Source organism: Toxotes jaculatrix, chromosome 11 (genome assembly GCF_017976425.1).
Source record: "Toxotes jaculatrix isolate fToxJac2 chromosome 11, fToxJac2.pri, whole genome shotgun sequence".
In the NCBI taxonomy this organism is placed as follows: domain Eukaryota; kingdom Metazoa; phylum Chordata; class Actinopteri; family Toxotidae; genus Toxotes; species Toxotes jaculatrix.
This window is the reverse complement of record NC_054404.1, coordinates 19,890,717-20,003,469: the sequence shown is the minus strand read 5'-3', so window position 1 is coordinate 20,003,469 and position 112,753 is coordinate 19,890,717. Positions and strand designations below refer to the sequence as shown.

Below are 112,753 nucleotides of genomic sequence, written 5' to 3'. Positions count from 1 at the left end.
TAATGTCATAATAATTGTGTTGAAACTGGGGTTTGATTTCATGAAAATCTTAATGAAAATGCACAATTTTAACAACTTTTATTGGATAGTGTAAAAGCTTATACTTTGGGACATACAATACTACTATTCTATTTATGAAAGAAATGTGAGGGAACACCCCTGAATGTTGCATATCTTCCGAGGTGCTCTTAAACAAAATACTAAACCAAACAATACCAACTCCAAAGCCTGTGCACGCTGACCACGAACAACAATTCGATGCCCTTCATGCAAACACCCACACAGTCACATTCAAATTAACAGGTGCCAATATCTCCTCCAGCTATCTGCGGGGGAGTCCACCTGAGCAGAGCAGCTAGGTTGTGAACTCTCTGTGACACGAACGTGCGAATGTACCTCTGCACCCATCCCTGAATAATTTGTGGGCTGCCAGCTGAACTGGGTTAAATGGTCTCCTTCAGAGATGCACTCTGCTCTGCAGTCTCGACTGGTCCACATTTCATGCATCTGGGGCTGCCTTGCTTTTATGAAAGAGAAACAAGGTCACGAAGTGGGGGTTGCATAACAGATTTCTTAAATATGTATGTGCCACTCTATGGATGTTTTCCAACCATTCAGTTTGACTGACGTATATACAAGAAATGACATATACTCTACAGATTTAAATTGTAGCCCTTGTGAATGCTGCAGGTACATGGACACCTGCCAAGAGATGTACACTTAGCTCACGCTGTCACTCAAAGAAAGACACATGAAGAGCGCTATGAATTACTGTTCTGTGGCTCGCTGTAAACAATATGCTTTTGACCGTCTTACCTGCGTCAGTAAATTATGTTACTATATTCAGTGAGTTACTGATGTGTAATTTACTGTCTATGCAAAGGCTAATGTAACATATTTTGTGCTATATGCACAATGTCTTGCACAAGTGAGAGAAACACACTAGAAATACAAAAATCAAACAAACATTGCCAAGCAAGGTTGTTGAAGTTGTGATGGTGGTCTGGTGGTCCCAGTTCAAAGCTGAAATATTTGTAGTGTAATAATTTGAATTTTAAGCAGTTGATTTCTTATTTCACAAGATTTCATGCAATTCATGCAATGTTATCTTTTTTTTTTTCATAAATTGGAATCCACATTTCAGAGTTTTTGCAACCAAGATGAATTCCAGTATATATAAAGTGCTTAGTCAATAAGTGATTTTGAATTATTTATGTTGTTGCAATATCCCCTTGAGAGAATAACAGAGCAATAATGGCAGGGAACTGTGGACAAAAAAAAAAAAAAATAAATAAAAATCAAAGAAGAAATTACTGATGCATAAAATGAACAGCTATCAAAAGATTTAGGTGCCCAATGAGATATAACTCCATAGTAAACTATAATCACAGCCAATTTCATCTCCACTGAATATACATCACAAAGTCATAAAGCGCTGGTGCTTTTATTCTTGGTGAATTGTAACACATTCACTGCAGGGGCTTTTCTCTTCTGAGATCATTGCTGCATGCTTAAGAACAATGGGGATATCAATTAGAAGAGCAGCTCACCCACCTGTCTGGAAGCTTGATCAGCCTGGGCCATCTGCAGGCTGAAGCTGTCTCACACATAGATCTTCCAATGAGCCAAAGCTTAGAGGAAAATGTTGGATTCACACCCCATTTAGCCCAATATTAACATAAATCATTTCTGGAATAAACACTTCTACTTGGTAGAACTACATTGGAGCTAAGCAGTCAATGCTTTCCCACTTTACTACTTCCATATGGTTTTCCATATTTCCTTATTAATGATGCTTTTTAAAATTACAACAGACCTTTTAGATTCTTTTTTTTTTCAATTCACAAGCAACAAGGGATCTCAAAGCTTACGCCCTTTGTTTTATATAGAATGTATTCTCCAGTAGAAGCCATTTTTTCCCACAGCTTTCAGAAATAAAATACTTATTTATAAGCTAATGCAGAATTTATTTCCACCCTATCTCATGTCAAAGTAACTTTGAATATTCCAGCACTTCCCCCTTGGCACATACACATAGTTGTAACTGAAGTTTGAACACCAGTTTAATTGCCCTGAACATTGCAATCATTATTCACTACGAATGCATTTGGCAAAAGTGAAAAGAGACATTGCACATCTTTTATTTAGTAAACAGGCATCTCATGCTGACAACATACAGTATACTTTATCAGAGGTCTCAGTTTACTAAGCTCAATACTGTGTGTGACTTCTAGGAATGTTACAGATAAACACGTCCAGACCCACAGCATGTATGATGCATCTGTTTCATACTGTGCAATACTACATACATACTATATGCCATCACTTACACATTTACTGTATTATTATCATAATACACTCCATGCCGTGTTTAGTGTTCGCTTATGTCTTCCCTTAATTTATAGATTTAATAATTATCTTTCCCTGCCTATCAATATGTGTCCATGCTGTGTGTGTCTTGTATGAGAACATATTCTGTCCAATAATCCTCTGACTGCGCCTGTGAGTCACATTATCCTTCTAGCTTTTTGGGATGTAGACATTTTAGACTAAATGTTTTTGCAACGTAGTACAGGAAATAATTTTTTGAGTTATAAGAATGAAGCCTTGAATTATTCATGTCTAGGAAGGTCTAAATGATAACGTACTCTCTAAAAGCATGTATGCATGTATTGGTTTTCAAAAGAAGCAAGAATAGCGAAGAACAAAAGAGATTTTTTTTTCCAGCCATTTGGCAGCCTGGTGTGGCAGTTACTGTGACACAGGAAGCCTTTGTCATTTCGCTTGCAATTACAAACTTGATTTGTGTTTGAATTGTGAAGGTTTTGTCATAAGGCATGAGAGCTGGTCTGTGTCAAAGATTGTCACAGAAACGTGCTGTTTGTAAATTGTTCGAACAAAAATGGATTCTGACATGACGGACGACTGAAGGCTGTAGCACTGCTGGTGTCAGTCTTTATATTGTTTTGCTTTAGTCTTTATATTGTTCTTTACATTGTTCTGCTTACAAGGAGCAGTATTTGAAAAGAAAAATAAAGGTGTTTTCCATGTGTTCTAGTTTCGTCCCTCTTCCAATTGACTTGTGGAAAGGAGACTTGTCCAACTTCATATGAAAGTGAATCTAAAGCATTCATCCATCTGTGAATTTATTACAGCAATCTAAGGACGTGAAACAAGATGCATTTATTTGTTCCATGTTGAAGGTGTTACAGAAATGTTACTGGGTCCGATCTTGCATAATCTCTATCGTAATTCAGTGGCACTCAGATATGAGACCAGCCATTAAGTTTCCGTCGTATGTCTGTATAATAATAAGGTGAATGTCTGACAGGCTCAAGTGATTATTTATATTAGCCAGTGAAGGAAACCTGTCTGGATTGCATCCCTGACTTCTGCTCAAATCTATAAAATGCTCCAATAACCTGCAACCTTGAAAAATATGAATACACAGAGGAAATGAATAAATGAATACCTCAGAAAGCTACAGTCATCAGTGATACACTGGATGCCTATATGTGTCACTATAGCAAAGTCACTACTCTATGTGCAGTAAAAATAGCAGAAATAACATATCTCTGTGCATCTGACTGTCCTGCTCCAATAAACCAAAGGGTTCAACACATTCAGCCCAGCATAAACACTTTTCTTATTGCTTTGCCCCAAGAAAATCAAATCCTGCAGCTAATTTATTCATATCTTCCTATTTCTCCATGGTCTGGCATTGAAAACAGAGGAGAGGGGAAAACAGAAAGCTGTTTTTTTTTTCCTTTCTGGAGCTCCTCCATTAAATATGAATGGTCCTCTGATTCAGTGAAAAGAGATGGAGACTGGTAGAGCAAGACCTTAACGGGTCCAAATTAAATATCTACACCTCTCTCTTTTTTTTCTATTTTAGGCAGACCTGGAAAAGAGCATACACACTCGGCAAACCCTCACTGGTTAAAGGTTTAAAAAATGTAGTTGCTTAGTGACGACTGTGGCTCAGTTGTAACAGAGAAGACTACAGCGGCTTGCTTTGTGCCTCCTCCAATGGTAAAAATGTCCCACAGCCAAGTTAACTAAAGTCACTCAGACTCAGATCCCTAACAATTGTCAGCAACAAGCCAGTAGATCAGAGTGAGAATTGTCACAACATTGTGCGCTGATTAATTCTGCTTTGTTCCAGGAGACAAATGAAACGGTTTACACTCTTCCCAGACAGAGTGTTATCTGTGGTGCAGGGGACGAAAAGGCTGAATGCAGTCAAAAGAATAACCACACACTAAAACCTTACCCTCATAAGCTTTATTTGCACAGTGTTTCAACTTGGCCGTGGAACTTTGGTGATGTGTCACCTGGAGAAGATCAACACTGCATGGGCTGAATTAGTGCGATATTAAAGTTTTATGGGAGCAGGAGGGGTTGAAAGTAACGACTAACTTGCTTCAAGCTGATTTTAATCATTAAATTTCTTTTCTTCTGCTCTGCCTGGTCTTTTTCAGGTGTAGCATGGACAAAGAGCTGCGTTAGGTTGTAAGATGGCACAAGTAAAGGGTAGTGGTTGAAAGATTCAGTGCGAAAGCATTTTCTTCAACAAGTCTTCCAAATTAATTGACAAAATATGTCATTTGTAATTGGCCCTACAATGTAACGTCCAGTCCCTATCCACAGGGTGACATTAATCAAATCACTATTTAAAACAGTTTCTGTTTAATCTTTTTTTATGATGTTACAACAATATGGTTTAGGTTTGGCAAAGGTTAGGGAAGAAAAGCTTGGTTGGGTTTAAGAAAAGATCATGGTTTGGGTTAAAATAAGTAATTAGAGGACCTTGGTCTTTATGGAAAGAATAAGAATCATGTGGTTAAAGTTTAGGAATGATTGTGGTTAAAAGAAACAAACATTGGAAGTCTGCTGGAAACAAACAAACAACAACAACAACAAAAAAAAAAAAACTCCAAGATGGCACTATAACAACACCAGCAGTCTTCTTCTCCTTTTAGCTTCAGAGAAAGAAGAGTCATTATGTGCATGACCACAACAGTTAAACAACCACAACAGTGCTGAGGTTCAACATGAACACAAAATAATCTGCTAATGTTAGAACAGCCTTGGTTATTTCACATGAAAGATTTTTTTTTCTCTGTCATTCTCAGTGGTTTGAAAAGGGCAGGGCTGGGTTGGAAAGATGTGATGTCACGTATTTCTCTGCACCAATCAAGATTTAACAATATCTGCATCAAAATCTGAGGATACTTGCTTGTGTTTCCAGGCAGTTGTCACTGTTATCAGTAAAGTGTGATTAAACCACATATTTATTGATTCAAAACTTTAACTTTGATGGTATTTAGTTATAAAAATGCAATGTCATCTACTGTTCTTCTGGTGCAGATGGTCTCAACATAGTCTCCACCACGTGCATTCAAATTCAAATATACGGTTTCTGTGCTGTAGAGTAAAAATAAATACTCTATACAGTCACCTCTCCATTACTGCTTACTCCGAAACAGCCTCTCTGAAACGCACAAAGTGCTCTATGTACCATGTACACATGTGCTCACACACACAGACAGACACAGAGCATATAGATGCACATAATAATGACAATGCTGTGCTGTTAAGGTATATTTGTAGCTGTGAATAATTCATATATTTTGAAGATTTAATGATGTGTGCATGGATGGAGTAACCCTGGTCGGTCAAGATCCCAAGCCCTGCCTGAATCGGGACTGCAGCAGAATGCCTAACGAGACTGACAGGCTGAGGATACCAGTGTTTTGAAGAGTGTGTGTCTGTGTGTGTGTGTGTTACACTAGGGAGTGGTCCTAAGATCACAGGGCGAAGACCGCAAGCAAAATGCATCTTTAATTCCGACGTTGTTTATCTTTTCCTCCTGTTAGAAGTGCAAAAGTCTGTATGATGTCGAAAACCTCAGCAATAATTACACTCAATTTCAGTTGATGCGCTGAGGAAATAGCTCTCAGTAAATCCTGAAAACAATCTTTAACACCCTCAGAGAAGAGTGTTTACATCAAAGCGGCATCAATAATTCCTCACTGAGACTAATTTCCTACAGGTTAAACTTGTTTGTCCCTGACAAGCTCAGGAAAGATGGTACAAGGGTAAATCATGCAGAGAGAAGTAAACCAAGTCCAAGTGTTTGAGGTATCGGGTAATATTCTACACCTGTTTATTTAAAGCCCTACTCTCTTTGCAACAGCAGAACATGCTTTAAATGTTTGTTCACTGTCGATACAGGCAGCAGTAAGGAGGGAGTGCAAGGGCTGAAGCCACTGTACCTATAACTGGATTTACACTGCATTTGCATGAGCCTTTTCCACACTACATTAGGCAGAAAGTGAAGATAGACCTAATAATGTGAGCCCCTTCTTTTACTACGGTGATGAGCTAATTTCAGCCATTACCCTTGAGAAATCTTCTTTATTACCTTGAGAGAGAGTTTGCTAAGCAGGCATCTTCTTTTTCACTAACATTCAGAATTCAAAGGGTTTAAACACAGAACTAAAAGGGACTTGGTTTTTGATGTGATGTTTTCCTACTTATCAGCTTTAGAAGAACAACAGTTACATTTAAAAGTGCACAGTATCCTGAAAACACAATTTCAACCCTGTACCTTCACTAACTGCTCAATTTTGATCATTTTACCTGTCCAGTACCACCACTGGAAACACGCTGTTCACTGCTTGTGTTAGTTTTCTCAACTCAAATAACCCTGATGTCATCAAAGCTAATTCGGTATGGGCATGGAAACCACAAAATCCTGTGTGGTGTTTGAACCAGAACCAGATAGTAAGGGGTCAGTGGTATTATGGGAATTTTAAAATCCAGTGTATTTGGACTTTAACCAGTTTATAATCTTTCTCTCACATGGGCCAAAACTTCATGGAAGTGTAATAAACTGCAATTTAAATCACAAATTACAGTAAGCTGTAAAAATGCTGTTTTAAGCCCCGTGTTTAACTGCCTATTCTTGGATTTAGATTTTCCTTTGCCCCAAAAATATTTTGCCTCACAATAAGCTGCTAATTGTACACAAAAAGTAACTGAAAGGTCCTGCTGCAGCTGAAAAGTTGATCCAGTTATTGGTATTTCAGTGAGGTTTGGAAAATGATTTGTTTGAGAACACATGATAGTCCTCTGTATTTGAACAAAACACCAGTGTTTAAGTTAACACATAAGTTCACAAAGACACACCAGCACACACACTAAAAAACAGAAAACAAGTTCCTCGGTTCTTGTAGGCATTCTTTTGGGAAATGGGAGATGGTTTTGCCAGATTTAACAATAAATACCAAAAGCCACATCCCTGGAATTCCACCCTTGTTCAAAGGCTACTAACACAGGCGAGGATGGATGGATGGGAGGATCCTCAGCCTGAGTCAGAAACTCAGCCTGTGGATTTAACTGGTTCCAAAAATTCCATAAAAAGAATGATTGACACCTGCAGTACACACATGCCCCAGGACAAATCTTGGGCAGGGAGCAACCTATAAGTGAACCTTACTATTCAACTCAGAGGACGGTAGGTAATTATATGGCAGCATTATGACACCTGAGTGACAGGATAATTTACCAGTACACTGTACGTATCTGATCGTATTGTGTTTGTATCCTTGTGTTTGAAAGTTTGGTCACATTTGTTCTGTAGCTGTGTTTTATTCTCTCATTGTTCACAGCTCTTCTGTCTTCATCAGAAGGACAGTCGACATGGAAATGGAGCTGAATGGAACCAAAATTACTGCTTGATTAATGGAATCAATTCTTTAAAAACAGACTTCGAAATTGACAGATTAAACTAATCTTAACCGTTGACTGAATGTAATGGAAACTAATGAGATCCAGAGACGTGCTTATTTTTATTCACTGTGTGCAAGTTAATGTTTCATAATTGCATCATTACATGCCATCTGTTATTGCTAATGGAAATCATGAGGGCTTTAAATTCTTAGTTGAATAACTAACACTGTAAGTGAATACCTTGTAATTCCCTAGGAACTGGAAGACTAACTTGATGCAGCTCTGTTCAGACAGGACTAGTTTAGCAGGCAGAGGTGGGTGATGTAATCATTACCAGAGCGTATCTGCAATTTCCACCCTGTCTGAATCTGCCGTGGCAGTGATTTTTATGGACTGCTCATGTCCGCACCAGTACAATTTCTGTCCCCCTTTTACTTTCTTTATGATATCCAGTGAAAACAACTTGAGGAAATACGAGTCCAGTTCAGACTGACATCTCTGAGATTGTTGCCAAATATTGGGTCATTTCCTTTGGGAAAGCACTCCTTCTGTATGGTAGTGGACCATCTGCTCAAATTGATATTGGCAGCAGGGTTCAGTTCAAAGACAGAGCTGAACCAAAGTCTCAACTTTGGTCTGGCAGCGGCTTCTCACTATTTGCCGTCCTCTGCAAATTGGACATTTGATGTCCAGGATTAACACCCATTGTCCTACAAACTCTGAACAGGATTTAAGGCTGTAATGCCTCTAAACAGCTGACAAAACTGCACGTCTGAAGCTGCATGTGCACAGTACTCTGTGAGTTCATGCGATAAAGCACAAAAAAGTGGAATTTAATTTCTGACGACTCTTGTTTTGGGGTTTTTTTTTTCAATTTGAGCTTTTCATGCGTCCATTTTCCCCATGTTATACTCGGAAGTTGGCTCTCAGAAGAAAAGAATTACTTTAGGGATTTTAATGACCCTAGACAGCAATTTGATCAAGTTTAATTCAAAGCAAGCAGGGGACTTTTGAGAGGTTTGAAGCTATTTAATCTCACACTGCTTTCTACTGAGTGTCCAGAAAACAAATATGCTTGTTACTAAAAAATACCATCACTTGCCTTCATCTCGCCTTAATTTGAGCTGTCATCCAAAGGCCCAGAGCAGGCCTAACAAACAGCAGTGGACAGCTTAATACCTGTCAGACTGAGAGCCAAAGGTGTAATTATTCCACTTACATAACATATTGCAGTTGAATTAAAGTCATAATAGACAGTGACTACTGGAGAGGCCTTCCTGCCATGCATTAAAATCAGATAAATGCAGTGAGAGACAGAGAGGGTGCAGAAGAGGTTAGTGTTGTTTATCAGTGTCTCCTCTGAGAGGCCTTGTGTCAGCAGCAATAGAATTACAGTCCTCCTGATGTCAGCCAGTGTAATATAGTTCCCTCAGTCATCAAGTTTATTAAAAATGTATTAAAATGCCAGGAATGCGGGACTATTTATGGTAAGTTGTTGATTATTAGTGTGGACCTCATCTTTAACTGCATCATTTCCTTTATCCTGTGTGTACAATGTGATATTTTGTTTATGATCATCACATACATACATGCATTGATAATGCATTGAGCACAAGAATGAAAATCCAATAAATAAATGAGAGGACATGCACCATCATGTGTGCAGCAGCTATGCTGCACAGCGTTTACATAGCCAAGACAGTGCCTCCCCCGATGGAGGATTTGGGACCAGTGGAGGCAGAGGTGGAACAAGCTGCAGAGGAGGATGTGATGGCTCGTCTCCTCAGAAGCAATATAATTTGGCTGATCGGCCTATAAAATAATTATCATAATTCTGACTGTTTTAATGGCAGAGAAATAACCTGGTGTAATAATTTTGTTACATCAACATCTCATATTTTTATATTGTCACTAAAGATAGTGAACAGCAAAGTCAAGCTGTGCAAAACGATTGCTAGGATAATGTTTAATTTTTAATGTGATGCATATTACAGCCTATAATTCTGTAGCCTAAAATAAATGATTCCAGATTGACATAAGAAATGTAAACAGCCTGTAAGTGAATTATTTATTGATTAAATTGTCTATGTTGCGAAATAAAAGATTACTGTAGATGTTAAAACCTTTTTATTTACATTTGTGGGATTTATTCTGAGATTTATTTTTATTCAGATGTTTGGGATGTACAGGATAAGCTGTTAATAAACACACTGTCCTTCTCAATTCTGTAGCCAGCCCTTCTGTCAATAGCTGGATTTCTCAGGCAAGTTTCTATTTTTCAAGATCAAGTTTCTTCATTTCCACGCGTAACTTCTACATCTCCACCTCTTTCATAATTTTTTCTCTAGTAGCAGACTGGAGATCAGGATCTCTTGTCGATCAAGCAGGTACAGTTGCTGTGTTTTTCTGTTTGTGGTACTGGATGTAGGTTGGGATTCTCTAAAAGAGGTGCAGATTCATTAAAATAAAGCTTGCTTCATATATTTGTGTACTCTACAGTCAGTGGAAACGGGTTAATAACTGGCCTATTACTATTTTTTGGTTTTTAAGAGACCATGTTGCCTTCATAACTGCTGTCTGTTGAACTTGTATTTAAAATGTGGAAGAAAAGCTTGGTTCCTCTTCAGCTTCAACTTGCTTTTCTTCCGTTAGGCCTATGAAGCTGTCACTAGTGTCACTGCCTCTTAGCCCACTGAAAGCTGAGGAGTTATTTCCAGGCACATCCATGATGTTAGAGCTGTAGGGTGTTATTTTAGGAGGGGGTCCCCCACCCTTTGGGAGGTTTTAGAGCCGGCTAGAGTGTCTCCTGACTGCTTGAAGAAGGTCTTCCCATTTTTTCTTCACTTCTTTGACTGTCTGACTTGCTAATCCACGTTCTGCTTCATTGACTGCTGCTGTTATCATCTGCCAGACATCTTGTTTTTTCTAATTAGTTATGGCACTGTTTTGTTTGCATACACTTACTTCTATGCATACACTCTTGTTTCAGAACCTGAGTTATATATTTTTTTTGTTTCTTCAGCTCAGCAGTAAGTTTTACTCTATTTGTTTGCACCAGAAAACAAAGTGTGTAACAATGTATCATGTATCATCTACTCTGGACTTAGCTGTTTTAGATGGCGCAACAGGTGTTGATGTTTATCATAAGACCAGATGTAGCTAAGCCCGGTGCAGAACCTACCCAGTGTTTTTAGGTCCAGCTGGTGCAACTGGCCCCTGGACTGTAATAGTTATCCTGAGATTCTGGGTTTTAAAAAAGGGTTATTTTACAGTGCTATTCTATCTTGTGTTTTAGTGTTGGTAGAGGTAGATTAGTTTTATGTTATGAACTGACCTTCATGTTATTAAGCTTTATCGACAGTTCTCCTAAGTAATATAAGAGTTTGTTTATCCACAGCAGTGTGAACACCAGGACAAGCAGACACGTGAGGGTATTAGGATAAATATTTGGCTTTCTGTGTTTGTAGTGTTTGTTGAAGATTATGAGTTTGGTATACCAAACACTCCATGAGCAAGGTCTTGTCTTCCTCCACCCTCCTGATCTGCCTATCCATCATTTTTCCTGCCAGTCCATCACTCTGCCTCTCAGTGGGTTCTCCTACTCCATAAAAACGACTGTGTAAACACACCTCTGCATTCCTGAGTTGTCATATCCACTCTGTAGGATTTGGTGTATTTTAAAGTGTGTGTGTCTGCAGGGGCGTGTGCGGATAATACAGTGATGTGGGAGTCGTTTGATTAACACTCGAGGAACAGAAATTTGTCATTCATTAGCACACACACTAGAGTAGTATTAATTGGATACATGCAATCCCAGAGGAATCAGACTGCAGAAGCTCATCGGATGTGATTTAATTTTCACAGTTGAAAATAAATCTTAGCATGTTTTAACCCCCCAAGTAACCTGTGCAATTCATCAGTGTCACTTATATGCCCGGTATATTATTGACACAATTATCACTGTCACTGTTATCACTCACATTGCCAATATCATCTGCTACAGATCTCTCACAGCTAAAATGACAGTCTGGTATAATGATGTGATGAGAGTTCTAACCTATTACAGACCCCAAGGTAAGAAAGTCATTTTTACACCTTTGCTCTGATTTCAAGGGCGTTTTCATACATACATATATATATATCAAAATATTTGAATAAAATACATAAAAAATAAAATAAAAATAATGCCGAAAATAAACATTGCATTTTCACTGCTAGGATTTATGCTTGTTTAGAAAATATTGTAGATAATAGATAAATCAATCATTTCTATAGTTAAACCATTATTTCTACTTCATTCATATTTGCAGACTGAATGCAAAGTAAATACTCAGTCATAAGCTGCCACAATTCACCTGAGTGGCCCACAGAGGTCAGGAGTCACATTCATGTGTGAATATTTTACAGCTCAATTTAAAAGAAAAACAAAAAATCAACAGCGGTGAAATGCAAAAATAGTTACTCCTAATTACTGAATTACTGAGGTGTTTCTTGCATCGTTTTAAATTTATGAGCATTTTGTGAACTTGGCATCGCTGCCCATTAACTTCTGACCCTACCCATAGGTCATTAAACGTCATTTATTTCATAAGATTTAAAAACCCAGCCACCAAGCAGAATGACCTTTTAAAGGGTCCAATCACCATATCGAAAAACTTGTCTTTAGGAAAGACAAATGAATAAAATCAGATAATTGGTCTCCTACAAACAAAGATAGATGTATAATATACAAAGATAATTGGTCAATGTCATTCTTTAAGAATGATATTCAAACGCTTACAACAAATCTACTATAAATATTAAAGCTGCACCAATAAATATTTTCATATTAGCAATGGGTTAAATGACAATGTGTGATGCTCAAAGTGACAAACCCAGACAATTATGTCCGGATTCAGATTCAATTTCACCATCCTCATCAAATTAATTTCCAGCAGGAGCAGGGAGCTGTTTTCATCTAGAAACTCTAATAAGTCCATCAACAAAATGAAATGTTCATTTGTGTCTGCTTAAAATGTTAATAGGCAACTATTAGCTAACACATTTACATGTTAGCCATATCAACTTTATTAGACTATAATATGTTAAGGTTTACAGCTTGTTCTTCATCGCTTTTTCAATGGTGCTTTTTCAAATGTCACTCCCAGTAAAGGGTCCCAATGTAAAGCTCAAAAATCAAACTTCATGTTTACCCAGCTTGAGTATTGCTAGTTAAAATGTTTCATTATCTTTTAATTTAGTTTGCCATCTCTGACGCAATGGATATGTGGTCTCTAGGTCGTGTTTTGGCAACCACATACCTCGGCAGCCTGCCATTCCCTCAGAGCTGCCAGTATTTCCTGGTATGTCATCTAATACACTTGGGCTTAATTGTACAGCTTCATGTTCAAACACAAGTGGGTACTTGACGTGATTGTATACATTCTCTGTCCAAATGATAACTGTGGGGAATCTGGGTCAGCCGAAGGACGAGCCATTATGTAACGGCACCAACACCCTGTTCTATTTCAGCAGTGGTGTGTTTGATGGTGAGGGTTCAGCTGTCAGAGCATCAGCTATTGTGAGCTCAATGGACACAGCCTCTGCCACTGAATCAGGAAACAAAGATTTGAAGATTTGAAGAAATTAAAATTGGTTCTAGACATAAAATCCCTACATCTGACTGTCCAAAAATCACCAGGTTCCTGCTGAAATCATGAGGTGAAGAGACAGCAGAGGCCTGGTGCCCCATTTACCAAAAATCTTTGGACTTACATTCTGTTCTTTCCATCTAAAAGATTATTACTATTCCTGTTTCTAAAAGCCAGACCAATTGCCACAACTGCAGTTACGAAATGTTTTAAGAAAATCATTATCAACCAATTGAAAATAGAGGTCAACTGTTCACTTCATTCTTTTCAGCTTGTTTACAAGTGTAACAGAGGTACAGACGATGCTGTCAAAGCCATGGTGCATTTAATATCTAAGCACTTAGAGGATTCTGCTCCTTATCTGCATTTTATTTGTAGATTTTAGTTCAGCATTTAATACTGTGCAGCCACATCTGTTCATTAGGAAGCTGGATGAGCTGATTGTCCACCTCTAATTATTAGATGGTATCACTCATTCTCAACCAACTATAAACAACAGGTCCACAGGTGACCACAGATCTGGAGTCGCCCACGATGAAACCATCGAACAGGTCTCCTGGGTATTTAGACTGATAGTGTGATGACCTGGAGTACTCATGTTGATAATGTCTGTAGCAGACTACAACAACATCTGCACTTCTTACAGCAACTCAGAGTTTGTGGTGTTAATCAGAAATTCATGGTAGCTTTTTTCATCAGGCACTTTGAGAGCCTAATTAGATGTGGCATCACAGCTTGATTTGCTAACCACTCTGTACAACTGAAGTCAAAACTAGTCCGGCTCATGCAGACTGCATGGAAGATAATACGCTCAAGACAGCAATCGTTCCTCCAGTCTACCTACGTTCTGAGGCAAGCCAACAAGATAATAACTGACCCATCTCATGTGGTATACTCATGTGCTATATAGTACCAGCTACTGCCATCAGGGAGAAGGTTTAAAATATCGCATTGCAGTTTTATCAGATTTAAAAAAAAAAAAAAAAAATTTTACTTACAGCAATAAAATTTGAAATGGTGGCAGATGAAATGTAAAAAAAAAAAATGTAGCTGTCTTTACGTGTATTGTTTTGGACACAACATGGGTTGGCGCCTGAGCCAAATTTCCTACAATGTGGGACACACTGAACTCTCAGATGGCACCTTTATATTAGCTGATGAAGCTTCAACTGCACCTGTGACCAGTGACACTGGTCCAAGAGAGGAAGATTCAGCTCCCAGTTGCTCCAGTGTTGAAAGCTTATTATCAAGCCACAGATGCTGCCATTAGTTCAGCTGATGATGACGAAGCTCTAGTCACTACTACTTCTCCAGAGGAAGCCTCATCCATACCTGTAATGAGTGGCCTGAATGATGCTGCTTCAGCTGACAAAGGTACACTCAGTAAATCTGCAACTGATGAGGCTTCAGCTAATTCAGATGAAACTGGTCCAGCAGATGATGGTACTGTAACATCACTCCCTCTATTAGTGAAGCTGCTCCCCCTCCTCTAACCACTGGCTGCACTGATGGTGTCTCAGCCACACAAGCTCTGGGAGGAAGCTGCTGAAAAGGATCAGAGGATTTTTCAGCGGGATGCTTAGGGCTCTGTGCTGTTGTTGCTCTGTAGATGCTGTAGATGATTCCATGTAATGAGTCATTTTCATTCTGCATTTAATTCATCACATCATATATTACATTTATATAAAAAATAAACCTTAATATTAACTGAACTGAATATGTGAAGTATCTATAAATGAAAAGTCACAGTCACAATGTTCACAGAGGTAGGAGGAGCAGCAATGGTTGTAACTGCTTGGTGCTGTGTTGTTAATAAAGTTAAAACAACAAAATTCTACAATATGGTACCTTTAAACTAATTTTTCAAAACCTGATAGGAGAAAATTTTTCAAAATAGCTGTGAAATATTCCAAACACAAACATGGTTTGATTCCCAGAGCCTCCCATCAACGTGTTAAGGTGTCCTTGGGTAGTCAGGATGGTGAGGCCAGCATCTTGTTGGCTGCCATTAATGTGTATAAATGCGAAAAAGAGAGGCAGATTGTAAAGTACTTTGAATAAAAGTACTTTTAATACAGTCCATTTGGAAGCATCAGACGAGAATAAAAGAAGAAACATTGCCCAAAACATACCTATAAAAGGGCCACAAACTGTGCGTGAATAAATAACAACTTTTGAGGTGTTATTATACACGTCTGACCAAGTGTACATCTGATAAAGGGGTAAACTAAAGAGGACAGACTGCAAAGAAAGACTGTTTTCTCTCTCTCTCTCTCTCTCTCTCTCTCTCTCTCTCTCTCTGTCTCTCTTTCTGTAGTATGCAGTCACCAAAAAATACTATTTTACATGTTTCATTGATCAGTAGCAATGTATAATGTCTGCTCTCCACAACTCTTAATAATGAGCAACAAACAAAGCCAAATTCTCAGTTTGCTTGGCTTTGAAAGAATAACAAGGTTGTTAGTTACAAAGGTTAAATTGATTAAAATCCCTTCTCGCCCATGCACATCGACAGATGAGTAATTCTTGGTAATGGAACATGCTTTGCTCCAAGAATCGATCAGGGTTCATGGAAGTGATGAAAAACTATCTGACTGATATCAGAGAAATGAATTAGAGGACAATCACAGGGGGTCAATGAGCTCCTGCCTTTTCCAGACATCTTATTGTGATGGAGCAGAAATGGAGATAACAGGACAGATAAAAATAAACAAAAATCATCCATTGATAGTTGGTATTTTATGCCAAAACTGCAGGAAATCTACACAACCAAGCCCTCTGAAGAGCTTGAAGTGCAAAAATCTACTGTATGTGGGCAGCTTGCTTCCAGCCCACATCCTGCTTGTGGACAGATTTATAATGACTCATTTGATTTGTAGCCAGAAGTGATTATACATATGGCAGATAATGCATGCTGTACCTTCCGATAAGCCCTCTATCACATATTAAATTCAGCTAAATGAGGCATATTTTGCTGCATTCAAACAAGAAATTGCTATTTATTTTTAAATTATTAAATTGAAGTGAAAAAAAAAACAATAGGATTATTTTTTGGCTTCCATCTGGCATCACTGTTGAGGTGAGGGGGAGATGCCATTCTGATCATCTAATCCCCTCCTTCTCCCCTCTGCTCCTGCCTATCTCTGTGACTGAGGCAGACACCGGTGGAGGGCCAGATGGTGTGTGTTACACTTGTTTTGCTGTTGCGGGACCGTTATTTATACGCCACAGAGGCAGCAGCAGCAGGCCCCCTAGACAAAAGCTTTTGTTTCAGAGCTTGAAGAGGAGAGAGGAGGTGAGGAGCGGGAAACAAAAACAAATGTCCCTATTAGATTATCGCCTCAGCCCTGTGGAAGAACTCTCTCCTCCCGTCTTGTGTGTGTCAGCTCTGCTGGTGTGGGCGTGTGCCCCCCGCTGCCAGGAACAGAAAACAGCGGTCTGATATCTCAATATCACTGGTATTAGGCCAGGAAAGAGGCCATGGATCATTTTAATGCCACCTCATGTACAGGAAGCCCCGAGTAGCAGATCGATGATACATGTCCTCCGGCCACCCATGACACCTACCAGCCACACACAGACACACACATCCTCCACCCTGCCCTGCATTCCTTCCTTTTTACTCTGTCACATACACACACGCACACACATCCCTCCCCTACTCAGTCAATAAACTGGGAGAAAAAGCAATATCTCTCTTGAAGGCAGAGGAATATGATTAAAGCTTCTGCGTTGCTGTTATCATCCCATGAGCCGTTAACAGTGAGCAAAATGAGGCAAAGTGAATTACCTCCAGCTGTCACAGGGTAGCCTACAGACCCAGAGTCAAGGGTCTGCAATGTTCAAAGCATTGTTGACACTTATAATGACAGATAGAAGTCAAGAAAAGCACATTGGGCCTTTGTAAAGTAAACACTGTTATGGTGGTAAAAAGTTTCTGCCAAGGAGAAAATACTATAAAAGCTTTTATTGTTACAGTATGACATGTACAAACATGTGGCTTACTTCAGTGCCGAAAAGCTTATATAACTTAGATACTGTGATTTCTCAAATAAAACTGTAAAAGTCGTCAGTCCAAGAGATATAACTCAAAACTATAACCTGCAACTGTTAATGTCACAAAAATATCTGTATTTGTATTGTACCAGAAGTTTAGTGTAGTTTGCACTGGATTCTATTAGTCTGCTTCATTTTATGCTCGATGTTGTTTTCTACTGACATTTATACTCTTAATGCATGTACCTGTAAGTTAGCTGCCAGTAAAATAATGTAATGTTTTAACCACATTCCTGAATTACTTAAATAATAAAACTTTTGCATTTTAATGGCCTTCAAGTAAAATCAATAAGAGTGAAAATGGAAATAGAGGTTGGTGGGAAAATGGAAGTCACTGACAGCATTGCATGGTTTTCTCTGAAAAAAAAGAAAGAAAGGTATATAATGTAAGGATAGATAGATTAATGTGTCTATGATGAAAAATGAGAATGCTATTGACAAAAGTTTGAAGCAGTCCCTTGGCCATTTTCATGCACCTTTGGGATGATCCCTACCTCATTGCCCTGCCCCCTGTCAATGCACACACATGTGTTCAGTATTCGGAACATGAGGTGTAAAAAAAAAAAAAAAAAACACCTAGTTAAAACAGATTATAAGTTATTAGTGATGAGTATCTCTGAATATGTTAAAATTAAACCTAAACAGCCTATAAGGAGTGAATTCTGCTGATTGTAGCAAGGTGTGTTTGATGTCTATGTGTTTAGATCTGGCTGAGTTGTGACTCTGAGAAGAAGCTGTGTTACACTTGAGATAAATTGTGTCAATGAGGGGTGATGGGTGTTGGTGTTGGTGGAGGGGATTGTTACTGCAAAAATTCAGTCAGGTCAGATCAGATAATATCCAAATAATGTGTTGGTCTTCATTTACTCCCCTAACAAGACTCATTGAGTCTGATCACTACATTACCAAGAGTACTACTCACTACTCTGCTCTGAAAATTTTCCATTCACCTCCATTTTGCCTTCTTTTAATGGCTGTTGAGATACCGTCAATAAAACTCCTCCTGCACAGATATTCCACATTAAAAGCCTTCAAAGGGCTCGATTGGCGTAATCTTTTTCTATTCCTGTTAAGCTTTTAATTTGAAAAATTTGCAGGAAGTGCTTAAAATGAAACTTGCTGATGTAATTAGGGCTGTGGAAATGTCCACTGTGGAAATGTCCACTGTGCTGCAATTTTGTATTGCTGCCCATGTTTTTATCTGGCCTTTGTAAGCAATCCAGTCTTTATATAAATACCAGCTTCTGAGATTTTACGGAATGGATATTCACTGCATTGTACTCTTATACAGAATGCTCAATATCTTCTTACAAACAGTCAACAACAGTTTGTACTGCACTAATCAATATACATATTAAATAGTGTAAAAGTCTGTACTTGTCTAGAAACTTATAATGGAGCTTCATTCCCCTTGCTTTGACTGATCATCATCATCATCCTGCAAATGGGGTTAACAATAAGACTGTAAGGAGGTGTGCAGGAAAGAGTGAAGTAAAAATCCTGTCATCACACTGAGATGTCTGTGTCTCATGTCTCCTGTGCTGTGCTGAGCTGTTGAGTCCCATATAGATAAGAAAAGACAGCAATGTAAGTGGAAACATTTTGTCATTTCCAACATGCCATTTACTCTGTTAATCCCATCCCCAGTCAGTCTTCTTGCTGTTTCCAGTCTGCACTTTGCTTGGTGTGGTGGAAACATCACTGAGAGAGAGATCGGTTATAAACACTGTCATTAGAAAATGTAAAGCAAAGGATTTTGCAGTTCTTCAAAGATAACATTAGGGTTCATCATCAAACAAAATATCACCAGTTCTGGCTGCTATGCTAATCAGTAGCAGCAATGAGATGAGAAAAGACTCAGACAAGAAGAAAGAAAATGAGATAGAAGGAATGAGAGAAATAAAGTGTGAGGAGACTGATTGCAACCGGCTGTCTGATCCCTATCGGTCTCCCTGTTTGATTGCAGCCTTGTCAACATGCCTTAGACCTGCTTTTTTGTAGTTGATGGACAATATAATGGTACACCCTCTGATCTGTATTTAAATGTAGGAAATGTAGCAGGTAGAGTTGTCTTGTCAAACCTCAGGAAGCATTAGCATTAAAAGTAGTGTGTAGGCAGAAACCAATACAACAGCTGTTGCTGCAGTGAGCTCTCATGTGAATGAAAAGGCAGCGTGTTGATAAATTAAGTCAAATAAATTAGGACAGGGACTCATTTTATGGCAGACTGACAATTAAAGATGCCTTGGGATTCACCCAGTGATAACATCCATCTCCTCTTTTAAATCCATTTAACAGGAGCAATCATCCAGATTGACACAATGAGTACATATGAAAAAAGGAGATCACATGACATGTCTGCTTCACTGTTCAGTAACAACCTCAGGAATGTTAAATAATCTAGTTGTGACTGTCTCCTTTACAGAAATAATTAGACGTTTTGGGAAAAAATCCTCTTAGCTGATCTGTTGCTTAGAGTCAGATGAGAAGTTTTACATCTGTCCATTTAGTATGAAGCTGCACGCAGCTGTCAGCTAGCTTAGTGTAAAGATTGGAAACAGAGGGAAACTGCCTGAGATAACAAAATCCAAATATCAACTTTAGTTAAAGATCTCTAATTAAGATGATGTATCTCATTTGTTTAAAAATGTAGAGGTGAGGAGTTGGGATTTTCCAAGGTTAAGTGATGGACTATTAGGCCAGGAGAAGTGACTTCCTGTAGCCTTGCCATCACCATTGCCTTTAGATAGAACCAAGCAAGCTGTTTCTCTCTATGCTAAGATGGCAGAAGCTTCATATTGTACGGGCATCTAACTCTCCTCAAGAAACCAAATGCTCAGATGTTTCTGTTTGTCATCCCTGCCCTACAGAAGTCAGAAACCACAGTTGCACAAAGGGATTCCATGCAGACAAGTTGGCTTCCTCTGGGTTTGTTACATGACACTGCACATAAAGATTAGGTACAGCAGGTCTTGTTCAAATAACCTTTCAGTCAGTCAGCTGTGCTTCATAGAAGCACTAAGGAGTCTTAGTTGCCTGAAACTGAAACAAACCTCAACCATATTAATCATTGTAAATGTTTGGTCCTGATGATGAGGGCAGCAGATCACAAAAGGCTTTTCTGGGTTGTTTTGGGAGACAGTTTCAAAGAAAACCTTACTGACTGTTGGTAGGGATGCAGGGACAGAAACTACACTGGTGTCTTATGTCACAATAAAAACATCCACTCTATCCTGAGGTTTTGTATAACATTATGTTACTTCCACCTTTTCACACACCTCGTAACCCCTGTCCCTGTTCAGTCATCGTCTTTTGGTATCAGGTGTGAATGACCTCTTTGATTTATCTCCAGTTCTCCACTGCCTCCTGCGAGATGGCTTTAGCACCTCCCCAGATGATGCTGTACTGTGACTGGTTTGGGTCTGGTGTTTGCAGGCAGCTTTTGATGTGTGTTTTCAGTTTTCATACAGTCTCTCCTCCAGTGTCCTTGCTCTTTTTTTAACTTATGTAATGTTCTCCACAGCCACCGCTAAAAGCTCTGAGAAATCTAGTAGGCAGATCTCAGGTTAATAACTTATTGTCAAACCCTGTTTGAAAGATTAAAGAATGAACCTTCAAGTAAATACAGGCTGTTTAAAGCTTTAGCCCAAACGACCAATGCTGGGTGAGGACATAAAAATGCAGAGGAGAGAGGGGTTCACAGCAGCTCTTCGCAATGATCAACAAGCAATTTTAAGCTCATATAAAGTTGAAATGATGCAACGATAACAGTGGAAATGAAACACAGTTTTACATTAATTGGAAAATCAAAGCTGTTGTGATTTTATGCACTAATTCCATCAGATTTCACATGTACTTTCCCTCCAAGGAGCAAAATGTAAGATTAACTGCAGAGAAGCTGCCAGTCATTTTGACAATGATCTCAGTACAGTAATTACCCTAAAAATTCTGATTTACTGATAAAACTCCACAGCACCACCTTTAACAACCAAGGTATCCAAGATGTAATACAAACTAAGAAAACAGTCAAATCACACTCCAGACGTGCCGTGGGTTCATGTTTGAGAAAAGTGTGTGTTTATCCAGAGAGGCTAAAGGTCACACTTTACTGGAATATCGTCAACCTGCCCGTAAGACCGACTGTTGCAGAACGTTTTGTGTTTTCATTTTTTACTCAATCCATCGGGATGGCATGTGGCTCGGCCCTCGAGGGTGGCCAGACGAAGGTGTTTATTCAGCATGAAATGAGGTGAAGCCTAAAAATACACGGGGGTCGAGGGGGGCGCTGGGCAGGGTTAAATGGTTGGCCCTCCATTCAAAGAGCCACAGAATGAACAGCACTGCCTCATTAGCAGCCTGATATGGAAGCAGGTCCATCTGGAATAACAGGCAGAGCAACTGGAAAGACTGGGACTCAGCACAGAGAGAGGCGAGTCAGGAATAGCTGAAAGATGAACAGACTGACCGCAGGACACACACACACACACATTCACAGATGCATTTACAGAACCAAGTGGACAAAGAGTGTGAGTGAAAGAAACTCACACAGATGCTCCCTGTAACTGTTAAAAGTCAGAGACAATGTCAAACTCAGACAAAACATGCACACCTAGCTGCACACAGCATGGAGACGCAAGTACACAGATGCAGAGACGGATATATCCAATCACAGCAACTCATCAGCATCACAGACACACGCACACACACACACACACTTGCAAACTGCACATAGACTGTGTCTGACCTACTTTAGTTTAATTCTCTGAATTTTTTTTTTTTTTTTTTTTACCAATTGCAACACAGTTGTGTGACATTACAAGCAGCATGAATCTTTGAATGTCTGAATGGCGTCTGCAGGGCCCCGTAAATTATGTGATTTGTGAGCCAAAGTCAAGTGAGACGTATAGACTCTAGAGAAGATTATCCTGATCCAACAAAGAGTGTTAGCCGGATCTTAGCAGTAGTAGTTTTCCATGTTTTTATTCTTTATTCATAATTTAATGTAAAAGTGCAATCTGGTATATTGCTTAGAGAGCGGGACTTCTCATGGATAAAAGACGAGGTGTCTTTCTGCTGGATCCTGGATCCCACATTTCCCATAATGCAGCCAATAGCATGTTTTTTTCATTATATTATCTCTGCCTGGTAAACACCCACATTTTTCTAAGTGTAAAAAAATTGTAGTCTCCAATCCTAAGCCATAACCCTGATGACATCACTGAGGTTACTTTTTCAGACTCAGCTCATCAGACAAAGCTCCTCCACAACCACAGAAAACATTACACAACTTTTGTAAAAGGCTGAACTCTACGCCCCGTGTCTAGTAAATTGCTCTTCATGTGTAAAATCACTGAAATTCCTCTTTAACGAATATTTGCTTCTCCATAAATGGACGTAAGCAGCAGTTAACAGACAGGTCACAGGTAGTGCAACTACAGTTAGTCACAGACAGCCTCTCTAACTGTGCCCGAGAAGGATTTTCCACCTTCTTCATTTAATGTAGAACTGCAGACACATGTGCTTACACAAACAGATGCAACTACGCACACACCAACACTGTAAGGAAAACTGTGCATACACACATACAAAGACAAACTCTCTCTCATAGAATAGGGAGGAGTGGAGTGTGGTGACATGTTGCAGCAGATGGCTCATCTCCTCCTCCTCCTCCTCCTCCTCCTCTCTTCCTTTCATTCCTCTGCCACGTTCTCTGAAACCGTCCGCCCTCCCTGAAATCAAGGATGCAGGTCATTTATCATGAAGGGAGCAGGTCACCTGAAATTAAAGTTTGCTGTGCGAGTGTATGATTTTTCTCACTCTCACTCGGGTTCTGCACATCACCCCGTACTTGTCAGACTTAAGTCTGAAAGTCACGGTGACACCGATGGGAGTTCGTGAGCGAATGATCTCTAACATCCATATTAAACATCTCTACTAATCACACACGTCTTCAGTGTCATTTGTTCAGTTTGTTTTACAGGCAAATTGAAAGGGATCATGTTTTGAAGAAACTCAGTGGAAATTAAACTCCAGCTCAGACCTCTTTCTTATTTATTTATCTATTTTTTGCCCTGGTATTTATTCAATATTGACATGTTTATGTACTGTGAGGAATTTTGCAGCTCTCTTAACTAAGACTTTAGAACAAAAGCAGATCTGTGCAGAACTCATAGGTGGTGACAGGGTCATTTAAAAAAAAAAAAAGCTTTTAAAAGTCTTTATTTCTATTTAATGCAGACGTCTCAGAGCTGTCTTCTTCTCACTCTCTGTTCTTGTGTTTCAGAGCCAGCCACGGCCGTGCATCGGCTTCACTTCTCTCCGGCTGAGTTGACGTTGTGACAGGCCTTGAGAGGCAAGGATACACAGTGTCCTTATTCTGTCACCTTCCCCCATTGGCTTTGACTGGCCCCAACACATGCATTCAAGCCCTTACAGCACAGCCAATAAATCACTGTCTTCTGATACAATACAAGAAAAAGTTTGCTGAAGGAGCTCGGCTCAGACATTATCAGCGTTTGGACCCAATCTATTTTGGTCCTCTCCTTTTCAGTCGCTGGATGTCTGACATGAAAGGATAGATATGCTAGTGGCTCAAACTGTGATGAGAACAGTGACGTTCTACGCTGCATTGATGGTTTGAATAATAACTAAACTGATCTAGTTTTGTGTGTCTGCTCTGCTTCTTCTTGGTGTTTCTTTCACAGATGCTTGCTCTCACCTCGGAGGAATGTGTCTACGCAATTATTCACATTACACACTTACTCATCGTTCATCATGACCTTTTGCCACGTAACTTTGAGAGGAAAGTGACACTTTATATTCTATCTTCAGATCGTCTCTAGGGAAGTTCGTCTCTGGCTGATGCATGTTCCCCCGGGTACATGTGTCCTCCTCAAAGAGTCACCCATTAATCTTTGAGCACTTCCTATCAATGCAAACCGTTCCCATATTATCAGCTCTCTCAATCAACCTTGTAATATCTGCAGTGACAAATTGTCAGAACTGCAGAATGACCTTAGGCCATTTTTACACTGCAGTGTATGCGTGGACAAGTTGTGAGTCAGCGTGGATCTGAACACATACATGTAAAAGGCTCCCACTTCCTCGTTCATAGGAGAAAGACTGAGAGAGATGCAAAGTGACTACACAGTGCAGGTGAGCCATTTTGGGTCTCTTTGTGGTCGTTTTACATGTCTTTTTGGACAATTTGCTTGTCTTTGTGGTCAATTGCATCTCTTTATCATCATTTTTTCTCTTTGTTGCCACTTTGCATCTGTTTGCAGTTGCTCTTGTGTCTCTCAGTTGTCATTTTGTGTTTCTTTGTGATTATTTTATGCTTCTTTGCCGTCGTTCAGTTGACTTTCCAATAAGAAATGGTAACAGTCGCTTTAAACAGAGACTCTTCATACATTTATGGATGGATTACTGAATAGGTCTGCCAGGCTCAGGCCCAGAGGCCTGGGGTGTCAGGGGGCCACTGAGCCATCCATAAATGTATCCCAGTGCACATGCTTGTTAAAAGGTCAGGAGTGAGGCTGCGATGCTGCCAGACACAGAATGAGCGAGTGAGACCTGGCTGGTATATACCATCAAGGTGTCAATATAAAGCTCATGTGTCATGATGGATCTGGCTGAGTTAAAAGAATGGCTGTCAGACAGCTATGATTGAAGGCTTTTGGCACTGGAATGTCACTGAGAGAAAACTGGGGATTGGAAATGATTGCATAGGTAGAAATGAAAACCGATTGGATGGCAAAATACATTTTTTGTCAGCAAATCGAGCACTTTTATGCAAATTCCTGCAAGTAATTTTTCATATATTCACACATCTGTCATCTCGGTCAGACCTCAGACATCAAGCATGCAAAAAAAAAAAAGGGAGTGTTTGCCAGACTGTGAGAAGCCAAAGGCAATGATTTGCATAGAAAATGGCCACATGTGATTGGCTGAAAGTGATGAATAAACAAATGAGTTAGATCTGAGGGTTTAAGGTTGGATCTCAACAAAAAAATAATAAAAGAAATTTAACTGAATTTGTTAAATCATTTTATCCAACAAATATTTAGTCTTTGTGGACCAACGACTGCTGAGCACTACTGTGTAACTTTGTTTGAGTTTTAAACATATTCTAATAAAAGTCAGTGGCTTGTATGAAAAAAGAAAGGCGAGGTACATTGTTTGTTGCAAGAAAGTAGGTTTGTTTTTTACTTTGGTTGGGACATTTTTTTATCAGACCCCCAGTGTGCACAGTTTTGTATGTGTGAACTTGCTCTTTCTTTTTCTCTTTCACAACTACACTCATGCACTCACAAAAAGTTTGCTGCTTGTGTATCTTCAAACTATCGGGAGACTGTATCTTTGCCCTTCTTGAAGTTAATTTGATAACTCAGCAGACTGCTGCAGCTAATGAAGTTATGCTTCAACCATCCAAAACTTCTACTTTTGTATATATATATATGATTATATCTCATGAGTTTATGGCCAAAGATTTCACTGTGACACGAGAGCTCACACCAGAACCTGCAGCTTACCTGCCTGAGTTCATTCTGTGGTGTGGTACTGCTGAGGATAAAATGATGATCACTATTCACAAACAAACCCATCAGTTGGACAGTTGTTGTGGCTAATTTCCCTTTAAACCAAGTTATACAGCTTGACGGTCATCATCTGCTCAAGTATCTCTTATATCTCTGTCACTCTCAATCAAGACAACCCAGTTTTTGCAGAGCAAACAAACCTGGTGACTCTGCAAAGACCTTAAAAGTAAGCAACATTAAGAGAAGTTACAATGACATGATCATTAATTCTGGTAGGGACCATGCAGAAACACAGTAGCATTTGTAGGACCATGTCCCTTCCATCCATTACTTTGTTTATTCATCACAAACATCAAAAGCAATAAAATGTTTTTTTTTTCTGTTACAAGTAGTAATTACTGAAGTTCACTCAGGTTAAGTGTTGCAGTACTCCAGTATAATCTGTTGTATTGTTAGGCATTCACAGCTATCTCCTGAAGTATAACCAGATCAAGTAACGAAAAGATGATTTCACTTAATACCTTGCAAATGTATTGCTCTATTGGGAAAGCAGTGGAGGACTTTGGAGCACATAGTTTTGCCAGACTGCGCCTTAATTCTTTGCTTTTCAGCTTTACAAACAGTTTAAGGCTCTCTAAGACCAAAACAACTGTGTGTGAATTCTTAAATTGAGTGCTACAGCCTTTATATCCCTTTACACTAGTGAATATTTAATGTGGAAGTAGAAAGAAATCCCATTCGCACTTGAAAAACAATTAGGAAAAAGAGAGCAGGACAAATGTAAATTTATTGAGGTCAGCTTGATTTTATTTTACTCTGGAGAGATCTATTTTTTGGTTTAAAAAAAAAAGAAAGTTCATCCCCGTTTTTAAAGTGGAAACATTACATAACCCAGGAAAGCAGGGAGCTTGCTCCATCTGGTTAACACTGCAACTCAGAACCTTTAAAGTTTGTTTTGTGTCAGGGAGGTTGAGAGAGCAGCACAGTGGGAGAGAAAGAAAGAAAGACAGAGACCAAAAGGGGGAAAGAAGAGATGGTGGAGGGAGGAGGCCCAGGTCAAGTCCTCAAAGTGCCGGACTGTTCTACTTAAAGATCTTTAAATAGGGTGAGTCACTAGAATGCCTTGCTCTCATCTGTCTCTGCTCTCATTGAGGCATCATGGGATAAACCAGAGGCTGAGCATCATGGGAAAGTGGGTTGGGGTATGGACAGCGGGGGCGGTCCTGTTATCGCCGGAGAAACCGGTCAGACACCCAAATTGCCCACAGGAATCAATGAAGTTTCTTCATTAGAGAATCCTTGTCCTACGGAGCCGCCATACGTTTGAAAAATAAGGACACAAATCTTGATAAACAACCATCATACATAAAACATAAGCCAAAGTCAAAGCAGTAAGATAATGGATGTTTTGTGCACTGGAGCCAGTCGCTTTGAATGCCAAGATCCATCCATGTGGTTAGTGGACTCATTTACCTTCCGTCTGAATTCTTCATGATTTCCCAGTGCAGCTGATTGCCTCTAATTTCAGCCAAGCATCTGGGGAAGGGAAGATTCATTGTGGAACAAGAGCGGAGGCTATGGGCCTGGATAGCGGAATGCCAGCTAAATGATCTCCAGTGGACGTAGGTTTAAATGGAGGCTAAATGGCGACGCCGAACGCTCCTCTATCTGAAGCTCATTACCCACCTCTCAATTCCCCGGAGACCTGGCTCAGCTTCACGCTGAGCACTTTCCTGCCAGGAGGAGGGTGATTACAACATTTTGCTCAACAAAGGCTCCCCTCCCCCTCGCTTTTCTCATTGCTTCCTGTCTTCTCCATCACCCTCCCTTTCTCTCTGTGGTCACCCCCTTCCTTCTTTTGCTTCCCTCTGTGTTTCTTTCAGACTCTCTCTCTCTCTCTCTCTCGTGCACCAATCGCAGGCACCCCGGGCGATGCATACTCTAACTGATTTGTCTTTGTATCCTGCCTATGATTACAACACTTACAGACAGGCAGTCCATGAATGGTAAAGGAGAGTGTTCACTCGTTAACAGACAATAGTGAATAAGGAGAATTATGACTCATACAGCACCGTGCAATCCAGACAACAAAAACAATAATGGCAACAAGAACGCAAAAGTGTATGGAAATCAAATGGCATTTGAGAGTGTATCACAGGAGCGGCCACAGAACGGCAAGCAGATGGAATAAACACTGATGTACGCAGAGGGTATCATCCAGCCCGGGAGGAGCTGAGGCCTACGCATTTCTCTGCCAAGGCTCAATGTACTCGAGACCCAGATGGGCAAAGATGTCCTTTTCAGTCAAAGCTGCCAGGAACTCTTTCTAGAGAGAGGACAAACAAACAGAAAGTCATTGACTTGTGCAGAATTTGTGTGCTAATTTGTCTCAGTGACACCAGAGCAGATCCACCGATTCTCAGCTTCAAGCTTCACTTCACTTTTGTCTTGTACTCGCAGCCTTAACTGTGTTTGCATTTGGGCTCCTGTCTCTACAGCAAGCTGTCAATTTCAATTTAGGGTTTTATTTGCCCACTTTGTGCCAAGGCCTAAACATGCCGTGACTGTACAGATTTACATTTGACCGTCCACCCTCCCTACTAACCCATAAACACTCTAACCTTGCTCTAAGTGATTGCACTCTTCAGCAGATGAGTATTTTCCCTGACAAATCACGACAGGGCTATTAACCGCTGGCCGCCGACCAGCGGCATGTGATGGGTTATGTCTCTATAGGAGTGGTGACGAGGCCTGACTCACCTTGGGAGTGAGACAGCCTGAAGAGAGAGAGAGAGAGAGAGGGCTGTGATTGTGACACATCTTGCCTTCAAGTGCTAAACTGGACCTGACACGTTGAGAAGAGATGGCAGAAAAACCAAGAGCATGTCGGCTCCCACTGCCAGCCAACGGCAGAGATAACTGAGAGCTACTAGTAGGCAGCCAAGAGAGGGAAAAACACTACAAGGCACGTCTCCCTCCGTACTGGCTTGTTTTTTATAATGCAAATGTCAGGTTAGCCATGCGGCAGAGAAGTTTGGGTGATTGAGGCTCTGTTCATCTCTTTCAAGTCTAATTTGGACTAAAGCATATCTCTGGTTTATACAACCAAGTAATTGCTGAGATCTGAGAACAGGCCAAGAAAAAAGCCAACAGTTTAGCTAAATCATCTTAATCACTTTATTTGGAAGAAAAAGTGAAAGTGAGCGCATTCAAAACGTCTGTAAAATTTCCCCTTGGAGCACAGGAAAACTGTGTGCATTATGAACTATGGAGTTACAGTGAGGGGATTAGAGAAACCTGGTTTCCCCTGGTAGAATACTCCTGGAGAAATATGTAAGAGTGACCAGGTTTTCTAATAGATTTTTTTATAACTTTGCATGTGCGTGACAAAAGACTGCAGACAGGGAAATTAACAGCAGAGAAAGTGAATAAAAGAAGAAAAGTGCCCTTGTTTTTAAAGAATTATATTCAAAGTCAAACTGAAACTAACACATCGAGGAGTCAAAATAAGTTGGTTTCCACTGCTGAACATCAGATTACTCAGACATCTTCTGGTTGTGCGTAAAAGAACCGGATGTGTCCTTGTGTCCTGTCCTTCTCTCACTGTGCTGTCAGTCTACTCCGACACACACACACACACACACACACACACACCAGAAAAAAGTTAGAAATAAGAAAGATATACTTCCAGAATAAGGTTGAGAGAAATCTGAGTACAGACCTGCTGCATGGACTACAGGTGGGTTTAAAGTAACCAGGATACAAAAGTATCCTGGTTACTTTAAAAAAGTAAACAAATATTGTTACTTCTGATTCTTAAGAAAACATGCAAACGTGATGATCGTTAGACAGGATCTGACATCATGTGTCTTTTTTGTGATTTCCAAGCTGATTCATGGAGGTTTGGTGTGACGGGCATCAGAGATTTGACTCAAAAGGTAAAACTTGTATCATGGTTTCTTGTGTTCCTTGCCCTTCCTTGATGTTGCAGTACTGTAGGGGTTATGGTCTAAAGTACAAAAATAAAACCAAAGCTGTAACAAAGCAAAATTGTCCTTCAAGGACGAAATATCTGAGGTTAGTTCTGTTTCAATTACTAATTTTCTCTTGCTCACAAAAAACATTTATCAGTTCTGTCCTGGGAAACATTTTCTCTCCTTCTCAGAGAACAGTCTATTGTTGGTGAAACAGTATTACATGTGAGTGAAACCATCCCTAGGCCTATTAAGTGCTCCACCACTGCCTGTATTTTTTCACTGTTCTCATAACCCTGAGCCCATTTATTGCACTAACCACTCAAAACACATGAAATGCAGACACACATTGCTGCAGTTTATGGTGCAGTAAGCTATACTCTATTAAATATAAAACTATAAAAAAATATATAGTGATAAAAAAACTGGAGGCAGGGGTGAAGGAGAAATGGAAGAAAACCAGAAAGAAAGGAGAGAGCTGGACAAGGCTGATGTGATTTGTAGTAAATCCACATTTCTAGCAACACATGGCAAGGCTTAAAGTTCAGAGAAAACTCAGGAGATACAACTAAAGGAGAAAACACAGGGCAGCGATCAGATTCTCAGCATTACCAATTTAGCCATTGTCCTGGATCAGGGCTAAAGCCTTCTCTCCGCTGCACTGTCCACTATCCTCAATTCTTGCAATCCTTACATGCCCTCAGGGAGATCCTGCTTTATTTACTTAGAACAACACAATGTGAGCTCTCTGCGGGAGAAATCCACAAACCTTATGTACCTCTGAGTTCCCCCTTTAGTCATTCACATGGAAACTACAGTTGAAACGGCAAAAGCAGCTTTCATTCCAGAGCTTTTCGGTTTATCAAAAGGAGCTTAGAGTTCAGGAACAGAGCAGCCGTTAATTAGAAAGAGAGACACTCAGGTTCTCAGTGACTGGCAAGCCATCAGCACCACAAGCCAGAATGGAAGAGGTGTGTGTTACTGTGAGCCAGTGTCCTTGACTTAATAAGCCGCTAATCAGCTACATGTTTCTCTGTCTGCGGCGTAATGACATCCCTCGTGGACGTGAACACATATCAGTTCCTGCAAAACATCTGCCTCTTCTCTGCTGCCCGTCATCCGTTCTCTGCCACCCGGCCCACTGCTTGATGGATGGAGCTGATGGACGTGGCTGCCTGCCCGACTCCAGACCGACTCAACTGACACATCAAAGAGAGAGAGGGAGACAGAGAGACAAAGAGACAACCTGGAAAGCTGTCCAACCCTGCCAGCCAAACACACCAGCGAGCATTTGAAGGACAGAAACATGGAGGAAGCTTAGTATGAACCGAAAAAAGCATTTTCACCACTTGTGTGATGACTGACACTATAAAACATCGTACTGGGGTTTAGTAAAATCCACTGATCTTTTAACTTTACCTTAGTGTAAATACACAAGCTTTATCTATTTCATACTGTCAACTTAAAGTCATTTGTAGTCCCATTTAAAAATGGATGATCATGGCTGAGAGCTTTTGAATTTAAATGAGGAGTTGAATAAATGTCCTGCTGAGTGTTTACTCCTCAGAGAATCAAGAATGATACTCCTCAGAGTATCATTCTTGTTAGTCTAGTTTGACTTTTTAATCAGTAAATCAGGTATTTTCTAAAACAGCGGCTCATCTTTAGTTCTCCTAATACTTCATGATTCATGCCCATCCAAAGCCATCAAAGTTAGCGACAAGTTAATAAACGCAATGGAGCGTTTAGCAGCAAAAGAGTCAGATGTTTCCCTCTGGGAGGTGATGGAAAAACAGAGCTGAAGGGAGAGTAACACCGTGTCTACACAGGAGGTGAGGGGTGAGCTGCACGTTTGCAGAACAACTCCAACTTCAGAGCTCTGTGTCTACACAGGATGCATTAAAGCACTATAACGAGTTGTAGATGACCCCGTGTTGCCCATACTCAAAGCCCACGACACAATCTGCACTGTTACACGAATAAAACAGGAGAAGATAGACTTGAAAAATAAAAATATGCTTTGGCCATGTTAACGAGTGGGTAGTGCAAGTAAAACATGAGCCGTTACTCGGCCTTTGTAGACAGCTGATTAAAATAGGAGCGCATGTGTTCCTCACATGAGCCAGACAACAACGACAAAAAATGTGTTTGCTGTGTAGACACACCGTAAGACTACATCCTCATTAAGTGTTAACTGCAAATTTTCCTGTAAAAATAATTTGTGTCCACATGAGCATTTCAAGGTCACTCTTGTAGAGACTTACATGAAAGTGATTAAATCTCTTCTTCGTCTTTTCAGTGGCTTAAAAAAAAAAAACAGCTTAATGTAGACGCACTCTAAATGTTAGATTTATGTTCACCAGGTGGCCAGAATCATGACCCCAGATGAGTGCTACTGTTGATCCATGCCTGTTGGATGTGTTAATTGGCAACTGTTTTCTAGCACTTTCTCATAACTACGTTATTAGATGAAAATATGTAAATTCTTTAAAGCTCTCTGCAAAGCCACAAACAGCCAAAAATCATTAAGTGCAGATGCTTAAAATATTTAACAGTGGAGATCATAATTAACAAACATGGTGCATATGGACAAACACAGATGGAGGTTTAATACTCATCTTGATATTTACACAGATTTGTTGTAGTCTATTACCGTAGATCTACAACTAATGCATTTAATGTCAGAATGATGGCTTGGTAAAGTGAACCGTTTTAAGTGTGCACAATCCAAAAACTAAACGAGATAGAGGAATAATATGTGATTAATTCTCAACACTGTAATTACATCTATTAGGCAGAGAGAGATATCTTTAGAAACACAGTGAGACAAAAAGAAAACAGAAGTCTGCTGAGAGAATCAAGCTAAAGGTCACAGAGAAGTATGCAAACACAACCTGAAATCCATGCAAATTCTCTTATACAAACTCACTGGTAGGAAAATGTATCTGAACAGAAACCTCAGAGAGAGCGCGGTCATCTCACTTTCAGCTCTGACTGTCTGCTCAGCCACACCAGCAACAACCTTGAATCAAAAACTCAAGTGTTGAGGCCAAACTGAACAGTGGACACACATAAAGCTTTCAAAAGCATTGGTTTCAATGTGCTGTATTTTCTAGCGTGGGAGGAACATATTCAGACTAAAGTATTTCATGTTTGAGGACATCCACTTTTATATACGGGGCCCAAGGTACACTTCCATCAGTAAAGGCACACTCAAAGGCAGAAAGGAATGTGATGGGGGTTTTTTTACACATAAATTTCAGGTTATCAAATCAGCTAATGTTCTCACTTTCCTTTTTTCATCTGGACTCTCTTCCTCTCACTGACAGTTTGAAATAGATTACTTTACTGCCAAGAGATCAAGAAAAAAATCCTTTGATTGCCTCTAAGTTAATTTGTCTTTATTGCAGCACACAGGAAAAGGGCTGACAGGGGCAGAAAAAGTGGGAAGTCGATTATGCCCCTGTGTCTTCCTCCTGTAACGATCCGCCGCACACCCACACTTCCCCTGTGCTCTGGCCTGCGAGAGCTCAGTTCACAGGACAGCCTGAGCAACCAGAGAGGGCACAGACACCTCACTAATCACACCAGCAATTAGAGCAAGCATCATAAAGCACCGCTGCCTATAAAACAGCTATTGAGTTTAGTGTTATCGTCATTACCTATCCTTCCTCGGCTTGCTAATCAGCCCATGCACTGGGCAGAGAGGCAGACGGGTAGCAAATAATGAATTCCTAATCAGAAACAATGGGATCCTCACTCGACGTCCCCCGGTGTTATGGCTCTTTGCTCCCGTGGAGGAGTAAACATTTGCAAATCAAAGTTATTCAGTTGATTAGGCTGCCCAAAGGAAACGAACAGATACAGCAACGAGTCTGAGAAGTGTAATAAAAGCCCTCTGTTTTTTCAAGGTCCTTATAATGTTGTCAAAGTAGAACATTAACACTTGAAGAAATGACATATTTTTTTTCAGTACATTATGATGTGGCACAATCAACATTTCTCATTTGTGGAGAAAGAGCTTATTCATCCACAGAAAACTGTTGATCATTTATCACCATATTGCACAATACAGACATACAATGACAATTTATTACAGTAAAAATACTTCAACTCTAATTAAAGTAACACTGGACCAGCTTGGTCTGGTATAACCAGTAACTTATCATGGATAATTTAAGCTAATGTATACAAAGGTTACATAGATATTGCAGAGTCAGTTTTCTGACCTTATGGCTTTTCGTTACTTACTCTAAACAACAACAATATCATCCCACAATTACTACATGTGGGCACAGTGATGACTGTTCAGCAAAAGTTTTATAACCTTGCTTTAAGGCTCATAAGAACACCTGAGTTGTTGGTTAATTTACAAAATTATTTATTACAGAAATTATTAGCTTAAAATGTAATTTACAAGCTGAAAATCCTTTTTGGTGCTGACCTGAAGTAGCTCAACTTCTCACCTTGGTGCATTAATGTAGAAGTGTAATCCAGGGTGTGTCAGCATGACATTGCTGTTCAGTGTGGTTTCAAAGTAATGGTAAAAAAGAAAATACTTTTATTTACTTAACTCTTATTATTATTCCACCTGAAATATAACTTGTCAACTGGGATCATTTGCCTGGCAAGATGTTTATTTGTTGCCATCCTTTTCATATGCATTTATTAGCCCGTCATCTTCCTGAAGTTCTTCACTGAAGTTCGGAGGCATCTTGTGAACTCGTGACGTGTGAGATTTGCTGTCTGCCACAGTCATATGAAGTTCTCTCTAATCTACAGAGCCTATAATTGTAGTTTGACTCTTCCTCATATGAACCCAAACAGAACACTCTTCTAACGATAACAATAAATTAACTTTCTCTGCTCCACTGAAGCCCATAAATAATTAATTGGTTTGTTAAAGAGGAGCTGGTTTTGCATGACCAATTTGTTTCCTGCTCCAGATAGTGTGATCGGATGCTGCTACCTCAGCACTCCTTTCATTCTGCTCAATTAAAAAAGCACATTGGCAAAATATGAGCTTTGTTTGGGAATTTTAACGTCACATTTTCTTACTGATATGAGCCAGGATCTTCTGAGTTATTTGTTAAGTCACACCACTGGAGAGGCAGCAAATCATGGGACGAGGCTGGAATATGCTATATGACATGTCAGACATGAAGCTGTGACCTGCCAAAACAAACATACAAACACTGACAGTTAAAGTAATTTGTTTTTCCTTGTTTTTGTTTCTTGTTTTTCCAACTTCCAAAACAACAATGTAATGTATAGAAGGGTCTTACTGCCAACTGATGTAGGCTATAATATAAGATCCAGTAGAACCTGTTGCATGTTGAAAACATATCCATTGAAATGCCATTGAAATTAAGCTTATAATAGTAAAGGGCCAGAGACCTTTACCAAGGTTTAAATGATGAATGAAAATCCAGTTTTAACCTGGTTAACATGGTCATATTGTATTTTTTATATGACCAAAATAAGTAGTCAGCACTATGGCTGAGTATTTCTACCTTGAAACTGCAGTGAATCGATGACAGTCTCATAAAACCCAGACTGAGACAGTCTGGGTTTCATACGTCACATACCTAAGGAACCAATCCCATCAACTTGCAGTGTGGGCAAAAGAAACCTGAAACCTCCAGTGCAGAGCGTACTTTTCAGTACAGAGAGCGAGAGTTTGCATTAGTACAACTACTAACGCTGTGTCAGCCACTGCCAGCTGCAAGCTAACAAACAACATAAACAAATAAAATATATGCTAACTACACTTCCCATTCTGACACATTTGCTAGTAGCCAATTTTAGTGCACAACAGAGCCCTCATCTGAGTTTGGGTCTGACTGAGGTTCAGACAAGTATGGTTGAATCTCTTCTATGTTTTCTCTAACATTAGCCATCTTGATGCACAATGGTCTTCCACCAAACAGCAGTAGTGGATGGGGCACAAGGCCTGAATATTCATGGATCCATTTCTCAATGAGGAAGTAAGAGTAGATGTGCTTCCAGTCCTTCTTCAGAGGATTTTTTAAAACTTTTTAACCATGTTAAACAAAATATTAATCATAGCAGAATATTTCCACATGCTTTATAATATGTCTGGAGGGGTACTTCAAGACTGAAATGTGCCTGAGGTGCCTGAACATGTCTGACTAGCTGGGCTGGGAGGGGTAGTTTTTGTATATTTCTTGGCCAAAATTCCACCTTTATAATTGTACCTTTGACCTGTTACTGTCCAGCTGCTAAATTCCAGATTACAGAGGAGAGAGGCTGATAAAAAAAAGAAAACAGAAAAAAAAGTTGCCCAAGTTATCTTGTGCTTAATGAGCACTGGGTAATGCAGCAAGTTCTTGGTGAGGTTATTGGAGCTATATGAAGGCTTAGAGGACTCCCTGCAGCACCAAAGTGCACGAGATGCAAATATATTATCCATCATCTTTTTGCATTGAATTTTGTTCATTGAGTCCCTCCCGACTTTTGAAGTCACCCTTGAATAATGTATGCAACCTGGTTACAATGCAAGAAATCATGGATAGCAAGTTTGCTGATTCATAATCATAAACTAGCAAGTCATGCAAACTTTAATTACAGAATTTTCGTATCAGGCTTCTGAAGGTAAAACCACATTTAATTTCGTCAGTCGGAGCAGGTGATTGCTGACTGTGATCAGCCCAAATATCTGTGCTTCCACTGTCAGTGAATTTGTTCGGTTTGATTCTACAACCACAGTGTTGTGGAAGTGGTGAGAGCACAGCACATAAATCAACCAGCAGATTTGTCCATGAGGGCACTCAGGGCTCTATTTCTGTGACAGAACTGGTGGGTTTTGCCAGACGCACATGCTGTAGCTTGTGCCATTTTCTTGATGGCACTCCTTTTGTATTTTGGTAACTCACCGCGATGGTGAATGTGCCATTGGGGAGCCAAAGGTGCAACATAGCTTGCGTCAGTGATAATCAAGCAGTGCGGGGTAATTTTGGTGTCGGGGCCCTGGAATGTGTGCTCACCGAGAGACTGAGTCAGAGTCTCGTGGCAGAGGAAAGCAGTCATTTTCTGTGCTATTTTCATGGCTTTACAAAGCGCTGCACATTTCAAAAGGCCCTAAAACTTAAAAATAAACAACATTTTTCCTTCTGCTTTATTCTTGCTGACTGTTCTTTTAATGATTATCATCCAACACAGAACTGCCAATATGCGTCATGATGCACAGAGTTAAAAGGCTGGCAAATGCCATCCTTCTTCAATATCAATGAACAGTTTGCTGCATTGTCAAATTGTTCTCGTAGGATCCGGGAACATGTAGCCAAATGCGATATCTCCTCCCACGCCAATTTAATTTAAGGTGCCATATATTTACTTCAAAGTCCCACTGGGAGAGGCTTTTGTGGCAGAGAATCTTTTGTGGTGGATTTTTGCTCTGAACTCTTCTCTCTGTCACAAAATAGTCAGAGCGTGGTCGCTCAGAGCAGTCTGCTTTTAAAGGAAATGAAAAGAAGTGATCTGATTTGTCGTGACTCATGTCAGAGCCTACACTGGCTCATTAATGTATTCCTCCTAATCACACCCTGGTTCCAACACACTGTCACTGTGGCCACAAGGTGACAAAAAAAAAAAAAAAATCAGTTGCCACATCCTGCACGCCCTCACCATTACAAAAATAGAGCCTGGGATGAACTGCAGCTTCTTATCTTTGCTTTGCCTTCTCATATTTTGACCACAGTTGTTGGCTCTGCAAACAGAAAATGCATCACCTCTGCACAGGATGGCTCTGATCAGTAAACAGTATTCAGAATAGCTTGTGCACAACCTTTCATGAACTGGATACAGGCTGAATCATCACTGTATGACATCAGAGACGACAGAGTTGCTAAACAGACGTTTTTATACGACACATTTAGATTTTTAAAATATTGTCCATATGCTCTACTAAACCTTGGTGCATCGCTTCACATACACTCTGATAATCTACTTACTACTACTACAATTCATACTACTAAAGGTGTGAATTATGAATCACTTGGCTGATTCAAATCATTTAGTTCAGTCCAGTTTTGAGTTTTAATCACTGTGTAGCTTGTTCACTTTTGTCAAAGCATTGAGTATATATCAGAAAGTGACACCATTCATAGAGAAATGACATGCAGTGCTGATTATGGCTCTCTGCAGTTTAGCAGTACAGTCAGAGTACTCCATAGATTTAGCATTGCAATCCTATAACACTGTCAAACTCACCATGCACAATTTAAGAACAACGCAACTCCACGGCCGACAAAGATAAAAGATAAAGATAAAGAGCAGCACACAGGAAAAAAATGGCTGTGTGCTGCTCTTTATCAGAAGTGGCAAAGCTAACCAGTTGTGCAGTTGCAAAAAACAAACAGTTTTTTTCTGTTGTAAAACCTAAACATACAAGTTTTAAAGCACTTCAAACAAAGCATCTCCCATCTTTGTACGGTTTATCCTGGTTTGTTTTTGAATGTGAAATTGGGTCACTGCTGTTTCATGTGGCAGATGACTGTCTTCTACTCTGCGGCCACAGAAGGCAGGCATGAGCCCATTAAAGATTGGTATACCAGACAGTACACTTGAGGAAGTCAGGTGATGTTAGAGAGCAACAAAGTGCATGTGAGTAGGAGGCTGAGGTGAATGGATGGGGTCAACAAAACAGTGGAGATTGGAGGAGTGACAGCTTCATCATTTCCTCCTTCATCGTTTCTAGCAGACAGACGTTTCTGTACAGCATGACCACAGTCATTCATTCACAATCATTAAGTAAATCTAACCAAGTGCTTAGAACTGTAGCCATGGTGACAAAAGTCCTGTAACCTTAACAAATAAATGTATGGTGACCCAAACCGTGATCTTTCCCTAAACCTACTCAAGTTATTCTTGTGCGTAAACCTAACCAAACCTACTGTTATCTCATCATGAAGACGATGTATGGTATTTTTACTGTAAAACAGTTTTGGAAGGTACAGACAAATGAAACTGTGTCCTATGAGTGTTACTAGACAGCATGGACAAATGATGATGACATTTTGTAGTTTGGTTTGGAAGATTTGGGTCTTTAAGTTAGTTTAATTAGCTTTTAACTAATCACTAAGTAATCACATATAATCTGACACCAGGGCTCTCAGTTACCACTGAGGGGAGTTTCAGTGTTAAAAGCTACTACTTCAGCCAGTGACAATGATGATTCAGTGTAGTTGGATTTGTTCGTACATGTACTAAACACCTCTAATTACATTGTGACTAGCATTTTACCTTACATTTCCTGGTATTCTACAGTGAAACTGCCCATGCCTTTTAGAGGGCACGACAGCACAGAGACCACAGGATAAGCCTAAATCACCCCAGTGGTTGTTCAGTCGAGTGTCCCTGTAAATAAATCATGGGGCAAGCTGAAATGGGAGCCTCGGACAGACGGGTGCCTGTGCCACCGCAAGGGCTGTGTCAATTAATGTTACACTACAAGCGGACACTGCCCGAAACCAGGCCTTCCTGAAACCCTCTGCCATTCACTCTCATCAATAATAGAGCAGTATCTGTCTCCTGAGAGAGCCGACACCCTGGTCCTGTCCAATCCCCGGCCCCCTCCACCGCCATTTCCTCCCCTTCTCTCTCAATATGTTCCCTTTATTTGGCCTCTCCTTCCATCTCCCAAGTTCGCAAAGTCAACTCATTTCTTCTCTTTACTCTGTAATTCCAGAAAAATAGATTGCAGGTTGCAGGATTCGAGGGGGATAATAGCCTGCTATTGAATTCCATTTTTTTAGTCATGCAAAACACAGGCTCAATAGAATCTATAAATACTTCCCATCCTTTTTTCTTCCACCCATTAAGTGCTGGTAACAGGCACTGTGTGGGTGGATAGGAGGCTGGAGAAGTGGAGGCAGAGGTACAGTGGGTGAGGTGGCAGTGGTGAAATGGGTGACAGGGGGAAAAGAGGGGTTGGCAGAATCCAAATACAGCAAGTCAACAGATAATATTCATGCACTCATCCTGAATGTGCTTTTCTTTTAGAAATTTTCTTTCCTCCTAAATGTATCCATCACTCTTCTTTCCCCTTTAATTCCCCTTAATTTCAGTCTATTTCTCACACATTCCCTCCTCTATCATTACCCCCCTTCTGTCAGGCAATAGCTGTCAATATGATTTATCATTGACGGTAACTGATGTAGTTGTCCCACTGTGAAGGCTGATTAGATGACCATCCTGCTGACACAGCCTCGCAAGGGACAACAATTTGCGGGAAAGGCGACAGAACCATCCTGTCTCTTTCCTTCTCTTCATCTGTCTATCTTTCTCTCTACCCCCCCCCCCCCCTTTTTTTTTTTTTTTTACTGTCACAACTGTTTGCCTTCCCTTCACATTCACATCACATGCCAGCCACGTAAAGCTTCACTAGGCAACGATTTCATGGAAAAATGTGCTTCCTGTCAACATAAACTACAATTTGCAACTGATTTATTTTATTTTATTTTATTTTATTTTATTTTAAATGTGTCCCCTTCCCTGTGATGCCGTAGATTTGCCCTGTTTACCCCAGAAAAAAAACCTGTAGTGTCAGGCATGAACAAACTCTTACGGGAAGTGATGAATTGAAACATAAGACCGAAGCACAAACTGTTTGGCAAACAGCACTGAGAAGCACTCCATCAACAGAAGGTGGAAGTCAGCACTGTTTTTTTTTTTTTTTTTTGCCTGTTTCATCCCTTTGCTATGATTTGGTGTGAAGCATCACGCTACCAGTTCTCTGATGCTCTTTGATGAAACATCAGTTCGAAACCAGCATGAGCAGTAGCAAGAACATGGTTAAGATTTTGCCTGTTAAATATGTTACTGTATTGTCACTCCCGACATGTTAGCATTCTGACTGCTGTAACAAAGCACACCCTCACGGAGCTGCTAGCATGGCTGTAGACCCGTCGTGTTCTTTAACATCTGTTTTTTTGTATGTTGTATAATGTGCACAATGGCTGTGAACAGCATGACTGAAAAACCTGATGGAAAGCAACGTTTCTGGAACCTTTTTAATCACAACTGCAATTAAATGCCAAAGACTATCATCACACCAGCAAATCAGTACAAAACCAAAAGCTGGTGGACCATTCATTAACTGGCTCTGTGACAACTGGGCTTAGTCGAGCACTGTGCACCATTATTGCAGCAGCCCTCCCATTTCACAGTCCCCAGTGATTCCCATTAAGGTCCTTAATTGTTTCTCTGACCTCTATGTGGAATGACCTAGTCACATGGCAACTGTATCCTGAAATGAATGTCCATTTTTGCATTGTTCACCTGTCATGGAGGCATCATTACTTTGGCGGTAAACAAGCATCTTGTTCCAGGGGAGGGAGGAGAAAAACAACAGTTCTCACACATTTGTGCTCATAAATATATTTCTTTTTCAATGACTATAGTATCACATGGAAAGTCACGGACAAGTGATTTTCATTTTCCAGCTCTTCTGGTGTCAAACTATTGCCTGAGATTGGCAAAAAAAAATCCTAGCAATTCAGAAAAGCCTTCCGTTATATATACATGTCTAATAACATAAGCAAAAGCAAAGGAAATTGTCAGCATCTGGCATTGATTTTAGCGTGGTATTTTCTCAAGGGATTGGTCAGAAAACCTCAGGAGTGGATTTAGACGCCACTACAGCAAATACCCTCACAGTACACTCAACGAATGCTGTCACTGTATAATCCATCATGCATCCACGCTGATTTACCTGTCTGCATCATTCCACTCATTCCACTTGGCTTCCATCTTACAGTCAGAGCCTTTCAAGACTCAGGGACATAGCACAGAAAACATCCAAACTGGCATGATCAAAGCAAATCCCTGAAATTGAAAATTCCTTGAACCTTTTTTGACTGGCAGAGAAAAAAAAAAAGGAAATATGTGAAGGTTTTTATAGCGAACCAGCAAACTCTTGTCTTTGTAATGCTGAGTGGCAGCTCCCTCAGAGGAGAACAGCGTTTTTAATCAGAATAAATAAAAGACGACACTTAGACCTGTTGCATGGCTATGGCATTAACATGGACAGAGCAGCACTGACAAAGACAATGCAGCCGTGTAGAGGAGATTCCGATGACAGCACCTGCACACAGGACTGGAAGCAACTGACTCTCAATCAAAGATAACATGCAGCAGAAAGTGTAGCGATAAATGATCAAACCAGCAGGTTTCCGGTGTGTTGAAGGGAATGTGTGAAAGCAAAAGTAAAAGTGTTGCCTCACTTCCCTTTTACCAACTGCTGTGCCTTTAGACCTAAGTACTTATATTGTTCCAGTGGAACTGCTTTCTTGGAAAGTATATAAAGACCTCAGTCACATCTGATACTAAAATCTGGATCAGAATATACTATCCAGATAACAAACAAGCTGATGGTATTTGCTGTTATCTGGGTTCTCTGTAGTCTTTATTGATGTGCACTATGCAAGCCAGGTGAAAACGGTAGGTGGTTTTGAGCAGGAAGAACTTACAAAAGGCTTTGACGGTGTGGCCACAAAAAAGAAATTCTTGTTCAGTTCCACTTATGACCACCTTTGTCCCCGATATACACTGCCACACATCATGACGGTGACTCAGAAAGGGGACCTACAGTGTCCCATTGTTTAAACCAATCATGCAGACATCAGAGTTGATGGGTGGATGCTGCTTCCCACAGACGCTTCATTCAAGTTCATCCCCAGGTGTGCAATCCAGGAGACTGACATTAGGAGATTGTGGTGGCCGAGGCAAATTGGTGGTTATATCCTCCAACTGTATTGTGATGTTATCTTACTTCCTATGACCTGAGCCACCCAGCGTCTATCATGTTCATCTTCCAGTGGTGGCCACCCTTATAACCAACATTTTGAGACTGCCACCTTCAAAAAGCATCGCAGCTCTACAGTGTTGTGATACTTAGACTCACCTTTCTGACACACAACTCTTTATCTACCAGATAAGGCTTTAAAACTAGTCACAGTAATCCTTTCTTTAATAGTGTGTGGAAATGCATTAATCTGTTAGTGTAGGACCACATCAGCAAATGATAAAGGAAGGCTCCTTTTTTTTGCAGGTGTTTTCAGTCCCATGCAAAGCGCATATGTGGGTAGTTTTTCATTTTTACCCCAGTAATAATTACAGCCACAATTTCCTAGGGATCCTCTCATTTGCATTTTGTTCAGCAAATCAGTCATTTTTGTCTGCAAACTCGTGTTAGCCAGCAAGCTAACTTTAGCTCATTGTAAAAATGAAATACTTCAGAATTAACATAAAAACAACCATCAAAGAACAAACAGTAGATGCACAGGTTGCTGAATGAAATCTTATCTGATCAGACATTTGTCATAAAGATGTTCAGAAGCTCATAGGTGAGTTCAGATGACTTTGTTGCTGCATGGCAGGCTTGTTTTAATGAGAACCAGACCACTGGGGCACATTATCTGCTCTCAGTCTCTGCATTAGTGCTACTGTCTGATCTCAGGACACTGAAGAGTAGCTACAGGCTTTTCTCCAGCTGTCTGAGCAGAGCTGAGATGCATCTGAAACTCAAACAGCAGCACATTTGACTTGACTCCAGACATGGTGGGCAGAGAAAGGATTCACAGTAACTAAATAGAGGTGGAACAAAATCAAAACTGCTTCTAGTTTTAATCTAATCAGTCCAATTCAAACACCAAATATCATTTATTTCCCCTCTTTGCAAATAAAAAAGTGCCATTAATTCAAACATACAAAACATCTAAACACTTAAAAACACATACTTGTGTTCAAATCAAATTCTAATATTAATTTAAGTGTTTAAAGTATTTGGTAATTAGTGTTTCAGAGAAACCATCTAATTTTTCATTTTTCTTTTCAGGAAATCAGAAAATCGGTAATAACAAAAGGTGCAATTTAAAATGAAAACAAATATAAAAAACGTTTTGTCTAGTGGTGAAGGCTGGCTGGGTATTCAATTTCTGCAATTTTCTTGCAATTTTCTGAACTTTAGTTAAGTTGATTGTGAGGTGACCTGCATCATAGGGGGGTAAATACATCTGCAGGTTTGAGTGGGTCTGTAGTACTGCAAGTGACAACAAGTCACAGACTTTTACTCATTGATAAATACAAACTGTCAAATGTGGTCCTATTAGAAATCAAACTGTCACAATTGTACCTAGCTAGTGACCAACTGGTTTCAGCTGGTTTACCTTCCCACTGCAGACGGACAGCCTGTCAGTCAAGTTGAGGGGACGTGCCCCACAAGCTGGCGCGCTTCTCTTCTGTACAACTGAATGCAACACAGTTAATGCCTTTCAGGATAAACTGTTCAGAAGCGTGTGCAGTTATCCCAGTTTTCACATTTCATAGCATCTTTCCCCTGTGACGGCAGGCTTTTCACTCCGCTTTGAAGTGTGGCTACTTGGAAGCGATATAAACACTTTTGCCTTTATACATGGCTGAACTACTCTTCATTTCAAGCATACACTGGCCTCAAGAATAGTAAAGGGATCAGGAAGAAAGAAAACAAAAACAACACTGAAAAGAAATGTCACAGCAACAAAAGTGAGCTCCAGCTTTAGAAGAAAAGCTGATTGTCTCAACAGTAAACACTAAGAACGCTTCAAGCGCTTGCTGCAAAACCAAAAGCTCCCAGTTTCCACACCTGCTCAGCCTTTCTGTCATCCACGTTTCTAACTTCACCTTCCCTCTGCAAATTATGACTGCAGCTGGATTTTACTGCTGGCGTAGCTCCACGCTTGTTTTGGGTTTGTCACCACACATTCCAAGAATGCACATGTTTGCAACATTCGAGATGGTCCAATTTTACAAATCCTATTTACAAATCCAAATGAATCTTGTAATCTGTCATTTCCTGTCCTTATCTCACGGCTAGGTGTGAGCTTCTCTTGGAACGGAAGACAAGGTTTTATGAGAGAAACCTTGAGCAGACAGCCTGTAAATATGAGATATGTTGAGATTCTTTAAATCCCGCAGTCTGATCCCAGCTTAAGAAGCTACTCCTCATCCAGCTCTGCTGTGCTCCAAGATGTCTTCATGCAGTTTATTGGTCTATTTTTATAACCGCCCAATTTCTCCTGGACAGTGCTGTCACATCACAGGGTGATGTTTTTGTGAGTTTCTTGATGGCTCCGGGGATGATAATCACCCATTCATGATATGTGACCAGGAATAGGGGACACAGTGAGTATGTTATTACCTGAGATGACAAGATGACGTTTCTACCTGCAGTGATGACATTGATACCCATGGTGATGACATTTCTATCTGCAGTGATGATATTTGCACCCACAGTGATAAGTGTTCTACCTGCAGTGAGGATATTTCCAAACACGATGACGACATATCTCCATTACATTCCCACGGCAATGAAGTTTTTTTTTTTTTTTTTTGGATGGTATTTCTCCAGACAGTGATGATAACTTGTAACTGTGATGGATAGTCACTTACTGCAATACACTATGAATTGCTTCTTGGTGTGGCTGTTTCTGGCTGAGATCAGAGCTGGTATGCGCAAAATGTATTAGAAGCGGTCTGAAGAAACTTTGATGTATGAGTCAAAAAACTCACGGTAAAAATGTAAAGCTTTGCTAAAATATTTCAGCCCTCTGTTATTTTTGATAATATTGATATTTGCTATTTGAGATATTAAGAAGGAGATGCTACACTGAAAACAGGAGTCAACCTAAAACTAAAAAAAAAAAAACCCTTAAAGGCAAACTACACCAATTTTACACATTAAAGTTGGTTTACAGGTATTGGGGTGTTCTATTGCATACATTAAAGAAAGTCTCATAAGGCTTTTATAGCTCCAGAGGGAGCTGGACAAAATCTGATAAATGTCCTCCAGGGGGTCACCTGAGTCAGCACTGGCTGGAGCTGAAGACTGTGGAATTAGAGAGAAGCAAACTTTCCAGACCTTTGTAGCCTGCTTCTCATTTCTGCCTGAGGCAAAAGGCTCAAGGCCACATTAGCAGCTACTTGCATTACACATCCAACTCTCCAACTGAACTGTTGGTGGTTGTGTTGCATTGTGGGTAATGTAGGCGCTGGGATTTGAGGAGGAGGAAGAACGCGTGGAACGAAAAAGTGATAAATTGCTAAATAAGTGAAATTCCAGGTTTATATGTTATTTAAATTATTTAAATCATTTTTTTATGGTTTGTTATTCATTGGACGTCGTGCAAGAACCACTCATGAACAGATTCGTTCTTTCAAGTGAACATTCATGAGTTCATTCAACAATTCAGCTCAATTTTCTTGTGCTTGGAATTTTCTCTTTGGTACATCAGTCCTAACGCCTTAATCTGAACAAGTTAGGAACTGAATATGATTCCAAAATTAACAAAGCAAACATAATGCAAAATTTATACTTGTTTATTATGTAATGTGTATTCTGATCTACATGTGTTTGATGTGGACATTAGGAAGAATGACACTAATGTGAACATTTGATTGTAACCACCCTTTTTTTGTGTTGTATAGATAGTCTGTGGACTGGGACCTTGTGTCTTTTTTAAACTTATTTCCAAAGACACAGAAAGTTGACTGCTGACTGAGACCTCTGACCTCTGGAGCTTTCTGAAATGATTTGGGAGATGAAACCTGAACTGAAAAAGTCTTGACATTTTGAAACATCTGTGTGCCACACATCAATGCACTGTGTTTGTTAACGATAACACGAAGACTCTTTTACTGTATTGTCATTCATAATCTGTTTTTGCAACAGCCTCCATTAATGCATACAGGAGTTACAGTTGATAACAAATACATTACTAAAAACTTATATCTGCTCACAACAACATTACAACACTTCATACATAGGACCACAATTCTACTAGTGTCTTTATACATACCAGTCCTGATCACAACTACATGCCTCAGCATTTTCCCATCACACTGTGCATTTACACCTTAAGCATACTTTTCTTTTTTTATCCAGGCAGTTTAAATTCCTTAGAAATTGTAAATGAGAATGAGACCAAAGCTGTGGCACCCATGTGTATATTTTTTATAACTCCATAATGCACTCCATAAAGTCTTGGCCATTTTCTGTGGCTAAATAAGGGTTAAAAGCAAAAGAGAGAACAATCCAATACTGACTGCAGAATCAACCACTAACAAACCGCACAAAGCCTATAATAAAACAGACCATCCACAAACTAGGAGGAAGCCTAGAGGAAGAAAGAAAAAACAAAACAAACTTTAAATCAATTTCTGCTCCTGAAAATAGAACACCCAGTGCAGCAATTACCAGTGTAATGTTCCTGGAATACTCTACTTCCACAACAATAATAAACACAGACTATGGTTCAACTTGTAATCCGCTTAGTGTACCTAATGAAATGCTACACATTGTTTGTATCTGTGTAAGACAAAGGTAAAAAAAATAAAATAAACTTTCCCTCTGGCTTCTACCTTCTTGACTACACACATCCCTCCTCGCTAATATTTTATTTTAATATCATGAGGACACAGAACAGAACTGGGAACATGTCTTATTTTAGCAATTTGATTCCTGCGCTCCTTCAAATTGGTTGCTTAAAATGTGGGCAATGAACAGGAATAATTTAAGGGCTTCCTTTTTTGCGTATCATGAGGAGCATTGGATTAAAGCTGTCAGCTAAAGGTCTGTAATGGAAACAGAAATGATGATAAAGTAGAATGAAATTGCTGCATGCTTTTAATTGGTATGGGATCATATTTATTCTTTTATAATCACAGGCACAGGGCTTGGTGGCTGGGATGCTCCCTTCAGTGTGAATCTGTAATTCTCATTTAGTCTGGAGAATGGTGCCTCCACAGTACATCCCTCTACAGGCTGAGAAATTTAACTGTAGGTGCCAAAATAAGTGTGCGAGTGTGTGGTTTAGCAGCTGTGTGCGTGTGCATGTGCTAAAGTGTATTTGCTGCAAATTTCCTGTCCTTCCTCATGGATTTCCTTTTTTTTAGGATTTTTGTATACCCCTCGTGAACCCCTACTTCCTGTCATCACCAGTGGAAAAGATACCTTTAAATACAAATGGATTAACTCGGGCTGAAAGATAAAAGTCTCACAGTGAGCATTGAACGAACAGGATCAACTTCTGACCTTGGAAAAAAAAAAGAGAACATCACAATGTATCCCTCTGCTTTCAAACACAGCTACAGCAGCTCTATTTATCTGCCTCTGTTAATTAAAATCCATAAGCAAAGATGAGCCACCAAGGTCGACAAGAAACGTTTGCAAATGTGAACGGTTAGTGAACAACCCCCCACCCCCACCCCACATCGCTCCATTTATAAACGCCAAATTTTCCAGCTCTCCCAGCTTGTCACCAGGATGTTTGGAGGACAGAGACCGCACCTTCCTCCGTTTGCTTGTCTGTCACAGCATACGCTCAGGTGTGTGTGTATTACAGTATGCGACGCCCTGAGGGTCCCTGTGCCACCATCCGCTAAATTAAACTTCTCCTCCCCTTCCTGTGCTCACTGAGAGGGGCCTCTTTCCAGGCAGCTCCCATCCTCAGTGCCTGCCTGTGTGAGCGCGAGCTGGGGGAGAGTTCGAAACTGCCGTTCCCCAAAGCCCAGTGCAATTGCCCTGTTATTGTCCACTCATCCACTGCTCAGAGGCTGAAGGAAGGTGGTGGTGGTGGTGGAGGGGGGGGGTCAAAAGAGCTGTGAAAACTCTACATCCAAGATATTATAATCTGACAGGGAGCTTTGTATTAAATTCTGCTGTCACCCCGGTGGACAGATGGAGGGAGGAAGTAGTGGTGGAACACACTGTGGATAACGGACATGTCTTCACTTTGTGATCACTTTCAAATTAAATGTTTTATGCTTTTCAGGGAGAAGGATGGAAAAAGCAATGCACAGAATGATGATCATTTAGTTATTTCAAAAATTTTAGAAGGAATCCCCTTTGGACCTTCGTAAGACTGTGCTGAAATTGTGCGCGAAAACTCTGACAGATCAAACTGTTTTTTGGGGGTTTTTTACATATCAAAAGCAGCCCCTGTGGGAATCACAAATTGGTAGAACCAAAAAATCCACATGAAATTTAAATGTTTCCTTGAGATCTTTTTAAAAATGAAGGCTTTCCTAAAGGTCACTGTTAATGTTTTATTTGCAACTATATCACTGCTCGAAAGAAGTTTTGCATGGGGTTTCTTTTAAGCCACTATTGTTTTTTTTTGGTTGTTTGTTTAAACTTCTACAAATGTCAATAAATTCCTTGATAAATCCAGAAATCTATTACCTATGAAAAAATCATGGAATTTCAGGTTCAGAGTTTGTGGGTTTAGACAGTGAATATTAGTATTTAATGACATTCTGAGGATGCTAGATGTCAGTAACATTGAATAAAATATAAAAAATTAAAACAAATATTACTTTAAATTGCTCTCTGTATATTTATGAACCTGCTCAAGGTTACATTTTGGACTGGGAGAGACAAACATCCATTTCTTTTACTCTGACTCACTCAGCTGTAAGAATAAACAAAAATAAAAGCTGGTGATGAAATTGTTTCCAATTACTTTCCATGTATCATCACTGTCTGCATTTGTCATCAAGGTACTAAATACATACTTTGCAGGCTTCAGCTTGATTTTCTTTCTTTTTTTTTTTCTTTAAATTAATCTTTTTTTTTTTTCTTTTTTTTTTTAAAGAAAAACCAATGGGCCAGCTTTGGGGTAAATCCTTGTTTGTGACTGGCTACTCCTGCTGTGAGCATACATGTAGCTAGAATACAGTCTTTGGTTTTTTTGGTATATGTACAGTATATAATAACATTAATGTTTAAGTGCAATAAAAGAACACAGAAAGAAAAGTCATTTATATTTAGGTCCACAGTAGATTTTACAGGTCTAACATCTCCTAATTCATTACAGAATTTTCTTTTTGTTCACAGCTGATATTACATAGTTGTATTTTGGTTAACACTGGGTTAGCTCAAACCCTCACTGAAGTGTGGTGTAGAGCCAGAGAGGTGTCTCCGGCTCTCTATCCTGTCAGGTAGAGAGAGAATATGAAAGGTCCTCTCATATCAGTAACTGTGTTTCAGGACTAAAGCCAGGACATCTATGCTCACACCCTTTTGACCAGGACCTCATTAATCACACTCCTACACATGACATAGAGTAATTACCCTCTAAGAAAGACACATACTGATACACACACACACTCACACTATATAACACACTTTTATGCACACGGTATGTGAAAGTATGCATAAATAGGCAGGAAAAATGACAGTGAAATGCATTTACATGAACACATTTTTAACAGGTGTACTTTGTTTAGCTGCCTGGGAACACCTGAGCCGCACCACTGAGTATTTGCACACACACACACATTGAGTTTCAAGGGTAGATCCTGCCACACATAGAGGGGTGTGTTTTTTCGAGGTGTTGGGCAGGTCATGGATCCCTCCTGCCCGTGGAGGGAGTCAGTCTGTCTAGGCATGATGAAATCCTCCACCTGTCCTCATTCATCAAGCCCACTACACATATTAATTATCGCAAACCTTCAGACTTACAGCAGAGGACACACCGAGACACACACACACCGACCCTCACACCTCCCTCTCTCAACTCCCTTGGCCGACACCACTCCCACAGACCTACACCAGTTTAAACTCAACTGTGGTGGCCAGATACTGATGCTGGACATTTTCAGAGGACGCCAGAGTCAGATACTTGTACCAGGGTGTCCCAACCCAAACTTGAATCTTGGTTCCTGGACCATGAAAACTATCAGGGTTGGTACATTCATATTACTCAGAAACTATGAGTGTGGAGGACATTTTCACAGAAGACATTTTGACATGTCACAGTAGGAAAAGCAAAAGGTGTGACTAACAACATTAATGATGACTGAATTCCATTTAGCTGCTGCAGTTTCACTGTGCATGCTGGCTCACTGTCAAACTGTCATGATTTACTGGGACAATGGAATAGAACAGAACCATCATTATTGCTATTAGTGACACTTCAGCTTTTCCTATTTTAATAAGTCAAAATGTCTGCAATAAAAAAGGCCTGTTGATCAACTTGCATACAATTTTCATTCATACAATGGGCAAACACCAGCTGCCAGTATGACTGAGGTGGAAATCTTCTGAGGTGGTTGCAACTAATAACTAGTTTCCTTAAAAAAAAAAAAAAAAAAAAAATTGTGCACAGCTTCACTGTTTTGGTTCACTCTCACTGTTTTTTTTTTTTTTTTTTTTTTTTTTTTAAATCAGAGTAAACGCTCTAAAAACCCTTCTGACACAGTTAGAAACTAGCTATGTACATGGTGGAGCATTTAGCAGAGATATTTTTTCTCAAAGATGAAAAACAGAGCTAAAAAATCAGACTTATTCAGAGGGCTCAGAAACACTCCAAATAAATGTGTTGTGTTTGCGTGGTGTAAAAAAAATATATATTTTCAATTTAACTGAATAAATGTTAATAAAATGTCAGAAAATTGTGAAAAATGAATGAAAAATAAATGAGCCAACCAGATAACGTTTTGCATGTTTGTAATTTTTCTTGACAAATGTCTTAAACAATCCAAATGGCCACAGACTAATTTTTTTGTCAATCGACTCGACTCAATTAAAAAAACTAAATGGAAGCGTTCAAAGCAGAAAATAAATAACCACAAACCACTCTTAACACACAAAGCTGCTGCTATAGCAGAGACTGTCGTTCTGGGGCTGGTTGCACCGGCAGCACATAAAAACGTTGGGTAAGTTCTGCGCCGGGCTTAGCTACGTGTAGGTGCCCAGAGCAGACGATGTGTGTCCACGCTGACATATTCCCCTGCCATGATAGTTGCCATGCCACTCACGTTACTGCGATTACAAACTTATATTTAACGACGCAAACGAATTGATTAAAAATGACTGCTGAGCCGAAGAAACAAAAATTAAATGAATCACATTGTAAAACAAGAAAAAAATATTGAACTCTACAGTAATCATATGCATATTTTAGTATGCACGCAAAACAGAGCCATAACTGACAAGGAAAAACAAGACATCTAGTAGATGATAACAACAGCAGTCAATGAAGCAGAGGGTGGATTAACAAGTCAGACAGTCGAAGAAATGAAGAAAAAATGGGAAGACCTTCTTCAAGCAGTTAGGAGACACTCTAGCCTGCTCTAAAACCTCCCAAAGGGTGGGGGACCCCCTCCTAAAATAACACCCTACAGCATTAACATCATGGATGTGCTTGGAAATGACTCCTCAGCTTTCAGCTGGGCTAAGAGGCAGTGACACTAGTGACAGCTTCATAGGGCCTAAAAGAAGAATAGTTCATAGATCAATAGATCAAGTTGAAGCTGAAGAGGAACCAAGCTTTTCTTCCACATTAAATACAAGTTCAACAGACACCAGTTATGAAGGCAACATGGCCTCTTAAAAACAGTAGGCTAGTAAAAAGTGATAAGCTAATTAAAAATGTGGCAACTGTGCCTGTTTGATGGACAAAAGATCCTGATCTCCAGTCTGTTGCTGGAGAAAGAAATTCTGAAAGTGAAGATGGAGAAGAAGAAGTTACGGGTGGAAACGAAGCTTGATCTTGAGAAATCAAAACTTGTCTTAGAAATTCAACTATGAGAGTGAAGGACCAGCTATACAATTTAGAAGGACAGTGTGTTTATGAACATCTAAATAATCAATCAGTTATTTCATAGGCTGATCAGCCAAATTATATTGCTTCTGAGGAGATGAGCCATCACATCCTCCTCTGCAGCTTGTTCCACCTCTGCCTCCACTGGTGCCAAATCCTCCATCGGGGGAGGCACTGTCTTGGCTATGTAAACGTTGTGCAGCACAGCTGCTGCACACATGATGGTGCATGCCCTCTCTGGCTCCATCCTTATTTCACTGTGCAAGCAGTGGAATCTAAACCAAAGAAAACCTATTCGTATGCCTATATTCAGCAGCTAGGCATCATCACATAACATTACTCTCTAATAACCAATACCAGTTTAACTGCAGGCTAAAATAAACAGTGGATGTGTTTCATATTTAACCCTGTGAGCCCGTACGTATCATATATGATACCCACATTTCTGGGACTCATTGCATCACCATCAAGCATAAACTTTGCATTTAACCCTTTTAGATGAACTCTTATGCTCGTATACTGACTCCTGGTAGACACTCCTCACTTTTCTAAATGTTTTGACATGTGTGATACAAACAAAAAATATACTTAGAATTTTTTTTTTTTAATTTTTTTTTTTTACATTTTGTCAAAGGGACAAATAAAGAGTTCATATTTGAAAAATTAGAATTTTCTGACCATTCTTTCATAGTTCAGGTCTCACAGGGTTAAGCTAAACATAAGCCACACACACCTGTGCTTGAGCAATCCTATGCAGCACACAGTGATCAGCCTCATCTGTAACTGCCTTTCCTGCTCAGCCCAGAGGGCCATGACAAGCCAGAGCTGTCTCTCCTCACATACTTTTACCAGTGCGCTCTCCCTCATAATGTGTGCAATCATGGGCAGACCCAAACCATCACACCACCACAATCAATCAATCCATTTCATTTTTCCTTTCAAGTTTTTTATTAGATAAAACCACTGTGTCATCTTGGAAACTAGTCAAGACTTTTCACTTTCCACCTACGTCTGACTAGGCATCAGCCCAGTCTCATGACCAGGTGTACGTCCAGCTGGTGCAACTGGCCCCCTGTGTTTTCAGACCTTCTCAAACTCTGCATGTCACAAGTCAGTATCAGGAAAAAACTAACACCACGATGGCTCTGTTGCTGTTACTATATGTGAAAGCTGCCTCTCTGACAGACACAACGAAAATGAATTTTAAGTTCCTGATTTGGTTCTTTACTGTTGATCCATATTTCCTAAAGTTTTAGGAACTTGTCATCCTATGAGGTTGGAAGATTTGGCAGCAGGACGAAGAGGAAAAATGACTTAGAACCACAACAACAAAGAGCTGTGCTCTTTCAAAGAGCAGGGAACTGTGCTCCTCAGCCCATAGTCTCAACACAGGTTATAGTCTGTTCATTTTGTTATGTGAGGCTTTCTGAGCACGAGGAACTCCAGCTGTCACAACTCATCTCCTGATACCCATAAACCCTTGTGTTGTGCGGTCATTCCCTGTAATTGGTTTGTATCATATGTTCCCACTGTGGACCAGAACCTGCACCTTCAGCCATTCTGCTGCTGTTTTTCTTTTTTTTTGGTGGTACCAGTTTTCCAATGACATCATTTTTCACCCGTGCAAGAAAACTGAATCACAGCAAATGCTTGAAAGTGGAAACATGTCTGGTGTGCATGAAGCTTAAGCCATTGTTTCTCTGTGTGACAGTTGTCTAGCCCCATCCCACAGACACTCTAAGATTCCTCCTGAGTCTGTTCCTAATTGGGAGGAGATCATTAGCTTGAGTATAACCCTGTAATCTTTTTTTAAGTATTTCATAATAAGATGGAGACCAGCTTGTATCCGTTGAGAGCCTGTCTGAAGCCCACAAGATTAAAGTCCTCTAAATGACCGCCTTTGGTCCTCAGCTGAGATGTCTCCCCTTTAAGCAGACATCAGTCCTCATCGCTCCCCTGTTTCTCTGACACCAGTAACACGAGCAGCACAGAGTCTCTCCAAAACCACTGGCCAATTAGAAGGGACCCGAAAAAGATGAAAGCGCCATTATCGTACTGTCCAAAGCCATACAGCGAACCCATTAACAGCAACGGGTGCAGAAGAAAAGGAGGGGACACTCCTCCTCTCCTGTCCAAGGCGAACAGTCAGCTTTGTGTGAAGGCGGTGTCAGGACAGACAGCGAGACAGTTAATTGATCTTCATTACGTTAATTACGGCTGTGATATGGAGCGAGGAATGAAAAACGGGTCACACTGTTGTGCGATTCCGTCTGAACGTAACAAGTTAAACTGTCTGCTGACCTTGAAACTAGCCTGGGAACTGATGGCACAGCTAAGGCAAGCGAGTGAGTGTGTGTGTGTGTATGGATAAAATAGTTTTGGCTGTTTAACTGCACTTTTAAATCCTCAAAAGCTGATATCTATCTGTTTTAATCTCCTGCTGTTCTTCTCTTCTGTTTCCTCCCTCCTCACACTTTAAAGAATCTACTGCTTGACGTACTTTCTTACCTCATCAAAATCCAACAAACACACGCAACATTTCTGCAAGAATGAGTGTGTGTGTGTTTGTGTGTGTGTGATTTCCCCCTGTCCACTCCAGTGCACGGATGGCTGCACTGTCAGCAAGCCAGTCCCTGCCCTTGCATTTAAATAAACACCATCTGAGTTGGCTGCTTGTGTATAATATCTGTCAGGAAGCTGCCACCCAGTGATCCCGGGGACAGTGACCTCTGTCCCCGGGGAGCCGCTGACAGGACATCATGGTGACAGGGTGTCTCCCCTGTCGATCCGTGCAATGATACGCCTTACACCCTTGTCCCGCTCCGCTCGCAACTCAAACGGCTTGATGCTCTGCCCTATGCATTGGAAATGAGATGAGGCTGCCGTACAGGATGCAATGAACAGTCACAAGGATAGGATAAACACGAGCTTCGGAGATGCCTGTCACAAAGATTGATGGTTCCCTGGAATTTCTGTTGTCGCCTTGCCAGTCCTATAAACTTTTCCTGCTGAATAACTGAGTTCTTCAGCTGAAGAGTCATGTCAATCTTTTTTAAGTTTACACTCAGGCACTTTCAGGAGTGTATCTCACTCTTCACGACTCCTTGCTGTCAGAGTTGTAAGGATAAAAGAAGCCTGAGGTTGTGCAATTCCAGCTGATGTACGACATGTTAATGGCTTGGATTTAATGCAAAGGCTGCACGTGGCTTTGTTGATCACAATGTGTCAAACAAACCTGCATTTGTTTGGTCTGCACTTAGTTATGTCCTAATTATACTGCAAGATATTCAGACTCCCTTACTTGTTACTCTCTACATGCAAACTGTAAAAATCACTGCCATCTGTCACCCATGCCTCCGAGCTCATCACACCTGTTGTCAGAAGTGATGATAAGAAAATGACTTCTCTGCATGGCTGAAAATCTGAATTAATCATTTGGTCTATAAAATGCCAGGAAACTGAAATATAACAGAACATTGACATAAGATATAAAACAGAAAAAACAACAAAGCTTCACATTTGAGAAGTACAAACATGGATTTTTGCTAAATAAATTACTTAAATGATTATCTGATTATCAAAATTGTTGGCAATTAGTGATCTGTCAACAGACAGAATAATTGAATAATTGGCTCAGCACTCTGTAGAAATTGTGTGTAGTGTTTACTGATATGCCGAAAAGAAAATTCTGATGTCTCTCCATCTCTGTCACCATCATCATCATCATTATCTGCCGCTTATCTGGGGCCGGGTCGCGGGGGCAGCAGTCTAAGCAGGGACGCCCAGACTTCCCTCTCCCTGGCCACTTCCTCCAGCTCTTCCGGGGGAACCCTGAGGCGTTCCCAGGCCAGCCGAGAGACATAGTCCCTCCAGCGTGTCCTAGGTCTTCCCCGGGGCCTCCTCCCGGCGAGACATGCCCGGAACACCTCCCTAGGGAGGCGTCCAGGGGGCATCCTGAATAGATGCCCGAGCCACCTCAACTGGCCCCTCTCGATGTGGAGGAGCAGCGGCCGCACTCCAAGCTCCTCCCGGATGACCGAGCTCCTCACCCTATCTCTAAGGGAGCGCCCAGCCACCCTGCGGAGGAAACTCATCTCGGCCGCTTGTATCCGAGATCTTGTCCTTTCGGTCATGACCCAAAGCTCATGTCCATAGGTGAGAGTAGGAACGTAGATCGACCGTTAAATTGAGAGCTTCGCCTTTCGGCTCAGCTCCTTCTTCACCATGACGGACCGGTACATCGACCGCATTACTGCGGAAGCTGCGCCGATCCGCCTGTCAATCTCACGCTCCGTCCTTCCCCCACTCGTGAACAAGACCCCAAGATACTTAAACTCCTCCACTTGAGGAAGGAACTCTCCTCCAACCCGGAGAGGGCAAGCCACCCTTTTCCGGTCGAGAACAATGGCCTCGGACTTGGAGGTGCTGATTCTCATCCCAGCTGCTTCACACTCGGCTGCAAACCGCCCCAGTACATGTTGAAGGTCTTGGTTTGACGGAGCCAACAGGACAACATCATCCGCAAAAAGCAGGGATGAAATCCTGTGGTCCCCAAACCGGACTCCCTCCGGCCCCTGGCTGCACCTAGAAATCCTGTCCATAAAAATTATGAACAGAACCGGTGACAAAGGCCAGCCCTGCCGGAGTCCAACATGCACTGGAAACAGGTCTGACTTACTGCTGGCAATGCGAACCAAGCTCCTGCTCTGGTCGTACAGAGACCTGACAGCCCTTAGCAGAGGGCCCCGGACTCCATACTCCCAGAGCACCCTCCACAGGACCCCACGAGGCACACGGTCGAACGCTTTCTCCAGATCCACAAAACACGTGTGGACTGGTTGGGCGAACTCCCATGAACCCTCGAGCACCCTATAGAGAGTATAGAGCTGGTCCAGTGTTCCACGACCAGGATGAAAACCGCATTGTTCCTCCTGGATCCGAGGTTCGACTATCGGCCGATCACAATCAAACCTTGGCAAACTACAAACAATTCATCTTCCTAATTTTCCTGGTTCTTCAGATGTGGTGGAAACACAAACACAAATTGCCAAAAGAGACATTTAATCCCTGATTTCATTCCTGAGTTCAGGGTCTGAGGGTGTGTTTGGTAACAAAGCTGCTAAAGGTTTGGTAAGGAGTGTATCTCACTGTCTCAAAGCTGTAATTCAGCCATGAGGATATAAGAAAGCTGGGCTTGTGCAATTCCAGCTGATACATGACACACAAATGACTTGGATTTAATACCAAGACTGCAACTACCTTCATTGATCAGAACATCTCAAACGAGCTTGTATTTGTTTGGTCTGCAGTTAGGTCAATCTTCATTATACTGCATACTATTCAAACTCCCTTACTTGTTGCTCTCTGCATGGAAACAGTGAAAATCGCTGCCATCTGTCACCCCTGCCTCCGAGCTCATCACACCTGTTGTGAAAACTGATTTTCACATATGGAAAACTACTTCACTGCATGGCTAAAAATATCTCATGTGCGATGACTAAAGGCCTGACTTTGTCATAGGTTTCCATTTATGACAGCCCATCTAAACATAGCACTATTACCACCACTGCGTGAGACTTATTTGAAAACACGACTACCCACAGTTTCATCCTTCCTGAAGCCAATTAGGCACATCAGTCCAACAAAGGCAAGGTGTTCCTAAAGAAAACCTAATTAGCTCCAGCATTGTAGGCAAGCAAAGAGTTAAACTGTTATTAAATTGCAAGAGTTATGCTGTAAATACATTCTACTCTCCTTTACTGTGTGCCTTCATACAACTTTGTAAGGTAAGATGTGGTTTATTTAATTTGGAAATGTGTAAATGAACTCCCCTTTGCAATTACCTTTACATTAACAAGTTTGTGCTTTCACATACTGGAACATTAAAACGCTTCGGTATGTGAAACATCTTGCTCTGGTGTAGTTATATATACTGTGAATTCGTTTTTGTTTGTGTGTGTGTGTGTCAAACCCTAGCCACTTCCCACTGAGCACTGTGCTATAATTAAAAATGCAGTTCTTGCTGACGTTTCAACTTTGAGAGTGGGAAGAATCTATTGCACAAAGTCATTTGAAATAATTTGTCAAAGGTTTCTCCCGCTGAGGCCTTCGGACATGCAGGCCCTAATCCTTCCAACAGCCTCTGAGGACTACTGCTTTGGTAGTAATTCACTCTGCAGATTAATAAACACACACTCAGAGGGGAGATGTGTGAAATCCCAGCTGATAGTATAAACTCTGTGGGAAACACTGATCTGATGACCTTTGCGCTCACTGCTGGTGGATTTTCATTCACACTCTATGTCTATGTTTGTATTTATAGATAGTAGCATATTTTACAGAGCAAGTACCTCTGAATCGTCACCCATACAGTGTGTTCAGCGATTTAAATAGGTCTAGTTTTGCGAGCTTTTAAGTAGAAAAAATATTACTTGCAAGAAGACAGTTAAGTGGTTGACAGAGGTAACTGAGCTAGCATGCAATAGATGACGTGGGGTCTAAGGACCATCCAACGTGAAGAGACAGTGGTTTGCAACCATAAAGCGCCCTTCCTGTTTGGCTAGATGTTACCAAGAAGGGGTTCACAAGGAACGACCAGGAGTTCATAATCCTGACAATGACAACAGAACAGAGAATAACAATGCATTCTGCTACATTATATTATTTAAACTGTACTTTACATTAATTAAAAATCACAATAGAAAACGGTGACAAATGGTGACAAATGTGGATAGATCAATGCAGCTTACAGCAAGTTGTTGCAAGCTGACTTACGGAAAGAATAACTCTTCAACTGACATATCTCTTTGAGATTGTTGCTCACCAACACAATGTGACCTGTCAGAGTCATAAAGTAAGGGTGCAACAAAAAAGTTCGCATTCCCAAACACTTTTTCCCCTGAACTGCTGTGAGTATACACTGCCAGAAAAACAGCTTACGCTTAAAGGAAATGGAAATCAAATAATAACAGAGAAATACAATCTGCAGTATCTTACCAAACAAATCTGTACCTTTCTTTTCCCTTTTGAATAAATTTGGTATTTGGTTATTCCACACAGACCGTAATGCCTTTTGTGCAGTGGCGGCCCTGGTGAGTCCCAGGTTAGTATAAACATGTTTTATTTGATAATTCATTCAAAATTGGATATCCAGTCTGGGTTTGGCATCTTTTGCTGAAAATATGAGAGTTTGGAACACACTGAGCATATGGATGGACAGCGAGCAGGGAAGTGGATTATGCAGCAGAGTAGATCAATATCACAACTTACCGAACTTTGCATACGTTTTAAGCATACACAAAATAAATCAATATGTTACATAATGTCATAAATATGAATGTCTGTATCATATTTCAACAGTCTGTGCTGAGGTGCAGTATTTCACTCTGTACCAAATATTGGCAAACAAAATTGTGGTTTTTGTTGAAGCAACACCATTAGTGTAAATGTTATAGAATAAATCTTTGCTGATTTTTGTGTGTATTATGAGCTCACTGAGAAAGAAGTCAATTCCACTTGTCACGTGTGTCTAGTGATGCACTGAGTACCTTGGTTTTGTCGTACAGGGCGTGGTTGTCCAACAGCATCCGCCGCTCTAATCGAGCAAACCTCCTCAGGTCTCTCTCAAACTGCTGTGGAGGAAAAGGATCAATAGTCTGAAATCAAAATCTGTTTCATTTGTCTGTTTTTATGGCATTGAAAGGAAATAGTGAATGCATTTTGTCTTCCTGAAGGACTTTTTCCCTTTATATGTCAATAGTGAGAGGGTTTTTGGATATCAGACATTACAGATACTTTATTTTTATAATGTTATACACTTGCACAAACCTTGTATGCATTTTCAATATCTTCCAAGTTACTTTCAAAGTGACTTAGTTGTGTAGACTGTATGACTTCTTAGAAAGAGACTGCAAATTAAATCCCTTTGTGGCAAAATACTGTAGTCTACCTAGGCCTTGACCTTGATGTTGTTCTTGCGCCCAAGCAACATTTTATTACATGGTGTTGGCGCACACAATGAATTATTAATTATGAAATACAGTAACTTGTACATTTTTCTTTTTTTCTGCTCATAGATTCCACCTGCAGCTACCTCACTGTCATTCTGTCTCTATAGTCCTTCATACCCTGGAACCGGTCCAGCCCAGGAGAGCGAAGGCGTAACGATCCATAGGTGGCGACACCAAGTCTACACGCACCGCCCTCCAGCCCCGGCGGTCGCCCTCAGCACAGTTGAGACCTCCTTCCACTTTCCTTCCCACCAGCCGCAGGATCAGGAAGCACTTTGCAAAGTGGTCCATAGCCTCAAACCTGTGGCTGGGAAGGTTGGATTCATCAAAGGTGGAGGCCTGGTAGTCACAAAAGAGCAAAATGCCCTGGTAAAGAGAGAAAAATAAAGTATCTCAATATTAATATCTGCAAAATTTCAATAATTTATGTTTACAGGATTTTAACAGATGTAGATCTTTTTTCTTCATAAAATCACAAGACACACATGCCAGTCCACAAGATATTCCCTATAATGATAAGTCATGCAACTAAAATTGTTTTTAAAAAGCTTTCATGGGTCTTGGTGAGTGACTTTAAAGAGGACAGCCACTCTATCGAGCTCAAGCGAGCGCCCAGGGACCCTGACAGACCCGTTCATCTTTACCCCAGACTTCAGAGCAGCCAAATACAGCCCTATTTGAGGATCACAGCCTGCATAGTGGATCAGAGAAGGTTAAAAGTACTGAAGTCCAATCTGTAAGAAAGATGTTGATCAGACTTTGATCAGTCAAGCCTTTCATTAATTCCAAAACTGACACTGGAGTCAGGATGCCACATCTAAAGTGGTCAAAAGCACTGAGGCTTTTGCCAGACCTGAGTCAGGTTTTGTCAGCAGTACAGTGATTTAATGTCTGTCACTGACTGGCAGGAACTACTTAATTTTCATTCCTCTCTGCCGGTGACAGCTGTGGTGAGAGGCATTATGTTGTCATGCTGTCTTTCTGTCCGTGAGTCCGCTCTATTCAAACGTTCACTTGGACTCAAGGACTAACTTACTAATAACTCAAGAATTCATGGACTAATTATGACAAAATACACAATACTTTTTATTAATTTCCTTCAAAATCTTCACTGCATATATGAGTCTGGACAGACATGGATGTGGATGCAACTTCAATGGTTGGCAGATTCATACAACAGCACGAGGGGGTAATTCTCATTTCATTTCATTTGTATTTACACTCACTGACTGGAACACTTCTCAAGATTTAAACTTGGATCAAAAAGCATGATTATAATAAAATATTTGACTGCATGACTTGAGGTTGATTTGTTAAAGGTTGATTTGTTAAAGGACCAATTGTAGCAGTGATTACCAGACAAACAGGCAAACAACTGATGACAACTGCTCCCCCTGTCTGACCTGAGTCTTTAGGTCCACCAAAGGTAGGTTGAGAGACATTCATGTCCAGCCACAGACAAAACAGCCCTTTATTTGAAACACAGTAAATAAACTGGGATCATCTGTGGCCGAATGGTGCACTTAACTGCAAGAGCCCTATCACAGAGCACCACACTGTTTCTGAGTTCATTATAAGATCATTAAAAATATCAGCACACACACACAGTTTCAGTGCAGTGGTGGTGGTGGTGCTGTCAGAAACCTGACTGCAATTCTTACAAAATGTTATTACTTTCCATGAGCACTGCAGCTCTCTTTAAAATCAGATTCTTCATAATCTTGGAGATAAAAGGCAGCTTAGATGCAGGCCTGGAGGTATTGAGTATGGTTGAGTCAAGGTTATGTTTCTTTAAACAAGGTTAGATATTTGCCATCTAAAAACAGTGAGTGGAGGAGTGAGCGGAATTTTCTCAGAATGATGTCCAGTGGACTGGTGGGTGGTCTGATCTGTGATTTTTTTTTTTTTTTAATGTGAATGGGTTATGTGACCGTCTTGACTGATTGTTGTTTACCAATTTTTTTTTCCACTTTCTTAGCCACTTTTTTGCTACACACATTCATGGTCTGCGGACAATGAATTCTTGTGACTTTGGTGAACATTTGATTTTTCATCATCACCCGGAGGTCAGCCTTTGTGGGTTTGAGAGACATTTCAAAGTAACTATTGGAAATCTGGCACACACATTCATGTCCTCCTCAGGATGAATTGTGATTGTCACAGTGACGGTCCTCTGACTTTTCATCTATACCGTCACCACCTCAAAAATGTAGCTTACTCCACCTTTTGATTTATGACCAAATACCCGCAAAACTAAAGGCATTCCTATCAACCTCAGCCTAACAGATCTGCTAGCTGTATACCTGTGATGGGCAAATTATGACTCCAGGGCCAAATCTGGCCTTAGAGCAATAATATTTGCCCCCCATCATTAGCACCCCTCGAACAGCAAAGGTTTTCCCTTTTATAGTTTAATTAACAATGAAAATACCAGGCTTGTGTAAACACCAATAAACATGACACTGTAGCACAACTGTGTAACCATAGTAACAGCATTCATTCAACCATAACTGAAACAGGTCACTGTTATTGAATGTGACTAACCCATCACTTTCATTTCAAGTCACCTTGTGCAACTCAAAGCATACCTTTTGCATTTTGCAAGGAACATTTGCTGCTTAACCAGATTTATAAGCCTGTTTTATTGCTAAGAGGAATTAATTACTCAAATAAAAAATACTCGCTTAAAAGATAAATCAGCATCTCCATTAAAACGTATAAAACTATGCTGGTCACCCTGTTGAACAGTGCTTAAAAAGGGGGGGGGGAACAAAACAGCCCACCCCTGCTGTAGACTCTAGTCTTATTCCCACTTTGTCAGACTTGTCAGTACTTTTGGGAAAATCTCATTACTGCTGTTTTAGCACATTTCAGGCGTTTTATATTTTTAAAAACTTATAGTGTAGGATCACGTTAGTGATGGTGCAATCATAAACAGAGATGGTTTTGAAATGTTGCTGTAAATCTTGTGAAATGGATGAAATCAAATAAATGCATGAATAAAATCCTCTTGCTTTTTAAATTAATGAAGTCAACTTGATTGGATAAATTAAGCTTTAAAAAAGAAAAGCTGTGACTTTTGTCATGACAAAAGAACAAAGGTAGCGACAGGGCTATTGACGGCAGTAAAAGGACTCGGACTACTATGTGAACATCTGCTCAGACTTGTCATCAGTCTCATTTTAGCCCGGAGTGGTGAAAAAAGGGGATGGTTGAGTGTAAGATCCAATAGAGAGACGAGCCTCCAGTCAGCCATGGTAGATGGCTGAAGCCCATTCCCTGGTAAATGGTTCCACTTCTTAGATAATGGAAATCTCTGCCAAGTAAGATGTCAGTGTGTTGAAGGAGAGAAAGAGAGAGGACCGCTGATGAGAAACAAAGCCATAAGTGTAGAGAGAAGTGAAATGGACTGAGTGCAGGAGAGTTAGAGAACGAAGTTCGAGAAAGTAAAAAATAGGTGGAGGAGTATAGAGTGCGAAAGACAGAAAAGGAAAAAAAGGAAAAGACAGTCTGTGAATTGATTTCTTCCAGGCCTCACCCTGGCTGATTATGCTTCTCCCTGGATGCAAGAGTGTTAAGGCGATTAAGATTACAAATTGTCAATTTAATTCCACCGCCCAGCGTAATTGTTGGGATACTACTCTCCTCTCACTGGCCATAAATCTGCCGCACACTCCTTAAGGAGCAATAATTGGAGGAGCGAGTGCAGCGAGCAGCCGCTCCGCCCGTCCAGCCCATGACTTAGGTTAATCACAAAACATTAAACCCCTTGTCAGCATAGCCTGAGTAGCCACCACTAAACAGTCCTGCCTGACTGTTGAACCGCATGAGTTATCAGAAGAGGACAGCGTTTCCCGGAGGGCCCTGAGTAAAGGAGGTAGTCAGAAATCCAAAGTGGTGACGGTGAAAACTTTGAATGACACACAGAGGGAAGAAGGTCTCAAAGAAATCGCCAGCCCCCTCCTCAATTTCCCTCCTCCACTTATCTTCAATCGTGGACCCGTTTGTCATGCAATTGCAGGTAAAAATTCTCGATGTCACCCTCTGCTGCACCCCTGGACTGCTCTCCCTCTGCAATTACAGATAGCCATTCACCTCCCAGTAATAGGCAAGGAGAAAGATTCTTAAAGTTCCTTTTACATTGTGTAATAGCTTAGCTAAAGGCAGCGACAACACCCACTTAGATAATGAGGCCAGAATGACAGCATAAAAGCACTTAAACACTGACTAATCTGAAATTAAAATCCCCTTGAGCCACACTTCAAACAAGTTGTGGGAGAAGGTCTGCAACCCATCTCATACGCAAGGGCCACAAATGTAGGTCACTTCTTATTCCAGTATTCCAGCAGATATTTTGGTCCCTCCTGGCAGCGCATTTCTTCCAGCCTTGAATCTTATTGATGCCTTCAGAGAAAAGTATTCATGTTTTATGGTGACAGCTGCACAGACCATTAAGTACCTGAATATGGATTCCCTTCATTCGACGAGGTTTTCCGCCCACCTGCCTACGCACATACAGTACAGTCGCGCTGCTTTCTCTCAGTCTCTCTCGTTCTGTCTGATGCACATACACTTGCAAATCTAGCATAAAAACAGGATGTCATGAAGTTCTCCGTCTCAGCATCGCCTGGGGCTGTTTAGCCCAGTAGCACACTGTAATCATCTCCCACACAGCAGGTAATGTCAGCGAGCATCTGAGAGTAAGCTTATTCCACCAGAACTGTTTACAGAGGGAATTACAGAGGAGGACAGCGGGAAGATAATCTTTCCCCCAAAGCTTCGCCTCTGAGCTTTGGGGGGAAAAAAAAAAAAGTCAAGTGAACATGACTTTTGAAATTGTTTTTTCTATTTGATTATTTACTCAGGGTCTTTTCTTGAGAGAGTGCGAAGAGTGGTCGCAGCGGCCAACGTGGCTACCTGCATCCAGAGGACGAGCGCAGGACGCTCTGATCTCATCTCACATTCTCTTTGACTCACAGAAAGTGACTTCAAAACCTGCCTTCAAGTCACAGATTAGCGTGCGTTAGCCAGGACCGTTTGAACTGCTCTTTGACTTTGATTCGCAGCTTCGCCAGAATGAAAGAGACTGATTGCTGAAGTTAAAGTGCAGCAGTTTGTGCGTCCGTCTGCTTGTGTGTCCTCTCAATGTCAGTCAAACTAGGCGTTACTGGTCACATTTTATTTAGATCTCAAAGTGACTAACTCTATGTGACGGCGAAACAACCTCAGCTGCATGGGCAGCTCTGTCTGAATCACTTCTTCCAAAGGGGAAACTCTCCCAGCCCTAACCACATTGACTCAGATCTAATGCAGAACAATAAAGCCTGAGCTGAATGGCATGATAATGGCGGCGATGCACACACAGCTCAGCCCTCAGAAAGCAGCACTTATACAGTATTTAGAGACAGAGATGACAGATGGATGGAGGGTGAAACATGGCGCTCTCCATCTTTCTGTCTTTCCGTCGCTATTACCAGGGCCAAGCTGAATCTCATCTGTCTGCCACAGAAGCTGGTGGCTGACCTTGCCTCTGCCCCCAAGTTATGCTTTCAGAATATCAGCAGGATGAGGGGGGGAGAAAAAAAATGATGAACCCGTTTTTACAAGGACGTTTCTAGATAGATGTATTTTTAACTCCCTGCAGGCTGAAGAGGGGTGCGGAAAGAGTTGGTGCAGGGGCTGCCCGTGATATTAGGCCTGAGTGAAGACACGTGGGCCCCTAGGGGCTCGATTGCAGATGACAAGGTTACATGACTTAGAGTCAACCTCTGCTACCTCCACTTAATCATTGTCTCTTGTGTCCTCGTCCCTGCAGACCAGTCCCCGCTCCATCCATATTCCATCCAGCCTGCTGAGAAGAAAGCTTCCAAATGTATCACGCTGTCCCTTCTTAGGCTCCTAAAGCCTTTTTAACACCTGCCCTACCTGCCTAATTCACTGTCTCACATCCATTCTGCCTCCTTATCCCCGCACATTCACACATACTTTCACACCTTCACCTCATTCCCTCTACCTATAGTGAATCTAAGTGGCTGCAAGAGGTGAGAGCCTCCCGCGATAACATCCAGTAAGTAGGAGGTAATTATCATCAGGATGGACCTCTGAAGGAGTGGAGGCATGTGGAGGTGTAGATGGAGGAGGGGCAGAGGATGGAGGGATTTATTTTTAAACCCAGCGATGACAAAAAGAAGCCAGCAGCGAGACTAGACAGCGTGGTCCTGCTCTTCATCAAACACTTGTCTCCTCTCATGACCATCTCCAACTACACATTCATCTGAGGAAGAAGCCTGTGTTGACAAAGAAAAGTCCTTCCACATCCTCTCCCTTTTTTTGCCCCCACAAAATGTCATATACTGTACATTTTCTGTAAGTGATATTGTCCATAATGTATTTTCATTTGGCTTTGGAGATCCAGTTTTGCTGCAACATGCTGTGTCATTATATTCAGTGGAAGTTGAACTGTCTGAATGATATTAGATATTTTATTTGCACAAACAAGTATGGATAATTCCAGACCCACTGCCCAGACTCTCGGGAGACTACTATGGCTGTAGGGTTGACAATGTTTTAGTTGTTTTTTTATTTTTAAGTCCAAGTTGTGAACTACATACTTAATCAGAGTTTTAATTAACTTTCTCATCACAACATTATCATTATTTTGATGCTGAGACATTCTGAACAGAGCTAATGGAAGTCTGTCTCTGGTCCACATTTTCTTACATTATAAAATCTGAGGCAGATTTCTCCGATAATAAAACTGGGATTCAGAAATTGAAATGTAACTTATTTTGAAAGGACTTTTAGATTATCAGAAATTGAATTTGACTGACAGAAGTTTTGGTTGCATGAATATTTATTATGTTTTCATTGTCATGTTTTGCAGTAATAGGTTTGTGCTTTGTCCCAACTAAATAAAGGTTGGTTAAGAAGCTTTACTGCTTTTTGCCTTTGCTGTCCAGTTTTTCAAGGACGGTTTATTATGTGTCTTTTTTTCTATTTGCCTTCCAGAGCACATGTAGACAAGCTCACGAGGCTAAAAACAATTTTCCATCTTTTATTCCTCCTCATCATACTGGCTGAAGATAGCCCTTCATAATGTAACACTTTAAGAAATCAGGACAAAATCCATTTTTAATTTGCCAAATCATGGATGAGTCTCATCCAAAATGACTGTCTTTTTAGGACCAGATTCTTCCTTTGTATTTCTATAGACAGTGTTTTCTTGCTCAGCAGTATAGGAGGGATATGTCCAGGCACTCACAGATGGGCGGGCTCGTTGCAAGCACAAAACACCTGCGTTAACACAAACTCAGACTGCTGAGGCTTCACACTATCTTTGGCAAAATTTTACAACACACACAGAAAAGAAATAATAATTTAGGCCATGTTCATGTCACATTGCCAATATGCAACAGTGCCCTCTGAAAAATATGTGTATATCAGAGGTGTCCAAACTGTTCCATAAAGGGCCGTGTGGCTGCAGGTTTTTGTTCCAACCAAGCAGCAGCACACCAGACTTGACTCATTTAATCAACTGATCTCCATCTTCAGACAGTTGATTGGTCAAACTGTGTGCACCTGATTGGTTGGAACGAAGACCTGCAGCCACACGGCCCTTTGTGGAACAGTTTGGACACCTCTGGTGTATATACATGTATACGTATGATACATGTAGTAATGTGATGTTCAGGGAAGAAAACCATTCTCTTTGTAGATAAAAAAAAAAAACTTTGGTAGTTTAGAAAAAGTTCAATTTGAATTCTTCTTCTTTTTTTCAACTTCTGGTTCATGTTTGCCAGATATCTAACTGCAAATTCAGTCAATGGTTATAAAACTAAACTTGGAGAACTTGGTAATTTCCTCCTCTCAGGAGCTGAATCTCTGCAAACGCACAACAAATATTTCGATTCTCCTTTTTGTTTAAATGTAATAGGTTTCCTGGCTCATTTAATCTTGTAGGACTTGAAAGCTGGATGAGGTAAAAGCAGTACAGTACGTACGAATATGAACTCACAGGACTTGTGTTTGCAAAATTGTGATTAAGACCTCAGTTTAATGTAATTAGATAAATGGGTTTTAATTGGACACTTCTGTAGCACATTGATATTTTCACATTACTGATATTAGCAGCAAATAATTGTCATCGTTTGAGTACAGCCAATAATTAAACCATTAAGTGTATGTAAACATAGCCTGCCATTAACATTGTCTGTTTCCGTTTTATCTCACGCTCACACATTTTCTCTGTTCTCACTTTCTACTTGCTTTCTCTCTGCTTCAATCACCCGCTATCTGTCTCTCTCCCTGTCTCTCTCCCACAGTCATACTCTCCTTTTTCTCTCCTCTCACCCACCTCTCTTTTTTGCCCATTTTCCATTAAAGGATCCATTTTCCATTAAGGGGTCTCCAGTGCTGCCCATGGTCCTTGAAAGCCCTGCTAAAAGTTCTTTAAGTAACCTGCTAAATTGTACAATTTCTCTTTTACCTGATTCACTCACCTTTTCCCAATCTCTTTCCATTAAAGGCAGCTAAATCAGGAGAAACCAGACCACCTTTCTGTCTAACTTTTATGAAAAGACTGCTGCAAGTTTTCAAGGACACAGTTCTGAATGATGGAAAAGTCACAAACTCCATTTAATGTCTTATTAGCAAAACATACAGTATGCTCTGCAGGCAAGAAGTATTGTAAATTCTTCATGTTTTTATCAAGAAAATTCTCCAGTATCCTGCAGTGGCACTTAATAGAAGACTGACTTTAAAATTCATGAGGTTTTTATCATATATCTAAATAGTGCTATCATTTCCAAATCACATAGTTCACAATGCTCATTGGGATTTTATGACGACCAACTTTATTTTTTCCATCTTTTCTCATTTATTCTGAATGTGATAAATGATAACATAGCATGGATACAAAATGTCCCTGGTGTCCAGTTTAGTTTAGTTTGAGTGTTTTCAGTAGTAGTTTGGGGTTAAGGTAAATGCTAAGGCACAAATCAAACTCCTGGGTGCAGCAGAGGAAAGTGAAAAAGGGCTGGGTTGGTGATGAACAAACACACCCTCAGCCAGTCACATCACTGGACTCACTGCTCTGAAACAGCTGTGCCAACCATTTTTAAACGTATATGCCAATAAAGCACTTTTGAATTTGATCAAATTCATTCAAATCAAAAGTATTAAGTTACAAAGAGCTTGTACAGTCAGCTCCTTTACAATGTAATGCAAGTACCACAGCCCTGCAATAATTACTACCTTATGTACAAATCTTACATTTGTATTGAGATCATGTCAAAAGGGAACAATCCAACACTATTTCTCAAGGCTGCAGTTTGTGGTTTTGTAGTACAGGACTACATTGTGTTGTACACTGGTGTACATGGTATTGTGTCCAACCCCTGTATTCGGTACATGTCCTTCACTTCTATTCAGATTCCTGATCAACAGTGTACTGAACTGACTGTACATGTAATTTACTAATGCAGAAACATGTACCTAGAGTCGAGTTACTTATTAAAAGAGCTGTGTTGTATACCAGTTAGGCTTGGTTTACCTCAAAAAGGACTGATGGGACAGGATATGAAAACAACAAATGGCCCCAAAGTTTGGCGCTCTGAAACCCTATACCACTTTCAGTAATTTAACTTTCAATGCAAAGCAGTGTTCAGAAATATCCCTACTCAATTTAATGAAAGGGTTTTCAAGAGGGTAATCTGCCATGCCCTGTTTATTCTTGTGCCTTTGTATTTATTCACAAAAATAGTTCACCATCCTCGTTACTTGACTTAAGTGCAAAAAAAACAAAAAAAAGAAAGAGCATACTTACTTGTTCTTCCAGACTATCAATGATGTCGGGCAGCAGACTCCTCTCCCTCCCTGGCTCTGGAGTGGTCACGATAAAATCTACATCATGACCAAACTCCTTCCCCCTGGAGATAAAAACAAAGCATTGTTACACACTCACTGTGTTCAGGAAAAAAATGAAAAGAATTATCTTTCAGTCACAGTCCTTAACTGATGAAGAGGGAAGGTGGCAGACGGAGCTATTAAAAGCACAGGCCAAGCTAATGATACTGATTTTTTTTCCATTATTCAAACAAGTCATTTGTCCCAAGTTGTTAAGAGTAAATTCTCCCTTTTGGTTGCCTCAGCTGTCAGAGCTTAACTTTTATGAGAATCATCATTTTCTTCTTGGATCAGTGTCATAAAGCAGACACACACACACACACACACACACACACACACACACACACACACACACGCACACGCGCACACACGCACACACACGCACACACACGCACACGCACACACGCGCACACACGCACGCACACGCACGCACACACGCACACGCACACGCACACGCACACACGCACACACACACACACACACACACACACACACACACAGAGCCTGAGCTGAGGGCTTGGGCTTACACGATACACTTTCTGTCAGCACAACTGCAGGCAAGCGGTGTTACAGCACTGTAAGAGATTATCAAGTGATTATCAGGCAGGAACAGAGACAATGAAAATCTCAGCAGAGAACCCCTGCATGTGCAGAAGAGATGTACACAAAAGGCACATCAAAGCTTTTGTCTGGAATCAGCCCACTGAATCAGTTACAGCACACAGCTTTCAAACCACTCCTGTTATTCAGGACACCAACTTCTCCATTTCTGAAGATGCAGCTTGGCACAATTCAGGTCTGAATAGTTATTTCAGCAACTCTTATGTAACCAGTGCGTAACTCTTAGCTCAGTGAGAATAACACTTGACTGATCTGCTCAGGTTCAACTCAAGGAGCGAGGGATGGGTTAGTACAAAAGGTAAACACGGGATTTATTTTCACAGTTGACAAACAAAAAAAAATCAGAATCACAGTTTAGATTCAATCCCCAACCTAATAAAACAAAAACTAGAAATAAAATGTCTCTTCATAGTTTATCGCTGTCTGACACCAATGTTCATCTGGTTGTCCAGTGTATAGTGTATATGTGCTGTGTGCTACCCGGGTAGGATGTGTGGTTGAGTGTATGTATGCTTGTATGCTTGCTGCAGCCTAGATCTTATCTGCTTCAGGCATCAGGAAGATGACGAAGACGAGAATCCCAATCTTTTCTGACCCTGTCTCACGTCGGACAGGGACCCAGGATGATAGCCACACTGTCCCAAAATGGAGATTCAGCAACTCAAAAAAAACAATCGGAGCAAATCCTCCGGTCGTAGTGGTCTGGAACTCCCTGACAACAACTTCAGACGTACCCAGACTCAGGAACATGAAAATGAACAATATTTCCTCCATAAAAGATCATTAACTTCACTCTTGGCTGTATCGCCATTTTGTTAACGTCAAGTTCTGCTGGAGCGTCTTGATCCCAGCATGCAACGCTCACGCCCACTGAACTTACAGCATAGCACGTACATAAAACGCCCTCTAGTGGCTATTTCAAACCATGACAGTCACCTCAAAACACAGTTCTCCTCATACATTTATATCTTAAAACAAAAATAAATCTGAAATAAAGTTAGTAAACCCAAAACTGTATTTTATAGGGGTTACATCCACCCGCCCTTAATTGTCATGCATCTCTGCATGTCAATTCACACTTAAATATCAATCACTGGACTTGTGTAAGGGAAAGGTGAAATGCTTGGTGCATTCGACAAATCAAGGGCTTCTGTAAAAACTCCGTCAAGGCTATGCAATATGGAGCGCAAGACCAGAGTCAAAGGATTTCCAAGACATTTGTATGATAACCTGTCAGGCTCTCTTCTAGTTCTGGTTGGCCACCTGGCCTCTGGTTCTCTTCCATCCTGTATAGAACTGGTATTGTCTCTTTTGTCCTCCTCTCTCATAGCTCTCTGAACTGACCTTGTCAGTTCTGTATTGTCAACTTCCTTTTCAGGTTCTCCATTGACTGGTTCAGTAGGTACTGCTTGACCTTCATCAACAGGTACATGAACAGGTAGTTCTATTTCCTCCACAGGTAAGTTTACATCATCCACAGGTACGCTCACATCCCCCACCTCTGCTTCCACACTTGGAATCTGGAACATGGTTGAGTGCTCCTCTTTTACCATTTGTTGGGGATGGAATTCTCTAGCAGTTGGGTTGAGATCTGGCCTTTCTAGATTCACATCCAATTCAAAGGGAGGCTTAATCTTTGCCCTAGCCCACAACGGTGAATGATGGGTAAGTAGCCCCATCTTGGCCTATTAATGGACAGAGCAATTCCACTTCTTCATCACTATCATGCATATGTTCTACCTCTTCAATTTCAGGTACAGGATCTTTCCGGGAGGTTCTGGTAGTTTTCTCCTTTCGGTTATTCCGACCGACCTCACTGACTTCAGCTGACTCTGAAGGTGCAAGAAACCCACAAGGTAGGAGCAGATCTCGATGTAATGTCCTCTCCGGGCCCTCGGAGGTGAGTGGAGCCACTACATACACTGGGAAATCACTAATGTGTTTCACCACCTTGTAGACAGTTTAGCTCCACTTGTCTGCAATGTTGTGTTTTCCTCGTATCCCCACATTTTTCACAAGGACACGGTCTCCAACTCGTAGAGTGGATTCTCTGAACTTCAAGTCATACCTCTGTTTGTTATGTAGAGCCGTCTTATCACTGTGCTCAACAGCCAGTCTGTAACTCTCCTCCAGTGTTTCTCGCAGTTTTTTCACATACTCACTATGAGTGACTGTTTTCTGTCCTTCAGGATGTAGCCCAAATGCCACATCAATAGGCAGGTTTGGTTGCCTTCCGTACATTAATTGCTAAGGGGGAAATCCGGTAGTGTCATTTTTTGTGCAATTATAGGCGTGGACTAATGGTTGCACATGGTCACGCCACCTCACTTTATCTTCCTCCTCAAGGGTTCCAAGCATTGCCAGCAATGTCCGATTGAAGCGCTCAACCGGATTACCACGCGGATGGTAAGGCGTTGTCCTCGATTTCTTTATCCCCAAGAGGTCACAGAGATTTTTGATGATGGCAGATTCGAAGTTGCGACCTTGATCGCTATGCAAGCGTTCAGGTATGCCATAGTGTACGAGGAAGTTATTCCATAGTGCCTTGGCCACTGTCTTTTCCTTTTGGTCAGGAGTGGGTACTGCAACCACATACTTTGTGAAGTGGTCAGTTATCACAAGTATGTTTTTTGTGCCATTGCTGTCTGGCTCCAATGAGAGATAGTCCATGCACACTAACTCAAGTGGCCGGCTGGTCTTGATGTTGACAAGGGGGGCTGTTTTCTCTGCCCTTGCCTTACGTCGAAGGCACCTTTCACATCTTCTGATTTTCTCCTCAACCTCTAAACACATCCTTGGCCAATAGAACCGTGCACGCACTAGATCCACTGTCCTCTCATACCCTAAATGACCAACATCATCATGGAGATTCATCAGTGCTATTTGTCTGAATTTCCTCGGGAGAACGAGCTGGAAGGTAGGTTGATTCTCACCCCTGCACTTTTTGTACAGGACTTCATCTCTCAGTACCAGCCGATCCTGAGCTCTGAGCAATAACTGTACCTCCCTTTCCTCTTTCTACCGGAGACGGTAAGTGAGGCGCTTACCTACTCTGATGATGTCTATCACTCTGTTGATTGTTGGATCATTCCTCTGCTCCACAGCCCAATGCTGCTGGGACATTCTAGGAAGTGTGGTGGATCCAGGCAACAGGTCAGCTTGAGCATATTCAGGGCAAATAGCACGTTCATCCATTGCTAGGCACTCCACGATGACAGGTAAGTTACCACTCTCTTCCTCTGCTTCGGTGAGTTTGTCCAGCTGGTGTCTCTCACAGAGAGCTTTAACAGCCTCCTTTGGGAAAGTGTCCTCCCCTCCCTCCTCCAGAAACTTTGACATAAACCGCTACACTCGTTCATCCTCAACTGCTGCACTGTCATCAATTTCTACAGGGGCATGAGGACGTCTCAATAATCCATCTGCGTCCTGGTTCTTTTTGCCAGCCCTGTATCTGATGCTGAAATTGTAGTTGGAAAGGTCAGCAAGCCAATGATGACCACAGGCATCCAGTTTTGCAGAGGTCAAGACATAAGTCAAGGGGTTATTGTCAGTTAGCACACTGAACTCCACTCCATAGAGAAAGTCAGCGAATTTATCCGTGATTGCCCACTTGAGGCTGAGGAACTCAAGTTTGTGAGTGGGGTACCTGCGTTCACAGTTGGACAGCCCTCGACTGGCATATGCAATAACCCTCATTTGACCATCTTGCTCCTGGTACAGAGCAGCTCCAAGTCCATGTGAGCTAGCATCTGTGTGGAGTATGTATGGCTTCTTGGAGTCTGCAAATCCAAGTACAGGTGCTGTGGTCAAGCGCTCAATGAGGATTTTGAATGCCTCCTCACATAAGGGCGTCTATCTGTCATTAAAGGGTTTCTTTAAGTCAGCATTTGAAAATGACCCTTGACCTTTCGACGTGTTATCCTGTTTCTTTTTCTTTGTAGGAACGTACCCAGCAGTCAGCTCATTTAAAGGCTTTGCAATGTTGGAGTAGTCCTTAACAAACCTTCGATAGTATCCTGTGAAGCCGAGGAACGACTTCAACTCGGATATGTTGTTCGGGCGGGGCCAAGAGGTGAGTGCAGCGATCTTATCAGGGTCTGTCTCCACACCCTTCTCTGACACTATGTGCCCTAGGTATTTCACAGACTTTCTGAAGAAATAACACTTCTCTGATGACAATTTCAGACCAAATTCTCTCAGTTGGTTCAGCACTCTCAAAAGCAGCTCCTCATGCTCTTCCAAGGTATGGGAGAACACAATGAGATCATCTAGGAATACCAGCACCTCTCTGTGATTTAGCGATCCCATAAACTTTTCCATAACTCGCTGGAAGGTGCTTGGAGCATTGGTTACTCCCTGCGGCATCCTATTGAATTCCCAAAAACCCATTGGTGTGACAAAGGCAGTTTTATGTTTATCCTCTTCTTCCATTTCCACTTGATAATAGCCTTACTTTAAATCCATGACAGAAAACCACCTTGCTCCTGTCAGGGATGCAAAAGCTTCTTCAGTGTGTGGCAGTGCATAAGCATCCTTGATCGTCTGGCTGTTCAGTTTTCTGTAATCCACGCATAGGCGGATTTGTCCATTTTTTATCTTCACCACAACAATTGGCGAAGGATTACCAACTTCTTGGTAATCCTGTCTTTCCATTCCTTTGACAAAGGGGAGTCAGAGAACTCAAACTGGATGAAGTTTTTCCTTTGACTAGCTGTGAAACACTGGGCAGTGGTGTTAGTCGAGTTTGAGGTTTGAACTTTAATATCATTGGTGGAGGTCAAGGAAGAGATGGATAATGGCACTGAGAGTTCTGCCAGAGTTCGATGGGCTGGAACTACGATGTGCGGACTCATTCTTGAGGAGGACAGGAACTTTAAAGGAGGTCTGACATGGGCTTGCCATGATGTAACTACAGGATATCAAGCCACTTGGCAAACTGATGTTAGTGGGGGGTTCAACCAGGAGAGGCGCACCATGAACACTGGGGACATGTCTTACACGGCCATCTACAGCCATTTTCTTCCCAGCAGGGATGACTATGGAGCTCTTTCACTGTAGTTTCACTCTGCCCACTCTCCCTGCCCACTCTTTAAGTTCTGCGTATTTCTGGTCTACAAGAGCTTTGTTCATGGGCTTGTCACAGTTCCGGGCAATGTGTCCATCCTCTCCACATTTGTAACAAAACCAGGCCTTTGGCTGAGGTCTTGGAGAGGGTGTGTTCCGCAGCATAACTTGATTAACTTGTGCTTCAGCCACTAGTGCAGGGGAGTTCTCTGTTGGTACTGCAGCTGTAAATTCCCGTTTTTTCTCTTTCTTGTATTTCTTGCTGTTGAGCTGCATCTGTAGCTGAGCTACTTGTCTTCTCAGACTTTCAGTTTCAGAGATGTATGACTGCAGTAAGCTAGCACTGGAATCACAGAGAGAGATGCCAGGCGCAGAGTGAATGTTTACAGAAGACTTGGTCTTGGAGGAACCAAAGTGGCGCTGCATCCTATCATGTTTTGATGCTCTCCTGTCCTCTTCAGTGCGTACGTGTAACAACAGCTCTGCAAAGTTAGGAGGGGTTTCATTTTTTAGCTCCAACTGCAAGACGAGGCGGTGGTCCCAACAACCACGCTTAAACTGCTTTAGGAGGTGTCGATCTGCATTCACCTGCTTTGCACCACCTCTCTTCACAGCAGTGCACAGGAGACTCTGTAGTCTCTGTAAATAATCAGATGCCTTCTCCCCCGGATTCTGATTGGTGTTCAAGAACCTGGCAAATATCTCCTTCCCGTCTTCAACAAGTCCATATGCAGAATCAAGCAGCTGCACATAATGTCTGGGGTGTGCGGAAGTACCTAATTGCCTTACCACATCTGAAGCCTGTGGAAGTAGGCTCTCTAATATCTTCCTTCGTTGCACATCAACTGAAAGACTGTCATCATTAAACATCAACTCTGCATGTAAAGACCATGTCTCATAATCTGCCTCACCTGGGGGCTTGGGTATTTTACCAGAGAACGTCCTCATCCATTTGGAGTTGCTTGGTTGACTTTTGATTACATGTTCCACCACAACGCGCTGTATTTCAGGTGGGGTTGTGACTGCATTACTTAAAGTTGGGGTTGCTGGACTCGTATGTATAGTGCATTTCCTTTTAATTGTACCGGATTCATCTGGTTTGGCTGTCGTAGTAGTTGCGAGTGGTGTAAGAGGCTCGTTATGTTCAGATTTTTTCTTGCTTCTGCGTACTAGAGGTGTGGTGCTGTGGTCTGAGTGGGCACCATTATCAGAGTCACTGCTGTTACTGGAGTCAGTGGATGACGGGCATAAGACTGTTGTGGTCTGGTCAGATGAGGTAAGTGTTGGAACATGGTCTACTTGCCACTTTACACTTGGGTTGGCCACATTCACTACTTCCATAGGGAGAAGAAACTCAATATCGGCTCTTACAGCTTCTGACTTGAATTCAACAATGACTGTTTCTCTATCTGATTCTCCTGTGTTTTGCACTCTCCTTATTCCAGCTACTGGGCCATATTTTTCCAGGGAGTCAATGATGTCCTGATCTTCATCACTACTGGTAACACCCGACACACACACAAACAGTTGGTCACTACTGTCTGCCATTATCTTTATCTTGAGTCAAGGGTAAAAAAAAATGGCTAACCATGGGGATATTCAGATAAATCAAAAAGCAACTTCCTGTGCTCAATTAACAGATCATACTGTGCAGTTAACCTATATAACCCTCGCTCCTGGCTGGCTCGCCAAAAAGTGCCATGTAACCAGTGCGTAACTCTTAGCTCAGTGAGAATAACACTTGACTGATATGCTCAGGTTCAACTCAAGGAGCGAGGGATGGGTTAGTACAAAAGGTAAACACAGGGGATTAGAAATTTGACTTGGTTAAAGCAGGTTTATAATTGCAGGGTTTTGTTACAATGAGCGTGGCAGATTTTATTGAAATTTAAATGAATACTTGCTGAATCACTGTTAAACTGGCTTTTGAAATAAATCGCTGTGATGTCAGACTGTGCAGTCATGAAGCTTGTAGTGTCCCAGGATTTGAGATTTGCTTTTTGCAAACTGTTCTTACTGGACTTTGTTGTTCAGAGAAGGAACTAACCGTGACCTTGTCCTCATTGCAGTTTGGTATAATAGGCTGATGGGGGGAAGGAGAAGTTAAGCAGATTCTATACTGTTTCTCAAATGCAGAGTCTGTCTCCTGGGTCTAGAGTAAATATATTAGCTTAAGTCAACAGAGACTACTTTTTTTTAAATTCATCAATTTGCCGTTGTTTGCAGGATCTGTAAAATAGATGCATTAGAGCTTAAGACTTTTCTGTTTGCCTGTGTTTTATTAAGTTAAACTTGTTAGTATTATTTAGTCCTATCTTGAACTGCACTCACTGTAATTTCTCTTCTCCTTTTATCTGTTTACTCTATTTAAGCTTCATGTTTTCTTCCATTTTTTTATCCTTTTAAATCATTTAAATGTGTCTTTTACATTGTCTCGTATTCCTTTTCTTAATATCTTTTGTGCTTCATAAAAGCACTTTGAATTGCCTCGTTCGTGTATAAAGTGCCATGCAAATAAACACGCCTTGCTCAGCAGAGGGACTTCAAGCTGGAGCTGAAACACCCTGTTCAAGAAAAGAATCAATGATAAGTTTAACACCTATAACTGCTTCTTATAATAAATGATAGTGTTCTACCAGACAGTAATACAGAGACAGAACCACTGGGTTTGGATCACATGATTCATTTCCTGGGTCTGTGTGCAACTTGTGCCAACACATGGAAAAGGGATTTAGGACAAACTGGACAACGATCAGGGAGGAGCCACAAGCTTGACTCAGATTAGGTACAACCTTTTGTTTTCCCATGCGGAACTGGGAACCTATGACATTTTCAAAAGAGACATTGTGGCAAAAGAACATGAGGTTGCAAACATGAACACTGGAGTACCACAGATGAGGGGGTAAGTCTTTCAAAAGGTTGGATATAAGAGGTGAATGCTGAATTTATACACCAGAAGATGTCATAAACCCACTGAGTTCCCAGAGTGCTCCAAAGGCAGAAATACATGCACATCTCGAATTAGTATAACTGGTGGCAGACTCAGCCAAAATACAGGCACATGTCTGGAGCGTACAGCTCAGATTGTTGAGCAGATATTCCAGGAGTCAGCTCAAGCACCTCCACACACTGGTTTCACTGGTTACAGCATAACCTGAAAGATACTGGGAGTGTATCAGCCAGTGTTTTGCAGCCATGTGTAACTGGCTCATCGTCTGATTCAACCAATGGGACCAATGTTGATGGATTTTAAGCTGAGCCCTTTGAAAATAAATATTAGAGAGGAACTGGCTATCAGGACGCAATGATAAAACGGTCCCTTCATACCCTGAGCTAAGAACAGCTGTCATGTGCTGCATAGAACAAGCGTTTAGAATATACAAAACAACATAATGAACAAAACTTTGCTTGTGGAGCCCATCACAACGGGGACTGACTTAGATACCTGTGGCAGCAACTGTTCGCAAATGAGCTGGCATCTCATGCACTACTAGAGGAACAGAGAGCCGCAGGGTGGTAATGAGAGCCATGTTTCTGGTGCAGATGTGAGAGCAGCCTTCAAGTCTTTGAATACAGCTGTCACAAGTCCAGTCCATTGAACAGAGTCCAGTGCAGAGTTCAGTGTGACAGCACAAAGGACAGTGCCCATTCCAATATAGTAGTGAATCCACAATGCTGGTAATAATCAGCCATTTCTAAAAAGAAAAAGCACATTCCTGTCTTTGTGTGAGGAAGAGGTGCATTTTTACATTGTCTGGCAAAAGGAGATGGCATCCATTTTCCAACATGCACCACAAGTTGGTAATCCTTGGCTGACAAAGATGCAGCTTTGTCAGCAGGAGATCATGGGCAAATTGAAGCAATACACTTCCAGTAGGGAGTAAAAGGTCATCAAGATCTTCCCCTACCCCTCCGGCACTTATGTCGTAAGGGATTTGCAGAAACTCTGACAGAACTCAAACACTGACAGTTGAAGCAACAGTTCTCCGCCATACATACTGCTGACCCTCAGAGGTGAAAGAAAAGAGATCCACCAGGATGAAATGAAATTGGGAAAAAAAAAGGTTGAACAACAGTCCACTGCTGTATCAAACTTAGAAATGGATTATGACTGCTAAGACTGTAGACTTAATTCTACTAATGAATGTTTAGGTTGCAAAAATATTCCATTAACTTCAATCATGGTGACAGGAATTTCCTAAAGTCTCTTGAAATGTGAATTTAGTCATCATTGTGTGCATGAGCAGCTTCACCTGTCCTCAGCAGCAAATTCGTATTTGTACATTTGTGCTGTGAAGGTCACGAGAGGAGCTGATTTGATTGGCTATTACTGAAACCCGCTCCAACCCCACCTGCTGATAATGTATTCCTCCTACTAGCAATATATTCATCATGTTCCAGCCAGTTTCCCAGATTGATCCATGCTGTGCCAGGATTGCACATGCACCTCCAGTCAACACAATTACAAAAGCAGCTGGGCACACCCACGTGTGTCTACACAGGGAGCTCGTGTGCATTTCTGCTTACATGAAAATACTTGTGAACCTCATAAGTTCAAGTTTCCTAGAACAAAGAAACTCTCCAAAAAAGCGGATACCTGCCAGCTATAGGGATTGAGTCTCTTTATCTGTAGTTTGGTGTGATCCTTGGCATTTGAGGAAGACGGCAAGACAATTTTGGCTTTAAAAAAAAAAAGAAGTTGTGACAAACATGTTATTCAGGTAAACTGGAAACTGTTCCAAAGCGCAAATATGACAGTGAATATGTCTGTGTGTGTAAGCCTTGTGATAGACTGGCAACCTGTCGAATGTGTTTTCCTGCCTTTCACTCAGTGCAAGCTAAGACAGGTTCCAGGATGACTCAAACAGCAGTCAGATGGAGTACTGAAAAGCAACGGTGGGCTCCTGTGATTATAGTAACCCTCTAAAACAGCCTCATATGGCAGGTTTCTCATCAGTCGTCAAAGTGAGAGAAATGCTAACACAAACAACAAAAGCTTCCCCCTGCCAGGCCACACTAGTGCTACTTGCCAAAAGGCCAGGCACCATTTCAAAAATGATCATTACACAACACCCACTCACACACACGCACACACTCACAAGCCGTTTGATAAACAATAGGCAAAAATCATACAGACGTCAGCACGAGTCTCACCGCTAACAATAAAGCAAAATGACAACGAATGCTGGGAGTGATATGGCTCGAAAGAAGCCTTGGCAGCTGTGAGGCTCCGTGTTTGATCTCTCCTTGCCGCCTCTAACAAATGAGTGACAGCAGCGAGAGAGAGGGACATTAAAGGAATGGAGAGAGGCGTGAATGGCTTGTGGGAAAGCTTCAAAGGTCACCGTGGCTAATTCAGGGAGCAAGGAAGTATTAAAAAAACAGCCATTAGACCTCCACAAGGCATGATAATGTTAATGGTTAGCGTTAGTGGCAGAGAGCATGTATCCCTGTGGCATTGACGGACTGAGTGCCCGGCACACAGGTTCGCTCAGCCGATGCTGCTTTAGTTACAGTCATTTAATTTGCTCTGTGACTGTATATAATTTATTCTCTTTCCAAAATAATTGAAGATGTGCAAGTACAAACTTCTACACTTGCGTTAATACTCAGTGGTATTTATGTGGGCCTTTATGTGAAGAGTTTACACTTACACTTTAATGAGTTGACTGGTAAGACACAGCTATTTGAGAATGCATCACAGATTTCCATCTGCTGAATGTGCAGCTTTCCTCCAACACTCTTAACTGGCAAAGCTGAGATTCTACAACACTTCCAGCTTGTACAGTGCACTCAAGTTGTTGAGTGAATCTCACCGCTAGTCTCTGCTGTGCTGGCAAAACTCACTCGAGTGCACTGCATAAATTTGTGCCATGAATAGCGAAAAAATGTAGCGGGAGAGAGACAGAGAGATCATCAGCATAAATTCAGTTTACCTTCAATCAGCATGAAAAAAACACCCTGATTTTATCGAAGCGTGGCTGCGTGCGAGGGCCTAACATGGGAATTGGTGGTTATTTGAGGAGAAGACACCATGGCGTTACACTTTTAAGCTCCTTCCTGATTGCACTAGAGCATTAGTACGTGTCGGGTCTGTGCAGATAGCTCCTCTAATTCAACCCCAGTCAGCAGAAATTAGACGAAACCATGTCAGGCACATTCTCTCCAGAAAAGGGGGTGTTTTTCTTCTCCTCCTCCTTCTCTGCCTCTAATGGTGCACCTTAAAAAAACGCTGTTTTTATTTAGCATTAAGTATCTGCTCCTGGTCAGCAGCGATACAGCTGGAAAGATTCGGCTGAAAATAGTTTTGATGGACTGTGCACAGTAACACAGCCAGTGTTTGTTTGAATTAAGTGCAACACAGAGCAGAGCAGTAGATCTATAAACGCCTGGTGTGAATTTAGACAGTCTACTCTTTTATTGCGTGAGAGAAAATGCTGAATTATTAAAAGTTTCTGCACAATGCCCATAAAATATACATGGTTATTTACAGATTTGTGTAGACAACAGTGCGGCATGTATGAATAATACAGATGTTGGGAAGTCCTGCTGCAGCTGGAAATTTCACAGGATGCATTCAGAGTTCAGGGCAGAGATCAGCTGCAGTTAAAAGTAGCCGGTCAGGGAAAAGAAACAGCTGCATTTGTAGCTACGTATTCCACCTTCCAGCTCCCTCGCTATCAAAAAGTTTTTTGCCTGCACAGAAAAAAAAAGGTGATAATCAGGAAAATCTAACATGAAAAGAGGAAAAGGCAGTGAGTGTGAAGGGTACATGGGCTCTGCCTCATTATCAGACAGCTTGTTTTGCTCCTCTGCAAGCTGATAATAGAGTTAGTTTAAATAATCATGATATCTTGAACTAAACTGACAAGGATTACTTATCTCAGTTGTTGTTCAAGGGAAACAATGCAGTGGGACTCAGGGTTTGAGGGTTTGACAGCAGACACCATCAGCCCCCTCATCAGTGTCACTTTGAGTCATATTCCAGACAATCTGATGTTAAATAAGATCCACAGCGGGGACTTGCCGGCTTCACACTGAAATAAATACGGTGCTCCGCTGACACCGCGTGAGCCTTTCACACACACAGTTGCGACAGAAGCTGTATTTTCAGGCCTAATCTATTTTTAATCCCCCCCCCCGCCCCCCCAACAAAACCGCTTTAAGACTTCTCACCCGCCTTCCACAGCTGTCCTTTCAATAAGGCTAATGTCAGTGGCATCAACAAATCCCCGCCATGTTGTTTCCCTCTGAAGTAGCTGACAGCTTGAGTTTACTGGAGCACAGCGCTTACTTCATGAAACTTTTGGGAGCTGAGCTATTTCTTTGTGTATGTTATCCAGAGATGAAAGATTTCCCAGAGCCGAGTACATCTATTTAAAGAGGTATATAGTATACCTGTGTTTCTATTTTTGACGAGGGCTATCGGCTGGAAAGATGAGGCTAATAAGAGACTCTACATCACACTGGAAATTACAGGTAATTAAATCCAGCTTTGACAGGACTTTAGAAGGGAACATTTTCAAATGTGTCACACTGAAGAGAATTAGTGGCTTATTAATGGTGCTGCTGGCATCTTAGAGAGCATGTGCACTATTTTGGTGTAATAGACCTTATAACGCTTCCCACAGTGTTTAAGCCATATCTGGAGAATCAGCTTTTCAACAAGATAAAGGTAAATTACTTACTTACTGACTGATAATGTATAAGTCATCATTCTTCAATTATAGCACTGCATGATTCCAATTAGACCTCACGTAATACTCCCCAAGCCTGCGCCAAATATGAAACGAAGTAAATGTGTGCTTCATCTCCCAGAGTTTGCCATAAAAGCTCTCTCACGGGCCCTTTACGCTTTGCAGCAGACTCCTGGCCCATAAATCTTGCGCTGTTCCTCCCCTTCATTCTTGATGTTAACTATCCATGATGCTCTAATCTCTTTCCTCATCTCTTTTACCACATTTTCCCCTTGAGGAGCAGTTATTTACATAATCAGATATCATTCCAGCTGTCATTTATCCTTTTGAAGATTAAAGATATTAGATTTTTTTTCTTGTGCTGTTTGATAGCATCTTAACTTGGGAAAGTTGTGGACCTATAACCACAGAGACTAATTAAATACACACCACAATCCAGACATTAAAGTGAGACTATGTAACTGTTGAGAGGAGAAATAACTTATTTCAATCTTCCTCTTATAATTGAATAGTTTAAGCCCTAAGCAGTAAAGAGCAGCTTTGCTCAATTCAATAAACTTGGAGGTTTTACTACCACAGCCTTACTTACTCTGATTTGACCAGGTGAGGAAAGGTGGGAGAAATGCATCTCCAGGAAAATCCACGATCATCATATTCTCTTTTTGTGCACTTAACTGACTTTCCAGAATGCCCTGATTTTGTTTAAAGACCCCTTTGTAGGAGCTCAGCTAATAACAGTAATATGTAATTCAATTTTTCAAGTAACGTGCCCAACACTGGTCCCAAATCCATACTACACACTAATTCTAAGTTTTGAGTATTACTGTAAGTAATATTTGAGTATAACTATACTCAAATTACTATCTCAGTATCAAATTAGGGATACATTTTATTTCTGAGTGTGCTTTTAACAAACACTATTTTCTTACAAAGCAGTGTTTCTTCCTTCACATACCACACTACCACTGCTGGTTTTGTTCTTTTTTTTCTTTTTTAAATCAGTGTTTATTGATACTGGTGCCAACCATTCTCATACCTTTTATTTTGTTTGGTGTAGGCCCAAGCCCTAAGGCTTGCTGCCTACAGTCAGGCTTCTTTGGCACCCCTCCTAAGATACCTTTCCCCCAGAGGGACGGTGAAGTTTTAGGTTTGTGTGTAGGATTATCTCTCCACTGACGTTGTGTACCTGTTCAGTGCTCTGATATTTCTTTTTTTTTTTTCGAGCACCACAGGCCCAGCATTCAGTGCGGCCTGCTCATTGTGGGAGAGCCTGGAGGCGAGCTTCCCTCTTACCTGTGTGTCTGCGGTAACCTTGATTCACCCCTCACTGATTACTTTGGATGGTCCCAGAGTTTATATTTTGTGTTTGGTTTGCTGTGAGTGTGTGTCAGGCAGTGGTGTGTGGTGAGGCTGCTCACCCCTCCTCCCTGGAATCCAATATAGTTACATGATCTTTTATTTTTTATCTACTTAAGGTTCTTTTTGTGTTTTTTTTTTTCCTTTTTTCATTTATTACCAGTAATTTTTTAACACCTCGATAAAGTAATACATAATTTAGGGAAGCCGTTGCCAAGACTCATCTTTTGTCTACCACATGTGCTGTTCATTTTGCTGTTCAGTGCTGTTCCAGGCTAAAATTAGTATGGAACTGGGACCCAACTTGCAGCACTTTAGGTTAATTTAAAAGTCTCATAATTTTGCACCAAACTTTTGACAAACTAGAATCTGTTAGAATACAACAAATGCAGAAAAGTGAAACTTTCATAACATTTATAGAGGAGAAAAGATTTCTCCCTGGCAACATGTAAAGCTTGTAGCCCAGGCACTATTAAAGACCATCAGCTAAGCTGTGGCAGCTCTGTCGCCCCTGCTGAGAGGCAAGCGCCTGTCCTTACTGCCAGTCTGCTTTTGAATTATTTACCACACACGCCACTGGTTGCGGCTGGATTTTTACAACACCACAGAGTAGAGTGCTCCACACTTACTCAGGCACAAAGCACCGAACATAACACACACACACACACACACACACAAAAAAAAAGAGCAGCACAAAGAGGTGGCGACAGAGGGAGGCACTGGCTGTGAACAAATAGTTGCACTCAGTAGGTAGCTTTACAAGAGCACTCAACGTGCAGTCTGAGATTGACAATGTAAAGCACTGCAGCGTCTTAATGTAAATGAAAAGCTTGATTGACCTGTGCACTCAACTTTTGATCGTTTCGAGAAGAATGAGACTGTGATAAACTGCAGCGTTAATGTCAAATTAATCCATTTTATCTAATTATTAACAACAGGAGGATACAGTCAGGCACAAACAGCTTTAAGGCATCAACACACACACACTGTGACTTCTATGCTGTGACAGTAGTTAGTAATAAGAAACAGCCACATGGGATTCAAGGAGACCTCCTGAGACTTTTCTAATATCTTTGCATTTCCCTCTGCATAACCAATATGAGCTTAACAATAGTGGAAAAGGGATGCACTGTGCTGTTCCAAACATATCGACACTGAAAGGAGGAGACAAGTCTTGTACCTGCGAAAGCCACCTGTCAGCGCTAGCAGGGCGTCCGGTGTGATCGCATGGACAGCTTCGTCAATAATGTTCCCCAGTGCTCGGGCCTCTGCTCTACTGACAGCCCTGGAGATGTCTTCATAATGCAGAAAACCTGCAGGGAAAAGACCACGTGGTTATTAGTCTAGCAGTCAACCATCAATCACAGCCATTTGCTCTGGGGAAGTGGAGAGTCAGGGTGAATTAAAAGTAAGGTAAAATGTGATGTGTTACTACCGGCACACGCCTGCTGCAGACACAAGAGGATTACAGCCACTGAGACTGAGCTAAATTATGATTGATAGATTGATGGGTATCTTGTTGATTTCATGCATCTCAATTTGTATTTTCTCATTTTTCTGCACCGCATAAAACACATCAATTCTCCTGTCTTTCCCTCAGAACAAACGGAGCTACAACACCAATTAATTACAAAAATCTTTCATCTTTCTGTCTGTACTCCACTAAAATAAAACGGGCTATTTCATGTTTATTCTCTTTTAAAATTTACAGAATACAGTGGAGAGATCGACTGTTTAAACACATTTTCCATGTCAAAAACTCGCATTACTTCTCTGCATGGAGCCGAGACCGCAGTGTTCTGAATGATGGATGATGACCAGTTTGATGGAGATGTCTGTCAGCATAATATATTATCAGATGGAGTTTCAAACTGAATGGGAACCTGTGAGCAGTGTTGTATGTTTTGAATGACCACCTCGTGCAGAGTGACAGTATATACTCTGTGCATCCAGTAACATCCTGAGCAGCGGCAGAAGCAGAAAAATTATGCAGACGAATGAAAAGCTGCATATCAGTATCTCCCTTTGTGACATTTAACCACATATGTTAAACACTCTGTGGGATTTCTGTCACTGACAACAACTGAAGCTGATGTTATCTGCATGTCTGGCTGCTCCAGTATCACTGTATTTTTGTGCACTCAGCTGTTCCTTTCAGATTCGAGCACTGTATCACCTCAGGAAATAATCACTGCAAACATGCTCAAACTATAACTTCTTTCTCTTCGTGCACTTCCTTCAGTTTCCATCCTATTTTGTGAACCAATGCATTATTTGTATGTCTTTACCCATACTAGTGGCACAGCTGTAGGGACAGTAATGTCAGTCTGTTCACCCCTGTGTTCCAGGCTGAAATATCTATATATAACACCTATTTCATGGATTGCTATTATGTTTTGTACAGATATTCAGCGTTTTCAAAAGATGAGGCCTAATGACTCTGGTGATCCCTTGACTTTTCCTCCAGTGTCAGACAAATGTTAGCATGTACAACATGGAACATGGATGGTAACAGTGCTAAATGATGAGGAAAGTTAAGGGATACTGTTCATCTTAAGGGGGGCATGCCCCGTAGGTGTGTGTACCCAATCTCGCAGCCTTTCCTCTGTGACACCTGAGGAAAGGTCAGGAGGTCACCAAAGTCAACAGAATGTATCCTCTGGGGATCATAAATGTCTGTACAAAATTTCCAATTCACCAACTAGATGTTGAGATATTTCCCAGGATGAGTAAAAACTTTGACCTTCTGGTGGTGCAACAGGAAAAGGCAGGGTATCATCAAAGTTAATGAGTTTCATCCTCTGGGATCATAAATGTCTGCACAAAGTTTCGGGGCAATCCATTCAATAGTTGAACCAAAGTGGTAAACTGACCGAACGACCGGCATTGCTGTTTCGAAAGTCATGCTGTCAGCATGGTTAAAAATGAAACAATAAAATCAATAAATAAATGAAGTAATGAAGTGACCCAACATTACCTTTGCTTACAACATCTTCACATAAACTATGTAACACTCCCATGTGCATCAGATAATTATCATGTTCACAACATGAAAAAGCCTTCTGATATAAGGCTGCTAAAGGCCTTTACTCTGACACTTACTGGACAATTATTGCATTTACTTCACCATGACTGCTGAGGATCAAAAACTGCAAAGATCACAAATTTTGGACCAGAGTATTACAGCTCATCCTAAATCAATCTGTAATCAAGCTAAGTAATTATATTACAAAAGTGGAAAATTGTGATTCCCCACAGAAACATAAAGATTTTTCTTTAAAAGCATCACTAACATCCTAAACACTGAGCGTCAGCAGCCTCGTATGGTCTTTGCTTTCCTCTCTGCACGGGTGATTGATGAGCACTAAGTCCACAGCAAGCCTTCCCCCTTCACAGTCACTGTTCACTGATTTTTATTAAAAATACGCCTGCTGCCTTTTGCATTGTGTTTTCACATTAAACTCCCTGCTTTTCACATCTCATCTCACTTTAGAGAAAACACATTACAGCAAAGAGTCTGACATAAGGAACCTCCCAAAAAGGACAAACAAAGCCCCAAATGATATGCAGGCTTCCCATGGAGAAATTTAATGATCAGGTCTTTGAGTCTTTCTTGGAAGAAAACTCAAGTTGTACTTTTCAGTCTATAATTTGCGGAGTGGCAGAGTGGAAATGGTGAGATGTTGATGTACCAGTTTGTTGCATCCGGTTTAGATGAATGCTGGGATCTGTCGGAATATCGCTGAATGAGCGCAGCCCTCTGCGGTACCACTTCTCAGCCGTCTTAGGTCCAACCCCAAACACACTTGTGAACAGCTGGCAGGAAACGAGGTAAGGACGTAATCAAGAAGACATGCTCTGAAATGACAGGCTCTTCTCTGAAGGGGTTAGCATTCAAAGTTTTGAAGAGCTCTGTGTCCTTAAGAGATACCAAATGCAAATCATTTTCACAGCGATTTCAAAGCACCAGAATGGAGAAAGCAAACGAGTGATGGGTTGTTTTTCCATCTACTGACCTTTAGCGTTTGATACCTTTCATCAGAAAGTATTTTCTCAACTTCAAACGAGCGGCCATATTGAAGGATCTCCTGCAAAACATGAAAGTAGATGGTATTATTAAGGAAAGCTCTGTCGGTGTCAGCATCGGCATGTTTCCCACTCAGTTTCTGTTCCATCAGCAATTAACAAATGGCCCAAACTGCTGCGCATTTGAAAACAGTTTCCACTTAAATCAGGTGTCCTCATTTCCATTTCTTTCCAAGAAATAATGACTTTGTTGTTGAGAAACCTAGGATTAATACCGATTTTATGGCATTCATAAAAAGCCCAAGGTAATGCTTTCCCCAGTTTCCACTGTTTGCTCTGGAACAACTTTGTTCTGCGCTTAATTGTCTGCCGATCTCAGCAGAGCACCAGTAATTTGCTGGTCACATTTTAACTGTCTTCATTACGTGAAGGCGTAAAATCAGACAGCAGTTATCCAGTTAATATCAACCATCTCCCATGGGGAAATTGTAAAAGTTGTTAGTGTTGAAAATGAGCCTGAGCATGTTTGTGTTTTACGATAAGTGCCCGTGTGCGTTTCAAGCTCGTGCATGAAGGGATGACGACTAGTTTCAATGAACTAGTGAACCTTAGATCCAGACTGTGAGTACAGTGCAGTTTAAGGCAGCCTTCACTGCTCAATGATGCATCCACCCGTCCACTCTGCTTTTCAACCCTCAAGCTAAGTCCAACCTCAAACACAAGGATAATGCTTCAACACACTTCCTGCTCCAGGGAAGACACACTTCTTCACATGCACAACGCCTCTCCCTCTCTCCCCCTCTCTCCCCCTCTCTCCCCCTCTCTCTCTCTCTCTCTCTCTCTCTCTCTCTCTCTCTCTCACACTCTCACACACTCTCACACACACACACACACACACACACACACACACACACACACACACACACACACACACACACACACACACACACACACACACACACACACACACACACACACACACACACACACACACACACACACACACACACACAGAAAACACTATACTACTGACTATTCATCCCTAACTCTGCCTCAGTGCTCCCAGACTTTCATGTCAGTAGGTTTATATCTTTTCCCCACTTTGGATGTTCAGTCAGCAGTGAGCGGTTCAGTCGCTGCTGACAGTGTGTCACTCTGATGTTCAAAGGCACATCAAGCGTTTTGTTTTTACTCTGTTTGGTTTCACTTTGTTTTTCGTGTCATGTCATTTTCTTGTTCTGAGCCACGATCTGTTCAAAGAGGCAACCTAGCAAAGAAAAAAACAAAACTCACTGCTGGGTGTAGATCTGAATCATGTAAAAACAACAAGAGGGAGAGGTCATTCACAGGCCTCTCTGGTACATTTATGTTATTTTGTTTAATGGATCCGCCTCAGTGCTCACAGGTTTCTGACAGTTTCTGAAACTTGCTCTGTGACTTGAGCTCCTCTGTGTGTATGTTAGGTTTAATGTGTCAGTAAGTTGGACTACACATGTCACCTTGTTCTCTGACAGGGATTCAGCTTTCTCTCCAAGCAAACAATTTTTGACACTTTCCATGAAACCTGTCATGATGATTTCTGCCCTGAGCACGACTGTAGGTGATGTAGGTGCCAAGTGACCCAATAAGACTTTTTTTCCCCTAAAGACAAGGTAAATTTGTGTGATGGCGTCAGTGTTTGCTCATGTGTGAGCACCTGTGTGGCAAGTTTTGTTAGTGTGCCTGTCTAGGACTTGAAATTTTAAAATTATTCTTGAAGTCTTTTTTTTTTTTTTAAAGATCGAACTCAGTGTTGAATTTGTTTAACCTTCAATACCTCAAAGCAAATGTGCTCTGCAAGATGAAATTCCACTTCACTGTCTACAAAGCATATTTGTGCAGATTGTTAGCATTAGAAGAAGAAAGATTCAGCTCCATTCTTCTTGACAGTGCACTAAAACAATCAGAGCAAAAAATTTAAAGGAATACAGCCTTTCTTTCAGGTATGAAACAGCCCATGTTTCTCTATCAGAAAGAAGACGTTTCAAAAAAACAAAATCAAAAGCTAGTATATTGTGAATATGTTTCAAACATTGCCCCCCCAACATAGCTAACTGTACTACACCTGTATCACATTATTGCCCCCTTAGAGCTCTGAAGTCCACAGGATGTACTTTATTTAAAGGATAAAGCTGGTGTTATTCTGTTTTTGTTTTTTTTATCATCAACAAGCACCATAAAAAAAAACAAAACCAGCAATGTGTTTGTCCAACTTTGAAAACAAGTCACAAATATGTATTTTCATTTTCAAAAAAGCCTCAGCTGTTTCCTGGGGGACAGGAAACAGCTGGGCGCTGTAGTTTTTAGCACATGTTCCTCAAACAGGGGTAAATAGTGCATTTGTTCAGAAATATTTTTGGCTGCAGTTTAATAAACATTTAGTGTTTTAGTAAGTGGGGCCACACCGATCAGCCCAGCCTTGATGTTATTTGAGTAAATTTGTTCCTGACATCTTTTCTCGGAAACTTAAAGGTTTGGCATAAAGTTCTGTAACATATATAAATGCACATCACACTGACATTGTTATGGTAGCAGTAGTCATTTTCATAATTCAGCAATGAAGCATACCTTGACATATTGCTGAATGCTGATATGTAAATTAGTCTTACAGAAGTACAGAATTTGACAGCAACACAATTGGCAAAAACACACAGTGTAATAATTGTAACTTCCCAGTCCCACATGGCTACACTCTGCATATGCTGTGTTCCTCTTGGTTTTGCAACTAGCTAACAAAGACTTACTTGCTGTCATGTATGTTACACTGTACAATTCAAATGTTTAGAACCTAACCACCACTACCACAATCAAATCAAACCACATCTCATCACTACCTAATCTCATATTATGAGGTGGTTAAGTTGTTGCATGATATTGTAGCAATATTAAATGTATGTATACAAGGGGCTTCAACTTCAGCTGCCATTATAGAGTGGTCAGTGTTGCTATTTTATACTGGAGTTAGTCAGTTCTCTCAGTGTTCATAACACTCAGTTATAAAAGTCCATAAAGGTCATGGTTTACTGCTTCATTAAACAGAAATCCCATTGGTTTTGACTCACTGGACACTGTGAAATAATGACAAGAACTTAGTGCTTTAAGGCATTAAAAAGTTTGCTGTCCTATCCATTTACCATGGCTGCCCAAATTAAACTATGTTGTTTCACAACAACATTACTCCCAGCACACAGATGGGATTGCCTGTCAGCTGGACTCAGAGGACTGTGCATGCAGACTCCAGGCCTTACCTCTATGACTGCCTTAGTATGCTCCCCCAGGCAGGGAAGATCCTCAGTGTCCCTCAGACACCGCAGCGCACAGGGCAGACTCTTGAGGACAGATGCAGCTCTCCTGAAAGCCAGGCATGGACCCTCAATCTCACTGAATTCATAGCTCTCTGCCAAAACTTCAAATGCATCCTATGGGGAGAGACAGGCAAGCACAGGTGAACGGAGGTAGAAGAATAATACAGGAAAGGAGCTAAGATAGCAAAAATAGAAATATTCACTTGTATAGTGAGTAATATGAGGCAGGCTTTTTGTATAAATCACCAGTTCACATATATACACCACACATATTTTCACAAAAGGAAGAGAAAATAAGGAAATAAAAAGAGACCAAGCAAAAATGTGTCAGGTGTGCATTCACTTGTGAGATGCACTGACAGGAAACCAGACAGGGAACACAAGTCCCCCCAGTTCCTTCCTCCCTCCCTCTATCATCCCTCTCTGTTCCTGTTCCTGTCGCTGTCACTGTACAGCAGGACCTGCTGCATGTTGGTTTTCTTCTGGATGACCGGACAGAGGCATGAGAGGCTGGTGAACACCAGACTGGAACCTGTCATTTTCCACTTGTTCACAACAGGCTCCCCAGACGGGCAGACATTGACTTTCCCTTTAAAAAGGCAACATGTTCAAATATTGAATGAATGAATGAATCTACCCGAGAGCATACAGAGAGTGCACAAGCTCACACAATCCTGCTTTTTCTATTCTAAATTTGTTTATTCAAAATTGCTATAATCGGTATTTTTATATATGTATTTACAATGGATCAGTGGTGTGAAATATCCACATAGAATTATCATTTACTCTGCAGTTCCCCTCAGCTTTACAGCTCTGAACACCCACCACATACCCAGCACCACACAGCTCACTAACAAAGTCAGCAGCGAGATGGTTCACACAACTCAACTCACAACATTAATGCTAATAGTCATTTTCACCAAAGACATTCCTCTGCTGCAAGAAATGCCCATATGCCACATTGCTCTGTATCTGCTGGATGCACAGAGAGAGTTTTGTTAAATTTGGAACTATTTGGTGATTGATTAGTTGATTGACAGAATATTAATCGCTAACTATTTTGATAAAGCAAAAATGAGACATCTGAAGACATCATCTTGGACTATGAACAAACTGTGATGGGCATTTCTTGTAATTTTCTTTCCATTTAATGGATTAAACATGAACAAAAAAAATTATCAAAAGAATGAACCAGAAACATCTAGACCTGAAATCAACTAAAATTTTAAGAGGTCCAGTGAGAGCCTCATAGTTGTATCAACACCTGCAACTGACTTTTAAACAAAGTACAATTGAAGTATACATGTGTACTTTGAACTATACATATGATAATCATAATAACAATAATAATAATGCTTTTCTCTCATTGGGTTAAGGCTGCATTTAAAAATAAAATAGAGAAAATAAATAAAATAACATTTGAAAACCTGTGCAAAATAAATAAATAATCAAATAAAGGAATTAATTTTAGAAAAATAAAATACCAGCAGCTTGAGTTTCCCTTTTTCTTTAAATGTCTCAACAAATTTTTACTATAAATGAATATAAACACATCTTAACAACTGAACAGTTTTACAGTTTCTCTTTTTTTCCCTCTTATATTTTATGCCCCCACTTTCTGTTGTTCATTGAGAGAACTGAGCTCTAACTTCTCCTTAAATCTGGGCTGGAGTGGTGTCAGGGCCATCTTCTCTCCCTGTCTCCCGGTGTTCTCTTCCTGTCTCCGGCTCACTTGTGAATAAATGTCATCTCCTCGTATCGCTAATTTCCCTTTCCACCTGTTACTCACCTCTCATCTCTCTCACCTCTGTATTCAGAGTCGCGCTTTCTCTCTCAAATTTGATTGGGTGGGATGGCTTAACTCGCATGTAATTGGTCTGTAAGGTCCGCTAAACAGATACCATAAAGACCAGAAAAGCTGTGCTGGTTAAAATATTAGCGCCCCGTCAAAAACGTAGAATCCCTCAATAATTTATTGATGGTAGGTATTTTATTATTTTATTATTATTTTATTATTATTTATTTATTTATTGATAATTTATGCATAGGACGGCGTCTGGGTCCGGACCCGGACCGCGGTCCGCCTGTTCGTGGCCTCTGATAGACATTAAGCAAAATTTAAGATAATCCATAATTGTATCACTAATCAACTAAATAAAGAGATAATATGTCCATGTTGTACTTACAGCTCGTTGCCCCTGCCTAAATTTGACCAAAAAGGTTTATACATGTTCGTTTGGTCGCAGAGGCCTGGAACACAGGGAAAGGACCCAAACGCAGACACGCACAGCAGGCAGATTCAGTAAAGTATATTTTAATGACAAAACTCACATTCAGGTGGAAAGGTGGAGAAACTAGAGTCCAGGCAAGGCCCAAGAAATCCAAAACCTTGCACAGGGAAGAAAACTCAGAAACATAAACTAGATGGAAACCAAGGAACAAAACAATTAACAAAACCCCAAACAAAGGGAAGTGAACACAAGCAAAAGAGGAGGGAAAGGAACACAGACGCTTAAATACACTGACAAATAGGAAGCGGTAATTTGGAACAGGTGAGGCACATCAGGGCGGGGCCAACAATCACAAAGGCTGGAAAAAAAAAAAACACAAAGACAGGAAGTAAGTAGCAACTGATACACAAGAAATGCAACTTCAAAATAAAACAGAAAACAGAAAAATAAAGAAACCAGAGTGAAGAGAGAAGAGTCACTGGAGGTGCTGATCATGACAGTTAGATTTAGCACACGCATAAATTATTTAAAATGTCAAGGAAGTAAGACTCATGAGACGGAAACTTAAATTTATCATGATAAATCACCAATAGGAAAACTGCCATCCAGTTTTGTAGTATTCTTATTAATGGATATGTGTGTGAGTCATATAAATTTTAGTTTTAATTGCACAGTTCATTCAAGAATTATGGGAATTTATATTTTTTATTTTTACAGTTACAGGGAAAAAACAAGCTTTTCCAAGGTCAAAATCTATTATGTACCAGATTAGGTAAAGATTGGATTAAATGTTTGTATGAGGAGAAAATTGCAGACCAAGCATTCCTGTTTTGAGAACAATTATTACATGCTTAATAAATGGCCACATGGTGGTGTTATCCTCACAAAACCCTGGTTCTAGTTAATCCTAGTTATTCTTTTGTCTATGGCCTAACTTTCTGCTTAGTTTTGTCCAAATCTGTTTGGTAGCTTTTGAGATATCCTGGTAACCAACAGAGCAGCAGACGAAATGATTCTATTACGGTCGAGGACCATTCGACATCATTTACATTCAGATTTTAAGCAGTAGATTGTTACTGCAGAGAAAAACACTTCACAAAACAACTTCACTGTCACACTTTCTAATATTGGCATGCGGCTGAACATTTGGCACCGTGTTCGGCTGGTCCACTTCACGGTTTGCTGCTGCTGAAGTGATGACCTACTGTTGCGGAACCAAGCGGAGGAAAACATGCCACCACAGGAGCATTGGATCATCACTATAGCCATTCATTAGCTAAACAGGTAATATCTTTATGTGGGTTATGACAAATCATTTCAAATGAGATTGCTGTCTGAGTGTCTCTGAGATGGAGCAGTTTGGTGCAGTGAGAAATGAAGAGCTGCAGGTGGGCTCTCTCCCTGTTATATGATGAGAACTCCCATTATTACTAATAGCACTTTCCTAAAAAAAGAAAACAAGCTGGTTTTTATTGCAAGAAGACAGATGGATTTTTTTTTTTTACTGAAATAAGATGCCAGGTGTAAACAGCGTTAACAATAATCAGTCAGAAAAACTACAGTGCAGTATATGAATATTTACTCAAACTTCTGTAGCACATTCAGAATTTCATGGAAAAGTACAATTATCACATTTCACTCATTCTTACAAGCACATAACTCAAAATGCTAATGTGTCACTGCAAAAAAATGCATTCTTCTTGCCAAAACCCCTAAGCATTTTGTGTTATGTGCTGCTCTAAACGAGAGAAATGTGATACTTGAATTTAGAGTCGATGTGCTATTTCACTGTGTTGTTTTAATTTGGTGTATTTTTACTCTTCCCCAACCCACAGGTTTTATTATTAACTTCAAAGAAGAAACTGCCAGCTTGCCATTTGTCCTATTTTTAGAAACCCATTATGGCAAACCATTCTTCCGTCTTTCTGCCCTCTGGATTCAAATTCTGTGTATTGATATAGATTATTATGCCTGTTAAGTCCATTTATATACATCAACAATAATCATGGCTGAAACTGTGTAAAGCTGCTTCTCACATAAAGCCACTTGCTCTCACTACAAAGGATTAAACTGAAGAGTTGGATTAAGAGACACACACCCACCAACTGAATGCACATTTAAAACAACTTGAAATTACTTCAGTGCAAACTTACTCAAGCAAATGATGCAATAAAAAAATATCGCAAGAAGCTCTCCTGCATATGTGATATCAGATTGATTTGTTTGGGGGTTTTTTGCAGCTTTTTTGCAAATACAGAAATACTATTTCCTCTTCTTCCTTGTTAAAACACAGTGCCCACATTACCCATAACACTGACAGCTGCTCGCTTTTCCATTCAAGTGTCCCCATGAGCCATGAGTGTGGCAGTGAGTCAAAATGCACAAAACCAGAACCCTGAAACTCAGGGAATAGGTGGTAGTGGAAGACTGCAAGTGCTGCTGATGTCCTGTTGCCTATTTGCAGCCAAGGGATTTGTTTGATGTTTGATTCTCAGTGGGATCAACACTACAAGTTTACCTTTCACAGGACAGGGATTCACTTAATTCAACATTAATAGCATAACATTGCTCAGTAAAGCTTTAAGAAAACAGGCAACAGTGTGTGTGGTATCTTCACTGAAACCTTAGAGAGTACGAGGAGCATAGAAATGAGTCTGTAATCACACATGACATTTGGGTCAACATTTCACATTATGCTAACTCCAGCATACCGCTACTCTGCCCTTTATGCAATGCATGAATTAGTTATGTTTAAGAACAATAAGAATAACAATAGAAATTCATATCAGTGAAATACCATAACAGATGATAAACCAGTCTGCCATGACATAGTGCCTGAAGGACAAATACTGAAAGTTAGTGGCTAGGGACTAAAGCTGAGGAATTCTAAATCCATGGCCTGGACTTGATGCAGCCCAGTGTGACCAGAGCTCAGGACAAACTCAGTTATTCATGCCTGCGTCTCCTCTCCTCTAGCCAAGCCACCATCTGAGGTCATTCACCAGCCGCAGTCCTGTGCAGACATGCAGCCTCAGGTCAGTGAGCAGCAGACTTTAGTCCAGCTCACCCAGGAGACGCACTGACCCGTTTACTGCAGCACATGGAAACTGAACGACCCTTTACATCCAAGCACACACACACATACACACAAACAAACACACACACACAGCTGGGTTCTCCTGCATGCGACAAATGGGAAAAGCAAGCTTATGACTGGATAAGGCACTTGTGTTGTTCAGGTGTCCAGCGTGCAGGTTGTGTTCCCTCACTAATAATAACAACCACAGGGTAAACAATGGGTTATCAAAAATAGATTATATGTAGTACAAAATACTGTAGTACAAGAATGTATTGTAGTGTGAAGTCAATGTTCATTGCTCTTAACAGATATGTGAATATGAGTCACATCATTTTAGTTTTAACTGAACAGTTCATTCAAGCATCATGGCAATTCATAGCCTTTTTAATATATAGTTCATTGTCCCTGTAGGGACAATCAAAATAATACAAATCAGTTAGCAACACCCCCTTCCTCCCTCCTTGATGGTCTAAGCTAAGCCTATCTTAAACTAGCTTCAGCTAGCTTTTAGCCTGTCTGGTTAAGAGCCAGATGTTTCCTTGAGGAGCTGCCCAGAACCACGACTCCGTGCAAATGCTGTTGTTGCTTTGTGCCTGTCGGATGTGTAAATAACTGCTATGTCAGTGTTGTGCTTACAGCTTGTTGTGCTGCCCCCAAGAGGCCAAAAAAATTACACTGCAAGTTTACTTCCTTGGAGCAAACACACACCCTCAGAAAATTATGTGTTGTATTACTTTATATCATAAGTTATTTTATGGAAACTATAGGAGTGGTTTGATTGAGTTATTGTGTCTTGTTGATCCTTGTCTCACAAAAGTAAGTGATATTACTGAAACACTGGACACAAGCAGAACAGCAAATTACACCACCTAATTATCTAATCTGTAGAAAAACAAGATTTTAAGACCTGACACACACACACACACACTGCAGCCAGTCTCTCAACCGCCATGTTGTCTTGTCAACTGTCATGTTGTTTCGGTGACTGCATGAAGTCAGCGCTGCAGGCTTGAAAACCCATCCTGCATATGCATTTATCTAATTAATGAGGACTTAAGGCTGGTAGGGGGACTTGGTGAGCAGGGACGTTGATATAGCACGCCGATTTACCCCCCGCCATCGGATATCACGGACATGCCTGCAAGTCATGTTCGCACAGCAGCCCGTCTCACTGCGTGCACAAAAGGAAACCGTGAAAGGAGGTCAGAGAACCCACTGAGAACAGTTTTAACACGATTAAGAGCTAGGAGATGGATTTTATCTATCGCATATCTAAAGTAGAGGACATAATTCAGGATTTATTTTTCTCTTTGTGTAAGTTTAAGATTTCCCTCAAATGAAGAAAAGGAAGGTGTTTAACTTGTTTTCTAAGAACATCTTCAAAGAAAAGTTGAAGACATTTCAATTGAACAAGAGCTGGTCATGGCAAAAATATTACAACCCTCATACAGCAATGTGTGACCCATTTCTGATCCTTATAGCTTTTTGTTTGTTGGCTCTTGAAGTTGTGAATGTTAACTCAGTGGGGGATAGAGGGAATCAATTCGATGCATTTAAGGTTCAGTGCTCCCATACCCCCTCCACCCATCTCCTCATCCGTGGCATGTCTGCTATAAGTGCGTTGGAGGCCTTGTGCTGCAGGGAAACAAATTCAGGATGCTTAGCCTTTTCTCTCTGTACCCCTTTCTCCCACTAACTCCTTCTTCTCCTCCCCTCATTAATCTGGCATGCTGTGTGTGCTTGTGTTTCTCCCTGTGTGTGTTTGTGTCTGTGTCTGTGTGTGTGTGCGCGTCTGTGCGTGTGTTGCCATCAGAGAATAGGCATTTGATGCTGCATGTCAATCAGCCAAGACATAAATGTCAATTTTTGTGTTGGCGTGCACCAGGCTTATGCTAGAATTATGACAGCAGAAGACTCAGGGCTAAGGAGATAAAAAAAAGAGAGGGTGTAAGCTTGACTCTGTGTGTGTGAGGGTGTAAGCTTGACTGTGTGTGTGTGTGTGTGTGTGTGTGTGTGTACGGTGTGGATTTCCCAATCACAGTGAGAGCAAGTCAGCAAGAGACAACGAGAGAGAGAGAGAGAGAGCACAGTATGAATGGGCAGATGGGGGCGGAGGGGTGGTGTTAGATACAACAAAAGGGCAGGGAGAAGTGGTAGAGGAGTGAAAGAGTGCAAGGCAGAGACGGTGAGGGATAAAGAGGGAGCAGGGATGAATAAATCAATAGTGCATGGCTGTGGAATAGAGGGCCGCTTGCTGCCAGTGTCTGATTGACACCTCGCTGGGGTGTTGTTGCTGAGATGATGCTCATCCTCTCCTCCTGATCTTGACACCTCTCTGCACCACCTACTTCCTCCTACTTCTCCAGTGCGCCCTGCTGGCCCCGGATGCTCCTCTCCTCCCCTCCATCCTGAAATCATAGCAAGTTGTTTCCTCTGACACTTCCTCTGTCTGTCTGTCTGTTGGATCCCTCTACACACACAGTTGTATGCACAAGTAGCATACACAAACACAACAGCATGCACACATACACATGAATACACACACACACACACACATCATTTAAAGCCCCTGGGTATTGAATATTTGCCTCACTACATTGTATCTTTGTAAAATAAATTGGTCGGGTTGATCAAATAAATTGGTTTTTCGTAGTGGTGAAAATTGTTTGTGTTTATTGTTTGGCCTTGGGTAAGACGAGCAGAACAAGCAATGGATTCCATTTGAAATGTTAAGAGAATCACCTCCTGGCTTCAGCTCCTTAATTAATGCATAGATATGAGAGTGGTATCAATCTTGTCATGTAATTCTTGCCAAGGAGGTGAATAAGTGTATTTCCCAAGCTGTTGTAGATGTGTTACTTTGAAGTTACTACACAGCCAAGGTCCTGACACCACCTCCTGTCTTGCCAGTGTTCCACTAGCTTTTGTAGCTCAAATCACTCTTTCACTCATCTTTCTGGAAAACTGAAACATGTTCCTGGGTTCTATTTTACCATACTATTTAAATAAACTCGTATCTACCACAACACTTGCTTTGCCTTGCTTTTTAGTCAAAAGAGCTTCATTTTACTGAGCTGAGAGATTCAGGTTTGACTGACTGACCTGTTTTTTGCTCCTGATGAATACGTCTCTCACTGTGGAAAAAAAAACAATTGTCCTTCTGAGTGTGTGTCCCAGACAGTTTAAGGTCCCCTGTTGTGTAAGTTATTCAGAGCTCTGTTCACCCTGCAGTCTGCATTAGTGACATAAAAACACTACCTCTAGGGGGAGCTCAAGGGGTCATCAGAGTCCTCCAGTTTCAAATTTCATAAAAATAACCTCAGGATATTATATGAAGGCAAACTTTTATGGTTGTGGTTGCTAGGTGACAGTGACAAAAATAAAAAAACTGCAGCCGGAAAGTCAGATAATAGCGTAAGCATATGCCAGCTCAACAATTTTGTCCATTAAAGAGAAAGTATTTTACATTTTGTTTGTCTTTTGGGGGATTTTTGCAGCATATGAATATCACTTGTGTCCAAAAAAAAGGAAAGACAAAAAATTCTCACCAGTGTTTATCACCACTGCCATCATCAGGCATGCTCCGCCTCTGACAGCGCTCACCACCACAAGGCTGTCAACTGACATCTAATTTGCTAATGAGTGAGAATGAACTTTTCAAGAACATGTTATCAACAGCAGTCATAAAGGAGCAGCAGCACTCCATATTTTCCAACACTGTGACATACATGACGTGACGGCACCACCCCCTTTGTCTTACTGAGATCACTGAAATGGAGGCGATAATTTTAAACCCTTTCATTTGTCACTAGATCACAAAGACATGGAAGCACACTAAAAAGCACATACCCACATACATGAATCACACACACACACACACACACACACACTCACATGTACATTTTAAAGCATCTCAGCACCTTCAACTGCGTTTTCATTAGACATATATTCACAGGGATTACATCATTATTGGGTTTTGCAATCAAGCAAACAGCAGGACAGATCAAGGATTGCTCCACTGCTGCTGATCAATCGCTTCACCCCTCATTAGCACTGTTACAGTACAGTAGATTATATGGTTTACTGCTGCTTATTTCTGAACAGAGACTTGCTTTACAGTCAAAGGCAAAGGCAACATTTTTTTATATTCCTAACTGACTTAGATATTTCAAGTCATTGCATCTCGCAAGCTTCAGCAGAGCGTTTTTACCTGTGCCTTTCTGAAGACCACATCTACTACAACCTTACTCAGTCATCAGAAAGTCCCTTTTGATGTGGCTTTACGTGGGGATAATGAGTTAGGGAAATTGAGTGGGATTGCTAATTATGGAGTTAATGCTGTGGAAAGAAACAGGGGATAAGAAATCGAACAGCAGCCCTCCCCAGGTGAGACATGTGTGGGTGTGCACATCTGTAGGCTACGTGTCTGTCCACATGAACAAACGTGTGTGTGAGTGTGTGCAAGCTTCAATGCATGCATTCAAGCACACGTGGGTGAATTTCTGTACACGTGTGTGCATCTATTATGTGCGTTTACCATCATCGGGAAGTAGAAGGTCATTTTGAAACAGATGCCAAACAAGCCCTCGGTAAGCTGTACTAAATAGGCCTTACTGAAACTCATCAGCAGGTCTCCACACTCCCACACAAACATACTCATAGGTTTGCCAGTTACTTCACAGTGATATTGCGCCTCTCAGACCTCCGATTTCATATTCTGTGCCAAATACAGCATCAAGACAGTGCCTTGGAGATGGATCACAAAAAGGAAATGAATGAACTGCAAAGAGTAAACTAATGTCATATATATTTTCTATTTCTTCTTTTAGTGAATTTGTGACTGTTCCATGAGATTACTGCAGTGCTATTAAACTTACAAGTAATTACTGTTTTCATTATAGATTCATCTGTCATTTATTTTTTGATTAATTACTTTCTAGATTCATTTTCAGTCTATAAAAGGTCAGAAAATATTGAAAAATGTCTGTCTAGCCAAAAGTGACATCTTTAAATTGCATCCAAAACCCAAGACAGTCTATTTACAATGGTTACAAAAAAAAAACAAAAAAAACAAAACAAAGGGAGAGGCAGTAAAGCCTCACACTGATGAAGCTGGACGCAGCCACAGCTTGGCATTGTTGCATGATAAATGCCCATATTGATTAATCACTTGTCAGAAATGTAGCTCAAATAAGATTTTCAGCAGTGCTCGCAAACTTCTTAGAACTACAGTGTGATTAATACAGTAACTGCATGTAAACACTGGCTTGTTCCTATTTTCTGTTTTCTCACTGTGCAGCTACGGTGCCGGGATCTGGGAGCAATATCATTTCCCCTTTCTTTCACAGTCATCAACACCTAAGCCAATCAGCCAATTAACCACTTCCCCATTGCGTGTGGGAACCTGAGCGTCCCTTCCTCAGCCACCCACCTCAACCAGCCCTCCCTCCCACCGCTGCCCACCAGATGGCATAGGGACAGACCCATCATTGCTTGCGAGGAGTGTCACGTCCACCGCCCATCCTGGCGTAGCGTGCAGCGCCTCAGGGCGTGTCTGTGCCAGCCCCAGTGCCAGGGATCGTGGGCATGTCAGCTGTTGCACCTCCAACGTGCCACAGCTGCAGATGCGACTCATTTGCAGGTTAATGCATTTTGGGGAGATTTGTGTCAGAGCGCGAGTGAGTGAGGCAAACCAGCCGTCCAATTAGAGCAGAACAGATTAGGGGGCTTTTTACATTGCACAGTCGGAGCAACAGCCTCTGGTGGGCGAACATGTAAAAGTGCCGTTGTGTCCAGAGTGAGCTTAGGTAACGGTTTCTTACTGTGAAAATCTTGTTATTGTTTTCTGTGGTTGTCCGTCTCTGGCAGGCGTATTGAGAAACTGTGTCCACAGGAGTGGGTGAAGAACCTTCAGGCAGTGTGGGCAAGATGTCCTGTGTACAAAAATAAACCAGAGACTCATGAACACTCACATACACAGTCATATATCATCCTAATTTCTGAGCCTTTGCAAATTGTTGACAGGCTAAACGTGTAAATGTGTGTAAGGTTATTCCTGACTAGCGCAGAGCCAAGCGCTCAAATTGAATTACATAAAAATGTAGCCATTTGCCTTGGAGAAGTTATTTTTATGGCTGTGTGTCTCCAGGGCAACAGGCTAATGACACTCATCTCACAGTCTGGTGGCATCCAAATCCATTACACTACCTAACCCGTGGCATTACAAATCTGCTTGCCATCATCCAATTTGCCTCCTGTAAATTGCCTTTTCATTCTATGAAGAAATGGCTCCTCATTTGTAATATATGTGTCAAAAGGATTACCAATGTAATATTAATATTCTTGCAGACAATTAGACATCACAAAAGGGAACATTGTGTCCATAAAATTATCCATGGAATGGGTGGGAGAATGATAGAGAGAGGAGAGCAAGCGGAGGAGGAGGGAGATGGAGAGATCGTCACCGCTCCGTGTTGACTGGGATCAATGCTGCAGAAGGAACAGGGGTGTCTCAAAAAGATAATGGAAAGAGCTGGTACCTCTCATACTGCTGAGCTGAATCAATCAGTAAGGGATTCAAAAAGATGTTCATCATTTATTCTCTGCCAGGAGCCTTTCCTGTTCTCCAAAAAAAAAAAAGAATAACTTTGAATATATTTCACGGCACAATTTTTCTGCCAATCAAAAGTAAAACTGCCTTAGAAACTCCCTAACTGCGCTCCTTCTAAATACAACAGGAGGTTCTCCCTCACTTTTCCACCTCTGCTGCAGCTTGTTTAATCCAATATGGGATTGTGGGTCCATGGAGACAAACGTCTGTGCATCAGCATGCAGAGGTTGGTTTTCCTCATCTGGGCTTGGTTATTATATAGGCCTATAACTCTGTGGAAGCTAAAGCTCTCAGACTGATCTCAGAGGCAGCGTATCCCCCTCTGGCCTTCTCCCCAGTGTCCTCTCCACCTTTGCTGTATGGCTTAGATGTAACTAAACTAATGTGTGCAGTCCACATGCCGTAGCTTCATTTCTCTACATACCATCTGCTGAAGTGAAAAGGTACAGGAAACTTTGCAGGACCTCACCTCCTGTACCCTCCTCTATACTATATCAGCACTGCAGGTCTGTTCATCTCGTCATGATAATGCCTGTCACGCAGGCAGAGGAGTGCACTCAGGTGGGTAAATGAAATCCTCTCAGGCCGATGAGCAGGTCAAAGGTCACAGAGGTTGCACCTCTTAAGGGATGCTGCTTGGCCCTACACCCACGCACCTACATACTAACCCGCAAATGTCATCCTTAGATGCAGACGCCCAGCCCACCTGTCTCCTAAACGCAGAGCGAAGGCAGACACATGTTCATGAGCCAGATTCAAGCTCCTGGCAATCATTTCTATTTTTGTTCCTTTAAAGCAGCATATTCTTACATCTTACCACCTCTACACTTAAACAGGCTAAACAGCCTCTCTGCAAGTCATGACGTGATAGAAAATGTTACATTTCAATGGGTTTAATGCTTAAAATTCCTCCCCGACTTGCTGTAGAATATTTATGATAGTGAAATACGTTGCATTTCCAGACTATCAAAAAGAGCTGCAGGCAAATGTGCTCGAGAAGTGGCCTGTTTGGGGAATATTTTATCTCTATAAGGTAGCTCCTTAAATGGATTTATCTCTCATAAAAAAAAACAATCTTCTGGAAGCGCCACGCAAATAAATGCCACCGAGCATTACCTTGTTGGTTTCGGAGAGGAAAGGCATCGCAAAACAAGCAGAGAAGTGGGCTTGTGGTTACCTGGGGAGATGGGTCAATAAATGCCAGCATGGCATCATTAGCCTTGTCACTTAATGACGCAGACGACTAGAAGCACGTCACTGATGTGCCACGCTCAACGTGGCCATGTGGAAACAATGCCAGACCAAGACAAAAGCATTTCTGGGGTATTTCACATGAAGGCATGAACACAGCGAATGTCACTGTGACCGTTAACGCCGTCGCAGGCTGTTTGGAGAAGACACAGAGGGAACCTGGCAAACGTGACTCCACGAGTTGAGTGTTTTTCCCTGTCCACTGTGGGAGGAAAAGAAGACAACGTTTCTTTGTTTTGGATCCATATGCTGCCAAACCCTCATAGTGCCACCCACAGGGGAAACTATGTGCGTGTCTACGTGTATGTGTTTCAGTTAGTTGGCTGCTCGGAGCCCTGACATCCAGCTGATAGGTTTATTTGACACTCCAAATAAACCTATCATTGCATGCAATATGGAAGATGTTTTTGTTGCTATCAGCGAGGTCAAATGTGGCACTATGAGCAGAGAGAAAGGGAAGTTAGATGTGTCCTTCCTGTCAAGGGGCTGACATTATACATTAGATATTATAGATTTGCAGGGAGAAGGGAAGAGAATAGAAAAGGCTTACTATATACAGAGATGTAGAATGTAGAATACATTTCCTAAATAAAAAATAAAAAATGATTGTGTTTCCTCAAATCATCAAATGCTGCATGCCTATTTGACATAATCTATAGAAAACTTCCTGTTTGGCTCATAGTGCCATCTAGTGCTTACCCTATATCTGCCTAGATATTTTTGTCTGGTTTGTGACTCACACACACACACACACACCTGAATGAGATGTCTGGTCTCCACAGCAACAGGTCTCCCCTCTCTCATGCTGTCAGTGAACCAGCTGATGTCCAACACGTGCATGCTGGGTAGATTGCTCAGATCGCACCCTTTAAGCCATGTCCACAGTGATGAAGCCCGGCTGTCCTCTGACACAACATGAGTGACCACATCACTGTAGATGGAGAAGACAAGAGCTGTCAGAAAGTTCACAGTTCAGTAGCTGGTTTTTATTCACTTGTGTCAAAGCTCCAGGTTAGTGGTGGTGAACATTATTCAGTCTAACATTGACAAGTTTAAGATTAAAGGTCCAAAGGAACCAAAGAAATCTACACAATGAAATTCTTGGACTAAGGCATTCTGAATTTAATGAACAAAAATCTAAAATAAAATATGATTAAATCAAAGTAAAATAAAAATAAAAATACACACACACACACACACACACACACACCCTGTTCAAACCTGCCATTAACATGTGTCTCAGGTGATCTGAGACCAGTGGTGGTACTTAGAGCTGTGCACAAGTGGACAGCTGTAAGCATGTCAGTTTTCACAGGCAGCATTAAAATGCATCTTCACATGTGTCTCATTCTCACTTGTGACCACTTGTGACTGGAACTCACTTCCCTGCTCTATATGCAAATAAACACATACATTACTTCCATTTGCAAACACCAAATGCTTTGTTGCTGTGTGAACATACACATTTGGTTTCAGTTTCTCAGATTTTTCATTATAGAAGTATTTGAAGGACAAGTGAAATGTCTCTTCTTAACACTTTTATATAGGTTTGTATGCATGTTTTCATTTCCTGCATGAATATAAACATAAAATTGCTAATCACATCAGGTTTGAATAATAATAAGTATAATTTTGATTAATGTGTTTAATAAAATTCTGATTGGTGCATGGAAGAATGTAACATCTTCTTTTTACCAGTGAGGCCCCGCCCACTCCAAACCAGAGACAAGAGCACAGACAAAAACACAGATACAGAAGGTTCTCATGTGAAAGAACCGAAACTGTTTTCCGACTCTGGCAGAAAATTTTGTGTTTATGTACGACCAAACATTATGTTTTCCGGGGTTTTAATTATTATATGTAACTTAATGCAAAACTTATTATGATTTAATGATTACTAGGATTACAGTAAAGGTTTCTGGCTCAACTTCTACTTCCAAGGTGCATGAGAAGGGAAAAAGTCTAAAGAGGTCAAAAATCCAGTACTTGAACACTTGAACAACTTTAATGTTAGACCAATGCGTTTCGATTTGTGGCCTTTCGACCTCTCCTGATTAGTGAGATTCCCAGGATATCTTGAATTTTTTGACTGGAGGATTCTATTTGCTTTTCATTTCTTTTCTTTCTTTTTTTTTTTTAAAGAAATTTCCTGTCTTGGTCTCAGCGGCCTTTAGAGAGTGAAACGGTTCAAGTGAAGCTTTTGAAATGCAGCACAGATCTCAGCATCATGGTCTTAGTCATGCTGTTTGGGGATCAACACTGGGTGAACAACAATCAGCATAGACCCTCAGTGCCTCCCTCCACTGTGTGATAACTGAACTCGTTCAACCAGTGCCTTCTACTGCTCCGCCGAGACTTTCAACAGACTTATTATCACAGCCTCCTCCCCTCTGCTTCCTGCCATGGAGCCTAACTACCATACCCAATCAGAGCGCCCAGCCGTGCATAATTACCCTCAGCGCACTCCTCCTCTTCCTCTTTCCTGGCGTGGGTAAATCAGTTGAAAGTCTCCTTAAGGGAGGTCCCAGCAGAGCTCAGGCTGAGGCCTAATTGACCAAATCACTGGCGAAACTAATCCTCTATCTGCTTGGCATACCAGTATGACCCTGATCAAAAAAATAAATACTTCCCAGTACAAAGATATGGACAAAGAGCTTCCAAAACAGACACATTTGAGGTATCTAAGTGATGCAGCTATTAACTGCCAAAGCTTAAATTCACTTGCCGTGAACAGTTGTATAACCACACTAACAGAGATTTAGCTCTCAGGCTGACTTCCCTCTAAAATCACAAGGGGTTGAGTTGCTAGGTTGGAACAAGATTGAAGATCATAGGGGGAAAAAAAGGTACTCTCTCCTTGTGTCATGTTTACCAAGATAAAATCCAGCCCCTGAATTTGGATTCTTATCTTAATGTGTAGCCGCACAGAATCTAAAATGGCAGATTGATATGCAAATGAGCTAGAAAGCAAGCCCAGCACCAGACTGTACTTCCCTGAATCAGGGGGACTCTGAGCCCAGACACAAGGACAGGCTAAAGTCAATGGGCTTTGATATGGAGAACTCTCCGGAGTCATCTCCCTGCCCTGTTCCTGTCAGCAGCTATCCTCCTATCCCTTCCAAAAGTGAAAAACAACAAGCAGATCAAAGACAGAATATTTCCATAACAGATTTTTACACCATGGTATGGTTTCATGTGTTCGCCTTTTACAGCAGGCTCCTTCACACACTGAGACAGCTTCACTGAGATCCACACAATTACTGCAAGAAGATAAGTAAAATTAATCAATACAAAATAAATATATAAAGATAATCATGCCAAGTAATTTAAGTTGCTATGTTACAAAATAGCCCCTGTCACAGCTCATACATGGCCTGCTCATTGTGGGAGAGACTGGAGGCCAGTTTTCCTCCTCGGCACAGCTTCCCTCTTACCTGTGTGCGTGTCTGTGGTAACCTTTATTCAGCCTTCACTGATTACTTTGGATTGTCCCGGGGTTTAATATTTTGTTTCTGGACTGCAGAGTGTGTGTTTCAGGTACTGGCGTGTGGTGAGGCTGCTCGGCCCCTCTGGTAACTATCCTCTCTCCCACCTGCTGTTGCACACCCCAGCTTCCAATATAGTTACATGATCTTTTTTATCTAGTTAAGGTTCTTATTGCGTGCTCTATTTTTAGCCCCTGTTAAAATAATATACTGCCATTTGTTTTAGAGCCCTTTTAAACACCTGCATTGTTGCTGTTTTTGCGTGTTTAATAAACGTATAATCTCATCTTTTCTGCCAGATGCATGGAAAGTTTTTATGGTGTTCATCTGGGTTGGCCTGTGGTCTAAGAGTCCTTCCAGTTTGAAACAAATTAATGCTAAAACTTTTGGGCCTTAACTACTCGGGGTCACTTGTGCCAACTGGCACAAGCATTTTCAGTCATGGGGCTAGCTAGCTACAGCGGATAAAAATCTACTACCAACAGACACTTTGTTTTAAAAACTACTAAGATTTAGAGCAATAAACGTAACCCCTTGGTTATTATAAACCACATACTGTAGTTTATCACATGAAAACCAAAAACCAAAAAAAAAGGTGTAGCCACTATACCTAAAGGAGACAGGAAGTTAAACTTCAGAGTCATGATTATATTGTAAATTTTCCTATGATGTCAAAGGTCAGCGTGTGTGCGTGCATGTGTGTGTTTCCTGCCATCTGTGAAAGAGCATTTATTGCAGCTCATCAATCAGCCAGGACAAACATGTCGATATCTGGATCCAAGTTCATGTGCAGCAGACTTGAAATTAGGACAAGGGGAGACTGTTGTGTGCATGTGTTATTTGTTTTGTGTGTCAGTGTGTATGTGTGTGCGTTTCAGCACCTTCTTTCATGCACAGAGGATTGCACACAGTGTATCGAACCATATGCTCAAGGTAGTGAGCCTATACCTTGTGTAAGACTAGATATGGGAGGAGTTGCTATCAAACAGCAGCTGATATCAGTTTTGTCGGCTTGCAGAATTCATGTCAGTTTGAGGCAGGCACGCTCTACTTCCTGTCGTTGGTTTCAAACAATTGTATCAAGCCAAGTGTAACCGTAGGAGCGCTCAAGCTGTGTTTCTGGGAATGCTGCCATGGCCAAGCTGGCGTACGGCTGGCAGGCACACTTAGACATGCATTTAAACACTCGCACACACACATACCTGTTGGTTATACTATACTCATGAGGACCCCTTACTGACTGCATATAAATCACATGCTAATTTCATCCTTAAGGTAACTTTAATTTGGAAAAAAACACCCTCACTGTGAGTGTCTAAAAGTCGAAGTAGTTCTCAAAAATGAAAGAGAGGAACACACACAAATACACAAACGGCTGCTCGCCAGAGGAGCTCAGAGTCAGAGTTTAAGCTGCCGAGCCCCAATAACATTCAACTTTTAGAAATGGGAGGTGGCATCAACAGTATGGCTAGCCTCAAAGGAGCCTGTCTCTGAAGCACTGAGGACGTCAAGCAGAGGACCTCTACTGTGTTCACAGTTTGAGATTTAAAAGATACTTTCAATTAGAGGCAGAAAAAATGAAGAAAATATGCTGCTTCCATAATTACAGCACAATAGATGATCCATCACCACAAGAAACAAGCTCACAAGCTCACAAAATATCTCTCCTTAAGTGCAACTTCACAGAAAACTTTTACCAAACTCATTAAAAAAGTTTGTGTGGGCTCTGTTACCTTTCTTCCAGTGTTTTTCGTTTCCTCACTGCCAGCACGCTGTAGCTGGGTTAGCCCATTTCTTGCCTTCCTAAATGTATTTATGTAGGAGCTGAGTTATGGCTCAGGGGGAAAATCCACTAAGGTGTAGCAGAGGCAGGATGGATGCCCTAACCCTTCTTAATTAAGTATTCATGAGGCAATAGCGGCTCTCTAATTAGCTAATTGAACCTTAACTTCTTTTTTTTTAAAAAGAAAAAGTTTTTAAGAAAATTCCACAAAGTAATATTGAAAATCTCACCAGAGAATTGATCTTTTTAATGATGTCCCGACCTTTTTTTTTTCTTTTTACCAGAGGAACAGTTTAAAAGCCTGATCTGTCTTTTCATAAACATCTGGGGTCCAGATGGTTGATAGCTAAATTCAAAGTTCAATTCATTGAACGGACTAGAAATGAACACTTTTTTAAGAAATAAAATGAGTCTTCATTTAGCATTTACTGGCCTGGCTGCTAAACAGTACAACTCAAACAGGCCTTTCATAGTTACTGTAACCTTCCATTTGACTAGAGTTACAATAAAGTCCTTGAAAGCCAAGGTCAAACCGTTCTGGCACCAAAAAAGCACAAATGCAGAAAATAGTCTAAGTCCCCCTGCATCCCTCTGAGCTGTACATTACTGTGTTCTTCTGTGCTTCACATTCAGAAAAGCTTTTAGGCACCAAGCCCTGCTCAGTCAGTGAACAACAAAATGGCAAGCTTTTTCCAACCTGAGGACGTCTTCCACAATAAAGCCCTTTGACCTGGCCAGTTGGGTCAGAAAGCTTCTCCTGCTGCGGCCCATTTTCCTCTCCACCAGGTACACTCTGACATCCTTAAACTTCACCTCTTCACGCCCGGGAACACCGGCTTCTACTGGTCTCGACCTTTTCCTCGCACGAGGCACAATGGGAGTGTGGAACATCTCTTTTGAGACGAGCTATCCAAAGTATTTCTGAACCTCTAGGAATTTCTGCTTTTGTGAGCTTATTTTTTGTTGTTGTCGTGTGGCACTTAACTTCCACCTAGGAAAAACACCCACTTTGATAAGGCCACAGTTGTTTATTTGACAGTTGTAGCTTTTGTTTTTGTGTGTGTGTGTGTGTGTGTGTGTATGTGTGTTCAATAGTGGGACTGTATGTCAGTTGGAGCAGGGTTGGTGAAAGTTGGCAGACAGGAAAAGCCTCTGGCAACAGGTGTTGAGGATTTGGTGTTTACCAAAAACCACCTGCCAAGATCGAATGATTGAGGATGCGAGAAAAAAGATTATAAAAAAAAGAAAGAAAAAAACACCCCGCTGGCATGGCATGATTCAGTTCCAGTAAAAGTTGTTCTGCAAATGTGCGTTTGAAGGAAGTAAACACAGCCTTATCTGGTTGCATCTTAAAAAGTAACTCAAAGTTTTCATGCAGTTGTAATTCAACTCTCTTGGCTGGAGTAAAATCTCACCCCTGGGAGATGCCTGAATTCTGGTCACCTCACAAACCCCTCACAGCTGTCCTGCCATGTCCAGTTCGTCTCGCCACTCACCGTCTCATTATGTCCGGACCAAGTCTGCACCATCTGCTCCGCCGCTTTAATTAGCTTACTTGCCTAAAATGAGAGCCTTTGTGGGCATTTCCCCTGAGATCCCACAAGCTCATACACGGCCTTTGCACACACACAGGTACTGTATATGCAAGCCACCGATGATCAGGAACATTCATCCAGGGAAAAGAGCTGCATATGCAGTGGTCAGGAACACAAACTCAAAATGGATTTAATCTGGTTAATTCATCTATTCCTTTTGT

The 112,753-nt window shown here is 41.1% G+C and overlaps 1 protein-coding gene across 1 annotated transcript; it reads right to left on the bottom strand.

The window, feature by feature from the left end:
- Positions 1-26,827: 26,827 nt before the first annotated feature.
- dntt (deoxynucleotidyltransferase, terminal) lies at positions 26,828-111,888 on the bottom strand. Its single transcript, XM_041050068.1, has 11 exons — positions 111,695-111,888; positions 106,486-106,660; positions 103,691-103,801; positions 92,502-92,672; positions 89,205-89,276; positions 88,881-89,004; positions 86,369-86,501; positions 70,371-70,473; positions 60,665-60,913; positions 60,086-60,169; positions 26,828-28,286 (listed from the first exon to the last, which is right to left on the bottom strand). Exons 1-11 carry the CDS (start codon positions 111,886-111,888, stop codon positions 28,200-28,202), a joined length of 1,503 nt encoding a protein of 500 aa, XP_040906002.1. The 3' UTR covers positions 26,828-28,199.
- Positions 111,889-112,753: the final 865 nt, after the last annotated feature.

Bases quoted from the DNA above. Each gene is read 5' to 3' on its own strand.
- dntt (XM_041050068.1), bottom strand. From the start codon at position 111,888: ATGTTCCACACTCCCATTGTGCCTCGTGCGAGGAAAAGGTCGAGACCA. The intron at 103,802-106,485 runs GTGTGTGTGTGT...TTTTGTACACAG, and splicing joins AGACCAGACATCTCATTCAG to GACATCTTGCCCACACTGCC. The intron at 60,170-60,664 runs GTATGAAGGACT...TTTCCTCCACAG, and splicing joins TGGGCTGGACCGGTTCCAGG to CAGTTTGAGAGAGACCTGAG.